The 127,091-nt window shown below is 41.6% G+C and overlaps 6 protein-coding genes and 3 non-coding genes across 10 annotated transcripts; 6 read left to right on the plus strand and 3 right to left on the minus strand.

Moving 5' to 3' along the window:
- Positions 1–11,192: 11,192 nt before the first annotated feature.
- LLPH (LLP homolog, long-term synaptic facilitation factor) lies at positions 11,193–19,285 on the minus strand. Of its 2 annotated transcripts, none has more exons than XM_075276319.1 (3): positions 19,224–19,245; positions 16,642–16,857; positions 11,193–11,537 (listed from the first exon to the last, which is right to left on the minus strand). In XM_075276319.1, the coding sequence occupies exons 2-3, from the start codon at positions 16,847–16,849 to the stop codon at positions 11,371–11,373; spliced, it is 375 nt and encodes a 124-aa protein (XP_075132420.1). In that variant the 5' UTR covers positions 16,850–16,857; positions 19,224–19,245; the 3' UTR covers positions 11,193–11,370. The 2 variants fall into 2 exon arrangements, with proteins under 2 accessions (XP_075132420.1, XP_075132419.1); XM_075276318.1 differs by having other exon boundaries at positions 11,194–11,537; positions 19,210–19,285.
- Positions 19,286–19,526: 241 nt separating this feature from the next.
- Positions 19,527–31,249, plus strand: TMBIM4 (transmembrane BAX inhibitor motif containing 4). Its single transcript, XM_075274450.1, has 7 exons — positions 19,527–19,736; positions 20,713–20,821; positions 21,553–21,658; positions 24,378–24,411; positions 24,502–24,619; positions 28,555–28,600; positions 30,490–31,249. Exons 1-7 carry the CDS (start codon positions 19,643–19,645, stop codon positions 30,694–30,696), a joined length of 714 nt encoding a protein of 237 aa, XP_075130551.1. The 5' UTR covers positions 19,527–19,642; the 3' UTR covers positions 30,697–31,249.
- Positions 31,250–35,418: 4,169 nt separating this feature from the next.
- On the plus strand, positions 35,419–69,023 carry XPOT (exportin for tRNA). The gene is made up of 25 exons (XM_075274451.1): positions 35,419–35,604; positions 40,219–40,355; positions 40,933–41,015; positions 42,077–42,133; positions 43,339–43,408; positions 45,026–45,244; positions 45,503–45,687; positions 46,453–46,621; positions 46,706–46,942; positions 48,010–48,048; positions 48,407–48,469; positions 54,332–54,456; positions 55,231–55,375; positions 56,584–56,703; positions 57,037–57,131; positions 58,683–58,752; positions 60,430–60,668; positions 61,455–61,740; positions 62,626–62,815; positions 63,833–63,949; positions 64,846–64,961; positions 66,031–66,078; positions 66,417–66,488; positions 67,666–67,722; positions 67,833–69,023. Exons 2-25 carry the CDS (start codon positions 40,296–40,298, stop codon positions 67,857–67,859), a joined length of 2,889 nt encoding a protein of 962 aa, XP_075130552.1. The 5' UTR covers positions 35,419–35,604; positions 40,219–40,295; the 3' UTR covers positions 67,860–69,023.
- Positions 69,024–75,727: 6,704 nt separating this feature from the next.
- HEMK2 (HemK methyltransferase 2, ETF1 glutamine and histone H4 lysine) lies at positions 75,728–84,861 on the minus strand. Its single transcript, XM_075274456.1, has 7 exons — positions 84,802–84,861; positions 84,540–84,672; positions 81,875–81,961; positions 79,951–80,041; positions 78,924–79,007; positions 77,477–77,618; positions 75,728–77,036 (listed from the first exon to the last, which is right to left on the minus strand). The coding sequence occupies exons 2-7, from the start codon at positions 84,662–84,664 to the stop codon at positions 76,924–76,926; spliced, it is 642 nt and encodes a 213-aa protein (XP_075130557.1). The 5' UTR covers positions 84,665–84,672; positions 84,802–84,861; the 3' UTR covers positions 75,728–76,923.
- On the minus strand, positions 79,692–79,763 carry TRNAD-GUC (transfer RNA aspartic acid (anticodon GUC)). Its single transcript has one exon. It is a non-coding gene; the product is annotated as a tRNA-Asp (tRNA).
- An 8,869-nt stretch (positions 84,862–93,730) lies between the features above and the next one.
- On the plus strand, positions 93,731–98,801 carry RPL18A (ribosomal protein L18a). The gene is made up of 5 exons (XM_075274457.1): positions 93,731–93,831; positions 94,777–94,956; positions 96,873–97,002; positions 97,867–97,976; positions 98,659–98,801. Exons 1-5 carry the CDS (start codon positions 93,814–93,816, stop codon positions 98,749–98,751), a joined length of 531 nt encoding a protein of 176 aa, XP_075130558.1. The 5' UTR covers positions 93,731–93,813; the 3' UTR covers positions 98,752–98,801.
- On the plus strand, positions 94,247–94,378 carry LOC142205414 (small nucleolar RNA SNORA68). The gene has a single exon (XR_012716420.1). It is a non-coding gene; the product is annotated as a small nucleolar RNA SNORA68 (small nucleolar RNA).
- Positions 95,516–95,648, plus strand: LOC142205415 (small nucleolar RNA SNORA68). The gene has a single exon (XR_012716421.1). It is a non-coding gene; the product is annotated as a small nucleolar RNA SNORA68 (small nucleolar RNA).
- A 4,699-nt stretch (positions 98,802–103,500) lies between the features above and the next one.
- On the plus strand, positions 103,501–112,301 carry KICS2 (KICSTOR subunit 2). The gene is made up of 3 exons (XM_075274455.1): positions 103,501–103,907; positions 107,703–107,991; positions 109,197–112,301. The coding sequence occupies exons 1-3, from the start codon at positions 103,592–103,594 to the stop codon at positions 110,005–110,007; spliced, it is 1,416 nt and encodes a 471-aa protein (XP_075130556.1). The 5' UTR covers positions 103,501–103,591; the 3' UTR covers positions 110,008–112,301.
- The last annotated feature ends 14,790 nt before the right edge of the window (positions 112,302–127,091 follow it).

Here is a 127,091-nt window from a genome sequence, read left to right on the forward strand (position 1 = left end):
CTCGGCTCTGCTACATCAGAGCCGAGGGTGCGCTTGAACCCTTGTGCACACTCTGCTTCATCAAGCTAATAGAATGCATTGGCCAGCACTGATTGGCCAGAGTACGGAATTCGGCCAATCAGCGCTGGCCAATGCATCCCTATGGGAAAAAGTTTATCTCACAAAAATCACAATTACACACCCGATAGAGCCCCAAAAAGTTATTTTTAATAACATTCCCCCCTAAATAAAGGTTATCCCTAGCTATCCCTGCCTGTACAGCTATCCCTGTCTCATAGTCACAAAGTTCACATTCTCATATGACCCGGATTTGAAATCCACTATTCGTCTAAAATGGAGGTCACCTGATTTCGGCAGCCAATGACTTTTTCCAATTTTTTTCAATGCCCCCAGTGTCGTAGTTCCTGTCCCACCTCCCCTGCGCTGTTATTGGTGCAAAAAAGGCGCCAGGGAAGGTGGGAGGGGAATCGAATTTTGGCGCACTTTACCACGCGGTGTTCGATTCGATTCAAACATGGCGAACACCCTGATATCCGATCGAACATGTGTTCGATAGAACACTGTTCGCTCATCTCTAGTGAATAGCCTTTAAAAAGGATATTCAGGCACTGATAATCTTATTTTAAACCCCCCGCCCATTATAAAATAAAACTATAAAAACATATGTGTAAATCATACCTTTGCATGCACAGGGGGCAGTCGTGCACGATCTGACGTCATCTTCTGGCACGACTACCTCTTCTTTCTTCTTGCAGCAACACCATCTGGTCCCGGCTCTTCCGCGGCTTCATTCTCGTCTATTTCCGGCTGGATTGCTTGAAATCCCACGCCTGCGTAGTAGCGCTTCCCTCCGGAGCACTACTGCACAGGCTTCAGCGCCATTTTTATCAATGGCAGTTCGCGAGCATGCTCAGTATGCTCAGTTATGAACCAAATGCAGTGCAAGACAGATAGTTAGCCCTGGGAAAATGGACTTCCCTGCACACTGAGTTAAAAGAGCACTGAGTGTCCAATGCCCTCCAGACCGAAGCAGAATCAGCCTCCAGAGGTCTACACCAGAGCTCCTGATGGTGGAGAAGGACTTGGTTGCTACTTTCGGCTAGAACCACAACTGCCCAAAGAGTGCCGATTGCACAGTGCACCTATAATGACAGCAGAAGCCAGATACCCAAAAGCAAGTGTGGAGGCAGGTGGAGGCTTGAAGCAGAGGACCCTCTGGATGCCGTCTTGCACATTGCACAAGAGAGTACAATTTTAGTAAAAAATTTCTCCGTTATGAGCCTGCACATTAGTTTAGTTGCCTGTCCTGGTGACCTGTTGCTGTCCAGTAGTAGAATAGAAACAGTATAGAAGCTATTTGCTCAAGAGGTAGTAGTGGTTAAATGAATACCATCAGCATGGTCCGGGTGTGGTCAAGGGCGAGTTTCTATCATACATGGTTGACCCTTCTACATTGGAGCTCAGACCCTTTGTTTTTCTCACCTCTACTCTTTGTCTCCCATCCTCGGAGTGGCTTCACTATCAACAGGCGGTCCACCTAGTCTACGCACTGTTTGGCTCGCTCACAGTCCCCTGACCCTCGCCGTTTGAGAAGCTCTGCTGGGCTGGTATATCTACTAAGAGCTTTATTTCATACGTTTACCAACTTTTCTCCTCCCTGATGGATGGCACACCCTTAGTTCATCGATAGATGACCAGATGGGTGGGAGCCCTGGGCCAAATGATTACTCTAGGTCACTGGTGGCCAACCTTTTGAGCTTGGTGTGTCAAAATTGTGTCACTTCTAGAAAAATTTCATAATTTTGTGTTATTTGTAGCCCTAATAACGAAGTAATATTTTTAATATATGTACTGTATTTATTGATAAAGCAAATAATTCTTTAATTTACCGCTTAGTGACTTTGCAGTATGTTTGTATGTTTTTGTTGCATTCTTGTTATTGTATTTTTCTGGTTATTGTTCCTTGCCATCCTATTAATATTATAAATGTGAAAATTTGTGAGTTTGGATGTTTGTGGGTTTGTGTGTTTGGATGTTTGTTAGTCAATCACGCAAAACCCGCTTGACCGATTTGGCTGAAATTTTCCACAAACATAGTTAATACACCCCATTGCGCAATAGGCTACTTTTCGTCACAATAGCGCACATACGTTTTTCCCAGGACCCCCACAAACCCCAAACTCACATCACCATCTCTGCAATCTCACACACTTTGGACCATAGCAAGCCACAAAATTCCTATTGCCCTCTACAGCCTTGCCCCTAACCCCACACAATCTCATATACATATACTTTACCACTTTGCCCCTCACCTTAACGATACTCCAGGAGGCTCTCTTTAACGCTCCGGAGCAGCCATGTTTGCCAACCCCCACCGCTCTGACAATCCGCAACACCGCCCACCCATGTCAATACCCCTAGGCCGTCTAATAAATGAAAAAAAAAAAGTTTAAAAAAAGTAAAAAAAATATTAAAAACAAAAAAAAAAGGATTAAAAATTCAAATCACCCCCCTTTCCCTAGAACACATATAAAAGTAGTTAAAAACTGTGAAACACATACATGTTAGGTATCCGCGCATCCTAAATCGCCTGCTCTACAAAGCTATACAAATATTTTTCCTGTTCGGTAAACGCTGTAGCGGGAAAAATGGTCAAAAGTGCCAAACCGACGTTTTTTCACTGTTTTGATTCTGATAAAAATTTGAATAAAAAGTGATCAAAGCAATAACATTTACCGAAAATGGTAGAACTACAAAGTACACCCGGTCCTGCAAAAAAAGACGCCATATACATCCCCGTACATGAACGTATAAAAAAGTTACGGCTGTCGGAATATGGCGACTTTTCAAAAAAAAAATTTTTTAACAGTTTTGGATTTGTTTTTAAGGGGTCAAAATGTAACTAAAACCATATAAATTTGGTATCCCCAGCATCGTAACGAAACACAGAATACAGGGGACATGTCATTTTGGTTGCACAGTAAATGCCGTACAACCAAAGCCCGTAAGAAAGTCGCAGAAATGCATTTTTTCTTGAAATCCACCCCATTTTGAATTTTTTCCCTGCTTCCCAGTACATTATATAGAATAAATAATGGTGTCATCATGAAGAAAAATTTGTCCCGCAAAAATTAAGACCTCATATGGCTCTGGGAGCGGAGAAATAAAAAAGTTATGGGGTTTAGAAGGAGGGGAGTCAAAAACGAAAATCAAAAAATGCCATAGGCGGGAAAGGGTTAACTTCAAATACTTCTGTCCCAAAGTCACTATGTACATTTTCTCACAACACCGTATAGCAGCTCAAATACAAATTAACTTCAACACAAAAGTCTCACGTATTCTCTGAATTACAGAAAAAACAAGATACAAACTTACATTTCATATCCCATACCTTATACACACTACGAAAACCTTACCCACGCCTGTATATACCCACTGCTACAATCACCGCAGACGAAGTCGCGGGTACCAGCTAGTCTTTAATAAAAATCACAGTTTACAAAAAATAAAATAAAAAATGAATGAATACCATCAGTAAAAAAGAGGATGCCTGTACGCAACAAGTAGTACGAAGGAGGGTTTTTTATTATTGTCCAAACAAATAACGCGTTTCGGGACTATATCTGTTTTTCAAGTGTTTACAAATGGAGCATAAAGTACTTATCAATACATCCAGCCTTAAATAAACATGCCTAATGTGGAAACTCCTCCATAGGGTTGGTTCCCCGGTCTGTTACCACAAGACATGGAAAAGAAGAAAAAGTATACAAGTTATGGCCAAAAAAAACCCCATTTGTAAATGCTACAGTTTAAAATATACCGTACATGTTTATGCCGCTGAGTGGTTGGATGGTGTCTCACAAATGTTAGCGCGCATGTGTGCAGCTACATATTGCAGATAGCTATGCTGCACAGTTACTGATAGCTAAGATTGCACATGCATTACCCGTACAAGGCTGGTGTAGACGCACTTACAGCTGAGTATGTCTAGAACTACTCTTGAGCAACAGCACACGTGCCATCTAGATTGTAGAGGGGCAGATGCAATGGGAAGTTCCTGAGATTGAGAGTAGAGACTATATAACCCGTACTAGGTGATTCAGATTGAATATATCTATAGAAGTTTTTGGTATCGCTAAAGGAAAAAAAAAAAAGGGCGGAGGGGGGTGGGGGTGGGGTGGGGGGAGTACTCCAAATACATGGAAAGTGGTTACTGGCTACAAACAAATCCGTGACTAAAACAGAAGGGGGGATTCAATCAATATATACAGTGGCGTAACTAGGAATGGCGGGGCCCCGTGGCGAACTTTTGACATGCCCCCCCCCCAAAGATCTCGACCGAGTCCCTCCTACGCATTCTTGCACGCTCCATTATGTGCCATAGTGGCCCCTGCACACAGTATTATGCCCCATAGTGGCCCCTGCACACAGTATTATCCCCAATAGTGGCCCCTGCACACAGTATTATCCCCCATAGTGGCCCCTGCACACAGTATTATCCCCCATAGTGGCCCCTGCACACAGTATTATCCCCCATAGTGGCCCCTGCACACAGTATTATGTCCCATAGTGGCCCCTGCACACAGTATTATCCCCAATAGTGGCCCCTGCACACAGTATTATGTCCCATAGTGGCCCCTGCACACAGTATTATGTCCCATAGTGGCCCCTGCACACAGTATTATGTCCCATAATGGCCCCTGCACACAGTATTATCCCCAATAGTGGCCCCTGCACACAGTATTATCCCCCATAGTGGCCCCTGCACACAGTATTATGTCCCATAGTGGCCCCTGCACACAGTATTATCCCCAATAGTGGCCCCTGCACACAGTATTATCCCCAATAGTGGCCCCTGCACACAGTATTATCCCCCATAGTGGCCCCTGCACACAGTATTATGTCCCATAGTGGCCCCTGCACACAGTATTATGTCCCATAGTGGCCCCTGCACACAGTATTATCCCCAATAGTGGCCCCTGCACACAGTATTATCCCCCATAGTGGCCCCTCCACACAGTATTATGTCCCATAGTGGCCCCTGCACACAGTATTATGTCCCTTAGAGGCCCCTGGACACAGTATTATGTCCCCATACTGGCCCCTGCACACAGTATTATGTCCCTTAGAGGCCCCTGCACACAGTATTAATAGCAGTTAACCCCATCATATCCCTCACATTAACCCTTGTGTACCTCACATAAGAGTTACTGATATGTGAGAGACATGGAGGTAATAATAAAGTATCTTCATTATTATTACCCCCATATGTCTCACATATTAGTAACTCTTATGTGAGGTACACAGGGGTTAATGTGAGGGACATGATGGGGTTAACTGCTATTAATATGAGGCACATGGAGTTACTAAAACAAAAGTAATCACCCCAAATGCCTGATACTAATAAGTATAGTAACCCCAGTATGTACCTGTGTACCTGATATTAATAAGTATAGTGACCCCAGTATGTACCTGTGTACCTGTTTTCTTTCTTTAGTTTCATTTTCTTGGAGCTTCTTCTCCTCCTCCTCTTGTGTGCAGGACGGCAGGGTCCATTTTCTGTAGAGGGATAAGCCCCGCCTCCTGGCCTCTCCTCAGCCCTCTCATTGGTGGGCAGAGAGAAGCCAGAGAAAGGGAGGGGGAGGAGGAAGCGTCCTGGGATCGCTGAGAGGAGCCAAACCTGCAGCTCCAGCATCGGCTCCTGTGTCAGCCGTTGTTGCAGCTTCAGACGTATACTTTACCTACAGTATATTATTAGGGAAAGTATTCCACCAACAGGGGGCCCTGATCATTATACTCGGGGGTCCAAAAAGACCCCCCCGAGTATAACGATAGCAGCGGTAGCGGCTGTCACCGGGCCCCTAATGTCCCGGGCCCTGTGGCAGCTGCCTCTGCTGCTATGGTGGTAGTTACGCCACTGAATATATATACTGATCATGAATATAAAATAGTCCACCGCTGAGGCAATTTACATACTAAAGGTAGGTGTGGAATAGACTTTCTGAAGGCTATGCTAGGGTGTGATTAGTTTAAAATGACTTTTCCCAATGATAGAGCCCCTTTAAAGCTAGTTTTATTACCCAACATATTTTCTGGAGATCCTTCAAAACCAAAGACTGAAATGTCTCTATATAATTTCCCTTATGGTGTATCGGAAAAAATGTAGAAGGATTTTTCACATGAACATAACCGCTTAACAGTTTTTGGACTGTGCGTCTATGCTGGCACAAGTCGGACGAAACATACTGGGCACTGAAACGGTGTATCTTTGGAAACATTGCAATTTTAACTTTTCACTATCACTTGCGTAATCATTTATGGAAACTAAATGAATGCAATACTTAATGGTTAAAAATGTTCGCTACACCACTTGATGAATCCCTTGAGGGTTGTAGTTTCCAAAATGGGGTCACAGATCTGTGGATTACACTTCACTGGCAATTCAGGGGCTATGCAAAGCGGCATGACATCCAATAACCAAACTGTACTCCAAAAAAACAAAAAGCACTTCTTCCCTTCTGTGCTCAAACAGCAGTTTATACCCATATAAGACATTGTTATCCTGGATAAAGCAGTGTCATAAATGTGGGTGTAAACTGCTGGGCACATAGCAAGGTGGAGATGTGAAGGAGTGCTATGTCTTTTGGAGTGCAGATTTTAGTTCATTTTTTGTTGTTAAACGCCAACTCACATTTGCAGAGATCCTAAAGTGGCACCTGGTAACTTATTGGGAATTTCCAATTTACTGGCAACTATGGCGCTCTGCAAAAACATTATGGCATTCAGAAACCAGACCCTCTAAATCTGTACTCCAAAAGCTTAAAAGAACTGTGTGCCCAAACAGCAGTTTACGCCCACATATACAGCTTTTTTGTACCTGGGATAACCCACTTAAAAATTTTAGTGATACAAGTTTCTGTTGACTCAAAGTGGTGACAACATATTGGGCACAGAACTGGCATATTTCCTTAAAAATTTTAACTTACTGCAAACATTTTTTAAGCTTTTGTTGCTTTTTATTTTCCTTCTGTTTTTGGTTCATATGCTTAGTTTATACCAGTTTTCTGTAATGCTAGCATACCATTTCTTATAAGCTTTTACTGCTATGCCTGCAGTCTTGTCTTATTCAATAAATATCTTTAAAACTATAAAATTATAATTTTTCACTTTACACAATAATTTTGCACTCTTAGACTCAAATGATAATATGCCTTGAGAAATTCCTCAGAGTGTAATTCATAAAATGGAGTCATATTTTGGGGAAGAATTATTTTATTTCAGGGCTTCTACAAGTGTCTGCCAATGTCAAAATTAGGCCTCAAACGTGCATGGTGCCATTTTACTTTTGAGCCATGTTTTTTTTCAGGCAAAAGATTAGGGCCGCATGTAGGGTGTTTCCAAAATCACGAAACACAGCATAACTAGAGTGCTGACGTTTCACGGTGTCACAAGATGGGCATGACATAGCAGATATGTGGGAACACTTCAATTCAATTTGGCATAGTCTACTGCACATTTATTTTTTTTTTTTGCAAACCATGTCTTGGGTCAAAGCGATTCTACTGTGAACTTTTTTGGGGTTTCCATTGTACTGGCACTTTATGGGCTCTGCGAATACGACATGGCACCTGAAAACTATTCCAGTAAATTCTGCCCTCCGAAATCCAAATAGCACTCTTTCCATTCTGACGACCACCATGTACATATACAGTCCTATGAAAAAGTTTGGGCACCCCTATTAATCTTAATCATTTTTTGTTCTAAATATTTTGGTGTTTGCAACAGCCATTTCAGTTTCATATATCTAATAACTGATGGACACAGTAATATTTCAGGATTGAAATGAGGTTTATTGTACTAACAGAAAATGTGCAATATGCATTAAACCAAAATTTGACCGGTGCAAAAGTATGGGCACCTCAACAGAAAAGTGACATTAATATTTAGTAGATCCTCCTTTTGCCAAGATAACAGCCTCTAGTCGCTTCCTGTAGCTTTTAATCAGTTCCTGGATCCTGGATAAAGGTATTTTGGACAAACAATTCAAGTTCAGTTAAGTTAGATGGTCGCCGAGCATGGACATGCCCAAACTTTTTCATAGGACTGTACAATTTATGACCACACTAGCTGGTACCTGCGACTTCGTCTGCGGTGATTGTAGAAGTGGGTACGTAGGCGCAGGTAAGGTTTTCGTACTGTGTATAAGGTATGGGATATGAAATGTAACTTTGTATCTTGTTGCTGTAATTCTGAGAATACGTGAGACTTTTGTGTTGAATGTAATTTGTATTTCAGCTGCTATACGGTGTTGTTATAAACTGTACATAGTGTCTTTGGGACAGAGGTATTTCAAGTGAATATACTTCGATATACGACATTGTATGATTTGTTATTTTCCGCCAGTACATGTAAGTTTTGGGCACAGGATACTCTTGAGCAAGCAACATAAAGTCTGTCCCTGTGCATGACAGTTTAGTAACTCCATGCGCCTCTTATTAATAGCAATTAACCCCATCATGTCCCTCACATTAACCCCTGTGTAAGAGTTACTGATATGTGAGAGACTTGGAGGTAATAATTAAGTATCTTCATTATTGAGGTCTTTTATTAGTACCTCCATATGTCTCACATATTAGTAACCTTTATATGAGTCACACAGGGGTTAATATGAGGGACATGATGGGGTTTGTTCCTATTAATGTGAGGCACATGGAGTTACTAACACTAAACTAATAACCCCAAATGCCTGACATTAATGAGAATAGGAATCCTATGTACCTGTGTGTTTTTCAGTTTCACTTTGCTAGCAGCTTCCTCTCCTCCTCGGGGAATTTTTGCAGGATGCAGACCACTATAGCTGGCACAGACCTGAGCGATTAAGCTCCACCCCCTGGGTTTCCTGCACCCCTCTCAAAGGGGAGTGTCCTTATGCCTCAGCTCTAGCAGAGCACTGAAGGGACCTCGGACTTCATTTAACTCTTGCAGGTCCTGTGCTGCTGGTGTGCCAGTGAAATATGGCAGGAGTGCCACTCTTGGCACGTGTGCCAGGGGTTGCTGACCTCTGCTGTAGGGGGTAATATGAATTTTGTGGCTTGCTATGGTCCAAAGTGTGTGAGATTGCAGAGATAGTGATGTGAGTTTGGGTTGTGTGGGGGTCTTGGGAAAAACGTATGTGCGCTATTGTGACGAAAAATAGCCTATTGCGCAATCGAGTGTAGTAACTATGTTTGTGGAAAATTTCAGCCAAATCGGTGGAGCGGGTTTTGCGTGATTGAGGAACAAACATCCAAACACACAAACTTTCACCTTTATAATATTAATAGGATATAGGATATTACCGCATTCAGGAGCGCCATGCGGTGCTTTTTTTCCCTCCTTATTGGAAATAAAGGTAATTTTTCATTTTCATGTACCAATGTTAATAAAACCTGTGAAACAGCTGTGGGGTCAAAATGTTCATACCACTTGTTAAATTCTGTGAGAGGTGTAGTTTCCAAAATGGGGTCACTTTTTGGGCTCTGCAAATGTGACACGGTACCCAAAAACTATTCCAGCAAAATTTGCCCTCCAATAGCACTTCTTCCATCCCAAGCCCCGCCAATTTATTCATACAACAGTTTAATATCACATACAGGGTATTACTGTGTTCAGGAGAAATTGTGTGATGAACTGTGGGGTGGTTTTTGTCCATTACTACCTTGTAAAAACAACAAATTTGGAGCTAAATTGACACTGACAACAAGCTTTAATGACTCCTCATATATACAAGGGAAAAAACTAAATTGTTCCAGGTGTTTTCCCTGCATTTATATTTCAGTGTTCCTAGATCATCATATAAAAGATCACTTGGTCTTTATTATTTGTTTGCTATTGTATAGTTACTCCTGGCAGGACAGTATCAGTAATGGATTGCTAGCGAGAAGACTTTTCCATGTTGTACACATTAGGTTCACACTAGTGTTTGGGGACTCCATCCACCATTCCATTTGAAATAGGCCTGCATATAAAGTATTATAGTCTAGAAAGGCTGTGGGTAATTACTTTTTAAGCGGATAGGCGTTCTGTTTTTAACCTAGTTTAAACTAATAAACCGATAAGGACATCATCTATGAAGGCTTGTAGTTATAGAACAGACATTAGCAAGACCTTGCGCGTATTTCAATTATTCATGGAAACTCAGGTGCCCTTTAATTCCAAGATTCTCAGGACCAAGATCACAGCTCTAAACACTGCCACTCCAATATATGTATATTTCAAAGAAAAATAGTTGCAGCAGCACCAGCAAATCTGGGGATTATCCCACAAATTGCACGGCAGAATCCCCTCTCCAGGCAAACGGGTTTGCAATAGAAAAAAAACAATCCGGCCTGTCAGCAACTTGTATGGATGGAAAATGCCCTTTTATTGGAAAAAGCAGTACACTACGTGGTGTACTGTTTTTTCCAATAAAAGGACATTTTCCATCCATACAAGTTGCTGACAGACCGGATTGTTTTATATATATATATATATATATATATATATATATATATATATATATATATATATATATATATATATAGTAAGTCTGTCATGTTCTGACATAATATGATGCTCATTTGTTACATTTATGCGGGTTGTTTACGCTTAGTACATTAGATAACCTAGAACCAAGATTCAATAAGCAATCGAACTGGGAAAACTTCCTAAATATTCAGGGACTTTCACCTGCAAGCTCATACTTGCCTGGATAAGTATGGTGCATTTGCAGAAGGTCACTTCTTCAACAAAATGACACACCGCATCTGAGAGAAGGTGTCCAGGCTTGCATTTGTTTCTGTTGCAATTGCTTTGTAAATTATATAGGTGTGTGTTATACCGTATATACATACACAAATGGAAGATTTTATTGCTAGTTGGCATCCTGCTATTACAAGCACACTTCACTGCAATCTATAAATGCTGATACATGAACAATGTGATTTATACTAGCTTATTACTTATGTGCTTGTTAATAAATCTGCCTGAAAACCCCCCCCCACAACACTCACACTGCCCAGGTAAATAAAGTGAAACAAAGTTTTACAACCTTACAGTGACTGCTCCTAACAGTATAAATACAAAGTACCCTTCATTAGTTTTATTGTGTAGTAACAGAGAATATTCATATAGAGCATTCAATTAAACATACCACACATGAAGAGACAGATCATAATGGAAGTGACGATTTATAGAAGGGGGAAAAGATTTATTGTAAAATGAAAAATTTTTTTTTTTTTTTTAAATTCCTTGCAGAATTTACTTTATTTTTTTTGGATCCAGTTTCACTGCTGCAGACATCTTCTCACTGGTACTATATACATATACTTGGTAGGCAATTAAATAAGATTTTTACCATGCCAGTCCTTTTGGTTTTTTAGATTTTCCCTTCTTTTTACCACGATCAGCTTTAATTTTCTTTCTTTGCCTCTGGTTCATCCATACAGGATACTGCCCATGCTGGTCTAGGAGAGTTTTCTTGCTTCGTTTTACATCAGTTTCCATCTTCATGGTGTCACCTACATAAGGATTGGACATGACAAAATTAAAGACCACAACAATTTTTCCATCATTCTTAAAACGTAACTATCCCCAATGTGACAGATGAATTAAAGAGGTTTTCCAGGCAAATAAATATATAGACAGCCCCTTTAACTATTAAATCATCCAGGGGGGGGTGAAGAAAAAGGAAAAAAATAGAAATCATCATACTCACCTGTCACCGATGCTCTGATGTCCTCCTGGTGCTGTCCAGTCCTTATGATGAATGGGTCTCTTCTGGAGTTCTGCTGATGCCAATCAGCAGCCTCAGGAAGAGACCCGTGATGTCACAGGTAGTGACACCCATAAGCCATTCGCTGATTGGCCTCAGTGGTCACGTGACTGTTGAGGCTAATCAGCGGAAAACTGGAAGAGACCCATTCAAAAGAAGGACTGGAACACACCAGGATGACACCGGAGAATGATTCCCCCCCCCCCCCTTTTTTTTCAGTAACCCTGGCTGATTTAAAAGTTAAAGGGGTTGTCCATTATTGCCTGGAAAACGCCTTTAAAAACCCTTTCATCACTTCCACCAACTCATTAGAACTTATTTTCTCCATCCCCCATTGGATGATATTCATCATTCCCTCTACGCCAGTTTTCTGGCACAGAGGGGAGATATTGAGGCGCATGTTTGGCCCCTTTTAAATGCGTACACAAGCCCAGACACACGTCTCACCTGCAACATTCTGATTTATTTATAGATTCCGATAGCTGTAGACTCTTCATAAATCTCTTACTCCCTGCACCACTCAAAGTTTATTGAGACTATAAAGTACAATACAGCAACATGGATTAATTATATAAAGATGAGTAGGCACGCAAAAAGACGCGCGTTATACGAACATGCCATGTCAATGGCTAACTACATTTTACACGTATATTTTTACACATGTAAAATGTACAGGATACACGGAGCGTACACAGAATACACAGAGCGTAAACTCCGTGTGAATGGGCCCAGAAGGGAAAGATGCTCTATGTAGATTTTCTGTGTTGCTATATCAAGCAGAATAAAGTGGAAGATTTTAGTCATGGGTCACTTGTTTCTATTAGTATTGAAGCCTTCTATTCTCCTGTAGTTCAGCCTCTTTCTATCAAAAACACATATCCTGGGCCAAACCACCCAAGTATGCACATGAGAGAGTCAGGCGGAAAAGTTATAAGGCAAACAAACATACATGGGCACTTTAACAACCCGTGCAAGCAATTCCAAACCTTACACTGTAATGAAAACATCTTGTCTTCTGTGGCAAGAAGCAAATCAAATTTCTTTTTCACTTTGTTTGCAAAAGAACCATAAATGAAATTCAACAATATAAAATGCTATGTGGTACATCAGTAACTAGAAAGGACACAACTAAACATGTTACAGTGTTAGCTTTGCAATTTACAATCCTGTAGAATGCCCAGAAAACGTCAGATGAAATTCTCCAGAGGGGCAGCAGAATCAATGCTCACACAGCATGCCCAGGACCCACACAGGAAAATAAATCTGTCTTCTGGAGAGATGGAATCTGATATCATAAAAACAAAAAGTCTTCAAATAGACACAATGGTGTGTGTGCCAGGATCTCCCACCACCTCCCCGTCTGTAGACAATCATGTGTATTCAGTTCAAAACAAAAAATTCCTTTGTGAAAAGGAAATGTTTTACAGATATTTTAAGATGCCTTTAAAGTCTGATCACACCAGCCGGGCCAGACCATTTTAAATATTTTATGACCATGCCAATATTTGCTTCACTTTTTAACCCCCTCTACGTACTCCTATAGAAACTCAGATACTTAACTTACAGGTAAATTCTACTTTTGGACAACATTCTGCAGGTAAACGACAAGCAACATCACTTCTGCAATGCACGTTTGGCAAAGTTATGCCGAAGACTCTCATGCCGTATCCTAATGTTATTTCAATGAGTACAGGTACTTGGTGCTCACCACTGCTCTACTATAGCACTGTGAAGTGAACTGTACCCTCACCAACACTGCTCAGTTCTGATACCCAGTCTCATTGGCAGAGTTGGAAATACTTGTGGTCCTAAGTGATTAAACCCTCAGATACGACATGAATAGTGAGCATAGCATCTAAGGGATTTACATCATGTCTAGCAGTGGCATCATGTCCCCCATGACATAATTGCAGGATGCTGAGAAATTGGAATAGCAATCGGAAACATAAGGATGGCCACTGGGTCTGCTAAGCACTGATACCCATTAGGCCCTGACAGTCATTACTGACCTAAAATAAAATAAGTATTCGATTATACGACATGATCCAACTCATTGATTTTAGAAAAAAAACAAAAAAAACCAAAAACATTGAGGCAACTTATTGGTAGTGTACTTCTTGGAAACACATGCCTCTGATGCACTAGTATTCATATCCTCCCAAGTTGACAGATGTTCAGAGGATTTGCACAAACTAAGAGACGTAGTATGGTAATTTTGACAAGCTGCCTGTCCTCTAGGCTGTTCTGACTTAGCTGTTAAGGTGTTGGGAGCAGCGATTACATGAAGGAAAGCAAACAGGCTCAGGACAGCCCACAAAGACCACCAGAACTGAGGATCGCTTTTCCCAGCAACAAAGAGCAGCTCCCAGTTTCCTAGTCCACCATCCAGATGAAGATAGCACTTACACTACACATCCGACTCTGCCCAGTCTATTTTCAGGCACTTAGAAGAAGAAATGTTGTTGTGGTGGCCATTATACCCTGACATTTATAGTGGAGTGAACAAAAATTAAAAAACCTTGACTGCTATAGACTGGAATGATACAGTCTTTAGTGATGAATGCATGATCTGTGTGAAATCCAAAAGCAATTGGGTTTGAGAAGGGAGACATCATAGGGAGTTCTTCAATGCTTTGCTGAGGAGTGGCACACTGACTTTGGCCCCCCAGATCATTACACAAGCAACTGGGACAGTCATCGTTAGTAGGGATACAAGGGGCACTAATAGCTCAGCAATATGTGCAGGACATCCTGTGACAAGTGTGCCCTGCAGACCTTGCTTTTCCTCCTTTTTCCCTCAATTATTGATCATTTATGAGGCAAGATGAGATGCCAGCTTCAGCAACCTGACTGTACAGGATATATAGCTACAACCTCTATAGGCATACCATACTGAACCTGTTTATGCTTCAAAGCCCAACCATATCTCATTGTATCGAGAGGTAGCCAAACAGGGTTGTTTTGGTTATTGAGTTTATTGCTATATGAAAGGTAGGAGACAGAAGTTGACATGGAATTGTGGTTGTGTTTTACAGTTCTCTTGTTGGTCATCATAGAGCCCACTTTGGGATATATAAACTCAATAAATTGATCCCATTACAGAGATACAACTTCTAATATGAATAAGTTTACAGAGTAATTTGCAGTTTCATACCTAATTTCTCATGTACCAAAATGCAGAAAAACAGCTTAAAGGGATTCTAACACTAAACTAACATTTTTTCTAATGACCACGTCGGAATAGCCTTAAGAAAGGCTATTCGTCTCCTACCTTTAGACGTGGTCTCCGCCGCGCCGTTCCGTAGAAATACCGGTTTTAACCGGTATGCAAATGAGCTCTCCGCAGCAATGAGGGCGGGCCTCAGCACTGAAACGCCGGTGAGCGCGTCCCCATTGCTGCCCGAGAGCTGTTTCCAGCGCCGCCTCCTTCTTGAGCAGCAACTCCGCCTCTTCTGTCTTCTGATGCGGTCCAACTTCCGACGCCTGCGCAGTAGGCTCCTGTATTGAACTACAAGAGCTCTTGCTCTTGTAGTTCAATACAGGAGCATACAGCGGCCACCCAAAAATGGCCGCCAGCCGCTCCTGTATTGAGCTGCAAGAGCGGCCACCCAAAAATGGCCGGCGGCCATTTTTGGGAGGCCGCTCTTGTAGTTCAATACAGGAGCCTACTGCGCAGGCGTTGGAAGTTGGGCCGCATCAGAAGACAGAAGAGGCGGAGTTGCTGCTCAAGAAGGAGGCGGCGCTGGAAACAGCTCTCGGGCAGCAATGGGGACGCGTTCACCGGCGTTTCAGCGCTGGGGCCCGCCCTCATTGCTGCAGAGAGCTCATTTGCATACCGGTTAAAACCGGTATTTCTATGGAACGGCATGGCGGAGACCACATCTAAAGGTAGGAGACGAATAGCCTTTCTTAAGGCTATTCCAACGTGGTCATTAGAAAAAAATGTTAGTTTACTGGTAGAATCCCTTTAAGGATAAGGTCTTATGCAGCATCTCGCAGAAAAAAAAAAAAAAAAGTTTTTTCCTGCAGCCTTTTTCACAGAAAGTCCACAGAAGTTTCTTCTACAGACCTTCTTCCATTGCAGCTATGAAAACACGTCAATTATACCTATAGGGATAATTGACATGCTGTGATTTCCAAAACCGCAACAGTTTTGGAAATCGCAACATGTCCACTGTGCATATTTGGGCACAAAATAGAGATGGGATTAGAATCCTATCCACTTTGCTGTAACTGTAAATGCAGCGGTTTTTTTTCTGCAGCATTTACACCACATGAGGCCCTGGCCTTATTCACACATCTGCATTTCACAGACAGCACCTCATTTATGGTTGGTTTGCTGCCTAAGGTTAATCTGCTGGTCACATCTAAGAAAAGCAGATCATATTTTTTTTTTCCAGAGTCAAGCCAGGATAATTTTGATTTATGTATTATATGTTATGTATTTCTGGCACATCATATGGTATATGACCCCTTTGTTATTCCAGCTCCAATTATTATTCCCCCCCCCCCCGATGCTGGATGAAGAAGAAAGACCGTTGCTGAAGAAGATGGAAGCGGCGCTGGAGAGAGTTCTCTCGCAGCATTGGATGCCCCCAGTGCTGCGGGAGAACTCATTGGTATACTGACAAAAACCAGGATTTCAAGCGAACGGCGGTACCGAGAAGACATCGAAAGGTAGGAGAAGAATAGCCTCTCAAGGCTATTCCGATGTGTTAGTGAGGAAAAAAAAATGAGTTTGAATGATAGGATCCCTTTAAAAGACTACCAAAAATACCACTCTGAGCAATTAATTTGTTTTTCACCCATTTTGAAACCTAATCTATAAACTTTACATAAAGAAATCTCACCTTCTGTAGCTTCAACTTCCGCAGCAGCCTTCTCCTTTACTTTCTCAGCTGTCACCACAGTTGTAATTTCTTTCACATCTTCCATCAACACATCTGCATTTGCATTTGCTAAAACACTTTTTAAGTGGGCAAGTTCTTTTGGAGCATTTTTCTTCCTCTTCTCAGCTCGCATCTTCCTCTTCCATTTACTTCTAAGACTTTTGGCCATGATCTATGCTGGTTAATGGAAAAAGCACGATTACTTTATGGAACAGAAGTCATATCAGTAAAATCATATAGACACAAACTAATAGCCTTTTACAACATACTGGTCAGTGGAAGAAGAGTTGAAGCCTTCACCTTCATTTTGACTTTCACCTGGAGGGGTTTTCTTTTGTTTGACACTGTGGTTCTTCAGCAACAACCTCTTATATAAGGGTTGTATTTATCTGATAAATATCATCAATGAAGAACCAGGCTCATGCAGTGATGCCATGGACAACCAGACCTTCAGTATCAATACTCCTTGTGCTGGATATTACTCGATCTCAGCCTGGGTTCACATCTGTGCCAGTCTCTCTATCATAGTAATCACCAGAGCACAGCAACGTCATCGCCAAGCACTCCCTTCCATCACTGGAATATTTCTGTCTCCCTCAACATTTCAGAGCTGCGTCATTCACAGATCTTTATAAAGCTGAGCAGTGGACTCTCGTGCTCCTGATTTTTTTTTTTTTTTTTTAATGTAGATTGTGAGCCCCATTAAGGGATCACAATGCACATTTTTTTCCCTATCAGTATGTCTTTGTAGAATGGAAGGAAATCCACGCAAACATGGGGAGAACATACAAACATCTTGCAGATGTTGTCCCTGACGGGATGCGAACTCCAGGACTTCAGCGCTGCATGGCTGCAGTGCTAACCACTGAGCCAGCATGTTGCCCCTCTTGTGCTCCTGTATTTTGCGCTACTTACAAGTGGCATACAAGCTACGTTTTTTTTCCTTGGTCCCGACAGACGGCTTTCACCTGTTATCATTAGATCAATTATATCATAGACAGCAATACATTTGCCATAATAGTATCATGGACATCAGCAATGAGATTTATGGATAACAGCACCCATTAACCTGTTATACGCCGTCATCGAGCAACAGGTTAACATTGCTGTATTAGATTAAGGAGCAGCACTGCAACTCTGGTCCCTCTTCAGACACTGATGATCTGGCCCAGGAACAAAACTTCTGCATGCTGGAGCTTAGGTGTTCAAATGCCAGGAAAAGTCTCATGTTTATTAATATACATGATACGTTTTTTAATGCATAAAAATGCTTTAACAGGCATATGACACCTGTAAAGGGGTTGTTGCGATCTCAATGTATGGCACTGTGCTTGGTATTCAGTGAAGAGACCATGGTGCTCAACCAAATAACACGGTCTTCTCAACCGGATGACCTATGGTGTCAGACCCCAACCATCATACACTGATGCCTTAATCAAAGGATAGGTCTTCAAATTATATATTTTAATTTAATAAATATGTGCCTTCAATAAGTACTGGTAAACCCCTTTGATAAGTATTTAGTAAAAATAGTCAAGTTTTACCATCACTGCTCCATCCAGAGTGCCCCTGCTCCGTAACTCCTAAGAACCATGGACACCGTTCCTCAATTTAATGCTAGACTCCCCACCTTACCAGGCTTTTCCACCTAGCAGTTTAGAGGTACAGCGAAGACTTACATCAGTACTGGAAGTGCTGACATTATATAAGAGCCTGCAGCAGAGCAGCGAATAACAAATCCGCCTTACTACTCATGCCATGGACATTATACTGTGTGGAGGCATTGAGGAGAACATTATCTGATATGTGTGGGGGTATAGGAGGGCATTATACTGTGTAGGTGAACTAAGGGGACATTATATTGTGGCATAAAGGAAGTGGGGGGTGTTGCCTGATCCAAGGGGGCATGGGCTGCAAAACAGTTTCTGGCACATGAAGAGCACGTTTTGTTTTTTTTCCTCCTTACAATCATTGCTAAGTTTGCCCTCCTCTGATGGGACCCTTGGCATCTCTCTAACCATTCTGCTCAGAAGTTCCTGAGGATAAGATGGAGCATTGTTTCCTATGACACGGTTTCTAAGTAAACAGCTTCAACACCAGGAAGACTGCCAGGTACTTCTTAAAGAAATACAGGTAACATACAGTCATACTATAAAACAGAATAGCTCAATAATTCTATATACTCAGCAATAATACATAATACAACACTACATGTTATATACAGGTAGCACTACAGTCAGGCATACTATATAACAGTTCTATATACTCAGCACTAATATATAATACAACACTACTTGTTATATACAGGTAGCACTACAGTCAGGCATGCAATATAACAGTTCCATATACTCAGCACTGATATATAATACAGCACCACATGTTACATACAGGTAGCTCAACAGTCAGGCATCCTATATAACAGAATAGCTCACTAATTCTATATACTCAGCTCCACAGGTTATATACAGGCAGTATCTGAGGAGACCATACAATATAACAATATATATACAATATAACAGAATAACTCACTTTGTCACAACTACCTGCACACGACACGCAGATCCCACGCTGCTGAGCGAACAGCCCCGGATATGCCGTACACTTGGGAAGGCTGAACTCATACCTGACACTAGAGGTAAAACTAAGTAAGAACACTGCTTGTACAGTGCCGCCATTTTTATGAAGACAAACACGTAGTCACCTACCATTCACTATACCGCACCAGTATTCAAAAAGCTGTAGATTACAGAAGACAACCAAACTCTCTTCAGAGGTCAAGTGTCTGGTATTGGGCCGGGCTCAGGATGTAGGCGGGGCCTGGCCCAGGATGTAGGAGGGGCCCGGGCTCAGGATTGGCTGCTGTGTAACAGCTACACATAGTACTGCGTTACTGTAGGCAGCAGCACAGCGATCAGGAAGTGTCGCAGATGCGATAGTGGGATAAAACCTAGCCTTGGTGATAATGGCGGCTGCGGATCGCTACCCCCGGTCCTCCATCGAGGATGACTTTAACTACGGGACCAATGTGGCATCGGCCAGTATCCAGATCCGTATGGGTGAGGAGAGAGAGTTCCTGTAAACAGACGTTACTGTGTACCCTAGTAGGCTTCTGTCTAGTTACTCACCGATCCAGTTCTATTTCCTCCATGCTATGCTGTCTCATACTGATACTGGCTAAAGGATGTGTCACTGATCACTGATATGCGAAGAACCAAAATTCAGTGGCATATACATAGGGGGTATGACATGTAATAAGTGGAGTCTACTAATATAATCCTTTATTAATCCTAATCTATGTAAAACATTGAAATAATCGTGATTTTAATTTAGGTCATAATCGCCCAACCCTACCATGGAATATGTAACCACGTGAATGGTCCTCTGGGCTCCATTGTCGTATTACCTGTCTGATCAGCATTCCTCTACCATATTGAGAATTGTCGTCATCCGTTTTAATCTATAACCCTCACACGCTCACTATTTTGCTTTTCCAACATTGTTTTAAATATATATGTATATATTTATATTTAGTGTCCATCCTCTATTGGCTAATGTTAGCAGTAAAATCATTTACGGCAGTCAGATGGTTTTGGTAATGGATATGCCTTATACTGCCATGAAGCCATGGGCTTATTCTTGTAATGACTGATTCTTGATGCTGAAGGGCAATGGTTCATGAAATTATAACATGTAAGTATATGTTGATATCTACTTTAAAGGCACATCCTTGTTGAAGAGAATGTCAAAAATACCAAAGTGGCACATGATGATCTCTTTTGTGCGTTAAAATTAAGGACACCATGACAGTACGTGGGGGGTGTCACGTAATAGATCCATATCTTCATTTATGTTGTTTTTGCTGATGTGACAGAACAGAACCAAGGATATGCTTGGATGTGAACAGAACCTAAGCTAGCTTGAAGAATAATCTTGATGGTGAACTTTTTCTGTATCTTAAATTTCATTGCTAATGAATTCTTCTGCAATGACATGTATCCCGTCTACTAAATTATTCTATTTTTTATGGTACAGATTTTCTCCGGAAGGTCTACACTATATTGACTGTACAAGTTCTTTTGACCACCGTCATAGCTGGAATATTCCTTTATTTTGATGGTATCCGGTCATTTGTCCATGAAAGGTGGGTTTGTTAGGTGTTTGCTTGATAGATTGTTCATTTCTTTTAATGTATTTGTATTGATCAATTCTGCACAATGTTACTTGATCTTCTGCCAAAAAATTTCTGTGCCTTGGCATACAGGGCACATGCCTCAGATGTGTTTAGTTCTATAAAAAATACAGTTGTACACATCTGCCAATCCCATCACATACATGTTATTTGCAGCAACCATTTGTATTAGAAACAGAAGATTTCCAGCAGAAAGGGGCCACATGATCCATCTAGTCTGTCCTTGTATTATTTCCTTTTATCTTCGGATGGACATGTGTACATCCCAGGTATGCTTAAATATTGAATAACACATTATGCTTCTTAATAGAAATAAATTGTATACTTCCATATTCCGGCTAAATGTGTACCAAACGAATGCAACTTTTTAAATGACATTTGTGTCAATTTATATTTCTGCACCCCCACTGCCACTTTTCCAAAAAGGGGGCATGCTGGGGGCAGGGCCATCAGTCCCACCAGATTTATTATCTTGTGATGTAAATGATGCTAGAAATCCGTGCCAGCTAAGAGCTGGCATCACTTTCGCTCCAGGCACACAGCCCAGTGAAGGTGATATTTTTATACAGGCATTGAACACACCAGTCTTTGTAAATCACCTCCATTGTCCATTGATCATATGCCATACATCACTGGCACTGCCAAAGGCTTCACATAACATTTAAATTTTTCTTGTTTCCCAGCCCTGGCTTGCTTTTGGTCTCTGCCCTTGGATCCTTGGGTACAATCATTGCCCTGACAATTTACAGACATCAACATCCTATGAACCTCTACCTGCTGTTTGGATTTGTAAGCATTTCTCATTATACTATATACAGTAAATCCTCTGTGTAGTGTTGTCAGTAGAAGCACATGAATCGGGTCTAAGTGCTATTTTAGACTATAATACGGATGTGCTATACCAACTGTATTACAGCTGCAAATCCCATCCCGCTTGTACACCTAGAGACCCAAACTATCTGCATTATAGGGTTGTAGCCCATTGGTCATAATACAAGTGGTTAGGTGAAGTTCCCTTTAAAAGATAAAGCCTATTAAAACATATAGAATGATGTGGCACTGCCAGTGACGGTAACTGGCAAACAACCCTAAACCCCAAACAATCTACTGTTACACAAACAGGATCTTAAATATCAAGCTCAGAATAAATAAACCTTACTAATGTGCGCCTAATCCTGTAAAGTAAAATGTGAGAAGTACATCAAAGTCCTCAGATGAGTGATGGGATTTATTCTTCAGAAATGTTATGCACTATAACCAGGTAGTGTGAAGGATTTATGAAGTCGTGAATTCTGACTCGTCACCTATAGCCGCATTCAGTCCCCCAGTCACCAGTGCTTTCACTTCTTAGTAACACCAATTTATTTAAGCTGTATATCATTACTGTCCACAGGGTAACAGCAAAACCGCACAGCCAGTAATTAATACAGCTAGAATTAATACACTTTTCACTTATTGAAAGTGAAAGCATTGGTAGCCCCAGCACTTAATAACATAGCACATCAGGTACATAAGTCTCTACTACTGCACAGAATGAGGCATTAATCAATTAACAGCCTCCCCTCTCTTCTCCATAGACTTCTGTGTGTGAGCAGAGGGAATTCTATACAGATAAACGGGGAGAGCAGCCTAACAAGTGGATGAGGAAACATATTTCTTTAATAAGACATATTCCAAAGTTTTTTTATATTTACCTGTACTATTCATTTATGAAACACGGTTTTATAGTTGGGGGTTACCAACATCTGCCGCACCATTATGACAGATGTTGTGTATTTAAATATGGTGGCCACTCAGGAGCATTCAAAACAATACACATTTTCCAAAATATCATAACTATAAAGTACATCTGACCCCTCAGAAAAAGATGGCGTATGCATCCCCACACACAGAAATATAAAATAAGGTATGGATGTCAGAATATATGCGACTCTAACAAAAAATTTTTTGCAAAGTAAAATTTAAAAGTAAATAAAACTATATAAACTTAAAGGGGCTTAAATGCCCCTGGATTGTGTATACATATAAAATCCATCTCTTATAGTATATATTATATGCTACTTAATATTTATGTGCATGAAGTCCTGTAATAATTTACTTTCTAGCATTAAAAGGGAACCTGCCACCAGGTCTGGAGGGCTCAATGGAGTACATTATCTGATAGGCTCTGTCTCCTTGAGAATGTTGATCATTCCAAGATGATGATGATGTGTGTTATTGGGCTGTTCAGACCCGGTGACTGGTCCTCTTTAAATATGTGAAAACACAAATTGTTGAGAAGGTTTTCCTTATTACTGGACATTCGGTTTTTAGATCACTGTCTAAAAAGGAAAAGCCCATAGCCAATGTAGTTCTGTCCTGGTGTGCTGTTACAATATTGCGTAGTATGTAGTGTGGCAATACCCTGACATATGAATGCTACAACTTACCCAGTATTGCCTATTCTGGCACATTTTACCAAACTTCGCAGTGCTCAGGATTAGACCATCTTTCAACCATTGGGTTAGAATTCTGAAGCGTTCTAAAAGAAAGATTGTTTTACTTCCCTTAAGGACCAATCACTCTGCAACTTTCATTTAATTTCGTATATGCCTACACCAACTTTTTGGCATACAAAAGCCTTTATAAACATCAGTTATTAGTGCCATCACCACTAAAAAGGGGACACTACGAGGGTCTCCTGGGGCAAGTGGCCCTGTTTTTTTTTTTGTTTTTTTTCTCTCATCATTTGTGCCTGAAAACTGTCATAAATCATCCCTAAAATCTATGACAGCTACAAGCGCCAGAGGATGTGCCTGATTTATAAGGAGATGCCGCAACTTGCCATAAATCAGCCAAATCCTCCGCCATTACAGGAGATATGAAGTCTGGCACTGAAAATGCTGGTCTTCATAAAACTCCTCCAAAGTATATTGCAGATTTATTGGAGAAAACTGGAAGACCCTTATGAGGAATAGTTATTGTTATGGTTGCTGGTAACACATACTGTATAATGTAGGAATAAGTCTAAGAGAATCAATCTGACTACCTATAGTTTTTGACCTATCCTACAACAAGCAAAGTTGGAGTAATTGAAGCCAAAGTGTTTTCTTTAAAGGTGTATTCCAGTAATTTGAAGTTATCTCCTATTCCATGAATTGTGGGTAGCTACTTGATTGATGGGGGTCTATTGATCATGAGAATGGGATCCTTTGTACCTTTTGTATGAATGGAGAAGCTGCTCAAGCATGCTGGATACAACTGACTACAACACGCCGCTATGTCAGACAGTCCCATAAAGAATGAATGAATGTTCACTGCTGCAACATACAGGTGAAGAAGTGGGATTTTCATTCTCATGAATGCTGGGGATCCCAGTGATCAGACTCTTATCTGGTGGCTATTGGACAATTTAAGATTTCCCAAATGCCTTTTTAATAAACCTGGACTGTTTCTCTTCCTGTACTTTGCACAGTTGTCAAGACATCTGTAGTTCATACCTGTTTACTCCTATGATCTTTATTTGCAGACCCTCTTAGAAGCCATAACAGTTGGTATTGCAGGTAACTAGAGTTTCACATTTCATAACGTTGGTGGTTGTTATAAATGTTTTGCATGATACCATCAATAATGCTGTCTTCTTTTATTTCTAGTATCATTCTATGAAGTGGCTGTAGTTCTTCAGGCTTTTATACTGACTACTGCTGTGTTCCTTGGTCTCACTGCATTCACATTCCAGTCGAAGAGAGACTTTAGCAAGCTCGGAGCTGGGTATGTTTGTTTTCTTACATTACTGAAATACACTCCTAACAAAACAAGTTTGTACCCTGGGGAGTCGCAGGATAGCTTGTCAGGCTGGTTTTAAGGCTTTCTATGTACAAAAACCTGGTGTTGTGGTTTGTAGCACGGATAGACTAATCTCCAATAGTCTTAAAGAGAACCTCTCATGTCTTTTGGCAGTTTTATATACTGCTGGAAAACTGACAGTACCACTATCCCTTCACTGTCAGAAGGGCAGGCCTTAATGCTCAGCGTCATCTCCTTTCATACAGTGAAGAGATATCTGTTCCAAAACTAACGACACCGATAACCTCTGGTACCAAGGCGCATACCATAAGAGCTGACAGTACGCTAAATACAATGCACTGTTAGCTTTTTAGCGGTATACAATACCATGGGTGGCAAAGGACGTGAATGGTCCTCTTTAAATTCCATCCAGTTCCACATTAGCCCCAATTTAAACAGATACAAAATCACACAAAAAATGCATAAGAAAGTACAAAATGGTTGTACTGTATATAAGTAAAAAAAAAAAAAAGTGCATAGGCTTGGAAACTAGAACAACAATTATAATGGCCGGGGTACAAATGAAATATGAACAAGGGGGATTCACAAGACATGAAAAATGAGGGGGAGAAGGAATACAGTAAGTTACTAATTATCTCCTTGGATAAGGAGGAACTCAAGGGGAACATACCTCCAGGAGCTAGATTTCATGGAGTACCCAGAACATGTCCCAAGTAGCTTTAAATCTGTTCTCTTCATTATTCAAGAGGGCAGTCAGGTATTCCAGTGCACTAGACTCTGATGTAGCTCTCCTCCAGTGTTGGAGGGGGAAGTTCTTCTCCAGTGTTTTGCTATTAGACAGTGAGCTGAAGTGAGAATATACAATAATAGATGTAGGGTGTTTTTCCATAGTCTATCTGGAGGCAATGAAGTGGAGGAGGGAAAGGCGGATTCCCATTATGTGTTCTATTAGGGTAAGTTCACACAGAGATTTTTGGACTTGAACCTGAAGCGGAGGCTGCCTCAAGTTCCGATCCAAAAGCTGACTGAAAGCCGATGCACTGCACAGGCATCCAGACACACACTCCGCTCCAGATTAGGCCCAATGAATGGACCTAATCCGGAGGAGGGAGTGTCTTCAGGCCGAATCGTGAGGTGACTTGGCCTGAAGAATGTGCATCTCGCTTCTTGTTTCTGGGAGCCGGAAGAAACGGCTCCCGGAAAAAACTCCTGAGCGGCCCCCATTGATTTCAATGGGAGCCGTCTTTTTGGTCAAGACTTTGAGGCAGATACGGCCTCAAAATCTTGACCAAAAAAACTCTGTGTGAACTTACCCTTAGAGTTTGGATCTGTCACCAATAGGGCTGAACTAAGGGGCAGGACCAGAATAGGAGAAATATATTAGCCTGACTGGCACCACACCTCCAGCAGGTATCTGGTAGAGCAGCATTGAGGGAATGGAGTAATGCTGTGGTGTGATAACAGTGAAGCAACATCTTATGAAAGTTTTCCTTGTATGTAACATTACAAGAAGTTTTTGCAACTCATTTCCATATTATGACCCTCGACAGATCTGACAAAGTCTTTCCTAAGTAGCCCTCCCATTTCTACATATAGGGATGCTTAGGGGTCCCATCTGGGGCTGGATCCAAGAGGATTCTGTATATTTCTGAGATGAGATTGCCCGTGGGAGTCTCAGATTTGCAAAGTTTTTCGAAGTCTGTGGGTATAGAAACCCGAGGACTAGTTCAAGATTAGTGTTAAAAATCGCTATGGGCCTAAAATTGCAGTCAAGGTGATTTCCTTCCAGGTTTAGGGATGAGGGTGAAGAAGCAGTGGAGGAAAGTGTTAGAGATGGGAGCACCAGCCATGAAAGTATTAAATAGAGATGTAAGGTGAGCTACGCTCCAAAGACTTTGTAGTACTGCCATCGGGCATTATAGTTATATTAAACTACCCCCCCCCTGTTTTAAAATAATACCCTAAAACAGAATGTGATAAACTTACCGAACGTGCACGGTGGGCGGGCATTCAGGGTGCGTCATCTTCTTCATCCACGCCTCCTCTTCCTCCGATGTCTTCGGGTCCCGTCCTCCTCCGGCGCTCGTGAACTGACATTGCTTAAAAAAATGGCCTGGGCACATGCGCAGTAGCATGCTGCTTCTACTACGGCTACTGCGCATGCGCCCAGGCCATTTTTTTAAAGCAATGTCAGTTCGCGAGCGCCGGAGGAGGACGGGACCCGAGGACATCGGAGGAAGAGGAGGCGTGGATGAAGAAAACGTCGGACCCTGAATGCCCGCCCACCGTGCACGTTCGGTAAGTTTATCACATTCTGTTTTAGAGTTTTATTTTAAAACGGGTGGGTAGTTTAATATAACATTCACGCATATGTGGGGCTCTATCAGCATGATTTTGCTGATAGAGCCCCTTTAAGCAGTTGTTCTAATACCTCTGTAGCTATGGGTTTATTTAGGATGGCAATGAGTATGAAGTACAATAAGTGGTCATGTGACTATAGCAGATAACTCACAAATACAACCACCGGTAACAAAAATAACTACAATTAACATTACCTTACTAAGGGTAAGTTCACACTGAGTTTTTTTTACAGGACTTTTCACCCTGCCGATTTGTAGGTGGAATATAGGTCAACCTACTGACTTCCATGGAAATACATGGGAGGCATTTTTTGAGGCAAGTTTCACCTTAGAATCATCCTGCAAAAAACTCTGTGTGAACATACCCTAATGGGCCTGAGAATAAAAACATTGTCTAAAATTGTAGTCTTACAGCTGACGTAGGGCTGGGCAATTGGATGAATAATAACTATAATGGAAAGTCAGCTGAATTACCGGTAATCATTGTGAACTTGCTTACAACTTATTTCAGTTACTTTTCATCCAAGCCATCCTGTCTCACTTTGCCATTGGCTAAAGGATACGGCCCTAATTGTACATTATCTAATCAGAATAGCTGATTCAGTGACGTATAAATAGAGGGAGTAATCTGTAAAAGAAGAGTGTCCTAAATAGGGCCAGGTGATTATGACTAAAAAAATATGCGATTAATCAGCCATTTTGACTCATTTACAAATAAAATGGTGATGATATAGGTCACTCCCCCTTCACAGTATGATTAATTGTTGGGTATGACTGGCAGTTTTGTTTGGACTAAACATGGCTGAACTAAAACTGCTATTATTATACCGTTATACTCCTCAGACCCCAGAGTATATTAAGCGGAGTGCCAGTAAAGGTGAGGAAACAAAAAATAGCATTACTCACCTCTTCTGTACTCTGTCACGACTCCATTTTGTCTTTGGCACTTCTGGCTGTCGTCAGGGACCACTGATTGGACCTTAGCGTCACATCATAGATACGTCGTGTGACATCAGCCAGTAGCCCTGAAGACAGGAGGGAGTTGTGCCGTAGGCCAGGAGAGGTGAGCAATATTATTAATTTTTTTTTTTATGTTTGATCATCTCCCCTTGGCCCCTGTTTATCATACTTTGGGGTCTGAAGAGACCCCAGAGTATAATAATAACAGTTTCGGTTTGGGTGTGTTCAGTCCGAACAAAACTGCAAATATGGTAATAACTGTACCGAAATAACCAAATGTGAACCAATTCATGTTGGTTATCCAGGTTGATGTTTTGTTTTGGCTATTTTTCGATTAATCGCCTAGCCCTAGTCATAAAATAATTGTTCATTAATTGTAAGCGAGGTAAAATGTTCAGTTAATCGTGATTTAAATGTTGTTCATAATTGCACAGCCCTAAGCTGAAGCCTGCTATATAAAGCTGTTCTATGCCTGCTTTATTTTATGTATACGATGCTAACAGTATATATAGTTGTGTAGTGAGCAGAAATCTATTTAATTACAGTAATCAGAATAAACTATGCCATTTATTGTTGCAGGCTTTTTGCTGGTTTGTGGATTTTGATCATTGCTGGATTTCTAAGGGTGAGTATTGTCTGTGTAAAATCTCCACTTTTGTCTGACTCCTGTCACCTCAAAAGATAAAATCTAGGCAACACGTTGGCTCAGTAGTTGCTGTGTTTGCGTGGATTTCTTCCCCATTCTGTAAAGACATACTGGTAGGAAAAAAAAATATACATGGTGTTCCCTATATGGGGCTCACAATCTACATATAAAAAAACTATCTGGGTACTGTACTGTATACTACTTGCTATGAGTATGATCCATGTTCATGCGTCGAAAAATGTAAGCATTTTCCCTTTCCTGGATTGTTGCATGTGTTAATGGAATAACGTTCCCTAACGTTCTGTTTCCAGCCAAGAGCTGGACTATAATTGTTTCTATATATTTAAATGGTATAGGCCTACAGCAGCAAACATGTCCCTTACTTCCCAATGCAGTATAACTTTTTTGCAGGATGCCTTAGTGCTTTCTAAGCAGCCTAAAAAAAAAGATAAGGGAAAAGTAGTTGTCCGCTTCGTTGGTCTCCCTTGAGAGAATGATGCATATGGGTATGTTTGATATATGTGTTTGCAGTTTTACTGGAGCATACGTTGAATGTGCAGGGCAAACACAGTGTGAACATATCCTTTTAAATGGCACATGGTAGTTTGGGGTCACTGTAAATATTGCATTTTAAATAAGTTTGTTAATACCTATTATTACAAAAAGTAATAATGAGCTGTACTATTGGCGGTTGGCACTCCCTTTCACTTCAATGGAAGAGCCAGAGGTACCGAGTGCCTTATCTCTGGTGCTCCCGTTGAGGTGAATCAGAGGGCCGACCACCAGCGGTCCCACCCACATTCAGCCTTCATTCAACTTACACATTCAACTTAGGTTAAATGTGCAGTGGGAGAGAGGTTCTGTGGTTTTCAGTTTGTGGGACAACTCTTTTAAGACTGGCGTATCGTCTTCATAAATCGCCCGATTGGCGCAGGGAAAGAGAGATTGATGAAGAGGCTGCAGGCAGAAAAACTTGTGATTTATAATGATTCTTATTAGGCCAAGGCACCCCCTGCCCTGCTTCATGAACAATGTAGTGAGTGAGTTGTGGATCAGGTCTTGTGGTGCACGTTTGGCACAATAATGGGCCTTGCACCAAATGGGCACCACAATATCATCACTCTACTCCAGATAACTGTCATAGAAGGATTGATAAATTCCCCCTACTTTGCTTTGTCCTGAGATATTCAGAGGATTAAACAAAGTGGTGACTGTGCTATCAAAAACCTGTCATAGCATGTCGGGAACACGTGATTACATTACAGTGGCTTCTAGTTGGTCAGGAGCTGTTTAGCCATGAGAGGCAATGGGAGATCCTGGCCATATTTCCCTGTGCTACTGTCCTCTTAACCAGTTGTCAGTACTCCATGATCCTCAAACAAATATCGGGTATGCAGAATGGAAAGGGAAAGCTCTTGGCCTTGTGCTTTGTCCGTGGTAGGGGACACTGACTGCAGCATCAGAAGCTGATTGTGAAATGGCACAAAATCTCTTATTGTCCGTTTTACGGTTTGCTGCGGGTGGTTGTGCCGTCCTCAACCTCCCACCAGAAGGATGCAGGCTCCTGATGTACATGGCTGAGGATCATTGCTAAACAGCTTTTATCCAGTCACGTGGCATGCTAGGATAGGTTTTGACAGCATGACAGGCTTTTTGGGCAGAAAAAAAAAGAAGATATAATTGCATATGTACTGGACTTGTCAGGTTTTTGGGCAAAATTGGTCTTTAATCTTTCAGCAAACAATAATATTCACTATCTTTGTGGCTATGTCAAATGTCTGTGAGGGAAATAACCTGTTAACAGCTAAATATCTGCTGGAAAAATTTTGTGAAAAACATTAACAAATATCTGATTTCTCTTTTGACAGCTTTTCTTTTACAGTGAGACTATTGAGCTAGTCGTGGCTGCTGGGGGAGCCTTGCTCTTCTGTGGGTTCATCATCTATGACACACATCTGCTGATGCACAAACTGTCTCCAGAGGAGCACATCTTGGCTGCCATCAACCTCTATCTTGATATTATCAATCTGTTCTTACATCTGCTTCGCCTACTAGAGGCTCTTAACAAGAAATAAGCCACAGTATTCTCAGTAGACATGTGCCATTGCCATTCCATTCAGTCAAGAACCATGGGATTTGTGGGTAGGGAATAAGTGTTATGCATTAGCAACCCCTTAGACGGAAACGTATGGAAAATGTATTACATCAATAAACACTCTGTCTAGACCAGTGGTTCTTAACCAGGGTTCGATCGAACCCTAGGCCCTATGCACGGTTCATTTTGTGTACCAGTAAAAAAACATATACCTATGTCTTGAATTTGGAAAAAAATCATATTTGATTTATCACTAAAGAAGGGTTCGGTGAATGTGCATATGAAACTGGTGGGTTCGGTAGCTCAAACAAGGTTAAAGGGGTATTCCCACGTCGCATACTCACCAGTCTTCGTTGCTGTAAAATTTTCTGTCTTCCTGCTTTGTTGCGTCATTGGTGGGCGGGGTTACATATGCAAAGCCAGCGGCAAGATGCCGCTGGTCCTGCGTGCACGCTCATAGATGGTGAGACCAGTCTAGCCTTCACAATGCCAATACAGACAGGCATCCGCTGTAATAGAGAGGCGGATGCCGGGGAGGGTTAGATGCCGGCACAGGTGCCTGCAACATTGCTATGCTCCTGCCCTGCATGAAGCCAGCAGCGGCAGGAGTGATGCTGTTATTCCGCTCCTGCTGCTGCTGGCTTCATGCAGGGCAGGAGCAAAGAGATGTTGCAGGCATCTGTGCCGGCGTCTAACCCTCCCCGGCATCCGCCTCTCTATTACAGCGGATGCCGGTTCTGTATTGGCGGCCCCTTACCCCCAAAGGGTAAACTACCCCCCCCCCCCCTCCAGGCTCGCTCCCGTGTACTTATCCCCTCCTCCCTCCCCCCTCAGAGCAGCAGATACATCACTTGACTTATGACCAGATAAGTCAAGGGATGTGTAAAAAAAAAAATGAATAAAGTAAGATAGTGGACAAACAAAGCAGTTTTGCTGAAGCAGTGTATTTAGGAAAAGTCTTACATTCACATTAACAAGCAGTATAGATAGGATCCTTGTGATGGGACAACCCCTTTAAGACCCACTGGTCTAGACAGAAACATCTTTGAGGTTAAAGGGATTGCACAGACAGTAAATTTTTTGAAAGTCTAAAAATGCTAAACTTTATTTAGAGTTAATATAATTTGATTGTGTTTTATTGAAACCAAGATGATTTTAAACCATAACTCCCAAGTACAAAAAGTGTAAGTGAAGAGTACAGGTTAATATAAAAATGTTGTAATATATCATATTAAAGAAATCTGTTTCCTTCTCCATTTATTCACTTTCCTTATCTTCACTGAGACTTTTAAAGAGGACCTATCACCATTTTGCACACAGGCAGTGTTATATACTGCCGGAAAGCTGTCAGTGCGCTGAGTTCAGTGCACTGTCAACTTTCCCGATCTGTGCCCGGTGTGAAGAGCTTACGGTCCGGTACCGTAGCCAGAGACGTCCTTCTTCACAGCACAGCCAATCGCGCTGTACTGTGGAGCGGGGAGGAACGCCCCCCTCCCTCCCTGATAATGCTCGTCTATGGACGAGCTGTGTGAGCAGAGGGAGGGGGCGTTCCTCCCGGCTCACACAGCACAGCGCGATTGGCTGTGCTGTGAAGAAGGACGTCTCTGGCTAACTGTTAGGAACGCCCTTCTGACCATAGAAGAGCTACGGTACCGGACCGCTAGCTCTTCACACCGGGCACAGATCGGGAAAGCCGACAGTGCGCTGAACTCAGCGCACTGACAGCTTTCCGGCAGTATATAGAACTGCCTGTGTGCAAAATGGTGAAAGGTCCTCTTTAACTCCAAAAGAATCTGCATTCTGTACTTGGCCACATACAGAAGAGGAGGCTGCTGCCGGCTTTTTTATCGATATATTGCCTTACAGGTGTCTAAAAAGAGCTCTCTCATAGTGTAGCTGAATTTGTGTGTTTATTCCAGCAGCTTTCTCCTATGTCATTGTCCTTGATGCTGAATCTACTTCCATAAAGGGATAATTTTTGGTGGCTTTGTTTTGATACATTTTTTTTCTTTATCACTTTTTTCCTTGCAGGCACACTGACACTGTACCACACATAGTTATTTCAGTTCTGTAGTTTTATATAAAACCATTGATTTTCGCAATATAACTGCAATGTGTATATGAAAACCCAGGGGCAAGCACCTTCCCCCAAAACAGGCTACTTGTTCAGCATTTTAAATGTATGGTTAAACTAGCAGTTTCTATCCGCTGCTTACCAAACCTGTCACTAACAGCCCCTGTTATGTCTAAGTGAAGTTGCCTTAGAGAGCTAGAAATGGCTAAATGAATTCTTAGGAGCCCTGAGGCTAAGGCCCCACGGGCGCTGTGGGAAAAAACGCAGGAACGCATTGCGGTTCTTCCCGCAGCACTTTAAACAAAAAGTTTGTGGAGTTTTCTGCCGTGAACTTTCTGCTACAATTATATCTACGGGGAAGCCGCCGGCGTTTACGTAGATATAATTAACATTCTGCTATTTCCAAAACAGCGCCAGTTTTGGAAATCACAGCGTGTCCATGCTTTCCCGAACTGTGCCCCAGGTAAAGAGCTAGGGATGCCGGTACGGTAGCTCTTTACAGTCAGAAGGGCGTTTCTGACAGTCCGTCAGGAACGTCCTTCTCCACAGCAGCGCCTATAGCGCTGTACAGTGTGAGCGGGGAGGAACGCCCCCTCCCTCTGCTGACAGTGCTCATCCATAGAGTGCCTGTTCCCAAATCAATGAAAGGTCCTCTTTAAACACACATCAGTACCAGGCTATTCTCGACCCCAATTCATCTCGGATGAACTAAAATGGCCACTACTTGTAAATTATTACAAGGGGACTCTTCAGACCAAGTATAATAGTTAGATGCCGCAGTGGTGACATGGTGCTTGGCATGCCCATGTCACCTCTGAGGCCCAATTATAAGGCACATGACATCACAGAAGAGCACCAGATACCATGAGAATGAAGACGTAGAGCACTAGATGCTGTGAGGAGACCCAGAAGAGGTTACGGAAGATGAGTATGTTTTTGTCATTTCCCCTGAGGTTCCACCCATTTTTAGTAGTGACACACTGTGGGGTAGATTTATTATACTTTTTATACATTGTATCCTAGAAATTGCAGCACTTATGTGCTGCAATTTCCAAAACCGTTGCAGTTTTGGAAATTGCAGCATGTCAATTATGTGAAAAGAGCTGCGGGAAAAATTGTGATGCCTTGCCACTTGGGTGGTTATGGGGGGGGCCTTAGCCTAAAGCAGTTTTTCAATACTGTGCTATTAACTACCTATTCCTAGGACAGCTTTGTATGAAGTATTATCCAGTTCTCACAAAATAACATGCAAGATTTATTCCAATATTCGGCTTAAAATAAATGTATTCTCAGAAAATTAAAGGCACAGGTTTCTGAAAACGTTCATTTGTAAATTTCATACGTCTATAGTTCTTTTTCAAATCATACACGCTTCTTTGGCTTTCCCTATTTCAAACCACCTTAAAGGGGTGGTCCAGGCTAAATAGGCCTCAGCGGCCTAATGAAAGGCAACAGGGATGTCACAGCCGACGAGGACTTATGTAAAAGAATACAGCCAAACAGCAGGACCAGACCTAGCAGAACTTTTCTCTACGTATTTTTCGGACTGAAAAACGGTAGACCCCATTATAATCTATAGCTTTTTATAGTGGGTTTTGGTTTTTCAGGTCCTCAAGTGGATCCAAAGAATGGAGACCCAAGCGCAGTTGGAAACCTTGTCTTATGCAGCTCCCATTTCTCTTCATAAATTTAGAGTCCTTGCCTGATACCCAGCCATGATTTCAGTGGCGTAAATACCGGTGTAGCAGTGGTAGCGGCTGCCACAGGGTCCGGGACATTAGGGGGGACTCGCCTCTCCTGCGGGCCTGTTTGGTGACATCCCAGACGTCAGGCAGGCCAGGCAAGGCAACATTATGCATCGTAATGCAGACCTGGCTCACGTGATGTCTGGTCCAACATTTAAGATGGATGAAAGTAGCGGGGAGTGTGCCGGAGCCAGGGAGAGGTAAGTAACTTTGTGTTTTATATTTGTTTCTTCCCCCGAGCCACCGATCGTTATACTTTGGGGTCTGAAAAGATCCCAGTGTATAATAATTGTTCATGGGTGGTCCACAATGGGGCGTAATACTGTGTGAAGGGGATGATAGTGTGTGCAGGGGCCACTATGGGGCATAATAGTGTGTGCAGGAATGTGGTTTGGGCGGAAAGGGCGTAGGTGCGCTATGTATATTGTTTGTCTTGGGCCCTAGCCATTCCTAGTTACGCCTACTACATGATAGCCTATCCATGATAAGGAAAACTGTTAAGTCTAAGACTAGTGCCTACTTTCGTGTCTTTGCCATTGGCAACCAATCAAGCTAACGGAGACTGCCACAACTAACATGATTAGAGAAAAAGCTCTAAAACGCTGCAAAAATTTTGATTACTTATACTTGCGAAAATTATTTATTTCTACAAATGGTTAACAAATGGTTAAGCCTAAAGTGCCAGTCTGTTCATACCATAGGCTTGTACTAAGAGGAAAAGACCGGTATAGTCCACATAAATAACATATCACTTCTAGGACACAGCTGCACTAGGCACTCGTCACCGACAGATGTCGCTGTCACTGTTGCCGCTTGGTAACCAGCTCCAACCACTGAGTACTGTAGGTGTCGCAACGTGCGGACGTCACGAGGACACGCCCCTGGAGCGCGCCGACTAGATGAACGTGTTATTGGAGTTCGCAGGAGCGTTTCCTCTGTGCAGGCGTGCTGATCAACCGACGCTGTGACGTCATACGCGGTGCAGCGGAGACCACGTAAGATACGCCGGTGAGGCGGAAAGGCGGCTAGGAGGTGGAGCCGCCGTATGGAGCAGTAATCTGCGGGGAAGGTGAGGATTTAGGACCGGGCTGTACAGGATAAGAGGGTTCAACAGGTTCAGCATCTTTACGCCATGTGGTTACTTTCTAAGTGGGGGGAGGCGGCCTGTGACTGACTCTCACACCGGATAGCGCACATGGGTCTGGCCTGGGCAGTGTGGGGCAACAATCTGCGCTGACTAGTGTTACTGTAAGGAGCGACGTGTCATCCATAGAGAGCTGCAGCAACGTGTCAGTGTGCCCACATGTGCCTGACTGTCATGTCCACACGTGTCTCCCCTGCAGACGTGCCGTGTACGGAGTGTGCCCAGTACCTGCTCCCCTGATCCCGTACACTGTCCGCTTACACCCTATTGCATCATGTCCTGCTAGTCTCTACATTCATCTCTATTACTTCACTGACTCGAAGTTTTCTGGAGATGATCTCAAGGAGTATCCGATGTCAGATCTACCTGGGACCGAGGTGTTAGTGACTCAGCAGTCTTTATGCCCTGGCTATGCACATTAAAGTGATATTCTGCCTGCTTTTTATTCATTGTTTATGGAATATGAAGTTGTAGAATGTATATTGTACATATAGTAGCACAGGATCCATGTTAGAAATCTGCCTTAAACAGGTTATGGCTATGGGTGAGGGGTGTGACCCAGCCCCCTCCCCATACAGCTGTTCATTTAAACACTGCAGCCTTTTCACTGCTCGCCATGCACAGTACTGTACATTGTATAGTTTGTTATTGCAGATCAATCTCATTCATTTGAATGGGACTAAGCTGTAAACATGCCGTGTGACCCATGGCTGTGATGTCACTGGTCTGGGAATAGTAAGAGCCATGTGCTTGAGCTATATTTTCCTTAACATACCTGATCAGGAGAGCTGGGTGCTGAACCCCCATTGATCTGATCGGTACTATTCCGTTATCGGGCCAGCAGAGCTGTTCAGCACTAGTATCGGGACAGCAGCAAGCAAGGCCGCATACCCGCATCGCAGTACAGTTCCGGACAGCATCGCGCATCGCAGATGAGTTTGGGACAGCATCGGGTTCAGCAGCATTCACACACACACACAGCTAATTGTAAGTGGATATACTTTATTTCGTAATTGCCGGCAGAGATGCTCAGCACTAGTTATCGGGACAGCAGCAGCATCGTAGTGAGAGAAATGGACGTGTCGGGCTGTGTTATATAACTTGTCTTAAACAGGAGGCATGAAATTAGCGATCTCTTTTAACAAATCTGTGAACATTGTTTCTTTGGAATGATTTTGTCGCCACATAAATTCGGCTAAGTATGACTCCAGATGCTGGCGGGCTGTTCCGCGCTGTCTTTTATTGCGCCATTTAGCACTTCCCCACAAACGTTCCACATTTTGCGTGTGGCACTGAGTGTTTGGGTCAACAAAATTGTACTTGTGGTTCACTGTTAAATGGTCGTAGCCAGCAGCTTTTAAGTCTGTAGTATTATACCCCTTCCAGCAATCAGAGTATATTATACTCCCATCTGCCACGTTGGCTTTAATAGAAGCTATCAATGTTGTAGCTGATCTTTCTGGGACTGCAACAACAAAACACTCCTTAGTCTCACGGCACAATCCTCCAAAGATCCATTGTGGTGGCAGAACCCGGCCGCTGTTGTTTTTCCTTTTTGTAAAAAGGCTTTCATCCACCTCAACCACTTTGTTTAGGCCTCCTATTTTTGTAGAAGGTCGGGATATTAAGGCACTTGTACACACTTCGCGGAGGTAATTATTCCAATCTACGAAGGTGTTGTGATTCATCTTCAATTGCTGTTCACAAAACTCTACGGATGTCAGCTCTTGGCACCAACAATAAATGAAACGGGCAGCCGTAAGAAAAGGAATGCGTGAGTTGGCAAACCAAGTTTGCGATCTCACACCCTTTTTTTCGTCACACGGACGTTTGCTGCACCGCCATTTTGGAGATGCTTTGGCCAAAAAACACATTTTCATCTGGTGGTTACGAACACAAAACCGGCTCTTATGGATCAGACCATTGGCTTGGAACAGTTCAATTGCTGATTTTTCATCTGCAGGTAAATCCCACAGCGTGTAATCCATCTGACAAAACTGCTGAGAACTGTGACTGAAACAATGGTGAGTACTGTGACTACAACTACGAACACACTAATTTGGCGCCCAATTTTTCTGTCAGCATCGGACCAGCCCGGCACGTCCATTTCTCTCACTACGATGCTGCTGCTGTCCCGATAACTAGTGCTGAGCATCTCTGCCGGCAATTACGAAATAAAGTATATCCACTTACAATTAGCTGTGTGTGTGTGTGAATGCTGCTGAACCCGATGCTGTCCCAAACTCATCTGCGATGCGCGATGCTGTCCGGAACTGTACTGCGATGCGGGTATGCGGCCTTGCTTGCTGCTGTCCCGATACTAGTGCTGAACAGCTCTGCTGGCCCGATAACGGAATAGTACCATCTGATCATTACAACCTATTATAATAATCAGTCCTCATTATCCTATTCCTTAAAGCCACTTTAGACTAGTTTAGTGGGACTAGTCAATTGGCTTCTTTTTTTAAATTGGAATTTGTGGGAAAAGTCAGCTTTTGACTTATTCTTGCAAAAAGTTCCGTAACTTGAATGAGCTTTAGGAATCCCCCTTCACATGGATGGAGTACAGATTGTCATTGACTTTAATAGTCCATGCCGAAATATCAAAAATTCAATATGTGAATGTAGCCTTAAATCAATTCAGTTGACCTCTGTAGAGTAGGATATGGAATAGCTCACTGGTCAGTCCTGTTTAAACCATGAAGATAAGCAAATTGAGATGCAAATGGCCTTAGTCATGTGACTGCCAGTGGTATTCAGCAACAGGGTCACATGACTTCCACGTGCTTGGTTAAAACCCAGAACATATTCATTGGATGACGATACGATAAGTAAGTGGGGGTATCAAATAATTGCCTGTTAAGACCCTCATTGTTTCAGAGTTGGCACTTCAATACACTCCTCCACTTTAATAGGCTGCAGTAATGCTCTTCTATCTATGCAGGTCACTGATGCAGCCATTGTCACCGATGAGTGTAGATAGCATGCCATTCTCAGGCTAGTAAACTATTGTGTAACGTGCAAAGGAATACACAGTGTTGTGGGCTGCAGCTCTCCTTTTGGGGTAAATTCACACTTTTGTCTTAACCAAAAGAAGTGCAGCTAAAATTCAATAGAGCTCCATGTACTTGGAACTGACAAACATAATGCTGAAATGCTGCTGCTGGTAAAAACTTGAAGTAATAAGTTGTTCTCCATTAAAGTTCACCCATTAGATACTTGAACAGAGTTATTTTAATGTTAGGGGTCATGTGATGTGTATGAGGGGACATGGGGGATGCGTTAAACGGGACTGTTCTTGAACTTTTTGCGCCACTTGCCAGGTGTAGGAAGTTGATAAGTCGTCTTAATGTGTATGTTAGGAATGTTTATGATTTTCTACTTTATAGACTTATTAAACATGAGAACTTGGTGATCTGAAGCACTAACAACAGAATAGACAGAACACCACTGATGCCTTTGTGACTCCTCCACATTATCATAAACTGGGTTACAGTGAGTAATGACAATGTCTATAAAGCGCTGAGAAATACATTGGCACAATAAACGCAACATAATAAATAGTCCATAGTAAGGTGATCCTTCCTATAAATATTACTAATGCTATAAATGTGCAGTTATTAGTTCACAGACCGCTAAGTGTGTGATATCGGCCTAAGGCTGAGGCCCCACATTGCGGAAATGAAGCTTTATATTTCCTATTCCTTTTGTAGCCAGTTTTTTTTTAAAGATCTGTTAGTGCTAGGAATGGGTTAATAAGTACACCCATATACCTAGCAGTGTTTGGAGTGATTTCTGGCTATCTTTGGTTGCTGCCAGCATTCTCTGCATTTGTTTACTTGGTGTAACTTCCTGCTGTGCAGCTTCCTGTGTAGCTTCTACACTAGTTCCCTCTCACTCGGCCCCCTCAAGGGGTAACACATCCAGAAATATTTTCAGGCAATTGTTACATATAAGGCTTTGCTATTTCTATCATTGTTGTGCACCATGGCCGTGGGTGTCTTTCTAGTTTTTGTAGCTATAACTTTCTTATGAATTTACTACTGTCCTGTGTCCCTATGTACAACAAAAGTTTTGCTATGTATCCCACAGGACTGTCTCTCATGTGCTCTCTATCATACACCAACTTTACTCAGTATGTGCGAACCAGTAATATGATTATCTCTGCATCTCGAGTTATGTTTCTGTTCCTATTAAAGGCTCATACTTCACAGTGGTTTGAGAGGCCTTTTAGACCTGTATGCCAATAGACTTGAAAATAATTAATTTGCCTTTTTAATACTTTCATGTGAAAATAAGCGAAAGTATTTTCACACACTGCTCTTATAAAAATAAAAAAAAAATTAAGATATTAGTGTTTTGTGACCTTTGCCCCTTGCATGTATCTGTGAGTAAACTTTGCACACTTGAACGTGGTCAGTATTGCAGGATGTTGTCATCAGAATTGTTTTTCACTGAAGGGTTTTGCTGAGACAAGCAGCACTATTGTGTCTGTAAATACCATGTTTCTCCTAACTTTGCTTTTTCATTCTTTGGCAGATGTTGGTTGATTTTGCCGTGCCAGAAAGGGGCAAACCTATTGTGAGAAATAGGGAGCTTGAAGTATAGCAGCAGACATGGATGAACAGGCTTTGCTTGGATTAAACCCAAATGCCAATGCTGACTTCAGAGAGCGGGTATGTCTCGGCACCTCCTGTTTCTGGGCACAAATGTCTCTGGTTTTATTTATTGGCTGTATAGCATAATTTTAAAGACCTTGTGAGAGAGTTTAAAAAACTGGTCTCTTCATATCCCCTGCATTTAAGACGAGGTGCGCGCTCAGCCAGGCCGTGTGTCAGTAGTAAAATCTATGCTGTAGGTTTATTGTATCATTTACATCAGTATTCTGCAAATTAATAAATCTTAAAGGGGGTTATGCCATGAAAATTATCTTTGTCCTAGATTAAAAAAATAAATTCCTGTCTGCTAAGACCCCCACCAATCCTGAGTGCACTATGGTATTTGACACCCATTGAGAATGGAGGACGCTGGCACAATCCTGGTCTGTCCTTTTCAATGAGAGCAGTATAGCAGTAATTTCAAAGAGAGAAGTATAGCACTCGGCTATCTCCATCACTCTCATTGAATTAGATGATGTGTTGTTGTGTCTGAGTCGACTGTAACTACATTGTCAATGGGAGTAAAACACACAATCCCTAACTTTTGTCTTACACTGTCATCAGAATTTTTACGTTGTATCTTCTTTTGTTTCAGGCATTGGCCTATTTTGAACAGTTAAAAGTATCACAAGATGCATGGCAGGTCTGTGCTGAAGCTTTAGCCCAACGTATATATAGGTGAGTATATTTGTCTTATTTTATGTTTTTATAAAGCAGTATTCCTATCTTGGACACAGGATGTACATAAATGTCCGGTAGATGTACGTTCTGTTTATTTTGAGAACAGAGTAGGTCTGGGAGTTTAATCAATTCACTATTTCAGTTTGATTATTACAATAATTGTTTACATACTAGCTACTACTTTATTTGGAAATCCGGAAAGCTCTTATCATACTCTGTCTTCAGATCCCAGAGTATAATAAGCAGAGGCCAAGGAGAGGTGATGAAACAAAAACAGTTACTCACCTCTCCTGGGCTCCAACATGACTCTCTGCTGTCTTTGGTGCTTCTGACTGACTTCAAAGACATCTGAGGCCCATGATTTGTCCTCAGCTGGTCACGTGGCATTGTGGCGCATAGACTCAAGCGTCACAATGCTGTGTGACTGCTAAAGACAAATCTTAGGCCTCAGTAGTCCCTGATGTCGGTCAGAAGCGCTGTAGGCAGCAGGGAGTCGCGGCAGAGGCCAGCTTTTTGCTATAGTGTTTGGATGGGATTTATTTCAATGCCATCCACCACACTAGTGTCCATTGCAGCAGGTTAATCACTCCATCCAAGCGAACCTGCGGTGAACTGAGCTCTCCCTGGCCTGGAGCGTCTTTTCCAGATCCAGTTATAGTAGTTTCAGCAGGCTTGTGTCATAATTATTTTTATTTATTTTTTTTATCATAAATAAATAACTTTTTTTTCTGAAATGTTATGTAGAAGATTTTCAACAGAGCTTGGCTGTTTGCTTGACAATACAGTTCTTCATAGCCTAGTAGCACACGTGCTGTTACTGACTGTAGCATTGATGACTTTCCTCATTCACCCCTCCCACTAGTAGACTGAGATACTCTGTATATTTATTTGAGAAACTTATGAAAGGAGAATGTGTGTAGAATTTTTATTTTTTTACTTGATAAGATTTCTTTTTGAGCAGTTATTAAACTAAAGACCCAGTTGTTGGAATAAGACTTTTATTAAATTTATATTGATTGTGCGTAATTTTTTTTGACGGTATTTGGATTTTCTTTCAGTGATGATCATGTCAAGTTCTTCTGCTTTCAAGTCCTCGAACACCAAATCAAATTCAAGTATGTATTATTTATAATATTTGTCCCAAAAATATCATAACTCTAAGGCCACCTTCACACATTTCTGCAAAGTATATAAACCATAGTAAAAAGCCATATATTTCAGGACAAGCCACATGTGTAGATGCAGTTTTTGTTTAAAATTGGGCCCTCTATATTGCTCTCTATATAGCTTGTGGTGTTTTGGAAACTGTGTGACCAATGCCAACTGAGAAAAAAAAAAAAAGTGTCAATGTCCTCATGTTCTTTTTCTCTGTTAGCAAATATCTGGTTCTCTTCCTATCCCGTCCACTTGAAACCCCATAGGTTTTTCATAAATTGTTCAACTTTAAGTGCTTTTTTTTTTTTTTTTTGTTTACCTGTAAAAATGTAGAAGTTATGTTAGTATGATTTCCATCCTTGTATTTTTTTTCCTGTAATAGCACAAGAAAGTAACTGCCTGATAGAGAATACTAAAAATATCCAAATTTATTACGTAACGTTAAAATTGCTGCACCTCGTCAAAAGAACATGTGTTGTTATGCTGAAGATGGTGAGAGAGGCTTGGTACCAATGTGTGATGCCGGCACTTTATTTTCACCTATCCTCTGTATTTGCAGTGATTGTATCTTAATGAGGCTTTAGATGTTATAGCCTTTTTGCTTATTGGGTCTCATCCCTGATATCTTTCCCCGTTGTGTCACTCCTTGTATGTATCGTCTGTGGTTTTCTTTTTGAAGCCGCTATAGGTTTCGGAGGTGACCAAGGACACTCTGTAGAAAGCGAGGCCGCAGTGAGCTGTAGACTGGAGCTACATAGGGACCTGGCCATAGTCCTAACATTCATGTCGTGTAGGGGCTTTTAAGCTCAATGAGGCCATGGGATGAAATTCCTAAGGAGCAACTCGGCAATAGGGTTATTATTCTAATAATATTTATTAAATTTGGGTGTTTTAAGCGTTTTCTATCAAACAATTACTCTTTTGTGCTTTCAATTAATTTATGAAGGAACGCCTACAGTTTTGTACATTACTCTGTTTTCTGATATTGGGTGCATATTCTCTGCATGCGCCATGTGCAGAGTGTATCCCCTTTAATAATAATATACTACAGTATACTATTGCAAAATATGTGTGATGATGATTTTCAGTCAGTAAAATGTGTAACTAGTTAATGTCCTCAATACTTCTTTGGTTTGTATAAGGGCCTCTCTATATTTTGTTTTAGATATGCTGAGTTGACAGCTCTTCAACAACAACTAATAAGGGAAACTCTAATGGCATGGCTTCAAGCACAGGTATATATGAAAATAAAGCCTTAAAAGGGTGTAGATGTTAGAATGCAAGATTATTGCTTTAGTTTCAATGGGTTTTTTGTTTTATTGAATAAGAAAAATAAAGGTTACAACATAAATGTAAATGTAAACAGAAATGTATAGCTGGGATGATTTAGGAAAACCTGCACTCGCAGGGGATTGGACCGGATGGCCCTTGAGGTCCCTTCCAACTCTACCATAAGAACGAATGTAAATGTAAACAGAAATGTTTTTGGTGGATATTCACATTAAATGATTATGACAAAACAATAAAAGTTAGAGGCTTTTGGCCCCGTTCACACGGGACAAGAGGGGGTGGATTTTGATGCGGAATCTATGTCATAATCTGCCCCCTCACAATGGTGGTCTATGGAGACCGCTAGAGTTATTTTTTGCCGCTAGCGGAAAAAAGAAACAAGCTGCCCTTTCTTCAGGCTGATTTAGCCGCGGTTGTCACCTCGTGACAGCACCCTCCGGACTAGGCCCGTTTATTTTCGTCAGCCGCAACGGAATATCACATGCGGAATCCCCGTGTGAACGCAGCCTAAGAGTACATTTTCCATCACAGCAAAAATAAAAGCAATTCTAGAGCAAAAGATATAGAAGAATAGCCATGGTCTTATACCTGGAAAAATTACTTAGTCTATGTGCTAAGACTTATAATACAGGAAACTAATGACAAATATAGAAGGACACGAAAAGGAGGAGATACATAGGACTAACATAGAATTCAACTTACTTGATGGAGGAGGGGAAGAAACAGAAGGTATATGCAAATGGAAAGAAAGGGAGCGAAGTTGCTGTGTCTCAGTTCTGCCATTACAAAGAATAGATTTTTTTTTTGTTTCCTGCTCCATACTCTGTGAATCAGTTGCTAAGAACAGCTGAATGCTGGTGGTGCTGGGTGTCACACTCGCCGTTGTATTTTTGATGACCTGTCCTTAGGATAGGACATCAGTAATTTTTAGCTTAGAAAACTTTGTTAATGATTTTGCTGCAGTTTTTTGGGCCAAAGCCAAGAATGGCTGCAAAAGTAATGGCAAATACAGTATATAGGAAGTGCTTATATTTCTCCCTTCTGTTTAATCCACTGGCTTTGCGGAAATGCAGCTTTGCTGCAGTTTTTTGAGCCAATGTTTGGCCTCAGCCTTAAAGAGGCTCTATCATTGGGAAAAATGATTTTTAACTAATCACATCCTTGCATAGCCTTTAGAAAGGCTATTCCACACCTACCTTTAGTATGTAGATTGCCTCAGTGGTGTCTGAATAAGTCAGTTTTTATTCATATGCTAATTAGACTGGGTGCACTTAATTTTAAGGAACCGAGCCTCATTAAAACTGCGTTGCTGCTGCACAGTGTGTGGAGCCATCTGTATCAGACTCTGTATGCAGTGCAGAATACACAGCTGACTGGTTGGAATGCCAGGTGTCTGACGCTCTCCAGTCTCAAATTGATGGTTTCTCCTCGGCTTTTAATGCAAGGAAAAGCAGGACCTACATAAACATATTTATAGATTTCTTTCTGAATGTGTTGCTGTCAGTAATGTGTAAGTTGTGCACTTAACTTATATTTCAGTTCCTGTTCTTTTTCTATTGTAGATGCTTAATGCCCAGCCAGAGAAAACCTTCATCCGTAACAAAGCTGCACAAGTTTTTGCTCTAGTCTTTGTTACTGAGTATCTCACAACATGGCCAAAGTTTTTCTTTGATATATTGTCTGTTGTGGGTCTCAACCCCCGAGGTGTTGACTTGTACCTCAGAATATTAATGGCCGTCGACGCAGAGGTAGTTGATCGGGATATAATTCATACTCCAGAGGTAAGAAATCTGGTGCATTTGAAGGTTGAAGGGGTGGAATAGCTGTCATTTTCTGAAAGGGGTGGAACTGATGTAAGGGTTTTTCTATGTTTCATTAAGTTTTGCTTTGCTATTCTCAGATCCATATAATTCTATAAGCACATTGTATTGTCTCTACTTTTAGGTAATCTGTATTTATATGCAAGTCAGTAACCTGCAATTTTTTCTACCCGACTAGACATCATGTTCTACTCATATACAAAATTACTTTACTTGCAGGAAGCTCGCAGAAACACATTGCTGAAGGACACAATGCGTGAACAATGTATCCCTAACTTGGTAGAATCATGGTACCAAATTTTACAGACGTATCAGCACACTAACTCTGAAGTGACGTGCCAGTGCCTTGAAGTGATAGGAGCCTATGTTTCATGGATAGATCTAACATTGATTGCCAATGATAGGTATTGTATTATTATTGATTTGAGTTGTACAATTTTTCTTTGTACTTGCATGTTCTTTGTGTTAAGATCTGGATATTATCAGAACTTTTGCAAAAGAAAACTGTAGGTTTTGTGAATAGCAACCAGCTGGGTAATTTTCAACAAGTCTAGAATAATAAAATTGTTGTGAACAACCACTCCACGATACCTTTGCTCTTTTTAATCATGTAATAAGTACTTCAGCAGATGTAGTCCACATCTTTTCAATGAGCAGTTATGAGATTCATATGAGACCCTTCGAAGTTTAGGTCTTTGTATCTTCCTACAGAGTGCAATGCTTTCTTGATTACATAGAAGTGAAAATAGATACACTGTATATGTGATAACCATAGATCACACTTGTGCTAGGTTCGCACAATATAAAAGAAACTGCATCTAATTATAAAGTATTAATAACTGTATAAGTATTTAAATTACTGAATTATAGCAGGATCACGCTAGCATTGCATCTCTGTTGTTTGGGTTCGTCAGGTGACTTGAACAGAAAGGTGGACCGCTGAAATGGCGGTTAAACACGGTCTGTCGTTCTTCAACTGTCCGTAAAGGACTTTTTCCTCTGCCAACTTTCGGCGGATGCTGCAACAGATGTGAATGTAGCCTTAATGTGGTTTTGGATAAGTGTCTGTGTACACTAGCCAGTGTCACTGCATTTGTTTAGTGCTTTACTTGACTTTTAGAAAGTGTTTTTTTGTTTGTTTTACGTCCTTCTTGCATCCGATCTTTCAGATTCATTAATATGCTGCTAGGTCACATGTCGGTGGAGGTTCTCAGAGAAGAAGCATGTGATTGCTTGTATGAAATTGTAAATAAGGGAATGGATCCAGTTGATAAAACCAAATTGGTGGAATCTCTGTGTCAAGTGTTACAGTCTGCTGGATTCTTCAGCATTAATCAGGTTTGTGACATCCGTATCCTGTTTCTTCAGAAATGTATATCCTAGTTTATCCTTTCTTAAATAAGACACATTATTTTGCATTAGGAGGAAGATGTGGATTTTCTGGCCAGATTCTCCAAACTTGTCAATGGCATGGGCCAGTCTCTGATTGTTAGCTGGACCAAGTTGGTGAAGTCTGGAGATATGAAGAGTGCCCAAGACACTCTGCAGTCTATTGAATCTAAAGTGCCTCTGATGTTGCAGTTGCTAATCCATGAAGACGATGATATCTCTTCCAATATTATTGGATTTTGTTACGAGTATTTGCACATCTTAAAACAGGTATGTTGTTTGTTTGTTTCTTTGTTTAAATTACTTCCATGCTATTTTAATAAACTAGTTGCCTTATCTTGTGCTTATAGCGTAAGTAGACTTCACCTTTAGCACAGTTACTCCCTGCAGTCCACACTAGACTTTCCATCACAACATCCGTCAATATGTACATGATGTGTGAATTATATAGACTCTGGTGCCATGCCATCATTGTTGCTGGAGTTGTGACGTGGCACTACTGATCCTACGTAGCTCGCTCTCTGTATCTTTATTTTTTGGTGGGCATTTCTTATGAGTAATTTTGAGATGGGAGAGAAGGAGAGACAGAGATTTAATTCTGTGGCCTCATGAATAATTTCTGTCAGAAGACTAGATAACCCATAATTCACTTGTGGTGTAAAGGGAGTCTGTCAGCAGGGAAATTGGTATCAAACTGAAGACTACCTTGTAGGGCTGCATCGACGGATTCCAAAAATGCCTTTCTTATTCTGCTGTGCAGCTACATTTTCATGAAAATCAAGATTTTATTTCAATACAAATTACCCGAAACGGAGCATTTGGAGCATTTCTTCTGCTGGGGCTTCACTCTCTGCTCTCTCTCATCCCCCTTAATTGCCGTCCAGCTCTGACCCCCATTACTTGAGTGACATCTATCACTTTGTCAGACTTTACCTATAGTTAAGGTAAGTTATCCGGAGCGGAGAGTGAGTCCTTAACAGAGAAGAAATGCCCCTAACGCAATTATCAATTAATTTGTACAAATTAAGAATGAGTTTTTTTGTAAAGTGTAGAAGTAGTTCTACCAAGTACTGTCATTAGTTTGAGACTGATTTCTTGAGATGTCTCAATGTCTTGAGTCTCTTTCCTCTTCCTCTCAGATTTGTATTGTACAAATTTGATCAGTGACAGAAGAGGCAAATAAGTGACTAAACGGGCACTTTTCTCTAACTATATTACAAAGTTTATTTTTACCTGCACAGTGAATTTATATAAAAAGAAAAGTTGTGCGTCGAAAAATACGTCTGAGCTGTAACTAACTTTATTTTTTTTCTTTTCCCGCGTTTTTGCATTTGTAGTTGGTATTACTTTCCGACCAACAAAAGGCTAATATTGAGGTGAGTGGTCTTCAGACTGTATGTGTGACTTTTTGTTGATTTTTTTTTTTTTTTTTTTTTTCCCCCCTTCAATAAAAGCTGCATGATTAAAAATCCACAGTTTATTCAGCTGTGTGTTTTTTTTTTTTTTTTTAAATCTTTTCATCTTTCCTCATTCTTTTATTTTGATTGAAACCTAGAAATGGGTATAGATTGATACAGATAAGGAGGGAATAGGTATAGTGACACGTTTAATATTGAGCTGTTTGCAAATGTATCTCTGTTGGTCTGTATCTATATCTATGTAGTTTATATATGAGTCTTGTCTTGCCGTTTTCTCAGCATTTTTTTAGTTTGTGATCCTGTCCTTCTCTTCTAGGCAATAATGCTGGCGGTTATGAAGAAACTGACCTATGATGAGGAGTATAACTTTGAAAATGAGGCAAGTGGTTTCACACAAATCTTCCCAAATGTTATGTACTGTATAATGACATTGTACACACTTGTAATGAAGACCTCACTTTCATGGATCTATCTTTAATAAATGTGTTATATTCATGATTCTTGTGAAGCCTACTTAAGTTTAATTACAATGCTAATTTAAAAAAAAAATAAAAAATCAGCATTAAACTCAACATTTAGGCTGAGGCCCCACAATGCGGAAAGGCAGCTTTTTTTTGTTGCAAAATTTGTTGCGGTTTTTTGAGCCAAAGCCAGGAATGGCTACAAAAGGAATGGGAAATATATAGGAAGCTTTGATACTTCTATCTTATGCTCAGTGCACTCTTGGCTTTGGCTCAAAAAACCGCAACAAAAAAAGCTTTGTTTCCAAAATGTGAGGCCTCAGCCTTAAGGGGGTTTTCTGGTTAAAAAAAAAAAAAAAGTAAACTATAATAAGCACAGCAGTCCCAAATTATATGGTTCTGTGCTGTGAGAAACTCCCTAGGACAGCTGAGTATAGATATTCCAATGAACAAATCCAGTCTGGCACAAGGATCAATGACTGTTAGGGGTTTTCTGGGCAAAAATATATATTTTTTAACCCCTTGGCGACCTATGAGGTACTATTACCTCATGGATGTCTGGTGCTTAAGGACCAATGAGGTAATAGTACCTCATGGATGTAAACAAACCCCGCAGCGCAGTGCGGGCGTTCTTGGAGCGGGTGTTAGTTGTATCTGACAACTAACAGCCTGCTCCATCCCCCTCCATCGGACATGAGTGCCGATTTTGGGTTTTAACCCGTTGATTGCCGTGATCAAACATGATCACGGCAAACAACAGGTTGCCCGATCTTGTGGGGGTCCCCAGCACCCCCCGCTGCGAGATCGGGGGGTGCTGGTATCCCTACTATGTAGCCAGGGGTCTGATTAGTCACCCCTGGCATTCCTGAGTCCCACTTACCTTTGTATCCTGGCCGATGATCTCCTGAAGCTGAGTGTCCCGTCCGTATGACTCACTTCCTGTTTGCAGAGTGATAACACGCAGGCTGTCACTGCAGCCTGTGTCTCACTCTATGATAGAGAATCAGTGATGCAATCATCACTCATTCAAGTGTCCCATAGGGACACATGAAAAAGTTAAAAAAAAAAAGTGGGAAAAAAAAAAAAGTGTTTGCAAACAATTAATAAAGTTATAAAGCCCCAAAAACCCTTTTTTTCTATAGAAAATGAATTATATTAAAAAAAAAAACCTAAAAATTAATAAAAACAATACATATTTGGTATCACCGCGTCCGTAACAATCTGTACAATAAAACTGAAACAATATTTAATGTACACGGTAAATGACGGAAAAAAAACCCGGAAAAAACCCGCTGGAAGTAGTGATTTTTTTTTGCTATCTCACCTTACAGAATGTGCTATAAAAAGTGATCAAAAAGTCAAATGCACCTCACAACAGTACCAATAAAAAGCACACATTGTCCCGCAAAAAATAAGCCCCCAACCAACACTGTCAACCAAAAAATAAAAATGTTACGCCTCTCAGAAGATGGCGATGCAAAAAACATTGATTTATGTCCCCAAATGTGTTTTTGTTCTGCAGAATTAGTATTGCATAAAAAAATAATATAAATGAGGTATCGCCGTAACCGTACCAACCCGCAGAATAAAGATAATATGTTACTTATACTGTACGCTGCATGGCGAAAAATTTAAAAGGTAAAACGCAATACCGGAATTTTTTTATTTTTTTTTATCCAGCAAAAAAAGAGTTAATAAAATGTAGTCAGTAAGTTGTAGGCACCAAAAAATGGTGTCATTACAAAATACATCGCATCCCGCAAACAACAAGCCCTTATATGGCCACGTCACCAGAAAAATAAAGAAAATATATCATCTAGTAATGCAAGAACAAAAGCCCGCAAAAACCGCCAAATTATTAGAACACAACTGGCTGCGTCAGGAAGGGAATATATAAGCTGTGCGAGCGAATATCAGGGGACACCACATGTTTACAGCTTATGAGCGAAAAGACACCAGAAGTGACCCCCAAAGTGACCCCCAGAGTGACTCCCCCAATTATAGGAGCTACTGGGACATAGTAGGGAATGTGGTGTTCCCAATGTCCTCCGCACCGCTTATATATTCCCTCTTCGCCATCCACAGTGCAGTCACGTCCGGGATACTAATACTCACTACACCCCCTGATAAATTTTTTGAGGGATGCAGTTTTCAAACTGGGGTCACTCCTTTGGGGAATCCACTTTTCCGGTACCCTACAGGCTCTACAAACATGACATGGCGTCCAGATACCAAACATCTGAATCTGCGCTCCAAAAGCCGCATCGCGCTCCTTCCCTTCTGCGCCCTGCTGTACGTCCAAACTGCAGTTTATGCCACATGTATGACACTGGTGTAACCGGGATAATGTATGTAATGTCATATGTGGTATAAACTGATATTAGGGCACATATATGACACTGGTGTACCCAGGATAACATATGTAATGTGATATGTGGGTATAAACTGATATTGGGGCACAGCCGGATACAGAAGGAAAGAAGGGTTATTTGGTTTTTGGAGCACATACTTAGACGGTTCCGTTTTTTTGGATGCCATGACACTTTTGCAGAGACCCTAAAATTGCCCTTACAAAATGGGGTCACTTCTTGGGGAATTCCAGTTCACTGGCACCTCCAGGGCTCTGCAAAAACATGGCGCCCAGAAAATCCCTCTAAATCTGTACCCCAAAAAGCGTAGTGCTCCTTCCCTTCTGAGCCCTGCTGTGTGCCCAAGCAGCAGTTTACACCCACAATTATAATTTTTAGACCCTCGGGATCGCCCACTTAATAGTTTTCGGAGTGCAGGTATCTGACAACACAAAGTGGGTGCAATGTAGTGGACACCAAAATGGCATATTTCTTGAAAAATTAAAATTTTCATTTTGTACATTAATTTTTGGGAAGCATTTTTAGGCTCAAAATGATAATACCCCTTGATTCATTCCTTGATGGGTGTAGTTTCTAAAATGGGGTCACTTTTGAGGGGTTTCTATTGTATTGGTACTTTAGGGGCTCAGCAAATGCGACATGGCACCAGAAAACTGCCCTCAAAAGCCAAATAGCGCTCTTTCCATTCTGAGCCCCGCCATGTTCCCATACAGCAGATTATGGCCACATATGGGGTATTGCCATGTTCAGGAGACATTGTGTAACAAACTCTGGGGGGCTTTTAATTCTCTAACTACTTGCAAAAATTAAAAATATGGCGCTAAATGGACAATTTATTGGAAAAAAAAGTAATTTTTAATTTTCACATCTCAATGGTAAAAAAATCTGTGAAACACCTGTAGGGTCCAAGTGCTCACTAAACCCCTTGATAAATTCCTTGAGGGGTCTAGTTTTCAAAATGGGGTCATTTTGGGGGGGTTTCCACTGTTCTAGCGCTTCAGGGGCTCTCCAAATGCAACATGGTGACTGAAACAGATTTCAGCTAAATTTGCCCACCAAAATCCCAATAGCGATCCTTCAGCTCTGGACCTCACAGCGTGCCCATACATCACTTTACATTCACATATGGGGCATTTCTGTAGTTGAGACAAAATGCGTAACAATTTTTGGGGTGCATTTTCTCTTTTATCCCCTTGTGGAAATGCAAATTTGGGGTTAAAGCAACATTTTATAACAAAAAATGTCACTTTTCCTTTTATTGGGCCAATTCTGTTACACTCCTGTAGGGTCAAAGGGCTCACTATACCCCTTGGTAAATTCGTTGAGGGGTATAGTTTCCAAAATGGGGTGACATTTTGGGGGTTTCCACTGTTTTGGCACCTTGGGGGCTCTGCAAAAGGGACATGGTGCCTGAAAAGTATTCTAGCAAAACCTGGCCTACAAAATCCAATTAGCGCTCCATCCGCTCTGAGAGCGACCGTGTGCCCGTACATTAGGGTACCAGCACATATGGGGTACTGTCGTGTTCGGGAGAAATTGTGTAACAAAATGTGGGGTGCAATTTTTCCCTTAACCCCTTTGAAGATGAAAAATTTGGAGCTACAGTGACATTTTATTATAAAAAAAAGTAATTTTTCATTTTCACATCTCAATGGTAAAAAATCTATGAAACACCTGTAGGGTCCAAGTGCTCACTATACCCCTTGATAAATTCCTTGAGGGGTCTAGTTTCCAAAATGGGGTGACATTTTGGGGGTTTCCACTGTTTTGGCACCTTGGGGGCTCTGCAAACGGGACATGGCGCCTGAAAAGTATTCTAGCAACATCTGGCCTACAAAATCCAATTAGCGCTCCATCCAGAGAGCGACCGTGTGCCCGTACATTAGGGTACCAGCACATATGGGGTATTGTCGTGTTTGGTAGAAACTGTGTAACAAAATATGGGGTGCAATTTTTCCTTTAACCCCTTGTGAAGATGAAAAATTTGGGGCTACAGTGACATTTTATTATAAAAAAAGTAATTTTTCATTTTCACATCTCAACGGTAAAAAAATCTGTGAAACACCTGTAGGGTCCAAGGGCTCACTATACCCCTTGATAAATTCCTTGAGGGGTCTAGTTTCCAAAATGGGGTCACATTTTGGGGGTTTCCACTGTTTTGGCACATTGAGGGCTCTGCAAATGGGACATGGTGCCTGAAAAGTATTGTAGCAAAATCTGGCCTACAAAATCCAATTAGCGCTCCATCCGCTCTGAGAGCAACCGTGTGCCCATACATTAGGGTACCAGCACATATGGGGTATTATCATGTTCGGAAGAAATTGTGTAACAAAATGTGCAGTGTAGTTTCTCCTTTAACCCTTAATAAATGTGTAAATTCTAGGGCTAAATAAATAGATTAGTGACAGAAATTGAAAAATGTAAATTTGACCTCCATTTTGTTATTGCTGTGAAATGCTGAAAGGGTTAAGAAACTTTCTAACTGCTGTTTTGGATTCTTTCAGGAGTGCAGTTTTTAGAATGGGGTGACTTATGGGGGGTTCTATTAGAGAGGCCTTTCAAGTACCCTTCAGAACTGAACTGGTCCCTTGAAAAATGTGTTTTGGAAATTTTCTTGAAAATTTGGAAAATTACTGCTTGACTTGTAAGCCTTATAATATCTGAAAAAAAATGAAAGGGTGATTAAAATTTGATTGCTACATAAATCAGAGATATGGTTAATTATATTTATGAAAAAATTTGGGTAGTATGGATTTCTATTTGAAAGGCTTGCAATTTCAAAGTTTGAAAACTGCATTTTTTTCAAAATTTTCACCAAATTTCCTATTTTTTCATAATTAAAGACAAAACATATCGACTAAAATTTACTACTGACATGACAATGTGTTACGAAAAAACAATCTCAGAATCACTTGTGTAAGTTAAAGCGTCTCAAAGTTATTGCCATTTAAAGTGACACATGTCAGTTTTGAAAAAAGAGGCCTGGTCCTCAAGTCACTTTTGAGCTGTGTCTTTATAGGGTTAAAAGGTCTGTTATTGTTTACAGTGATTTCTAGCAGTGTTTTGAGTTATTTCTGGGAAGGCCTAGCATCTTCTGTATTTGTTTAAATGGTGTGTAGCTTCCTGCTGCAATGCATTCTGGTAGTTGTAGGCTCTCACACTATCTCCAGCCTACTCCTCCCCTCCCTGTCTCCCTAGCTATTATCCATTGAATAATCCCCTTTCTTATGGGAATGTAGCTAATACATTAGAAGTTTGACCTGAAGTTGTTACAATTCCATTAAGTTTGAAAGGTAATCTGTGAAACACCTGCTTATATAACCCTAGCTGTAGTCCATCACTTTTTACTTGTTTGACAGATCTTATATTGTTGCGTTGTAACTCAAACTTTGGCCTTTTCTTTGCTATTAGGGTGAAGATGAAGCAATGTTTGTAGAATACAGAAAGCAGCTGAAATTGTTATTAGATCGTCTTGCTCAAGTATCACCAGAGTTATTGCTGGCTTCTGTCCGAAGGGTTTTTAATAGTACACTACAGTAAGTATGGAGTTAAATTCTCAACTTTAAGTAACATATTTCTATGTTACTGATATGCAAAAAAAAAAAAAAAAAAAAAAAAAAAGAAGCTTAGAGTACTTGTAATGTCCTCATCAATATGTGGTTTTATAAAGTGCTGGAAAGCCAAGTTGTGCACTGAATTCAGTGCCCTGTCTGCTTCCCTGGTATATGCCCTGGTGCTGTTAGATTCGGTGCTGATATCTCCACAGTGTCAGAGGGTTGGCCTTACGGTTTAGTGCCATCATACCGTAATTAACTGCCCCAATATCTCCAGCATTGGGGCACATACCAGGAAAGTTGACACTGTGCTGATTTCCCCATTGAAAAATGGAATGGAAAATGGAATCCTTGAACAGTGATCTAGCACAGGTGTGAACCAAGCCTTATATCTACCTGTACGATTTATTTAAGACCGTTTTATAATTGGTGGTACCTTTTAAGGATGTATTCCAGATATCTTCACTCCAAATCTCTAGAGCTATGTTATACTATTGGGGAGAGGAAGGGATGACTTCCAGCATGCATTAAAATATCAAACCCTTCCCTCCAGCTGCCGCAGCAACCAGGGATTTAATAAGAGCTGTCGTTGCAGCCTCCTCCAAGCGCTATGGTAGAGAGGACAGCAATGCGAAGCTGACAATGCAGGAATCATTCAAAGGATTTGTCTTGTCTTCTGCCTTGTTTAATCTCTGATGATTTTTTGACAACAGCTTGCTAGCTTTTTAATGTATCATATTGTTTCTGTTTTGGAAGAAACTGGCAGAACGCTCCTTTTATGGAAGTAGAAGTCGCAATCAGACTGCTGTACATGTTGGGTGAAGCTATCCCTGCATCCCATGGAGCGCATTTTTGTGGTGATGTTGCCAAAGCTAGTGCTCTACAGGATATGATGAGGACGGTAAATGACTTACAGCATTATTTTCTTAAATTTGCAAAGAAACAAACTGGTCTAGACCAGTGAGTATGATAGGAAAACCACTTTCTATTAAATTAAGAGCCATTGATGGCGAAAGCACTTAAAGGGATCCTATCATTTAAACTGAATTTTTTTCTGCTTATCACGTAGGAATAGCCTTAAAGGCTATTCGTCTCCTACCTGTAGATGTCTTCTCCGCGCCGCCGTTCTGTAGAAACCCCGGTTTTCGCCGATATGCAAATGAGTTCTCTCGCGACACTGGGGGCGGGCCCCAGCGCTCAAACAGCACTGGGGAATCCCCAATGTTGCGAGAGAACTCTCCAGTGCCGCCTCCATCTTCTTCAGGAATGGTTCTTCTTCCGGGGGTTGGCTTCAAACTTCTAGGCCTAGGGCAAAGCCGACTGTGCATGCCTGCCGGCCGCAAGACAATGGCCAATGTGCCAGAGCACATACCAAAGATGCTTAATAAGGGACTTTGCTCTGAGCAATGGGGCTTTGGGATTAGACATTAACAAAGCCATATCTTCAACCTGTAATGGTTTTTGGGTTTTCTCTATGTCCCCAATACAAAGGACCAAAGTCTCTATTGCAACCATAAATAACAAGATAAGATATTCCTATGGAGGGGGATATAACATAGAAACCCATTTGAAGAATTGGTCTCCAAAGCCAAATCTTCATAAGGCTAAGTTCACACAGAGTTTTTTGGTCAGGATTTTGAGGCCGTATCAGTCTCAAAATCCTGACCAAAAAGACGGCTCCCATTGAAATGAATGGAAGCCGGTCATTCCTTTTTCCGGGAGCCGGTTTGTGCCCCGTGTAAACTTACCCTAAGGTTTACAGGAGATATGGCTATTCCACTTATTCAGAGGTCATGGCTCCATCCAGTGAGATCAAAGCCCAGCCCTGTTGCTCTCACCAGCTGATCTGTGACACTACCTTTACTTACCTAAGATTAAATTTACATGCCAGGTATGACGACATGAAGAAATTGGCCAGTAACTTTGTCCGCAATAGGTAGTCTTCATTTATCAAGAAGATGTGGGCCCATTACACCCACATAGTGCCCTTTTGTTTCAAATTTTTTCTATTTGTATTTTTTTTTTCATTTTGCCTGTATGAAAACTTGACTATAATACAAAGCTATTGTTAAAAGTCATGACACTTTTTTTGTTTTCACCCTTTCCTAGCTGGTGACCTCAGGAGTGAGTGCTTACAATCACACATCTGTTACATTAGAATTTTTTGAAACTGTTGTAAGATATGAAAAGTTCTTCACGGTTGAACCAATCCACATTCCTAATGTTCTGGTAAGATATCATCTTGCATATCTAGTGACTTCTGTGTAATCTTCCTTTATATTACAGTTTAATTTTCTTATGTCTGAATTTTTTTTATTTTTTTTTTAATATAACCTAATCCTTGCCTGCACTGAAAGTAATTGGCTGTTTTCATACACTACATACAGTGAAACAAACTGAGAAATGTTTTAAACCTAAAAGCAAAAGAGGTTATGAGAAATCAGTATAAGATACCCAAAAATAATGCTTCAGATTTAATATTTCATTCATTTTCAATAGCTTCCTTCTTGAGTATATTGCGCAATCGTCATATTTTTGAATATGCTGTTTATGAATTTTCAGATGGCATTTTTGGATCACAGAGGCCTGCGCCATTCTAGTCCTAAAGTTCGTAGTAGAACAGCTTATCTTTTTTCAAGATTTGTGAAGTCTCTACAGTAAGTATTTCTGATCATGTATCTAGGATTTTTTTTTTTTTCAATGGAATTATTTGTCCGTTCCTCTGTGATAATTATTATATCATCATTATCTGGGATTTCCAGCATAATCAAAAAACTGAAACAAGAAAATGATACTCCTTCTCCCCAGTCTTTGATTCAGGCAGTATGTTCCCCATTTCCTCTGGTTTGAGGTGACCACTTTGGCCAGTCACTGTCTTCAATAGTCAAATGTTGTTAACATCACTGGTGATAAGTTAGGGTGGGTTCAAACCTGCGCCCGGTCTCTGCTTTGTAGGTTTCCGTCTTCTGCCCGAGAAACTGGACAGTAGATGGAAACCCGGTAGTCAGTGTCCACCCGTGAGCGTCTTCTGGTCTCCGCAACAAAATATATATATATTTTTTTTTTTTTAACCGGACACAAAGTCCTGCATGTCGGACTTTGTGTCCGGTTAAAAAAAACCAGATTCGCTGCAGAGACCAGAAGACACTTGCTCACAGGTGCTCACTAGCAGACACTTTGCAAAGCCATTCAAATGAAATGCTGATTTCGGTCTCCTGTTCAGTTTCTCGGGCAGAAGATAGAAACCTGCAAAGCGGAGACCGGGCGCAGGAGTGAACCCACCCTAATTGGTACCCAAAATGTGACTACTGAGACCAGTGATTTTGCGACAACAGTCAGCTTAGCCCCTGGACTTCTGGCCTGAGCAGCTTTAGGATAGAGAGAGTGTCTCCCTTTCCCTCTGGTCCTATTTTTAATATAGAAAATGCCTTTTGCCTGCTGATCTGAGAGGTTGCTAAAGAGTACGGGGCTTCTGAAGATTTGTTTAGCCAGGGATAAGCTGGATTTGAAGGTATCAAGCAAGTTTAAAGGTTATTCTTAATTTTACAGGCAGTCAGTTCAGTGAACAAAGGATGGGAATTATGGGAGTATTTTGTGATTGTTTGGTTATTAACCTTACTGCAGCAAGGCAATGTATTTCTTTCTCTAGAAGAGCTACGTATAAGGCATTACATTTAATACTCATGTGAGTGCTGGTTCACTGCTATGTGTTGTCTGATTGAAGAGAGTCAGAGATGCCATCATCACACAGTCTGGTATCTAAATGGATAATAAAAGCCTTTTCCATAACTTTCCCTGGGAAGGCTAGGTTAGAGACAGGTCTGTAGCTTTTCATCTGGGTTCCTAGAGGGTTTCATGATGACTGCCTTCAGCAGATTAGGGAATAGATATGCTTCTGTTGTTCAACTTTGTAGCCCGATTGTCATGCAAAACTCTGTATTTTTTGTAAGCAAATGACTGGCAAAGTGCTTTGCATAAAAATCTAGAGCACTCCGGCAAAAGCCCAGACCAGGCAAACATACCTCAAAGCACTTTCCTGCTCATTTACTTATGACTAAAACTGAACAACAGAGGTATATTTGGAAATGATAGAATCCCCTCTACATGGCCCTGTGACTTAGGTTTATAACCAATTTACTAATGACACTCAGTTTAACGCTTTGCAGTTTCAATCTCTTACGTTAATGTGATTTTTCTTTATCCCATAGTAAACACATGAATGCCTTTGTTGAAGATATACTGAGTAGGATTCAAGATCTCCTCGAGCTCTCACCACCAGTGAGTTGTTGTGTTCAAATTTGTGTATGGTGTTCTCTCCATAACAATATGTTACAGTAATTTCACACGCATACAGGTATTCCCATGAAGAATACCAACAAACTGGTCCATTTGTGGTAATTCTGAGTTTTGTGAATGTTACTAGAAATTGGTACCATGTGGCTGGAATGGCATCACCTGTAATGTCCTTCATCACATGTATAAATAGGGGTGTGCTACTGATAAGCCATAGAAAAAAAAATGGGGAAGGAATTAAAGGGGTTGGCCGCTTTTAGACCAATATTGAGAGACCAATGTTATTTGTATAATAAAAAATATGCAATTTTTTTAATATACGTTTGGTATCAATTCCTTACTGTTTTCTAGATCTCTGCTTGCTGCCATGCATACGGTTTATGTCTAGTGGATAAAAGTATGACCATGCTCATGTGATCCATGGTCATGTGATATACACAGCTGCCCAGTGTGTTACTAGGCAGATGTCTGGTTACTGTGCTGGGACTACAAAGAGCTGTGCACCCGTGTGCTCATCACAGGACCATGAGCCAAATATTATCCACTAGAAATGAGCAGAATTAATGACGGCAATCAGAGATCTAGAAAACTGAGGAATTGATGCAGAATGTATACCGGAAAATTGTATAACTTTTTATTATGTGAACAAGAACATTGGTCTTTTAATAATGGTCTGAAAATGGCCAACTTCCCTAATGTTCCTTTTGCATCTTTCACTGTAAAAGGTATAATGTGTCGATCAGTGCTCATTTGCCTTAATGGGTGCTACTCACCTGACAATTGGCAGGCTAGAAGGTCCTTTTTTTAAAAGCAGCTTAAAGAGAATTTTTCATGTCCTCGGGCACATGCAGTATTATATAGCGCTATACAGCCGACAGTGCGCTGAATTCAGTACAATAATGGCTTTCCCGTTATGTGCCTCTGGTGAAGAGCTATTGGTGCCGGTACCACAGCGGTCAGAAGGGTGTTCCTTACAGTCTGTGAGCTCCATTCAGCATCTTGTCTGGGCGGTAAGGAACAATCCCTCTGACAGTACAGTCCTATGGACTCTGTGAGGTAACGCCCTTCTGACAGTGAAGAACTACAGTAATAGCACCAATAGCTCTTCACCAGGGGCACATATCGGGAAAGCCTGTTGGCTGTATAGTGGTATATAATACCGCATGTGCCCTCTTTTACGCCTTTAAGGTCCTCTTTAATCACATAAAGCCTCCCCACAAATTGCTTCAACTTATGGACAACCTAGTTAATGTTAGATTTAAGTAACTTGCTGGAAAAATTTGTACACACAGTAAGGCTGATCAGCAACACTAGTTGTTGATCGGCAACATGGGCTCCGCAGATGTCCGTGTCCTGCCGCACTCGCCCATAGAACTCTGGGCGAGTCCTTGCAGTGCCACAATTCACAGCCATTACGGACATGTCCTATAAATTGCGAACCACGGTTGCGGCCCGGCCACAATATCCGGTGGTGTAAGAGGCCACATTGAATATAATGTGTCCGCAAATGGTCCACAATTGAAAACCCTCAATTGTGGACTTAGGATGGTCTTATACGACCATAATTTAAGTTGAAATTTTAGTGTACATGAAGCAGTGATTATTTATTTCTTGTAATGTCTTCAGTTAATTTACGCTGTGTAATTATTTATTTTAATGTAGGAAAATGGTTTCCAGACGTTGCTAAGCAGTGATGACCAGCTGTTCATATATGAGACTGCAGGTGTACTCATAGTAAATAGCGATTATCCTGCTGAGAGGAAAAGTATTCTCATGAGGAACCTTCTTAATCCTTTAATGGAGAAGTTCAAAATTCTTCTGGAAAAGCTGGTAGTAGAGCAAGATGAGGAGAGACAAACAGTCCTGGCAGACTGCCTTAATCATGCTGTAGGATTTGCCAGGTACGTACCACTAGAATACATTTTATTGGCACGGGTGACACCTGACCCAGTGGTTTCATCAACTTGCAATCTTCATCCACAGCCTAGAACTTGCAGACTGAGAGTATTTTATTAGCTTTCAAAGCCTTTTTACATATGAACTAGGGCTCCATAGACTATAATTGGGTCCGCCAGGTTTCTGCCCGAAAAATGCAGAGAGAAAAGTCCTGCTTGCAGGAATTCTCTCTCCACAATTATCAAGCAGATTCGGGGATAGAATCCCCAAAGAGAGAGCAGACACAGATGTGAACCTAGCATGAGAGAGTGTCAGATATGGTATATCGAACACTTCTTCAAAATCAGACTGTGGAGCTTTAGATTGTTTCCCAACTTCTACATACTGCTTGTAACTACTTTAGAGCCCAACTGTTTTGCATGAAGTCTAATTTAACTACTAGCGACATCTTATTTATACATATTTTTGAACTAGGTCTAAAATTTTGTGCTGGTGATTAAATGTTTTTCTTCTAAAGTAGGTCCATAAGAGAATATAATAAAATATTATAAATGTTTATTAAGAGTGATAATATAGATCATTTCTTGGGCAAGACAAAAAAAAATATTGTTTACTGCAGCAAACGTACCATTGCATTGTGCTATTGGATTGGTGCCATTTTATCTTTTGTCTCTAGCCCAGTAGCTTATAATCATACTTGTATAATACAGTTTTGTGTGTACATGTAGTTACAGTTATGGAGTGCTAGATTTGATGATCTTTCTTCACTGTGTCTGTTTTATACCCTACAGCCGTACAAGTAAAGCTTTCAGCAATAAGCAGACAGTAAAGCAGTGTGGCTGCTCTGGAGTGTATTTGGACTGTTTACAAAGTTTTCTGCCTGCTCTGAGTTGTCCTGTTCAAAAGGAAATCCTCAGAGGAGGCGTCCGCACCTTCTTACACCGTATGATCATCTGCTTGGAGGAAGAAGTTCTTCCTTTTATTCCTACAGCTTCAGAGCATATGCTAAAAGACTGTGAAGCAAAGGACCTACAAGAATTCATTCCTTTAATTAACCAAATTACTGCTAAATTCAAGGTAGGTATATGGAATGCTAATCGCTTCCTTTTTCCCCATATACATCTGGTGTACTGCAAATCGCCTACTTTGGCACTCTATATTCCAATGTATTGTAGTTAGAGGGGGGAAAACAAATGCAGGTATTCTGTATGTCAGCACTGACAAGTGAAGCTTGCCAGTGCTCATATGCTCCCCATCCATAAATCTAGCTAAATATACACTTGGAACGTATTCGTAGCTGGTAGGTAGTCTGTAACAATGTGCTCCCTGAGACCAAGTATGCAAAATGTATCAAATATATTTTGTTTATATCTAGTAGCTCCAGTACTTTACATATCATAGGGTTTGTGTACAGACAGAATGAGACAGCATAGTACATATTTATTACAGAATAATAAATCAAATCACACAACAGGATTGAAGGCCTTGCTCACAAGAGCTTATCTATATGACCAAGAAAGCTGGCCAAGGTGGTTGGAAGATGTGACTAAAAACAGAAGGTCTGTTAACATGTAGGGAGACCTAGACATTTAAAGTAAATGCCATGACATGGTCATTTTAAGCTATGGCTACACAGCAACTTTGGGACTCCTGTCTTGTGACCAATATAAATGAGTGGAGTTGCATTGTGATCCTGAGAGTGCTGTCACTTCTACTTGCAAAAAAATCCAATGCAACTCTATTCACTTACATTAGTTAAATAGTCTCATGCGACAGGAGCCGTGGCCGTGTAGCTCTAGCTTTGTCATTGCTTGAAATCTAATTGCATAAATTTGCGGGAAGGAGGAAGAGACTCCCTGGCTACCATCTTTTTTTATCCATAGAAACTTGCATTAGTGAATTTGACTCATAGATATTTGGTTTATTCTTCATATTTTCCCAACCTATCCATAATCTCTATAGGCACAAGTGTCACCTTTCCTTCAACAAGTCTTTATGCCACTACTTCATGCCATATTTGAGGTGCTAGTCCGGCCATCTGAGGAGAACGACCAGTCTGCTGCACTCGACAAGCAGATGCTACGAAGAAGCTATTTTGCCTTTCTGCAAACAGTTAGTGGAAGTGGGATGAGCGAAGTTATAGCCAACCAGGGTAAGCCAATGTATAGCAATACCGAATATGTAGACAATGAAGAAAGCTGCAGTGGCCAAAAGCAAATATGCTGTATCTGCACATGTAAAAATCAGGTGCAGATGAGGCATGGCAAAGACAAACCTTAGCATGATGTGGGCACACTATGGAGTAAATGTCAGCCATTCAAATGCCCCTTTGTTACATGAGATGCTTTGATTTTGTTTGAGGGAACTGTAAGGGTGCATTCACACTACAGAACGCCAGCGTGTATCACAGCCATACACGCCGGCGTTACAGCAGGGCTGCCGGACACTTCCCATTCATTTCTATGGGAGCCGGCATGCGAGCGCTCCCCATAGAAATGAATGGAAAAAAGCAGTCCATTCATTTCTATGGGGAGCGCTCGCATGCCGGCTCCCATAGAAATGAATTGGAAGTGTCCGGCAGCCCTGCTGTAACGCCGGCGTGTATGGCTGTGATACATGCTGGCGTTCCGTAGTGTGAATGCACCCTAAGATACAGAATTTAAAGGGAATTTTCCACAAAAGCAAGTTTATAGGCTAGGGGATAACTTGCAGATTAGTCGGGATCTTACTGCTCAGTGTGCTGTACTTTTGGCAACCTACTGAGCTCCCATTGAAATTCATGGAGTGGCAACTGCAGGGACTCCGATCTGCCTCTCCTTTGTTTTAGTGGGATCACTCAGGTGAAATCTATCTCAAGATCGGGCGTGATGCCTTTTTTGTCTAGAGTTAAAAAACTATCCGTTACCAATCCGAGTGAATGTTGGATGAATTTAGACAGAATTTGCAGCTCTTTTTTTTTAGTGATATCCGCCATAAAAACGACTTTAAATCCCTCTGTGTGAATTTATCCTCTACTTCTTTGTTTCTATGGAGGTGATGGGTTGTTAAAACTTATGGTACTTCATCAGCTAAATTTGTGTGTTAAGTACTTGCATGTTCTGGAGAACTCCTACTAGATGTGGCATATTAGGAGAGACCGGTGACGTTTAACCCTTTCCTTTGTGTTCAGGTGCTGAGAATGTGGAACGTGTGTTATTCACAGTCATTCAAGGGGCTGTAGAATACCCAGATCCTATTGCTCAAAAAACATGTTTCATCATCCTTTCCAAGCTGGTTGAACTCTGGGGTAAGGATTCTGATTTAAATGGTCATCGTTTTTTTTTCAACAAACATTGCATAAATCAGTAGTATAAGTGAATATATGTGACACTTTGTAATATACAGTATAAGAGAAAACCACCTCAAATAATACAGTTTATTAAAGCAAACTTTTTCACGTTAACAACAAACTAGGTAGAAAAATTGGTAAAATGTAAATGGAGTGGGAAGTGGGGACCCACATGAGTGAGTAAGTACCATAAAAACATTCTTAGGGGACGGTTAGAAAAGTTCAGAGGGGGTGGGACTGGCACAACATGACCGCAGCTGCATGGAGGAGCGTTGTCAGGCTAAAAAAAACAAGCAGTAGGACTGGACTGTGCTGGGAGGATGCCTGAGCACGGGGTCAGGTAAGTATGGACAAGGAGGGGATGACTCACTCAAGGGTCTTCTAGCTCTATGGGGCTGAAGGCAGGACAGGGGAGGTCTTGGTTCAAGAAGATTGCAACTGCTCAAAAGGGGGCAAGGGAGAATTCCCTGAAACCTGGTAGAACCACACTTAGTCACTGACAAGTGAGCGGACAGAAACGTATTTACAGTTTTTCTCTGTAGAGTGAGAACATTATGGAGCAGGATCTACTCCTACTTCTTGTATGCATTGTATGGGAGACATTGTGATTGCTACTCTGCAGCCACCAGCGCAAGTAGACATGAAAATCAGAAATGGAGTCTGCATAGGAACAAACATAACCCCAAAAAACTGCTAAAAATGCAGAATCCAAGTCATGTGGCCAGAAATAGTGGTGTTTACTACGGACACATTGTACTATTGATTTATGCAGAAAGTGAGGTACGCATTGAAGACAATGTAACCTGTTTTTTGTTTTTAAGTATTAAAACAATATTAATTTACCTGTTTCACAGCTGGGAAAGATGGTCTGGTTGGCTTTGCAGATTTTGTCTACAAACACATTGTCCCTGCTTGCTTCCTTGCCCCAATGAAGCCTACATTTGACCTTGCAGATGCCCAAACCATATTGGTAAGTTGATTGCTAATACATGTGAGCGGTAAATAAAAAGAAGCCCAAATATGCAGAGCAGAATTTCACTTTCTGATGTCGCAGTTGAAGGGTGAAATAATGGTTGAGGGGGTGCAAAAACAATGCGCTGGAATCAGTGGAGTGTAGCCTCATATCAGATGCATAGACCTGTAGTTGGTGGATTTGGTGCCTCCTTAATACATATTACTGATTTATAATTTTAAGACACCAGTCCTATACTGGCTAGGCGTAACAAGTTAAGAAAAATGAGAAGGGATATTAGTCCTATTGAAGACGATAATTGGTAAGATGTACTGCAGTGGGAGCTGCATTTGTCTTTGAGTAAAGCCAAAGGTTATCAGATTAACCTTTTACATGGGGTATATAAAACTCCTAATTCTTTCTTTATTTTGGAGTTTATCCTAACTCCCTCTGCTTAAGATGCCAATGTTCTGGTCATGTCCAGAACTGGCAACTATTAATAAAGGTACATGCAAAAGTATTCATACCCTTTGAACTCTGTTACATTATGTCGCGTTATAACCACAAACTTAAATGTATTTTATTGAGATTTTAAGTAAAAGACCAACACAATGTAGCAGGTAATTGTGAAGTGGAAGGAAAAATGATACAGGCTTTCCATAATTTTAATCAAATAAAATTCTAAGGAGTGTGGTGTGCAAAAGTATTCATCCCACACCCCATCAATGCTCTGTAGAGCCACCTTTCAGTGCAAGTACAGTTGCAGAGATAGCACCTTTTTTTGTCGATATGCAAATTAATTCAGTGAATCAACAACCATGTTCCCCGCTTTCTCGAGCAATGACGGTGTTTCCATTGCTCCAAAGGGCCAATATGCATATTGACAAAAAAAGGTGACACTGATTCACAAGGGAGAAAGCACTGCTTGATACAGGTGACCCCCAACCTATCTGCAGGGCTAGGGTGATATGGAGGGTTCTGATTAAAACTTTTTTTTTCCAGCTAATGTAGTATTCTTTAAGAACTAGGAAAGTACCTCAATATGTACAGTAATGATCTCTAAGTGCCTTTTATTTTTATTCTACAGGCTTTGTCAGAATGCGCTGTTACACTGAAAACCATTTATCTAAAAAGGGTGAGCTTTTCATGTCTTTATATATTTGCACAAGTTTGATTAAAATTCTTGTGTATATGATCCTATGCCATAAATGTCCTCTTTACACGGGGTCACTCATCCAGCCGGGTCGGCTTGCCATTTCTAGGCTTAGAATGATTGGAAATTTGATGGCAAATGTGTACTGTCCTTTACATTCGCTGCTGCACTAAGTGGGATGGGGGTTAGGGGAAACTACATTCTCAAGATGGACCCAGATCTTTGATTCCCCAATTGTGGGCCCCTCTCCAATTATTTTATTCAGATCTAGCTATAGAAATGGTGTGTAATGTAGATGTGTTACGTTTTTAATGCATTAGGGACCGGAATGCATTCAGTATCTTCAGCAAGAATATCTGCCTTCTTTGCACGTAGCACCAGAAATTATCCAGGTAAGTTCTGTTTTTCTTTTTTTTTTGGGTGGGGGTGTGTCTGTGTCACTTTTAGTATTTTTATCACTTTTAAAAAGCATAGTGATACTCAATTGAGTAGGTTATTAAACTTTTTACATGTTTTTATATTCACTTACAATGCCAATTGCACTAGTCTGCTTTATCCTCCTGTTGTTGTTTTTTAATGGAGATTTCGCTCTGCCGTTATTAATGTCTGTTGCTGTCTTCAGTCATGGGATGATGGACATAAGCTGTCATAGAGAGTGGTCACAGACTTATTGTGTCTTTCAATCTTAGATTACCCTATCTTTTTAGGCCTTTACTTTAGAGGGGGAAATGGGAATGTCTAAAACATACTGCATACACGATTGAGACGTATAAAGACAAGTTTTTAACTAGACTGTCATTGCCATACCATAAATAATCCGTAATAAAAATGTACCTGTCATGTCCTTACTGTTGGTTGAATTTATTGTGTTGATGATTTTGTTCATGTCTGGGCCTGTGCACATGGCTGTTGGTGTTGTGCAGTTACAGGATACAGATTGCTACCAGCCTGTACTGTACTGTGTAATACATTTAAAGGGATTCTATTATTGGCTCTAGTGAGATATATATATATATATATATATATATATATATATATATATATATATATATATATATATTTATTTATTTTTACGAAGCATATATTTGCATAGCCTTTAGAGAGGCTATTCCAGACATATATTTTGTTTAGTAATGCTGTCAGCCGTTTTTGAATTAGCTCGCTTTTATTGATATGCTAATTAACCAGCACAGAGCACTGGAATTGCTGTATCTAAACAGGTGAGGTGAGATCCAGGGAAGGCTGAGGAGTCATAGGCAGTAGCAGTCTTCCCTGGATCTCACCTCCCCCTGTGTACACGGCACTTCCGGTGCTCTGTGCTGGTTAATTAGTATATCAATAAAAGTGAGCTAAATCAGAAACGGCTGAGAGGATTACTAAACAAAAAGGTATGTCTGGAATAGCCTCTCTAAAGGCTATGCAAATATACGCTTAGTTAAAAATAACCAATGGTAGAACCCCTTTAATTTATTTTCCGTATGTGCGAGACTTGCTATATCTTGATTTCCTTTCCCTTCAAATTTTTGTTGTACTTATTTCACTATATGATTTTTTTTTTTTTTTTATCAGGAATTTTGTCAAGCACTTCAACAGCCTGATGCTAAAGTATTTAAGAATTATCTGAAGGTAAGTGTGTGTTTTTGGTCCCGTTCCCCCCCCCCCCCTTATAAATACTCTTGACCGTAAGACATTTGTCATTTCTTCGGACTGATTATTTATGTATATTTTTCTTCTAGGTTTTTTTTCAAAGAGCAAAACCCTGAGGAATATACTGGAATTCTCATGCACCTGATGTCATACTCTGGATCGCCAGTTATTAATTTATGTAGATTGCTAATTTTGTACATGCCGATAGACTGATGTACTCTACAGAAGCCGCTTCCTACCATTCATGGACTTAGATGCTGCAGACACATCTGTCTTACCATCCATCATACATACATGATGGAGACTTGCTTCAGTGAGGCGCATACAATCCACATACATTTTTGCCATGGTTGAAGCTAATTAAATAAGGCTGTATTAACACTTGCTTTTTTCAGTGTTTTTTTATTTTAAAGTCTAAGTCATTGGAAGGAATTTTTTACACCCTGCACTCCAGACCTTTGTGGTTTTATGACTTTTTTGAGCTTATTTGCTCAAAAAGACTATTTTTATGCTGCTCACTTTACTTTTAAAAAGTGGTTGGTAAATTGGGCAGCCTGTCGAACTGATGCAGGCCAGTTATCAAATCCAACTTAAAAAAAGAAAGAGTAACTGTCTTCTATATATATATATATATATATATTAGTGTAAATGCATAGTTCTGGTGTACATAAGAAACTTTGTAATATGTGTTATCAGAGTAAAATGCTTCTATCTTCTGATATCCACCCTCTACTGCCGGCTAAACTGCACAATACAATGTCGATCCATTTTCAGTTGCTCTCCATAGATACCTATGAATTGCAGCATGTCTTCACTGCAGTGAATTGAGCAGTTTAGGCCTGGTTCACATCTGCGTTCGGTATTCCGTTCGAGGAGTCTGCAAGCATTGGCAAGTGGTGAGCTTATGAAACAAACGGACCCCATAGACTATTATGAGGTCCGTGTTTTTTCCGCACGGTGTCCGCACGGAACATGCGGAGAGAAAAGTACTTCATGAACTACTTTCCTTTCTGCATGACTCATGCGAAGACCGCGCTGAAAACACATAGACCCCATTATAGTCTATGGAGTCCGTGTGCTTTCATAATCTCATTGCTTGTCATTGCGTTTGGTATTCCATTTGGGGAATCCCCATGTGGACTCCCTGAATGGAATACCGAACGCAGATGTGAACCGGGCCTTGGCATACAGGAGAGTTGCTGATAACAGGTTATGGGTGCATTCAGACTACGTAACGCCGGGTGTGTATGAGAGCCGTACACGCCGGCATTACGGCAGACTGCCGAACACTTCCCATTCACTTCAATGGGAGCGCTCGTAAACGCCGCTGTTACGAGCGCTCCCATTGAAGTGAATGGGAAGTGTTCGGCAGTCTGCCGTAATGCCGGCGTGTACGGCTCTCATACACGCCCGGCGTTACGTAGTCTGAATGCACCCTATAGGAGCATTTTCTGCTTATAAGATAAATTACAAAGTTTCTAATATTCACTTGAATTATTTGTTTAAAAAACTGTTGTCTAACATTGTTACAGTTTTAATTAGAAAACCCAAATTAAAAAAACAATTTGCTACTAGGCAGTAAAAATATAGGCCCAAATTTAACTATTATCATTATAAATAACCCTGTTGGGTTCTGTAATTCAGTATTAAATACAAAAATAAAAAAAAACAAAAAGTGATACAGCCTAGCAACTTGAAGATTTTCTTTTTCAAGATTAGATCACTGCTGGCACATCCTTAGACAGAGGTGCAACTCTCCCAGTTCAGCTTTTTTAGGGACTGCAGCACTGTTATGAGCTCTGCACCTCTACATTGTATACCTCAGTCGTTCTACATGCATGCCAAACACTTGGTGGCGTAGCAGTTGTGCATGGTTATTGCAGCTTCATCCCAGTGACAGTAAATGGCATGCCTTTAGATGCCTTTTTTTTTATTTTTTTACTGCAAAAAAGCAAGTGTGAATTTAGCCCGATGTATTAAATGTAAAATTTTGAATTTCAAAACCAGAATGAAAAAAAACCTACTAGACAGGAGGATCGCTATGAACATTTTTATTTTTTAATTGACATAAGTGAAGGCGTTAATCTTATACTTTTTGATCTCCTGATCTGTATTGTGGAGTAATAAAGAAAAAAAAAATAGTGAACCTTGTAGATAGTAATGACACTTTTTTGTTTTTGCTTTTTAAAGGAAACTGAAACCCGAATCTTTATTTGTCATTGTGTTAGCAAACACAACACAGTCTCAAATTGTGATGACACGATTGAGGCAACAATGAAAAGAAACCTGAATTGCAATCCACAACAGTATTTATAAATTAGAATACAGAAATGAATTGCTTCTTGGAATGTCTGAATTTATAGGAGCTGAATCTATAAACTTTTTATAAAAGGAAACAATAAATTTTATGTAGTCAAATCTAGTTTTTATTTTATCCTGGAGTTGTCATAATTGTACGTCATGAAATTATACCTTGCAGACCAGGGCAATGCTGCGACTGTGACTTCATTTCTTAACTCTTGGAGAGTTTCAGTAAGACTATTGGTTGCAATAAAGTTAACACTTTTGCTTTCTGATATTCCATCATGCTTTCAGTATTTCATACTTTTATACCAAAAATATCACCCTCTGAGTTTCCCTCTGCAGACTTTGTTTCCATTATACCTATAAGGAAACTGCCGGCGTTTCCATAGCTTCACCTGCCATACTGCAATTTGCAACATGCTTTGCATGTGGCCAAATCACAGTATTTCAGATGCAAATTTTTTTCTGCAATGTGTGGATTGGATTAGCCAGAATACCATCCACTTTGCAGTTAGTGTAAAATGCCACGGCATTTACCCTACATGAGGTCCCGGCCTAAAGGTACTTACTTTTGGACTGTATATGCTGCAGATTTTCTCCTTTTCCAGAAGTGTGGCTGGAGAACCAACTGCATTTACAGTAGCAGCAAAGTGGATGAGACGTCAATGGACGTAATAAACACTACAGAAAAATCTGCACTTAACTTTAGATTGAGCTTTTGTGTGTCTTCAAATTTCATCTCTAGCAATATGTACTCTTTCTCCCCCCCCCCCCCCCACACACCTTCCTCCCAAATATGTACATCTGTGCCAAAGCTGTTTTCCGGCTAATTTAGTGGATTCTCTTACATTAAAGGCCAAGAATAGAATAACAGGTATTTTTGCCATCTGATTATCAAACACATCATCAGTCTATGCCATCAGTCTGTAAGTTGTAATAGTTTAGCTTGACCACTGCACAGTATACAGAGCCATCGGCTTCCGACTGTACACTGCACTCAGAACAGATTATTGGTGTAGGGCAGGGATAGGGAACGTACGGCTCTCCAGCTGTTGCAAGACTACAACTCCCAGCATGCATACTTGCTCTGCTGTTCTTGGAACTCCCATGGAAGTGAATGGAGCATGCTGGGAGTTGTAGTTTCACAGCAGCTGGAGAGCCGAAGGTTCCCTACCCCTGGTGTAGGGGCTAGATTGTCATTTTTTGGGTCTTGGACAACCTGTTTAAACAGGTCATGCACATTAAATGTTCATCTAGTCCCAGTAAAAATCATGTAATGTGTAAGAGGGTGTCCAAACCCCCCACCCCCTAACAGCAGATTGGCTTTCAGATACCAGATCGTTTTTGTTATTGGAGACATAATGAAGACAGTCATCTGCAAGGGGCATAACTGGTGCATAGCAGGTGAAATGTATAGTAGCATGTTCTGCTCATTGCTGCAATTAAAAACTACAAGCTGTGCACTGCAAAAAAAAAAAAAAAGTACAGTGTAAACTCAGCCTAGTCATTCATTATCCCAACACTTGACCTGCGGGATGTTAGTGAATTCTGCCAGAATTTAGTTAGGAGTGTAATCCATGCCTAAATCCTGAACATAACTGGATATCACTGGGTATATATTGTCCTTAGGCTAAGGCCCCACGGAACGATTCACAGTGCTAAATTTGATTATGGAGATTAATTGACTGATGCAGATGGAGTGCCCAATGTCTGTGTGTGTCTGTATTCACCCTGATGTAAATGTAAAAAGAAAACAACAGGATGGAAGCTTTCTTCTGTCATGTTTTGTATTTTTCTGATGATAGAAGTCCTGCATGCAGGAGTCTTAAGGCTCTTCACACTACCATTATTTAATGTGCATTTCTCTCTTCCATCACATGATGAGAGCAAACTGACATAAAATGACAAATGCAGATAGAGCCCCTCCATTGTTTGTCCGTTTGCATTCACTCCATTATAAAAAAAAAAACAAAACAAAGTTTTCTTCATGTTTACTTTTCCAACTAAGAAAATGTTGCATACAAGACTTTTTCTCCTGTTACACAAATAAGCAAACTGGAGCATAACTGAAGATACCATCTATCGTATTGTTTACATTTACAGTTATTGTTCTCTGCTGTCACCCTACGACAGCAACTGACATTAGTAATGACTGTGTGAATGTAGCTTTACAAAGGTAAACAAATGTGAAGGAAGCTTTAGGCCCTGTTCAAACGGGACAAAAGGGGGGGAGGATTTTGGCGCGGAATCCATGTCATACTATGCCCTCTCACAATGGTGGTCTATGTAGACCGCTAGCGTTCTTTTTTCCGCTAGCAGAAAAAAGAAGCGAGCTGCCTTTTCTTCAGGTGGATTCTGAGGCTGAATCAGCTGTGGTGTCCGCCTCACGACAGTACCCTCCAGACTAGGCCCATTCATTTGGGCCTAATCCGAATCGGAAAGCCGCGACGAGATGTCGTCCACTGCATCGGCACCCCGTCGTGGCAGCCACGATGGAATATGCACACACGTATTTGCGTGTGAACTAGCCCTTAGTCGTCATTTTTTTTTATTACATTGGAGTGATTGGGAACTGACACAGAGGGAAGGGGCTCTGTCTGTATCCACCACTCTACTACTATCAGACTAATACCACACTTGATGTCCTGCAGCAAAAAAGCACTGAGGCCAGTCAGCAGCCTAAGGAAAGCTCCTGGGACGTCGCAGTGATGTCCTATATCCTTCACTGAGGCTGCTGACTGGCCACAGCGGTCGTGCACTGCAGAGACTTCTGCCAGAAGAAAACATTCCAGCAGCAGGACTGGAGTTTCTGGGGACAGGTATGTTTTTTCTCTCTCCTTCACCTTCCCAGCTTAATTTTAAAATGTTATCCTGTAATGGATGAGCCCAATAATAGTGTTAATGTTCCCTGAGGCTTGGTTCACATCTGCATTTGGTATTCTGTTTTGGGAGTCTGCTTGGAGACACCCCCCCCCCCCAAAAAAAAAAAAAAAAAAAAAACATTAAAAAGTGGTTAGTTAAGAAACCACATGGACCCCATAGAAGCAGTACTTTTCTCTCTGCATGATTCTTGCGGAAAACACATGGACCCTATTATAGTCTATGGGGTCCGTGTGGTTTCTTAGCTAACCGCTTTTTTTTTTTCGTTCGGAGGGTCACCAAGTGGACTCCCCAATACCGAACACAGATGTGAACTGGGCCCCAGGGAACGTTCTTCTATAAACAGATATCTAAACTAATGACACCTTTTAAGATGGGTATTAATTCTACAATATTTTTATGTTATCATAATTGTTCTTCATGGAGTTGGCCCTGATTTTTCATACCTCACGCTTTAGCCATGTGAACATACCCCAATGCAATGTTATCTATAGAAAGGCTGTGCAAAAACAAAAACAGCCAGAACAATGTGATGAAACCTCTCAGACTGTGGCTGCCGTTCTCACCCAACGAATTGCAACCGATAAAAGACGCAACAAACTGGAGCATGATACACATGTGAAAATCTGCTGCGCTTCTTAAATCCGCTGTGGCAGCGATTTCTATTCATTGCACCCCATCCATAATGTGCGGCTGCGATAGATATCCCCTCCCCCACGTACAGCCTAGATAGCCCTTAGTAACATTAGTACATTGGCTCCAGTGACGCCACCAGTCTGCTCCGTGTGTACGGCTCCCAGACACATCCTATCCGTTGCCCTCTGCTGGATACCTGTACTAGCAGTACCGGCCTAAACAGCGCCATCTGTCTGCAGCATGCGCACTACAGCAGGAGCCGGCGGCGGAGAAAAACAGCGCCATCTGTCTGTAGCGTGCCCGCACTACAGCAGGAGCCGGCGGCGGAGAAAAACAGCGCCATCTATCTGTAGCATGCGCACTACAGCAGGAACCGGCGGCGGAGAAAAACAGCGCCATCTGTCTGTAGCGTGCCCGCACTACAACAATAACCGGCGGCGGAGAAAAACAGCGCCATCTATCTGTATCATGCGCACTACAGCAGGAACCGGCGGCGGAGAACGTTAGGGCTCTGTACGGACTGTGGTTATTGCCGCGGGTGGCAATTACGGCTTATTAGTTTAGCCCAGTCTATATGATAAAGATCACAAGTGATTGATCCCTGATATAAATATAACTAGTCTGGGGGAGGGGCTGAATAATAGTGATGTTATATTGATAACCGTATTATGATCAATGCGTTGTACTAATTGTTTTACAGAAGTCAACTTTACATCGAAAAATAAAAACCAATGGCTGAAGAAATTTACCAAAAAAAATATAAAAAAAACTAGCAGAGGATGGTTTCGATCCATCGACCTCTGGGTTATGGGCCCAGCACGCTTCCGCTGCGCCACTCTGCTGTACACATTCCTACCGTTGCCTGGATGTAAGACAACCTTTCCATACTACACCATGCATCACATCATACCATACCATATACAAGAAAGCAGCAATATCACTGTACAACAGGAGGAACCTTTGGTAACAGCTGCTTCACTTCCACATCTAAAGTGAAACCAAGGCAATGCTTCTATTCAATTCAAAGTCACAATCTAAATAATGGGGCAGCTTGACTGTTGAGTAGGCCAGAAGTGCAGTGGACAGGGAGAGCATTATGGCACCACTCCTATACACACGGAGTAAAATGGAGTGTATTTTGGAGCGTAATTTTACACGTGTAAAAAAATTACGCGTGTATTTTGGAGCGTTTTTTTTTTTTTTACACATGGCGTTTACGGAGCGTTCCAAAATACGTTCCAAAATACGCGCGTAAATTTTTTTTACACGTGTAAAATTACACTCCAAAATACACTCCATTTTACTCCATATGAACTTACCCTAATACTGTAGAAGCGGTGTGCAGCATGCGGGCCGGGGCACTTAGAGATGGAGCGAGTAGTATTCCATCAAATACCTCCCCTGCATAGTTATTGGTGTAAAAAAAAGCACCAGGGAAGGTGGGAGGGGAAACAAATTTTTACTGAGTTTACCACGTGGTATTCGACAGAGTACACCAATAACTATGCAGGGGAGGTATTCGATCGAATACTACTCGCTCATCTCTAGCGGCCGTGGTGTGTCCGGAGAATTGCAACCCCGCTCCTATTATTACACCCTGGCATAGATATCCATTATAAGGGTATGTTCACACGGAGTATTTTGCAGGCGAATTTTGATGCGGAATCGCCTCAAAATTTGCCTGCAAAAACATCTCCCACTAGCGGGAAAAAATAGCGGCATGCCCTATCTTCATGCAGATTCTTGCGACTGAGTAAGCTGCGGCATCCGCGGCTCGAGAATCACTCCTGATTAGGCCCATTAATTCAGGGCTAATCAGGAGTGGAAAACCGCTGCATTGCATTGGCATCCCGTCGCGGGTAGCTGCGTAAAAAGTCACATGGCGTAAAAGGTTTCTGCCGTGTGAACTAACCCTAACATGGCATGAATTATAACAAATATGTCAGGCTGGAGCATCCTTACGCAAATTCACACAATATAGGGAGAAACAGACAGAGGATTAAGTAAATAGATACTTCAAAAAGATACTTTTTACTTACAAAAAACAAAAGCACATTTTATAAAACAAACACTTTTTAATCAAGGTTTTGTTGTGCAATAGTAATATAGATCTGCGTAAGAATACATACACAAAAAAGTATACAATGTAGATTTTCTGCACCAAATCCACACGTGGATTTTTTTTTCTTGGATTTCACGCCTGTTGAAATAGATTAAATCAACACAAAAAAAAGATTGACATTTTCGAGATTTTAAAGTCTGAATCATAAGTCAATTTTTACGCAAAAATATCTTTATCATGTTCATGAGGTTAAGACAATGCTACCGTATTACACTGCTGTTTTTTCTGCAATTAATCTGCAACGTGTGAATGCAGCGCAACACCAGTGACTGGAGTGCTAGACCTCTGTCCAGTTCAAGTCCCTGCCTGTGGATCTCCTTAAACATAATCCAAATAAAAAAGGAAAACAAGATGTTAAATGTTTCATTACAAAATATATCATTATGACAAACGTAATAAGGTACCAAAGTACTGCAATGTATTACCGCCTCGATATCACCCGAATTTCAGGAAGAGATTGTGAATGCACATGCAAAAATCCAATACCAGGTTTCTAGTTCTACTAAGACACTGAAAAGATTTGTTTCCTTTCTGTGGTTATGGAGATTGGTCCTTTCTCCAAATATTGCACCAGTCACGTATCATCTGAAAGATCCACCATGAGAAATCAGCTGTTCAATGCGATGACATCAAAGTGAGATCAGCGGCTCCCATGACATTAAAGGGGTTGTCTCTTGGAATAACCTTTTTATATAATAAGTGAGATAACGCACCTATTGGAAGGAATCGAGCAGGGTTTTCTAACCTACCTGGTCTATGCTCCCCAGCATTTCCTGAAGATGTCAGCCTCCACGGGCCCAGTCTCCAAGTTAGAATAGCTACCCCTTTACAGTTGACAGTCTCTTCCTATTGTACAACTATGATGGTGCTTGTTGGTTTCCTGCATACCCCCTGGTGCTCACTGGCTGGCGCCTTGGAGCCTCTGACTTGCCCCATTGCACATGAGACTAAACTACATATTTTTAAATGCTCTATATTTAAACTGCTCTTCAAAGGAACTGGTGCATCTATATGTATGATGATGTATATTACAGAGCACTGTTAACTATCCTGGTGACAGACTTCCTATAAGGTCATAGAAATATTTACAATACTTTTTGTGAGCGACAGTCCCTTTAGCAAGTTGCATTCCCTTAGATTTCAGTCCAGTACATTGTCCATTTTGTGCTTGTGATACCGTACTTATATCAACAAAATGGATTATTTTGTATATTTCTGTCAGGCAATACTTTGCAGTGTCAATGTATAGATTTCCAGAATTTTAAAATGGTAAGATGTTCCCTTCCCGCTTGTCTAGACAGCACCTTGGATCCTTGTAATCCGTAGGAATTCATTTTCTCCAGTACGTCATCTGAAAGTAGAGAGAAACTAAGTTTTATATCAGGACTACCCTGCAAAATAGTCATATGTTGAATTTATATATAGTAAGAGCCATATACCGGTAAGCATTAAGGGCTAATTCACACGCCTGTATGAACGTCACATGTCCCTTTTTTGGCAGACCATTTTACAATATGAATAGACCCTTAATCATTCATAGGTTTTAAAATGGATGTCGCATGGTCGCATTCATCATGGTTGTCCGAAAAAGGCCTTCAAAGAACTGACACGTCATACCCTATATGCGAAATATATGCCCTGCATGGGTCTACGCTGATCGATGAACCGCTATAGAACAGTAAATCACATTGGTCTCTGTATTTCACAGCGATTTATAGAATTGTCTGACAAAAACTAAACGCCGCTGTACAGTGCGACAAACAAGAGAATAAAGGCCTCAGAATATCTCACCGGGATTGTTCTCTTTCAGAACAAGTAAGTACAATAAGCCTTTTGAAGACAGGAGTTTTGGGACCACAGGAAGAAACCTGTCGATAACTTCACGGCCATTTTCACCTCCAGCCCAGGCCGCTTCTATTCCATTACTTCCTACCTAGAAAGTGAAGATGAAAAAATGAGTATTTCTCAGTACAGCCCTTGATACATGCTGTGCAGTTAATGGGGCAGATTTACTATGCACTATACAGCAGTTTTCTGATGTACAAACCATTAAAAAAATAAATAAATAAAATTTATAAATAAAATTATTTTTTTGTCCTCCACCTTTGCCATTTTCTTAAAGGGAGTTTGGTGAGGGGCATAGCATGGGCAAAACGAATGCCCCTGCCAGATTTATGTTCATTTATGCCCATGATGCCTGAAATCTACACAACTATGAGCTGGCATAGATTTCGGTCCAGGCACATGGCGTTCCTGAAGAATGTCCCTCATATAAGTGCGGTGTGTGCTTCTTTATAAATGAGGCCTAGTCTCAGTTGGTGACGCAGATATTGGTGGCCATCATGTAACAGATCCATCTCCAGATTGAATTCAGTTTTTCTGTTGCTATGATGGAACAGATAAAAGGCAGTGGCGTAACTAGGAATGGCGGGGCCCCGTGGCAAACTTTTGACATGCCCCCCCTTGCCCCCATGACCTCGACCGTCCCCCTCCTTCGCGCTCTATTATGTCCCTTAGTGGCCCCTGCACATAGTATTATGTCCCTTAGTGGCCCCTGCACACAGTATTATGTCCCTCAGTGGCCCCTGCACATAGTATCATGTGCCACTGTGGTCACCCATAAACAATTATTATACTCTGTCTTTTCAGACAGCAGAGTATAATAATTGGAGATCCAGGGGAATAAAAACATAAAAAAACACTGTTACTTGTCGCCCCGGCTCCACTGCAGTCCTCCGCTGTCGGCCTTCTTCAATGACGTCGGACGTCACATGACCCGGGATGCAGGCCGGGTTCATGTGACGTCAGACAACTAGGCCGAAGCCTGCCCGGAGCCTGGAGAGGTAAGTAACACAGTTTTTTTTATGTTTCTTACGTCTCCCGGGCCTCCAATTATTATACTCAGGGGTCTGCAAAGACCCCCCGAGTATAATAATAGTCTTAGTGGGGCACGCCGTGTCACTTACCGATCCCAGCCAGGTAACGGCCTAATAACTCCAGCCGGTAACGGCCTAATAAGAAAAAAGAAAAAAACGCAGCGGTAGCAGCTGTTGCAGGGCCCCCTAATGTTCCGGGCCCTGTGGCAGCCGCCTCCGCTGCTTCCGCAGTAGTTACGCCACTGATAAAAGGAAATGCCTGATGCAGATGTGAACACTGCCTTACCACTATGATACTATAGACCTGCCATTTTAATTCATTGAATGCTTTATATCTATTGATATTTTTGACACAAACACACCTCTTCAGAAGGGGTCACCACATAAGGGGGATTGAAGAGAAGAAGGTCAATTTGTCCTTGTAATCGTGGCAGTAATCCGCTGACCTACAAGAAGAACACGGAACCAGCAAATTACCTAGTGACAGAACTGCCATGTCTCTACAGGAAACATATGGCTATAATGGGCACATTCGCTATTCACTGCCATGACAGAATTATTTGTGGCTACTATTAAATACGTCAGAAAACTTTACCCATGCAGCAACAAGCAGAGGTTAGCAACACTTGGCAGAAAAATTCCAATCTATGATTGAATAAAAGCTGATGAATTTTACAGAACTAATTTTCAGGTTTGTTTTGTTTTTTAATTCTAGTAAAATATGTATTTGTTTCCACATCCTAAGAACAACCCTGGCATCAGACACGTCGTTTTTAAAAGTTGACCACTAGGGGCGCTGTTCAATAGGAGTCTATGGAGTTAGGGTTTGTATAGCTGCCCTGCACATAAACATTTTGCATATGGAACGACTTACATCATTATATTAGTAACTTATACACATCATCTGACCAAACTTAAGAGGCAGAAGGGTTATCAGCAAAATAGTATAGATGCATATCGAAAAAGCTCTTATCTTGTGGAAAAAACGACATGGCACCGGCAAAATAAGATTGATGTAAAAAACACTACATTGTGTTGTAAATACTTGTAAAGCACTGACAGGATATTAAACATAATGATAAAAATAATAATGACGAATATATCAGGGCAATCAGGCGCAAAATGTTTGCCTCCCCGTCGGGGAATCGAACCCCGGTCTCCCGCGTGACAGGCGGGGATACTTACCACTATACTAACGAGGAATTGCATACGAACCTTATTTCTCTCAGCTCTTTTATCCCTCATCATACAAGCACTACCACTAACTAATATATGCCTGAAACAAAGCAAGAGCTCCTACAGAAAGCAAAAGGGGTGTAAACACATATCTAGGAATGTGACTATTCTATCTACTTTTTTTTTTTTGGTTATATATATATTTTTTTTTACCAAGTCAGTAGTAACAGGCTCAATGTGCACAGTGTTGGCTCGGGCGGTCTCCAATGTGCACAAAGCTGCAGTAGGATTAATATCTGTACATCTGGAAAGAAAAAAAAAAAAAAAGAAAAAAAAAGAGAATCTTCAGCTATTTTCACATCTCATAAATAGCAAAAAAAAGGAAACAACTATCCATTAAAATGTGCATTGATTTCAATGGGCTTTAGAATGTCATCAGTTCAGGAATGTTTTGCTCCATTCTGTGCTATCATTTCCATCAAGAAATGTTCCATATAACAGAAAACGCATTCAGTCAATACCAGTCTGATACAAACCGAAGACTTTCTGTCTGTGAAATAAGCTGGCGCTAGTACGGTAAGTAAAATACAAATAAATAATATCCTACACTTATGTCCCACAAGAAACAAACACAAACTGATCCATTTTATCTAACATGGACTCTAGGTAAACAGATAGCTATTAGAGATGAGCGAGTAGTATTCGAAACGGCAGTTTCGAATAGCACGCACCCATAGGAATGAATGGACGCAGCCGGCACGCAGGGGGTTAAGCGGCAGGATGCCGACCCGTCTACGTGCCGGCCGTGAATTTTCCCTTATCGTGTCAAATATTCTTCCCATTTTACCTGTTTACATCTGGAGATACGCTGCCAATAATTCATGGGATCATTTTTCTTTCAGCAAATAAAACTTTAAAATTCATACAACTTCTACATGATGTGCCCAAAATAACTGCACAGAAATATTGGGACAGTGTTCCTTAGACAACAGTTTTGGATTAGGGCCACATGTTTTGGTTCACTGCGGAAAATACACAGTGGAATATCCAGCGGCAGATATATCCACAGCAAAAAAAAAAAAAAAAAAGCTGGTTTTATGGCTATCACACTGACCCATTCATTACTATGGCCTCATAAACACAGGTGTAGATTTTTTCTGGGGCTTTGTATTTTATTTGGGTTTATGAGCCCAGGGCAAACTCAGGACCGGTCTTAATCCTGTCAGTCTGGGCTCACTGAGACCATTGAATGGAGCTGTGGAGGTACAGGCAGCAGATGGATGACATACATGTGCTGGCTGTGCTGTATAGCTACATGTGTACAGATGTGATCCCATCCACTTCACCGCTACTGTACATTACAGCTGGTTAATCCACACCTGCATGTCAATTTCTACTGCAAATTGTTCATGTGGATTATATCAATATGCATGTCCACCGGTTACTACTGTAAAACAATATGCATTTTCTGCCTACAATTGAGAAGAGAAAAAACTGCAGCATCTATGTCCACATCATGACGATTGTGGGTGGGAGAGCAGTAAATAATAAAGCTAGTACTGTGTAAGCGATCAGCTCTGTAACTAATGGAAAATAAAGCATACAGCTTGGGTTTAAAGGTTTGGTCCCAGATCATAAAGTTAAATACACCACATAGGTTAGGTGTAGACATTATAAAAGCATGGATCTGGTTTCCCTCCTCCAGTCCTGAACGGGGTGCAGTGTACAGGTGGGGGGTGTCAGACCAACAAAGATCTCACATTGGTGACCTATCCTTAGGAAAACCCCTTTGAGAATGATACCTAAAAGTAGGAAATATGATATTAATGGTTAGTTTTGTTGAAAGACGTATCACGCAAACCCTTGAAAGGGACTGTCTAACCAAAGACAATTTCTGTAATATGGGGGCCAACTTCTAGGACAAACAGTTGCCATCTGCAGATCATTTCCACACAGTAGTCACGCATACATTTGTTGGCATGTCAACAAATATAATATTACATGCATTAATTAAATGAATGGCCATCCATGTATTACACAGATGGCAGTAGAACCCCTTATATAATATTAGGACTACTCTGTACTTCAGCTCATGACAACTATACATTTGTTCAACAAGAGACAAAAATACACTTACAGATACCAAGCTTTAGGTCCAATAAGCGTTGCTACAAATGCAGATACCACACCAGATCCACAACCTATTTCCAGACAGATCTCAACTCTGTAGAAGCAGAGAAGAAAGTATTATGAAAAGGCTGGATTTACATGTTACGTTTTTATGACATCTCACATTCACTAAGGGTAAGTTCATTTTCCACCGCGTCTAACCGTGACAGGATTCAGATGCAGGGAGGACATCAGCACTCCGTCCTGGCTTTCTGCTGCTGATTCAGCCCAGATGAATGGACCTGTTCAGCAGGGAGTCTCGAGCCGCAGAAATCGCAACAAGATCTAGCAGGACACTTATCTCTACAGTGTCCTGCTGCGATCTCAGCCTATCATTTACAAACAAAAGGAGGCAGATTCTGGGCGGAATATGCCACATATTCCCATGTGTGTACATCCCTCAAATGTAAAGCACCATGGAATTAATTGTACTATATAACTAAACAATAATAATAATAATAATACCTCTAACTCCATCATACACATTTATTCCTTCAAATATCAAAGTTTTCAAAGGATGTGCAGCGTTAAAAATTGTTTACATGAGGTTATTGGAATACCCTACTGGCACAGCATTCTGCCAAACTTTATTCCTTAAAGGGGCTCTATCAGCAAATTCATGCTGATAGAGCCCCACATATGCATGAATAGCCTTTAAAAAGGCTATTCAGGCACCGCTAAAGTTATATTAAACTACCCCCCAGTTTTAAAATAAAACCCTAAAAAAGAATGTGATCAACCCATTGTGCACGGTGGGCGGGCATTCAGGGTGTGTCTTCTTCATCCACGCATCCTCTTCCTGCGATGTCCTCAGGTCCCTTCTTCCTCCGGCACTCGCGAACTGACATTGCTAAAAAAAAAAAGCATGCTGCTTCTACTACGGCTACTGCGCATGCGCCCAGGCCATTTTTTTTTAGCAATGTCAGTTCGCGAGCGCAGGAGGAAGACGGGACCCGAGGACATCGCAGGAAGAGGAAGCGTGGATGAAGAAGACGGCGGACCCTGAATGCCCGCCCACCGAAAACGATGGGTAAGTTGATCAAATTCTTTTTTTAGGGTAGTATTTTAAAACTGGGGGGTAGTTTAATATAACTTTAGCGGTGCCTGACTAGCCTTTTTAAAGGCTATTAACGCATATGTGAGGCTCTATCAGCAGGATTTTGCTGATAGAGCCCCTTTAAAGGGGTTGTCCGAGAGAAATAGAAATCCTTACACCAATCTAAACACCATCCCCCTACTTTCTAAATGACATAATTTAGCAAAAATGTATAGTTGCCCATATCCCTTGGGCAGTCATGTGACATTTTCTGATTGTCCATTGACGATCAATTTTCCCGTTTCTGGAAATGGAACATCACTACTATTTTCCCCCTCCACCCTATCATACTTACCTCGCTTCCTTCCAGACTTCTTCCTGCGGGGAACAACTCCTCCACTTTTTGATGTGCCCACGCATGCGCAAGAGAGACGGAGTCCTCGCTTTGTGCTGTAGCCGACACTCCATCTCTATTGTGCAAATGTGGGAGCCCAAATGAGCAGTCCATGCATGTGCAATAGAGATTGAGTGAAGGCTACAGCACAGTGCCGAGAGTGGTGTGCTGGCAGAAGAAGAGGAGGAGCCATTCCCTGAAGAATGAGAGTCATTTGTTACATTTTTCTGAAAAGTGACCGTGAACACTGGCATAACATACATTAGTATTTTCAGCAGCAAGAATCATATTCCTTATAGGATTTGTACTATGTTGGTGAATGCAGCGCACACTACATATCATCCTACGCTTTGTACTGTTTAAAAGGATTGTATCAAAATAATCATTTATCTCCTATCTATAGGAAAGGTGATAAGTGTCTGAGATTTGGGGGTGCCACCACTTAGATTTCAAGCACTCAGGATAACACAGACCCCATGTCTCATGTTAAAACAGTAGTAACTTTCTTTATGGGACAGACAAAGATAGCCAAATAGCTTGGGTATTTCAGCACCATAGACTTGAATGGAGAAGGACACAGGACCCTTTCTCTCATGGACCCCCAAAGCTCAGACACGTAGAACAAAGCAATCCTGTGATAGGTCATCACTAAAATATTAGCAGGGGTCTGACACTGGGACACTCACTGTAGCATGTAGGTGAGTGATGTAGGCCACTTCAGTACTTATCAAGCACATCAGGCTGTGTTTGGTATCAAAGCTCAGCACCATTCACTTTAATTGCAGAAAAAGTACTCAGGTCTAGTTCAAATCTGCGTTTGGTATTCGTGAAGTCCGCTTTTCTCTCTGCATGTATCGTGCAGACACCGATTGTAAACCACACAGACCCATTATAATCTATGGGGTCCATGTGGTTTCTTAGCTAACCGCTTTTTAATGCATATAGGTTTCCGTTCGGGGGGGGGGGGGGGGGGGCAAGCAAAGTCCCCAAACAGAATACCGAACACAGATGTGAACAGGGCTTCAGGGAGTGGCACTTTTGTTTCAAACAGCTGATCCGCAGGGGTCTGGAGTATCAGACCCGCAAGGTTCTTTAACTGATTACTTATCCTGAGGCTAGATCATCAGTATAAAGTCCTAGAAAACCCCTTTAAGCCACAGCTTCCTTACATTACATGAATGGGCTGTCAGCATTCCACCTTACCTAGATCTCAGCTCCTCAGCCTCTTTTTCCAAGGCATCAATTAAAAGAAACGTGTCCTCTGCCGGGCCATACACTTCAGTAAAAGCTCCTCGGCCAACATGTGAGTACACTGGGGTGGGGAACATGCTGGAGGCTGAAAGGGAAAATCTGATGGTTACTACATGAATGAGCAGCGGTGTTAGAACTGACAGAGAAGACTGACAGTTACAGTCTGCAGTATAACAGTGACGTCACCGCCCTGCCTTCACTACGTCATACTGACCCGGGTGTTCGCTCAACTGCTTACTCTGACTGCACCTCACATCCCAGCTCACGGCGGGGGCAGAATGGATGACGTACAGGGTCACGTGCTACAAGGCTGTCACGTGACTCTTCTGTGCCGCTTCCGTCCTGTCGGCAGGGCAGTGGCAGGTGAATTGTGATGGCTCTCATAACAGGGCTGGAAGCTAGCCTCGGTCTAAGACTGTTTATTTATCACGTGGCTTTCTGCCTTTTCGATGCTGGTTATCTAAGTGATGTTCACACTGCTAATTATACATGCTGGTTCCGATGCGTTTTTTCTGTTACAAAAAAAAATCTGCATTAGTGAAAACGAGCCACCATATGGTGCAGCTGTTTCTGCACAAAAACAGTGGCCACAAGCTGGTTTGTCTTATTGAATCTATGCTACCTCTGAGCTGCCATATTCAGAAGAAAAGAAATGCCACTGCTCACTGGATAATGGGGATATTGGCACTCCTTAGGGAGAGGCCACCGGATAGTAACACCAAATTTGGGGTCACAAGTTTAGCCTTAATTCCTCCTATCCTGAAGGATAATAAGGCTAGATTCACACCTGCTCTGCGTTCAGGGATTCCGGCCTGAATCTGCTTAAAAAATACAGAGACAAAAGTTCAGCGAGAAGGATTTTTTTCTGTGCATTTTTCGGGCGGAAACCCAATGGTCCCCATTATAGTCTTTGGGGTCCGCAGGTAACCGCTTTTTAAGCAGACCCAAGGAATGGAAAGCTGAACGTTAGTGTGAAACTAGAGTAAGTCAACGGGGAAATAAAAGCAAATACTAGCGCTCAAAAATGAGTGTCCCAATAGGTATACATACACACTTGTTAGACCTGTCACTGAGGTCCATGCATTGCATGACAATAAGGCACTATGAATAAACAATAAGTAAAAAACAATAAAAACATATCCTGGACAAACTGACCTTGGTTTCAGTATCATCATGCAGCAAATACGCTCACCCCCCTCCAGTCCACACTAAACTCTGCTGATCACTTAATCCCCCTCTCCCTCCGTATTTCATCAGCCATTCCCCTCTGCCAATCCCTTTAATGGATACCCGTCACCCAGCAAATAGATTTGAAATTGCCAACCTTGAAATACAAAGCCATCCACAACCTGTCCCCTCCGTACATCCCTGATCTAACCTACCCACGTGTAACCTCTGACCCTTTCGAGCCGCTTACACCACTCTCCTCTTATCTGCTCTTCACATAACTGCCTCCAAAAGTTCTCATATGTATCCTCTGTACTGTGGAACTCACTACCACAACACATAAGACTAACCCCCATAATTGCAACCTTCAAGAGGGCCATGAAGACTCATCACTTCAGAAGAAGCTGACAACCTTCAATAACCCTGTTGCCACTACACCACTCCCTCATCAAATTCTACCCTCCTTCCCTTATAGATTGCCCTCTATCCCACTATACTAGTTGGTCACTATGTTACTCTAGGTTCGCACTAGCTTTCAGGTTTGCATTCTTTGAGTCTGATTCTGGACCCAAGAAACGTAAACCCAGTCTGCTTAAAAAGTGTTACCCGCGAACCGCATAGACTATAATGAGGTCCAACATGTTTCCATCTGAGAAACGCAGAGAGAAAACTCCTGATTGCAGGACTTTGCTCTCCACATTTTTCAAGTGGATTCAGGAACGGAATCTTTGAATGGAAATCAAGCGCTGGTGTGAATCCAGCCTAAGGGTGCATTCACACTGAGTAAACGCTAGCTTATTTTGTAGAGTAAAATTACACTTGTAAATTTTGCTATCCCATTGACTTCAATGACATTTTACAGGCGTATTTTTTACAGGCGTATTTTTACACTTGTAAAAAAATATCATTGAAGTCAATGGGATAGCAAAATTTACAAGTGTAATTTTACTCTACAAAATAAGCTAGCGTTTACTCAGTGTGAATGCACCCTAAGGCTGCGTTCCCACGGAGTAATGCACCGTGCATTCAGACACGTATACACGTGTCAGAGTGTGAGCGCTCAAAACAGATCCCATTCACTTCAATGTGTGCTGGCTTACGGGCGCTACACATTGAAATCAATGGGAGGCTTTTTAACCCATTGATTTCAATGTGTAGCACCTGTAAGCTGGCACACATTGAAGTGAATGGGATCTGTTTTGAGCGCTCACACTCTGACACGTGTATACGTGTCTGAATGCGCGGCGCGTTACTCCGTGGGAACGGAGCCTTAGTATTTGTTTTGTGTTTATAAGTAAGCCCTCGGAAGTACAGCACTATGGTATTGGTGCTGTAAAAATAAATCATATTTATTATTTGTTTTTTTGATCATATTTTAGTATGGAGTAAGTTTATTGGTTTTGGCCAATTTATGTTTATTTGTTTTTTTACTGTTATTGTTGACTCACTGCACTGTGTTTTATTGTAATATAGCCCAGGTGATTGACAAGTGTTAGGTCACATTCACTAAACCGAGTTTCTCGGGATTTACCAGCCTGACCTTCATGCTGGGAACAAGACTCAAGTAGCAAAAAAGTCAATGGTACCGCACACTCTAAAATTATATGTGGTGCTAGCGAAAAAAGGTCCTTCGACCCAAATATACTAGTGAAAATAGATTTTGCTGCACACACTGTTTTGTGATCAAAGGAATATAGAGATTTATTTTACAATATAGTTAACGCCTTTTGACACAATGCAAAAAATTGGCATAGAAAGACAGGCTAGATCAATTGGATATGACGGCATGCCTTGACACTTATACTGATCCTGCTACCACACTAGATTGCGTCTGATGAAGGTCTAAGGACCGAAACGTCATATCCAATTGATCTAGCCTGTCTTTCTATGCCAATATTTTGCATTGTGTCAAAAGGCGTTAACTATATTGTAAAATAAATCTCTATTCCTTTGATCACAAAACAGTGTGTGCAGCAAAATCTATTTTCACGGGAACAAGACTCAGAGATACTGTCCTATACTGTAATCATAAAAAATAGATAACTATGATGCTGGGAGGCCTGCTGCCGGCATGAAGGAAAGGCCAATAAATCCAGCGAACACACGGACCGAGCTTCATGGGTGAAACTTGGTCATGTGAATCTAGCCTTAAAAGTGTATTTACTAATTAAAACGGTTGTCCAGGAATTATAGGTTTCAGCAAGGAGGCCAGGGAAGGTGAAAAATCCTATTAATATTATAAATGTGAAAGTTTGTGGGATTGTGTGTTTGTTACTCTTTCATGCAAAAACGGTTGAACGAATTTGGATGAAATTTGGCATATAGTTTGTAACCTCGATTAAACACATAGGGTACTTCTTATTCCAGTAAATTACATGGCTTCACGACTGTTAGGAATTTATGTTCACATACTATATTAAACTGCTCTTGGCAGCAGCAGTATCTCAGCTAATTGGAGGTTGCTGATAAAGCCAGGTATGTTATCTCTCCATGTAAACACACAGCTAACCCTCAGTCCATTGTGTACAAGCCTTTGCATATTATCTGATCTGCTCCAGGCAGTGATCACACACTGGATGGGAAAACACCTTTAATCAAAATTGGCAGTTTGCCAATTTTAAACATGCCGAGGAAAAAGAAAATCTAATTTGTCGCAAAATTATAAAACAATGAGAGCTATGAAGGTAGCCAGAAATCACAGAGTTCTCCTCAAGCGGAGCTGAGGGGGATCATCGACGCCAACAACACACTCATTACATGGTGTCCCAGCGAGATGCTGGAACAATCACAGGCGCGGTGCAAGGAACAAGTTTAGAGGCAGGCCAACTTGAGAGCTGGCAAATCGCCAGAGCAGGTGGATCATCCACGCCAACAACACGCTCATTATGTGGCATCCCAACCAGCTGCTGACATGCTGGAACAATCACGGCCACATCGCAAGGAACGAGTTTAGCGTCAGGCCAAAATCCGGAGCAGGCAAACTACCAACGGCAGCAATTTGCTGAATATAGGTGTATCATTGACACCAACAACACGCAGACGAAATCGCAGGCAGAGGCTAGTTAAGAATATAAACATATTCACCTGTCCCCGTTGTGCCCCCACCATGGTCTGGACCAGCGGCGCCCAATGGCTTGTTATGGCAGAACTGTTTGCCGCACTTGACTGCTGCAGCCTAATGAGAGGAACTGGGATGCCACAGGTTAGTATGTGAGTGACGTCCCAGCTCCTTAGGTTGCTGATTGGCTTGAGTGGTCACATGCAGTGAAGACTTGTTTTTAGCAGCAAACTCAGGTTCTATTTGGCACCTGACGACAGTCGGCTTAGAATATAGAGTCCCCATGGTGAACGCTTCAATCCTGCTTTTGTTGGTTACCAGATTTATCGCCAAACCAGAGGTTTAGCAAGCTGAGCGCTGGCCGATTGCACACGAGTGTGACCATGTTCAGTGTACTATCCGTGTATTTCACAGACAGCACCCTAACACATACATTTCTATGGGCCTTTACACATGACAGTCCAGGCTGCAAAATATAGAACCTATCCCTGTCCTATTTTGCGGCCCTTGCTTCCGTGGCTCCTATTCTTTGAATGAAAGGGACCACAGAAGCACGGACAGCACACACAGGACATCCGTGTATCCCCCGTGCGCCGCCCATTCCTTTAAAGGGATTCTACCATTAAAAACTTTTTTTGTTGACACATCGGAATAGACTTAAGAAAGGCTATTCTCCTACCTTTAGATGTCTTCTTCGCCCCACTGTTCGGTTAAACAGCACTGGGGGTGTCCCCAATGCTGCGAGAGAACTCTCCAGCGCCATCTCCATCTGGAACGTCCTCTTCATGCGTCTTCTTCCGACGCAGGTGGTGAAACTTGTAGGCCTCGGGCAGAGCCGACTGTGCATGCCCGCGGCCACAAGAAAAATGGCCGCTTACACAGTAAGCGGCCATTTTCTTGTGGCCTGTGGGCATGCGCAGTTGGCTCTGCCCGAGGCCTACAAGTTTCACCGCCTGCACTGGAAGAAGACGCATGAAGAGGACGTTCCAGATGAAGATGGAGGCAGCGCTGGAGATTACTCTTGCAGCATTCGGGATGCCCACAGTGCTGTTTGAGCGCTGGGGCCCACTCCCAATGCTGCAAGAAAACTCATTTGCATATCGACGGAAAACAAAATTTTAATCGAACGGTAGGGCGAAGAAGACATCTAAAGGTAGGAGAAGAATAGCCTTTCTTAAGGCTATTCCGACGTGTCAAAGACAAATAAAAAAGTACAACGTACAACTGGCCTAAGTGTCAGTGTATTTTTATTTTATAACCTTCCCCTACTGCATATATTAAATTGTCTGATCCTGGAAATCTCTAAGGGTCCACTTAAGAGGGTATACAGGAGGTATTATTAACAGGGGAGGTCACACAGGGGCATTAATTTAACCCCTTCCCGCCGATGGCATTTTTTGATTTTCGTTTTTGACTCCCCTCCTTCTAAACCCCATAACTTTTTTATTTCTCCGCTCCCAGAGTCATATGAGGTCTTAATTTTTGCGGGACAATTTTTTCTTCATGATGCCACCATTAATTATTCTATATAATGTACTGGGAAGCAGGAAAAAAATTCAGAATGGGGTGGATTTGAAGAAAAAATGCATTTCTGCGACTTTCTTACGGGCTTTGGTTTTACGGCGTTCACTGTGCAGCCAAAATGACATGTCCCCTATATTCTGTGTTTCGGTACGGTTCCAGGGATACCAAATTTATATGGTTTTATTTACATTTTGACCCCTAAAAAAAATTCCAAAACGGTGTTAAAATTTTTTTTTTCTAAAAGTCGCCATATTCCGACGGCCGTAACTTTTTTATACATAGGTGTACGGGGATGCATAGGGCGTCTTTTTTTGCGGGGCCGGGTGTACTTTTTAGTTCTACCATTTTCGGGAAATGTTATTGCTTTGATCACTTTTTATTCAAATTTTTATCAGAATTAAAACAGTGAAAAAACGGCAGTTTGGCACTTTTGACTATTTTTCCTGCTACGGCGTTTACCGAACAGGAAAAATATTTTTATAGATTTGTAGAGCGGGCGATTTCGGACGCGGGGATACCTAACATGTATATGTTTCACAGTTTTTAACTACTTTTATATTTGTTCTAGGGAAAGGGGGGTGATTTGAATTTTTAATACTTTTTATATTTTTTTATATTTTTTTTAACTTTTTTTTTTTTTGCATTTATTAGACCCCCTAGGGGTGTTGAACCCCAGGGGGTCTGATCACTAATGCAATGCATTACAATGCTAATGCATTGCAATGCATTGCAAAAAATCATCATCTCTTTTGCAGGCTGCATACACCAGCCTGCAAAAGAGAGAATTTGCAGACCGGCTGGGAGCCTTTAACAAGGCTCCCGGCTGTCATGGCAACGTGACATCGGCCCTGGAGCATGCTCCAGGAGCCGGCGATCCCTGCCAAAATGGCGGCGCCCATGCGCCGCCGGGAAAATGGCACCTCCGGTGCCTTTGACAGCAGCGCTGGAGGGGTTAATGCCTCCGATCGGTCCGGGGACCGATCGGAGGCATTAGAGCCGGTTGTCTACTGCTTAAAGCAGTAGACACCCGGCGGCTATGACGGCCGCCCGGCTCCCGGGCGGTCGCCATAGTTACAGACCCGACACGCGCCGTACTATTACGGCGCATGTCGGGAAGGGGTTAATGATACATACAAGAGTATTATTAATTTACAGTGGATTTTCATACTATATATTTTATAATTGGGGTAGCAGAATGGGGACCATATGTAGTTTAAGACAATGTGGGTCGGGTTCCTGGAAAAGTGTGGAGCCAAAGATGTCTGTAAACTTTACAGAGACAGTCACAGCAGGAAGAAGTGGTGATGGTGTTGCAGAGGGAAGAAATGAGAAATGTGAACAATTAAAGTCAGAGACGTCACCTCTAAGTCACTAAATGAAACTGCACTTCATTAATCTAGATCAGGGGTAGGGAACGTACGGCTCTCCAGCTGTTGCAGAACTACAACTCCCAGCATGCATACTTGCTCTGCTTGGAACTCCCATGGAAGTGAAGGGAGCATGTTGGGACTTGTAGTTTCACAGCAGCTGGAGAGCCAAAGTTTCCCTACCCCTGATCTAGGTGGTCTGCAGAGCCCTGTGTAGAGCAGATATCTACCACTATATTAGTATATTATATTAATGATAATATTGGTATAACTGGGTTGGGGGCCCACTTGGCTATCTTTGCCCCCCATGCCGAACCCTTACCTACTCCTCTGCCCAGATTAATCATATATGGGACAAAGGGCCCAACTGCGCAAAATGTATTTATTATTTCCTGAGAAAAAATATGTGTCTTATTTTTGGAGAAACACAATAACAATCATTCCACTCCCCCCCCCTCGTGTCCCTTCAGTGTACCCCCACATTACTATCAAGCATCTCGTCATCGCCCATGTCCATCCAGTGTACTCTCACATTACTAACAAGCATCTTACTATTCCCTTTGTCTCTCCTTTACACCCTTGCATTACTACTATCCACCATATGCCTTAAAGGGGTTGCCCAGTCACGACATGAGTTACCTGGTATTCAGTTCTGTACTTGGCTATCTCCAATGGTCTGAAATCACTAAAATGGATGGAACAGTGGTAAGACCCAGCCATTCCAATCAGACTTGGGTGAAAAACACCCAAATTCTTATGACCATGTGCAAAGATACCCACAGGGGAGGGGGTAACTTGTGGTGAACAGATAACTTTTTTAAAGAGGACCTTTCATGGTCCGGGGCACAAGCAGTTCTATATACTGCTGGAAAGCCGACAGTGCGCTGAATTCAGTGCATTGTCGGCTTTCCCGATCTGTGCCCTGGGTGAAGAGCTAGCGGTCACGATACCGCAGCTCTTCACAGTCAGAAGGGCGTTTCTGACACTCTGTCAGGAACGTCCTTCTGTACAAGCACCGCCAATAGCGCTGTAGTGTGTGAGCGGGGAGGAACGCCTCCTCCCTCTGCTCACAGTACTTGTCCATAGACGAGTATTATCAGGAGGGGAGGGGGCGTTCCTCCTCAGTCTCAGTGCTACTGGCGCTGCTTGTACAGAAGGACGGTCCTGACAGAGTGTCAGAAACGCCCTTCTGACTGTAAAGAGCTACGGTACCAGGACCGAAAGGTCTTCTCCCGGGGCACAGATCGGGAAAGAATTCAGCGCACTGTTGGCTTTCCAGCAGTATATAGAACTGCCTGTGCCCCAAACCATGAAAGGTCCTCTTTAAGCCTATCCCTGTAATCCTAGCAATTATTCCACCAATAGCCATATATTTCCTGTGCACCCCACACAAGCATTCTACATTACTAGTGCTCCCCACAGTGCTGATAAAAATGCCACAGCTCAGAGCACCCCAAACACAGTTTCCCACAGCTCCCCATGTGTCTTCTAAAGTACACTACCAATCGTCCATGCACTGCCAATGGAGGAGTTTCTTTGTGCCTCTCATGTAAACCTAACACAGATACAGAAGACTCCTCCATCTTTCATGAGGCTCCTGAGCACCTCCAGATCTCCCCCCCCCCACCAAACATACCATCAGTGCATGAAGCACACAAGCACCCCACTGCTCTCCACAGCGTCACAGCTTACCATATCCCTAACAGTAATACATCTAATAAAGGATTCAAGCTCGCTGTCCCCTACAGCTCAGCCCCAGAGCCTGCCAAATCCACCTGCACCATAGCATGCCATCCCATATAACACAACTCAAACACCTTTCCCCCCACAGTACACTATGCACCCCACATCTCCCCATGTTCCTCCACTACACGGACACAACTTTCTCCTTCACATGATTTGAGCACGTCATGTGACCTTCTGTCTCGTATACCGAGTATAGTATTCAGCCGTTACACTTCCCCTCTATAGCCCTCAGAGCTGCGCTACAAGAGACCGCCCTCCTCGGAGAGGTTCCGCCTCTTCCGGTGACATCACACCTACCAGGAGCAACTATTCTAGACCCGACCCTCGGCACTTCCTTTCGCTCGGCGGCAGGGATCGAGGCAAGATGAAGGCGTCCGGCACGGTAAGTTAAACCCGGCTTGGGGACACATACCGGGAATAGCGGCGCTCTGCTTCGGTCCTGTTGCTTTCCCGAGCAGGGGAGTGTATGCTGCTACCGGTTGGGGGCGGCTAGGTTACGTTATAGAAGCTCTCCTTTCTTGAGGCCTTCAACATGGCGGCTGTGGCTGAGCCATGCGGCGTCTGAGGCCTCCCTGGGAGGTGTGCTCTGGGTTGGCATGTATAGGGATGACTGTGGGAATGGCCATGAATCTACTTTATTATCTGACGCTCGATGTTAGTGGTTAGGCTGTGGGCCCGCACCGGCATGGCTGGCCATCCCCGATCCCTCGTGTGCGGTGTGCCCTATGTGCCTGGTACATGGAGGAGCGGCCCCCTATCCTACGTATAAGCTGTGGTATCTAATATACTCATTGTATAATGCACACAAAACCCAATGATCATTGTGCAACCTCCATGATGATCTTATCTGCTGTGCACAGAGTAATAGTATCTTGTCGCCTTCCATGGGCTGCTGTGCTCATGGCAGTGAAATTGAAGGTCCTACAAGTATGGATAAGCATGTCTGTCTTATAAGCAACCCATAGTGTGCAAAGGCTATGGGATATCCAAATAATGTGTCAGGGATGTCACCATGTATGTCCATCATTTGGTTGTCAAATCCTCTTTACATTCACTGGGAAAAGTCTACAGACCTGCCCCAGAGCCTATGTTAGGGGCCTTGGTACAAGATTCTGTTACAAATGCTGGTCATTAAAAACCTCCATAGCGCTTGTCAGACCACAGATCTGAACCTACGAACAGTGGTTTCTATCCAATAGATCACTAAAATCATAGAGCAAAAATATCCCAAGTCTAGTCCTGGCCTTACAATCCAGTTGTTATTAATGACATGATCTTTTGTTACTTCTATATGGTTGTGACTGACTTGAATATATCTTTTTTGCAGCTAAGAGAGTACAAGGTAATAGGGCGCAGCTTGCCTACAGCCAAGTCTCCAGTACCACCTCTCTATCGTATGAGAATCTTTGCACCCAACCATGTTGTGGCAAAGTCTCGCTTCTGGTACTTTGTATCTCAACTGAAGAAGATGAAGAAGGCGTCTGGAGAGATTGTATACTGTGGACAAGTAAGTGTTTATAATTTTAAAATGAAGGCAGATATTGGTTTCTTATTGAGGACATGGGAAAAATGTCTATATTCACCACCCTGACAGTTGATCATATACGTTTGACCTGTGATATATTTGGAGCCTTTCTTTATGGCCACTAAACCCTCTCTATGTGGGATATATGTTTACGGCTCGTTCACATCAGCGTTGTGAACTCCGTACTTGAGGTTTCCGTTTCCTGCCTAAAACAGAGGCAGGATACGGAAACCTGTAGGAGTCTCTCTCACCCGTTCATTTGAATGGGTGAGAGAGATGTCCGGCGGTGAGCGTTTTAGGCTCTCCGCCGCGAAACCGGGTTTTATAATCCGGACACAGAGTCGGACATGCAGTACTCTGTGTCCGGATAAAAAAAAATCCGGTTTCGCGACGGAGAGCATAAAACGCTCACCGCCGCGCACGGCCGGACCCGGTCTGTGGTTTCCGTCTTCTGGCATGCAGAAGACGGAAACCACAGAACGGACAGGAGAACGCTAGTGTGAACCTAGCATTAGTATGTTAAGCAGTCAGAAATTGCACATAGGCACACTTAACCCAAAGATTATTATTCTTTCATATAGTAGTCTTTTCTTGTGTGCCCAAACTAAAGTTGTACCTTGTCGCCTTTCCAAAGCTGATGTGCTTGTGAAAGTGAAATTGAAGGTCCTATAGCTACTTACAAATGCGTATTTTGCTTGTAGAAGGTTGGATCAGTTGAATCTTATTGCATACTTATGTTTTATCAAAACGTTCTTTAAATTTATGCCTATGTACAAAGTATGGCCTTTGTGGCGTCTCTGCTTGCATGCAGCTAATGTCTTTTTATGCCTTAGTCTAGTGTTGGATAATTAATTGAAAAATAACCGGAAACAGGTATTACAGTATTTGCAGTTTCATTCAGTACAAACCAAAACTGTTATCTTTAGAGGTGTCTTTAGTCCCCAAAGTAAAAATAGAGACCCAGGGGCGTTATCAAACTTTATTTAATTTTTTATTTTTTAAATATTGTTACACTCCGCTCCCTGTTCTCTTCTACGCTTCTGCCTGTCTTCAGGGACCGTTTAGGCCTATGAGTGGACCTCTGCGGGCCCTCACGTCAGCTCCGAAGGCCAAATCATGTCAGAGCCTGAGTAACTCTGTCTTTTTATGTTTGATCACCTCCCTGGGGTATCTGCTAATTATCCTCTGGGGGTCTAAAAAATGCCAGACAGGGTTTGCCCAACACAACCATACTGTAAAAAGGTGTGACCTAAAGCTCTATTAATCATAATCTAGATAAAATGCCAGATTAATCGTCATTTTTTTACTTGGGTCGTAATTGCACAGTCCTACCTCAGCCCTTTATACTGGACATCATGAATTGTATACAGTAGTCACTTGATGAAAGCGGACATTAGATCTTTTATGTAGATTCATTTCGGATAATTCTAGTCAAGAGTTGGTGCCTATATTTACGTGGCCATTTTTTAATAGCCTTCAAAAAAACCTCAGTGCTTTGTGTCCGTCATAAAGGATATAGAGTCAAGCAAATTGAAATTCATGGGTTTTATAATTGCCATTTGATGGCTGTTTCAAAAACTTCCCTGGATGGGCATTAACATTTAAGTCTGACTTGCGCTCACGGACGTTGGGTACATAACGTCAATGTCATGTGAATTAGACCTAAGACTTGCATGGTTGTGCTGCGTTCAAGCCAGAGCTGCTAAAAGGAACTACTGCTCTTCTGAAGGGGTTATCCACATTGCAACCTTGTCCTTTTATGTTCTGTTTGTATCCTAATAGGACAAAGATGCGACAGACTGTGACTAGCTTGTATTAGTTACTATAGTCACAGGACTACCAACAAACAAGAAGTGTAGTCCCTAATTTCTTCCATTTGTTTGTATTTATGCCTGCAGGTTTTTGAGAAATCTCCTCTGAAGGTGAAGAACTTCGGCATCTGGTTGCGTTATGATTCTCGTAGTGGAACACACAACATGTACAGAGAGTACAGAGATTTGACAACAGCTGGTGCTGTGACCCAGTGCTGTAAGTATATACATATTTCAGTAAGAGCAGATGTATTTACTATAAAATTCGCCTTGAAGCTGTTTAGCAGGGCTCATTAGCAGTTTTCCTATGTCATGTGATAGTCTAGTATTGCAGTCTATGGTTTAGGAAACAGGCCCTCTACACAGCTCCATAATTTAAAATTTGGGGGTGCCAAAGTTTTTGTTATGCTTAATTACTAGAGACGAGCGAGTACTATTCGAAACAGCAGTTTCGAATAGCATGCACCCATAGGAATGAATGGACGCATCTGGCACGCAGGGGGTTAAGCGGCAAGACGCTGGTGCCGGCTGCGTCCATTCATTCCTATGGGTGCTTGCTTTTTGAAACTGCCGTTTCTAATAGTACTTGCTTATCTCTAGTAATTACCCTATAAAATTGTCATTTATGTGGTTGTATGAACTTGCAGGGTAATGGTAGTGTTTGTACTGCGCATTGCACACTTTAACAGCCCGTATGACTATAGCGCTACTCTTCTCCCCCCCCTTTCTCTTCCACCTTCTCAGGGCAGCAGTGAAACTACAACTCACAAAATGCTGTTCTTGGAACTCCCATGAAAATGAATGGAGCAGAGCAAGTATGCATACTGGGAGTTGTAGTTTTACAACAGCCGCAGTGCCCAAGGTTGCCTATCCCTGTTCTACCTCATTCTCAAATTCTGTCATGTGGCTCTGAACAGAAAAATAAAGATTGGAAGGAGGGGGTTAAAAAAAAAAAATTGCAACTCAAAACAAAAATGGCTTAAATTTGATAAGATATTTCTCCCTCATTTTGGCACCCCTGTTGTGTACATTACGTCAACGACTGTATAGCTTATTGCATGTGTTCATTTCCCTCTTGTAGACCGTGATATGGGTGCACGCCATCGTGCTCGTGCCCATGCTATTCAGATTATGAAGGTTGAGGTGATTCCTGCCAGCAAGTGTCGTAGACCAGCCATCAAGCAATTCCACGTAAGTAATGTACCATGCAACAAACTCAGAAGCAGTTTCTCATCACATGTTATGGATTCTCTTCACAATCTAAAGTGGATCTTGTATACTATTTCTCTATATAAGAGCAGCATAGTGTGGGAACAATTTTGGCCAAGTTCTGTTACATCATAAGCCACATTGCTTTCTCTGCTAGACAAGTGTGCAAGACTTGGCAAATTGAAAATGCAATTAAAAAAATGTCTACTATTCTCAGAAGGAAGCAGTCTGATAGATGAACTTGAAAATGTTGTTTCATCTTAAAATGGGTGATTTCCCTGGCTTGAATAGTGGCATGTTACTGTAAAAGCAGAGACTTTGTGTATTGTGATTTGAATCCATGTTGTAAGTGTCAATAAAGTTGTCATAAGTTGTCCAGATGTAGTCACACTCTTAATCTTCATAGCAGGACTGTTTAGAGTGCATTGAAGGATAGACCTACTGATTCCACAGCTTGCTTTATAGAGGTGTTAGGATATCTCAACTCAATAGAAAACATTATGCAGCATTTGGAAGCATATGCTTAAAAAATGAGCTTGTTGCAAGCGTGAGCATGGTTTCAATGTAGTGCAATCTTATATTTTTAAAATGAGCACAGCACTGGTAACTGAATTTTATTGTCAAATCTATTGTATTGATTTTGTGTTTTTCATGACCTTTTCAGGACTCAAAGATCAAGTTCCCTCTGCCACACAGAGTTCTGCGTCGCCAGCACAAGCCCCGCTTCACCACCAAGAGACCAAACACTTTCTTCTAAGCAAGACAAAGTCCTTGTTCTGTGGTCAAATAAAATTCTTATTTGGAAAAGTTTTTGCTGCTTGAGTCGATATTTAACTCCTCTTTGATGGGTGCTTTTGACAGAATATCTAGTACTGAATATGGAGGCACATACTTGATATATCATCCATTTTTCTTGTCTGTGCTTTCACACTAGCTTAGGCTTGAATCAGATAATCCAGTCTACAAAACTGACCAGCCTGACATCAGAATTTCTCAGAAGTGAGAAATGGATCCATTAAATAAAAGGTCTTTTCCTGGCATTCTGATGGCTGGTTCTCAGCTGTCACTGCAGGAAATACTTGAACTATGTAGATGGTATTGCTGAATACTGTGACTCAACTCCCATGCAAGTGAATGGAAGTCTAGCTGCAGTATTCACAGTAGACACTACCAGTATGAAGCCTTCAACTTTGAGCAGTAGATGGTTGGAGGTCCTTTACTGATCAAATATTGATGACTTCTCTTGTGGAAACTATCAAAATTTTATCTACTTCTGAAATCTTAGTCTGTTTCAGAAACTTGATGAGGTAAAGTTATTTATTTGCAGAGCTTGTCGTGAAATATGTTAAGATTATCCTGGATATATATTATACTCTATATTGTGTGCAACATAATGCTCAGGTTGTCCTAAAATTGCTGCTAAAAGAAATGTGAACACTGGATGCAGCTGACTTGGGAAATGTTGTAAATGTGTTGATAGTAGGAAGCTGGTATCAAAATGTCTTGCGGCCTGCCCTTTTTATCTTCAGGGACTATTGCTGTACTGTTTCTATTGAATGTATAGGTAACACGAGCAGTACTGAATGAATAATCTTGTCAGTACTTAAAGCTGGTTCACACCTGTGCCCGGTCTCCGCTTTGCAGGTTTCTGTTTCCTGCCCGAGAATCTAGACAGGAGATAAAAACTAGCAGGCAGTTTTCAAATCCATTCATTTGAATGGGTTTGCAAAGTGTCTGCCCGTGGGTGTCTGTGTCTGCTCTCTGTGGCGAAACTTTTTTTTTTTTTTTTTTTTTTTTTTTTTTTTTTTGTTGGACATGCAGGACTTTGTGTCCGGTTAAATAAAAAACCAGTTTCGCTGCAGAGAGCTGAAGACGCTCACCGGTGGACACTGAATGCCGGGTTTCCGTCTCCTGTTGGCAGAAGACGGAAATCTCAAAACGGAGATCGGGCGCTGGTGTGAACCCGCCCTTAGTCTGCTCAGTGTCCATTGCAGTGGCTAAGTGGTTAGCACTGTTGCCTTGCAGTGCTGGAGTCTTGCAGTCAAATCCAGCCAAGGACTTCAATTGCATGCTTTGTATGTTCTCACTGTGTTTGCATGGGTTTTCTCTGTGTGCTCTGGTTTCTTCCCACACTCCAAAGACATACTGGTAGGGAATTTAGACTGTGAGCCCTACTGTGGAATATGATGGTGCTATACAAGTAAGCAAATTAAAATAACACTACTGTAGCCCTAACAGGTGGAAAGCTTAAACTTGCAGAAAACGAAGACTTCTCTTTTATATGTAGATAACTGAACTTTGAGTTTTTCACTGTCTGTAATGTATCACTAAGAAAAATGTTCAAAGAAAAAAATCTTTACAAAAAAGACTGCATGTAGCTCCAAAGTAATGCAAAGCTCGGAATAAGTTAGTGAATCTTGAGGCCATCTGTGCTAAAATCCAGCCCAGGAAGCCTTGGTTTAAAGTGAATTTGTCACATGAAAATGCAGTCCAATCTGCAGGAAAATGTTAGTGTAGGAGGAATTATAAACAAGACTTTATAACCGTATGGGGGCCAATTCAGCTGACTGTTTGCTCTGAGAATTGCAGTATCTGTTAAAACCTGTATTTTCTGAAGACTGCTGTGAGTTCCTGAACTACCGTTTGTCATGTGCTCTAATGATTGGGTATGGGACTCTAGGACTGGTAGTGTGGCAATATGGCATCAAAGATCACTATGAAGTAGTGCTTTCACATTAGATTTGGAAATGTAGCTGTCACACTGACAATGGGGGCTTATTATTCATACTTTGTACACCAGCTGACTGGCATTCAGAGCACACTTACAAAAGTGAGTGGGAATTCAAGGATAAGACCCTCATAAGGTTCATGAGAATTAAGAAAGGAGCCTTTTCATCTGGCGCATCTCACTTCAGTACTGTATATGCCAGTTTTAATAAATCAATCAAGTCTATTGTTTCCTGCAATGAACATAGTTGAAGTGGTTGAAACATTCCCTATACCATTGTAAATACACACATAGCTGCAAGCCACGGATTGCTTGCTGGGCTCCTTAGCCTATAAATAAGATTTTGACAAAACTTGATCATTAAACTCTGTTGCCAAGATTTACTCTTGTGGTAATGACAGTGTAAGATATCCAGTTCACCCTACAATTTTTTTTTTTTTACATGGTAGATGTGAGTGTGGATACTTAGGGGATATGTCATAAATGTACCAACAATATGCCATGTTCACACTAGCATTGGTCTCCCTGCTGTTCAGGTCCTTATGGGGGCTGGAATGGCACGGAGCCCATCTACTTTAAAAGGTGTTACCTATGGGACCTATAACCTATGTTACCAGTTTCAGTCCAAGCAGGACTTTTATATCTGCTGATCTTATGCGGAATCTGCAGTGGTCTCTCCTATGGACATTCAATGCATATGTCACCCTAGCCTTATTCTGTCTCAAAAAGTAAACCAATTTAAAAGTTAGTATGGACAGCCTATAGTTATGGCAGATCTATCAACCAGCATCAGATAATGTGATAAACCTGGCATGTTTTTAGACTGTTTACACTAACTATTAGTAAATCTTGACCACTGGGGCCGTGAAAGGCACATAAAGCACAGACAATTGCTAGGTCATACTTGGCATCTGTAAAGTCATGCAAATGTGTTCTAGTGGGCTAGGCCAAAAAAAGTCATCTACAAGGGAAAAAAAAAACCCTGACATTTAAAGGCCCAGATTTACTATTCTGGCTACAACTAGACACTGAATTAAACATGATGCAGTGTGGCATATCTAAATTGGGCTAAAAAACAAAAAAAACTTGCTAGATGTGGGTGTGGATTCTCTGAATTGGAGGTGTGACTTAAATGTGTCATGATGAGCCAAAATTGTTTTGAAAAATTCTGGCTTAAAGTAAGCCATCTGAAAGGTGGTATAATGGGAGAGTGTAAAGATCCAGCATCAGCAACTGTGATAAATCTGGCATAACTTCAGACTGCCTAAATTGGAGCTTTCTTAGGCTGGGGCTCCATGTGGTGTTTTACAGTCACTGTAGAGTGGATGGGATTGTAATGAATCCTATCTTCACACTGTGAGAAAATATGTACAGCAGAAATGCTTTGATTTCCAAAATCGTTGCTTTTGGAAATTGCAGCATGTCAATTATACCTAGGGAAATACTGCTTGGTATTCCTATATAATGGAAGCAGAAAGTCCACAAAAGAAACCTCTGCGGACTTTCTGGGAAAAGCGTGTTTGTTTTTTATGTTTTTATTTTGCTGCGGCAGGTTATGTGGGGCCTTAGCCTAAATGTTAGTAAAGCTGGGCGTGTTATATTAAATTCAGTTTACCTGGAACACATTAGGTGCAGACATTCCTGCGACAGATGTGCTGTGTGGTGGAATCATCCTTAGGCTAAAAGCCCCACATTGCAGAAACGCAGCTTCTTTTGTTGCAGATTTTATTGTGTCTTTTTGAGCCAAAGTCAGGAGAGGATTGAGCAGATGGTAGAAGTATAGGAGCTTCCTATATATTTCCCATTCCTTTTTTAGCCACTCCTAGGTTTGGCTAAAAAAAAAAAACGCAACAAAATCTGCTACAGAAAAAGCTTTATTCTCACAATGTTCGGTTTCAGCCTTACACTCTTTCTTCTCTGTAATGATTTCACAGTAAATTGCCTGTTATGTACGTGAAGGAGGCTAAGGCTAGGTTCAGCAGCAAAGTGGATGCGGTGTATACAGTTCTATATGCTGCAGAGTGAATTGAACAATGTTGTGAGTATTCATGCTGCAGTGTATGACTTTATGCTGCAGGTTTTTACCTGCACAGGATTACAGCAGAAGGCAGCCTCAGCCATTGCTTTTGGAATTACAATGTAATATCTTATTTTGCTCAGCTTTTTTATGCAATGGCAGAACTAAAAATCTCCAGCTTTTTACATAACAGAAAATCAGCAGTGCTCATGTCCCTTGCAGATGGTGGTACTTGACAGTGTGCACCCCCCCCTCCCCGGCCAACGGGGCCGTAGCACCTTTTGAGACATGCACAGGGCCATAATTTAGTAGCCCCCTCAGTGACTATTCAGGGCTCATTGCGCCCCCTGCTGCAGCCATCAGAAGTCATCTCTGTGTTCCCCATTCAGGCTTTATCATTGTAGTCTACGCTATCTATGCCCCCCTAAGTACACAGAATAAAATAGCTATCTGCCAGTCAGGACAGAAGCCCAAATGTGGGACTGGTCCGCTCCGATCCGAGTTGGCAGAAGGGGCCACCACTACGATCTGTTTGCGCCATAGTTATTGTAAAAAGTCCTTCACACATATGAAAGCCACTAGTAAGAGACTCTCTATAAGAAGTGCAGCCCTGGATTGCTTGTAGCAAGGAAATGACGGGGACTTGATTATTTGCCTTTTGTCGTCGCTCAAACACGTGGCCTCCATATTTCTTATCAATAAAGTTATTCAGAACGACATGGCGCAGGTCGTTCACACGTCACTCTTTCGGCGCGGTCACGTGTTGTAAGTAAACAGTCCGGTGTCAGCAGTGAGTTCTGGTTCTTCTCGTGTGCTCGGTATCCAGTCCCGCTCTTCGCGGTGTATCGCTGTATGGTGGTGCCCCAGCCAGCGGGTGATGCTCCGACTGCCCCGGGGCAGGATGACGAGGAGACGCTGCTGCTGATGACGACTTCGGTGATGATCCCGCAGAAAACCCTGCCAGTTACCGCCGAGCAGAATGTGCTGCAGACCTTCTTCTCCCATCTCGGCCACTTCTCCTATGACAAGGCCAAGGACCATGTGGAGCGAGAGAAGGAAGCCAACAAGAACGCGGGCGCCTCCTGGTCCTCAATGCTGGCAGCCCTGGCTCACCTGGCGGCGGCGGAGAAGGCCTATCATAGCATGAGCTTCCTAGGACAGAAGCCGGGTATATACATCACTGCTTCTTACAGTATCTATATATACAACCTGCAGCACTTGGCTGCCACTGGGCCCATTTATTGTATCTAGTAATGTGCCAAGGCTTACTGTCTTTATAGAGATCTTGTCACCTTAGAGAATTATTAAAGGGGTTGTCCAGGCAAAAAATGGACATTTAATTTATTGTTTAAATACGCAGGGGACGTGAGAAATAAACAAAGCGTACCTTTCCCAGGTGCTCTGGTGCCTTCCAGCACAGTCACTACCTGTCACATCACGGGTTTCCTCCTGAGGTTGCTGATTAGCTTTGTGGTCGTGTCATCACTGAGGCCAATCAGCGGCTACAGCAGAAGGGATCCATGAAGTCCCAGCCAGTCCGCAGTTTTACTTTGAGAAGCTGCTGCAGCAGCACTGAGAGGACACCGGAGCACCAGGGATACAGGAGTATGACTTTAAAAAAATAAATTCTCCTCCCATGGCATATTTAGAATAATAATAATTAAAAAAAATGTCCTGGACAACCTTGTTAAGTGTTCACAGGCTATGACATTGCCTGATAAATGCGAGTTACATCTCTGGGACCTGCACCTTTTTAATAAGGTGTAAGAAGGCTGTCTTATCCTTGTGGAGAATCAATGGAGGGTGCCCCGCTGTTTTTGTAAGTCCCTCAGGCTATGTTCACACTTGCATTGAAATCTATGCAAGGCACTATGTAGCAAAGTTCTCCTGAAATCGATGGAGAAACTAGTCCTGTGTGCATAGCTGTTTCATCCACTACCTTCACTTTAAAAACAACGGACAATGTGGTCTACTAGACTCCATATGCAACCGATATTTTAGCGGCCTGCCTATCCATTGTTCTGGTTCTCTGATGGATCAGAACAAAGGAAAACTGACACTAGTGTGAACCTAGCATTAGAAGAGAACAAAGCCAACCATAGGCTTCCATCCTTTCCTCCTTCACCTGAATATGGCAGTCTCCTCGTCAGGCAAGTAGTTTGTGTGGATATACCATACACATTACACATACTCCTATAATGGAAGCATATTATTCCAGGTATGGAGGGATAAATGGGGTTTTCTGATAGACTAAAATTGAAGAGCAAAGGATTGGAATGGACTGGGGGGGGGATGTTACACTGCAAAGGCTTTCTCTGGTTGAGGTGTTAATTTATTAAATGGACAACTATACCTCTTGCAAAATACACTGTATTCCTAAAATCCGTGCCCTCCTAACATTTGAGTAGCGACAGGAACTGTATATAAACTGCAAAATTAGTTAAAGGGTAGGTAGTGCTCTCCTTGGAATACATCAGTCTCTGGTAACATGAGAATACTGTCCAATCTGCAGGAAGGATGTTGTAGAGCAGAAGGTGTTGAGGAGATTGGTATATAATTTAGTGGGAAAAGATTCAGTATAACTTGTCATTTATCCATTGAAATATTAGCTCTGTGCTAAGGAGGTGGTCCTATCAGTGACTGACAACTATCTCTGTGTACACAGTCATGGAGGAGAGGTTGTCAGTCACTGATGTGTTCAGCATCTTCGCCTCTCAATGTACAAAGAGCATAAGCATGGCTGACAGGTTATACTGAGTCTGTACCTACAGTACTATAGATAGACATATCTCTCCATATGCTCTGCTCCTCCTGCTCTTTAGTATGCTGCCTGCAGATTGGACTTCATTTCCCATTACTCCATTGTATTCTTTGCACTGCTCATCTAATAAGCCTGGACCTGGAGTTAAGTTCTAATCTTAAAGCATACCTCCAATTATAAAAGCACTTCTCCTGAATACATAGTGCATGTGCATTCAAGAAACCGTGTAATATTTCTTGTTTAGTAAATTGCTTTCCATCTCCACTTATCTGTTTACAGAGTATTATTAGTAAGTTTTCTTCATTCCCTATTTTATCCCTTCTAGATATAAATAAGTTAAGTGAGAATACAAGGTTCATACGTCTTACTTTCTACAACCCAAATATATTTAATAAGGCATTACTCTCTTGTAACCACACCAGAAACATGTTAGAGAAAGCAAACTATGTATTCTTGTTGTGAAGATCCATGCAGCAAAGTGACCTCAGAATCGATATGTTGTAAGTTTTAAGTTGGACATATCTGACTCATTTCAGGACAAAAGACTTTCTAAGCATGGAAAGAGAATTTACAGACTGGACAATTACCTTCAATAGTTTGTTACTTCATGACTTTAGAGACTGGGGGGTTGTAGCTAATAAACTTGTCAAGTAGTCAGTCTTCCAAAAATAAGTAACTCTGAGTGGCCTGTGTCAATTAACCCCTGTTGTGCCTTGTAAAACACTTCCAATGTCCCATAGAGCCATTCAACTCATAGTTAGAACTTTGCAAATTATCTCCAAGATTTGACATCTATCTATATCTAATTCGCACACACAAGTCTGTGGAGGGGAGGGGGTTGGTGATTGGTTTATTGGCTCATTCTGCAATGGTCTTATCTTACAGAGAAGTGTCAGAAGAGTAATAGAGTCTAGCAGCTGCAGTTGTTTGTGTGGCTTTCCAGCAACCTCCTTCTCATAGACTAATATGTGAAAGGTAACTTGGTTTGATAAATGGAGAAGGTTAACCTATTTCTTAAATAATATAAATTACAAAGTTTTATTGTTGTATTGTTAATTTAGGAAAAGTTGTTTTACAATTAGAGGTACACTTTCATTCCAGCACCAACTCCGGGGCTCCCTGCTGATCTGTACTACGATGATAACTTGTACATGAACATGATTAATAAAACCAAGGACTGACGTCAGTGGTAATTCAAGTATAAAACACAAAACTGCCAGTCACAGGTTGCTGCAGTCACATGGATTCATGGCACGTTATAAAGACACTGCCTTTCTTCTGTCACTGTAGTAAACTACTGATACTGGTATTTTTACACCAGTGCTTTCCAGAATGTTGTTTTAGAATGGATGTGGACCTAAATGTGACCATATTTCCAGTAGACAAGTTGTTGGGAGAGTACATGTATAAGGTATACATCATTGAGGTAATTCAGATTCTCTAAATATCTGGAGAATTATCACCACAGTATAGTCTTCTCTCAGGTATGAATGAGGGCCTTCGATTTGTTGTCTGTTCATGTTATTGGAGAACACAGCCCCAGACTAACTTTTGTGGTTATGACGACCCTGGCGAAAACATGGCACATCTAGTTTGGCCTAAGCAAATTTGACATAAGAGACATGTGGGTATGGATTTTAAGAAGACCTTTCACCACCTCCACTGCTTCTAGCACAGTTGAAATTTTTTCTCTAGCCCACCACCATTCCTGAGCAACAAGCACAGTTAGTTCTGGTGCCGAATGTGCTATTTAAGCTTCGTAATGTCAGAAGTGTCAGGCAGGGCGGGTGTCCCAGAGTTCCACTCACAGGCAGCAAATGTCAGAATCGCATCCCTTGTCTGTTCCTGACTGACACTGCCTTCCTAACTAGTATATCGGGCATTAAAACACAGCATTGTTTGCTCTGGAACAAAGGGGTCTAGAAAAAAAATATCCTCTTAATTGATGTAAAGAGTTGGACTTCTTGGAGGTGGTGAAAATTCTTCTTTAAATTGTGTGAGAAAAATGTACTAATAAAGCATCTCAAAACTCTTGTCTTAAAGTAAGCCAACTAAAAGGTTATATAAGCACTGACAGTCTGAAGATACCCCAGATCTTTCAGTCAGTATCAATCATTGTGATCGCAGAAGACTTGTTCACATAGTTGCATTACAATGCCTATTCACGGTCTCTTGGCTTACATTAGATCTTGTCTTTTGCAGGTGGTCAGTCGTTCTTCAGCAGAAAGGATTCTATCAGGACGAATTACACCTCATTGTACAATGAACTGAAGAAAGTAGTCACAACGGGTAGAAATGCTACCGGTGGGACGGCTCCTCATTTGGAAGAACTGCTTTCGCATCTGTCGGAACAACTCTGTTTTTTTGTTCAGGCTCGAATGGAAATTGCAGATTTTTATGAAAAAATGTATACACTGAGCAGTCAGAAATTTGTGAATGCTGAGGAACTTGTGAATATCTTAGACGCCATCTTAAAGAAGTACAACTCCAGGTGGGTTGTATTTTATCTATTTATTTTTTTCTTTAAAGAGAACCTTTCACCATTTTGCCCACAGGCAGTTCTATATACTGCCGGAAAGCTGACAGTGCGCTGAGTTCAGCACACTGTCGGCTTTCCCGATATGTGCCCGGTGTGAAGAGCTTATGGTCCGGTACCGTAGCTCTTCTATGGTCAGAAGGGCGTTTCTGACACTTAGCCAGAGACGTCCTTCTTCACAGAACAGCCAATCGCGCTGTGCTGTGTGAGCCGGGAGGAACTCCCCCCTCCCTCCCTGATAATGCTCGTCTATGGACGAGTACTGCAAGCAAGATGGAGGGGGGCGTTCCTCCCGGCTCTCACAGCATAGCGCGATTGGCTGTGCTGTGAAGAAGGACGTCTCTGGCTAACTGTCAGAAACGCCCTTCTGACCATAGAAGAGCTACGGTACCGGACCGTAAGCTCTTCACACTGGGCCCAGATCGGGAAAGCCGACAGTGTGCTGAACTGAACTGAACTTTTTACCAAGAAACTGAATAGGATTTGTGGGTAATTATGACAAACTTATGGCAAGCCTAGGGATGACTCCAGTGTCTGTTAGCTTACACCCCAATGTATACAGGCAAATCACAGAGGATGGGAATCCAAGCAGACGCCTGCAGTCAATGGGCTTGCTGGCAGAGCATATGTTCAACATTTTGTAGTGTTCCACCCCGTTCCCCTTCTTAATGTATAGGGCAAGCCTTCTTGTCACTGGTTTGTAATTTGACCTTACTCTTTTTGTATCAAAGACCAAACCACTCTGGAAATCTTCATTGTAGCACTGATGTTAGCTGACTTATGCTAGGTTCACACGTACGTTGGGGTTTTCTTTCTTCTGGTCCACTTGAGGATCCGAAAAACGGAAACCCAATCCATTTAAAAAGCAGTTACCGAAGAACCCATAGGCTATAATAGGGTCTGCCAGGTTCCGCCTAATAAATGTATAATGAAAATTTCTGCTTGCAAATGGTATTGAGCTATTAAACTGCTATCAGTGGAATTTTGCTCACTGTATAAATTTCTCGTGTGTTCCTGGATTTGATTAATAACTTGCCAAATTAATTCCTCAATGTCCTTAAGATTCACCCCTGAACACACACATTGCATATTAGAGGATTGTATATGTGCATCCTGAATTCTGCATAATCCACATATTTTTTTATTCTTTTGTTTTCTAGGTTTCACCATCCTATATTATCTCCTCTAGAAAATGGCTTCCAGCTTGAGGTTGATGTTCTTGTGCATCTTTTGAAGGCCCAAAGCCTGGTATTTGAGTGGAAGTTCCTCCTGTCCCTTGTAAACTTGCACAATGCTCATACAAAACTGCAAAGTTGGGGTCAGATATTTGAAAAGCAAAAAGAGACCAAAAAACATCTTTTTGGGGGACAGTCTCAGAAAGCGGTTCAGCCACCACATCTCTTCTCGTGGCTTCTGAGATTTAAAAATATGCTGCTTGCAAAGTTCAGCTTTTACTTCCATGAAGCACTAAGCCGACAAACCTCAGAGATGAAGACCCTCACTGCTAAAACAAATCCAGATTACTTTGGAAAAATCTCCAGCTTTATTAGAAAATATGATGCAGTCAATGTCTCCCTAATTTTTGATAATCGGGGATCAGAAAGTTTTCAGGGCCATGGGTACCATCATCCAGATTCTTACAGAGAAGCTCCTAAAGGGGTTGATCAATATCCTGCAGTGGTGTCGCTACCCTTTGAGAGACCTACAGTTCACTGGCCAAATGTTATTATGATAATGACTGAAAAGAGTCCAGATCTAAATACTTTAGAGAAGGTTGTTCACTTCTATGATGACAAAGTGCAAAGTACGTATTTTCTAACACGACCTGAGCCACATTTTACCATAGTGGTCATTTTTGATTCAAAGAAATCTGAGAGAGACTCCCACTTAATATCTTTTCTGAATGAGCTTTCTCAGTCTCTCAAAACCTCCAGAGTATATGCAAGCTTAAAGCCAGGCTCAAAAAGTTAAAACTAGCGATTAAAGATGAGCGTGCAAACTAGTATTCTAAATAGGTTCATTCACAACCATAGCCCGATCTCATATATTAATAAGAAGAAACAAGAGTTCCAAAAGATTGTAGCAGCTTCCTTCCCTGCAGATATTACCAAAAATAAGATGTACATTCTTCCAAACCAACTGTACATGTCTTTGGCTAATGGCCTATAGACCACCAGTCTTGTATTCCGGGTTGCCATCTTTACATAGTAGCTATAAAGGGATATATTTTAAAAAAATATATATATCCACATGAAAGTATTTGTGCCTTTCCATATTCGTTTAGTTAGTTGCCAGCCTTTATACAGTTGTACTAAGCTTGTCCTTTATTGGGCTTTTCATTGTCTCCTACAGTCTAATAGATACCTGAGGCTCCACAGAGCTGCAAAATGCAATAGATGATCCAAAGAGACCTTTACATTCACAGTCGTCACCTATATGGTGGTAAGGTGTTTTATGGATATAGTGTATTATCAGTTTATAGAGTATCTTAGTTATATTGCTGGGGGTGAACAAAACTCATTGAGCTAGCTCCTATTGTGGTGAAATCACAGTGACAAGATTGTGGTGATTTAACCAAAACTTTATTGTACGTGATGCTACATATCACAAAGCTTATTTTATACATTGGTTTCTTGTGTTTAATTGTATCAGCAGTGGCCTAGTTATGGGATGTCCCAACTTTCTATTTGCGGTATTTGCGCTCAGTTCCGTCCACCCATGTCTAAAGGAGAATTGTTTGGTGATCCTGGAATGTCTTGTACAGGTGCCTCTATGACAGCAGACAGCAATGTTATGCCTGTACATTGCAATGGAGGCAAACATATGTCTATATAGCTCACAGCTGGCACAGTGTCTAAAAGGCTGAACTACGTTTTTAAAGAGAACCTGTCCACGTAAAATACAGTACAGTGTTCAGGCAGCATGTTATAGAAGGGGGAGATGAGCAAACTGATGTATAGTTTTATGGGGAAAGATTCAGTATATGTCTAAGACCCCATGTTGCGGAAACGCAGCTTTTTTTTATTGCAGATTTTGCTGCGGTTTTTTGAGCCAAAGCCAGGAGTGGCTACAAAAGGAATGGGAGATATATAGGAAATTCTTATACTTATCCCTTCTGTTCAATTCACTCCAGGCAAAAAACCTCAACAAAATCTGCAACAAAAAAACCCCTGCATTTCCGCAACGTGGGGTTTCGGCCTAAGGCTTTATGCATATGACGGTGTGCTTGTAGTCGGGCCGTGATTGAATGGCACGCGGATGATATCCATGTGCCGCCTGTGCCTCCATGGCCATGTCCAGAGCTCACAACCCCATACACTGGCCCATGAAATACACGGCTGTTTGTATGGGGCCATAGAAAAGAATGGGTCAGTGTGCTAGTTGTGTTTCCATGTATTATTCAGTTCTATCTCTCATTCTCATTCTGAGCTTAGGAGTCCAATGGGTAGTCCAACTTGATGATACTTAACTTTTCTGCATGCTTGTGAATGCAGAGATGGAGACCTAAAACTTTCTATAAATATACTTATTTTGACTTTTTCCCTTTCTTAACTATCTGATTTGCTCGTCCTGCTCAATAACATGCTGCCTGCAAATATGACTGCATGTACAGCATGATTAACTCTTTAATGTTCTCTCCAGTCAATTGCTATATGCTGGCTCAGCATTGTAGTATGACAAAGTGAAGCACAATCTAAGTAACAGTATATTAGCAGCAGGAAAATGTGCAACCTTTTTGCCTTTCCTATTAAAAAATAAAAAAAAATAACTGTACTTGACCAGTATTGTAGAGCCTTGTTTTTATAGTTTCTATACATTTCTACTGATATCTACTACTGGTAGCTGCTATATTTGTGCAGGAAACTCAGTTTCTTAATTTATATATTTATGTTTTTGTGACCAGAGCAACTCTGTGAAAACGGAGTTGTGGCCTTAGTTGGGGGTCTAGATGAAAACAGATTTTTTTTTTCCAACAAATAATATTTTTACATGACTTTGAAAGCAATTGTTTTGGTTCTAGTTCTGGGGCTACAACAGAAATGACATCTTTTTAAAATCGGTTGCTTTTTACACTTTGATAATGCTCATGTGAAGTATAAATTGTTGCAATATGTTAAAAATGGAACGGGTATAAATAACTGCACTAATGGAGGTGTTAAGATACTGTATGCTGCTGAATTAAATCAATTTGCAATCTTATACTGTTTATATACTCTTTATTTTAAGGACATTGTTCTTCGAATTATCTCACCCTTAGGTGCAGCCACCATAGTAGATTTGCTCCAAACTTCTTGATTAAAAGAGGTTCATTTTAGGTAATTTTTTTCAAAGGGTGAGTGCAGTTAAAGCTGTGACAGTGTACACCTCAAGTGTGCCAAAATGTTAAAACTCCTTAGATGGCAGTGGTGGGAATGGAGTTGTATAATTGATATTGATCCATTGCCAATGCATGTGGTAGCCAGCTTAAAGACTAACTCTAACCAACTTCACTATGGACCTGGTACCCAACACACCAGGGGTGCCAAGAAGAGTGGGAAACCTTCAGACCTGGGCCATCTAAATGGACCTTTGTTTCTAGGGAGGCAGCAGGCTACTATTTTGGGGCTGTAAAATACTTATAATCATGGACCTTCTTACCCTGATAATATTATGGCAGATGCAGGTTTGTACCTTTTAGCTATTTCTGGGTGTCATGGTACCTTGCTCTTCCTGGTATAATGGGTACTGGTGTTGTTGGAAGGGGAGGGGGTGAAATTTGTGTTAACCTCCTGGCTGGCTAACAGTAAGCTCCTGTCTCAGTAATTGACAGTTAAAGAGATAAAAACACACAAAATTTTGATCAAAAGACCCATAAAACCATTGTTGACCATTTTATTAAACCGCCGAACTCTGCACCTATCCATCATGGCTAATGTCAATTGGAGTGCACAGGAAAGTGGAAGCCTGCAAAGAGGAAGACAAAAGATCAAAAACAGTTAAATTTAAATAATCTTATATTCACCAGAAGATTTCGTCCTGGTGCTCTGCTTGTGTCCAATGTCTGCTAATGTTTCCCTTTTACTGTTGGCTTGGAATTTTGTTACCGTATTTTACGGACTATAAGGCGCATTGCCCATGAGCGCCTTATAGTCCGTCTCGGTTCATATATAAGGCGCACCGGACTATAAGCCGCAGTCCGGTGCGCATTATATATTATTGAAAGCGGCGGCAGGCAGACTTTGCCAGCGGCCGCTTAACCCCCCGCGTGCCAGCCGCTTCTATTGGAAGCGCTCGGCAGGCGAGGAGGGGCTCTATCAGCAAAATCATGCTGATAGAGCCCAACCGTAAAAGTTAGATTAAACTAACTAACTGATTAGCCCCCCCCCGTTTTAAAATAAAAGCCTGAAACAGAATGTGAAACTTACCGAGCGGTGCAGGGTGGGCGGGCATTCAGGCCTCCTCTTCCTCCGATGTTCCGTCCTCCTCCTCCGGCGCTCGCTAACTGATAATGGCCTGGGCGCATGCGCAGTAGCCGTAGTAGAAGCATTATGATATTGCGCATGCGCCCAGGCCATTATCAGATCGCGAGCGCCGGAGGAAGTGGTCAGGACATCGGAGGAAGAGGAGGCCTGAATGCCCGCCCGCCCTGCACCGCTCGGTAAGTTTCACGTTCTGTTTCAGGCCGGCGTGACAGCAGGGCTGCCGGACACTTCCCATTCATTTCTATGGGAGCCGGCATGCGAGCGCTCCCCATAGAAATGAATGGACTGCTTTTTTCCATTCATTTCTATGGGGAGCGCTCGCATGCCGGCTCCCATAGAAATTAATGGGAAGTGTCTGTCCATTCATTTCTATGGGGAGCGCTCGCATGCCGGCTCCCATAGAAATTAATGGGAAGTGTCTGTCCATTCATTTCTATGGGGAGCGCTCGCATGCCGGCTCCCATAGAAATGAATGGGAAGTGTCTGTCCATTCATTTCTATGGGGAGCGCTCGCATGCCGGCTCCCATAGAAATGAATAGGAAGTGTCCGGCAGCCCTGCTGTAACGCCGGCGTGTACGGCTGTGATACACGCCAGCGTTCCGTAGTGTGAATGCGCCCTTACGGTGCCTTTTATGTATGTATGGAAGCGGCACGCAGACTTTGCCGCCGCTTCCATCCATATATAAGGCGCACCGGACTATAAGCCGCACTTACGATTTCTGAGGAAATCGTAGGTTTTTATGTGCGCCTTATAGTCCGGAAAATACGGTACATTTAAATCCAGTGAATTTATCATTTGCTTTTCACCACTTTCTAGATAAAGACTAGAATAAAATGATGACAAGATTGTGGCTTTAAAAAAAAAAAAAAAAAAAGTCACATAGCATGTTTAAATAGAGCAGGGATGGGCCGAGTTAATATCTTTAAAATGAACATACTTCCTCGGCTGCTCTACCTCTTTCAGACCATCCCTATACTCCTATTATTATGGGGAGGGCTCATTGTCCTGGATTGTACTCATTATTTGGCCGCGGTCACTGCTCGACTCATAGACTGGCAACACTCGCTAATACCAAACTCTGACTTTCCCTGGAAAGGTCACTATGCTCCCTCCTTCTTACTGCGCTCATTTGGCTTCACAAACACTATTGGATGGCAATAGTGACCCATGACCTCCCGTATGTTGCACGCCAGGTTCTGAGTAAAACCTGCAGTATCGTCAATCATCAATCGCTTATTTATGAACGATGGTCCCCTGGCTCTCAGGCAACCTAGCTTTCTTGTAGCCCTTCATTCTCCCTTTCTGACACCCCCCCCCCCCTTCCCAACCCGCATCCCCTACAATTCTGGCTTTTAACCTCTACCTCGTCCCTTAGCTCCAGAACTTTACTCACGTATTGGCAATATACCCAAATGTATTGTCGTTATACTTCCTAAAAAAGCACATCCCCCACAATCTCTAACTTCATTTGAATGTCTTTGTAGCTCTTCTCTGCCATCTACATTATTTCTTAGGTATACTGTCTGTGGAGACTGAGATCAACCGACTCTCAGTGTTAACTGCTAGCTTGGGAATGCGAGTTGGAGACTTCCTTTCCATCAGACGTGTGGCATATTGCCTTTCAAGCCTTTTCTATCTCCTGCAAAGCACTGTAACCTAACTATAAAATCCTCTCAATGGTGATGACATCTTGGGTGGAATTGCTCTTTGCTGCGGCCCTTCTGGAGTGATGTTTGATGCATCACCAAAACTGGTGTCGAGCTTGAGGATAACCTGGCTCCTCTTCTTCTTTCCGTTTTTTCCCCCCATCAATTTGACAAATACTTGTGCAAACTCCTGATAGAAGCTAGGACTTTTATTCTGATGGTTGTGGAAATCCTCATCCATCCTGCAATGGCTCCAGGAAGGTCCTACACATCCGCCATGGAACTAAAGCATGATGATAGCTCACACCAGAAAGTGTAGCAACTGTGGGATTCTTTATACTACTCGGTCACCTCTCAGTCCGACCGTTCCCTCAGCCTTAATTTTCCTACTTATTGCCTCTTTTTTTTTTTTTTTTTTTGTCTCACTTTCATCTTTCCCCCTTCTTCCCCACAGTCTCTCCAACTTCTTCTTCTCGGCCCTCCATCCTTCTCTCTCTTCTACCTCCTCTACTGGAGGATACTGTCCCCTACTGCTGGTTTCACTCTACTGCCTTTGTTCCCCCCTATGTTATTGTTCCTACACAGCTCTGCCATATGTTCCCTTTGTTATCTTCCCCTCCTACTGTTTAGCCCACCTGTTTTGTCTCTGTTTAGTGGTCTACCCACAACCTTGTCTATTCCTGCATATACCTGTTTTTGTTTGACCACCTCTTGTTCTCTAGTTCAATGAAAATTACTAAACATTTTAATGATTATAAATAAATAAATAGAGTAGGCCATTAAGGCCTCATCGCCTGGCAAGAGCCCGGGATGAGACCGCTTAAGCCCACATTTCTTTAAGGCTACCTACACCCTTTTTAACCAAAGTTTGCAAAAGTGTGTCCCGGGCCAACCCCTTTCACTGTCAGGTGATGTAGGCTCATAATCTCTATCCTGCTCAAAATGGTAAAACTGAAAAGTACACCCGGCCCTGCAAAAAAAAAAAAAAGCCCTATGAATCCCCGTACATGTTACGGTTGTCAGAATATAGCAAATTTTTGGCACAGTTTTGGATCTTTGTTAAGGGGTTAAAATGGAAATCTTATAAACTTGGTATCCCCGGAATCTTACCAAAACTTAGAATACAGGTGACATGTCATTTTGGCTGCACAGTAAATACCGTAAAAATGAATCCCGTAAGAAAATTGCACAAATGCACTTCAGCTCCAGCTTCCCAGTACATTGTACAGAATAATTAATGGCGGAATCGTGAAGAAAACTTTGTCCCACAAACATTAAGACCTCATATGTCTTTGCTTGTCAGGGGTCCTCGGACGCCATCATTCCAAAAGATAGGTCAGCAACTACTAAACCTTGAATACATCTCAAAATGTCGCAAATTACTCCAGAATCATTTCTGAAATGGTTTAATATATCCCCTCCCCCAAGTTTACATGATTAGTAAATCTGCCCACAATATGTTTCGCTTTCTATATATGCCCTATTTTTCAGATTTTCTCTGCTTTGTAAGTGCTGTTGTAGGAGGTAGCGACCAGCAGGGGGAGCTGCAGTATTTTGCTTTTCTGTCTTATTGCAGGTAATAATAATAAAAACTTTATTTATATAGCAACAACATATTCCGCAGAACTTTACAAATCAGAGGATATGAGACATGACAATATGACAAACATATCAAACAATAGGAGTGAGGGTCCTGCTCGCAAGAGCTTACTATGGGGAGATAGGGGCTGCTTAAACTGTTTTAACTGCGCTATTAGGTTAAGAGATGAGGCCTCTATTGAGAATCACCTCTAGTAGCCAGAGAGGGGGCTATTTGAGATCGGAGCAAACTATCGAGCAAATGTCAAAATGTGCAAAAGATTTGAATAACACCAATTCTATTTCAAAATAGTCACAATAAAACTATATATTTACAGTATATAGTGCTGACATAACCCACGGTGCTGGGGAAATACAGTGCTTTTTTTCAGCTGCAAGTCTGTTGGAGTCTGTGTCTACCAGCGTTGTACAGCTAGAGACTGAGATTTGTGCCCATTATTCTTTGCACAATAGCTCAGGCTCAGCCAGATTGGATGGAGAGCGTCTGTGAACAGCAATGTTCATGTCTTGCCACAGATGCTCAATGGGATTTAGGTCTGGACTTTGACTGGGCCATTCTAACACATGAATATTTTTGATCTAAACAGTTCCACTGTAGCTCTGGCTGTATGTTTATGGTCATTCTCTTGCTGGAAGGTGAATCTCCTTCCCAATCTCAAGTCTTTTGCAGCCTCCAACAGGTTTTCTTCTAGGATCGGCCTGTATTTAGCTCCATCCAACTTCCCATCAACTCTGACTAGCTTCACTGTCCCTGCTGAAGAAAAGCCTCCCCACAGCATGTTGCTGCCACCACCAAGTTTCACAGTGGGGATGGTTTGTTCAGGGTGATGAGCAGTATTACTTTTCTGCCACACATAACGCTTTGTATTTTGGCCAAAAAGTTCTAACTTCTCCTCTTTGGAAAGTAACCTTTGGAGCATCTTCTTCCATACATTTGCTGTGTCCCTGCAAACGGCACTTCTTATGTCTTTCTTTCAACAATGGTTTTCTTCTTGCCACTCTTCCATAAAGGCCAGATTTGTAGAATGCACGACTTATAGTTGTCCTGTTCACCCAACTAAACTGTGGATTTTTGCAGCTCTGCAGAGTGACCACGGGCCTCTTGGCTGCTCGATCTGTTAGTTTACATAGGCGGCCATGTCTTGATAGGTTTGCAGTTGTAGAATACTTTTCTCCATTTTTTGGATTATGGATTGAACAGTGCTCCTTGGCATGCTTTAAACTTTTCCACAACTTTATCTCTGACCTATCTGGTGTGTTCCTTGGTCTTCATGATGCTGTTTGTTCACTAGTGTTCTCTAACAAACCACTGAGGCCTTCACAGAACAGGTGTATTTATATTGAGACTAAATTACATACAGCTGGACTCTATTAACTTAGTGAATTCTGAAGGCAATTGTGTGCACAGGATTGTATGGAGGTGAATATTTTTGCACATCACACTTTTTAGATTTTTATTTCATTAAAATTTTGAAAACCCTGTATCATTTTTATCCATTTTACAATTATTTGCTATTTTGTGTTCGTCTATCACTTAATTCGCTATAAAAAAACCTTAACTTTGTGGTTGTAAAAGTTCAAGGGATATGAATACTTTTGTGAGCCACTGTACAAACCAATGTATAATAAATGCTGGAGCAGCTTTGTTACCTCATTGGAAATACATATTTTCTAAAATAGACAGATCAGGCATTCTTTCATAACTGATTATATTAACTGAATGGTACTGCATTACTAAGTGTTAAATATCGAATTCTGACCTAAATGCATGAAGTTAAGTAGGATCTGTTGATTTTGTCTCAAATTCCCTAAACAATTTGCTTTCCATTTATTCTGCAGCTGCTAGTTTTATCACCAAGTGTGTATAGGGCCGGGGCCTCGTGTGGCATAAAAATACCCAAAAGCATTTTACAGTTCCTGTGTAGCGGATGGGATTCTAGTGAATCCCGTCCCACAGTTTGATTAAATACGCGCAGCAGACATGGTGCGATCTCTAAAACCGTTGCAGTTATGGAAATCACAGCATGTCAATTATACCTATGGAAACGCCAGCGGTTTTCCTATAGGTATATTTCAAACAGGAAATCCGCAGAGAAAACCTCTGTGATAAGTGCTGCGGGAAAGGCTGCAATGCGTTGTTGCCGCAGTTTCTCCCGTAGCACTTTTTTTTGCTGCGGGATGCTACGTGGGGCCTTAGCCTAAGAGAGATAAGTTCAGAGGGTTAACCCTTAAGTACTATCATGGTGTCTATCATACACCACTATCATACACATATCATTATGATAGACAGCATGATAGTACTTAAGGCTTAAAATTCTGTTTCTGTTGCGTTTTGTGTAAGCAAAAAATGCAAAATGAGTTTTATAGTTGTTCAGCCTCAGAATAAAGTAATAAAATTATACTCAATTTTGTAAACCAGACAATCTTTAAAATTCATTGCCTGAGACTAGCAAAATTGGGGCACAGGAAGGATATAGTTTGAGATAACCAAGTAAGCATTACTTACCTGTTCTTACCAGTCTAACCCTGATATTCTAGACCTCCATACAGGGCTATGTCTACACAACTGCATCGCTGTCGCCACATTAACTGTATTAAAAGATCACTATACAGTAGAATGCGGCCTTTGTTTGGAGATGGTGCAAATGTTTTCATGTATGCTGCAATCTCACTTTAAAGGGGATGTCCAGTAATACAGATTACTTGTAAACCAGCTCTAAATAATGTGCAAATGTAAAAACGCATATTCGCCTCACTGATCCCCTGTCATTACAATTCTGACACTGCTCATTCTTTGTGGTCTCTCTCTTGTGGTGAAGCAGCACTTTTCTGCCCTTTTTGGATGTTAACCGGGCAGACCCCATTATAATCTAAGGGGTCCACGGGTTTCCTAAGGCAACCGCTTTTTAAGCATATTAGGCTTCTGTCTGGGGGTCCACAAATCAGACCCTCGCATGGAAACCCGAATGCAGGTGTGAACCTAGCGTTAACATGTATTTCCTTGACAGCCCCTTCAAATGTACTTAAAGGGATTCTATCATTAGAATCCAGTTTTCAGCTAAACCCATGTAGTTCCCCTTCCCCTACCTTTAGATGTCTTCTCCACGCTCTCATTCCTTAAATATCCTGGTTTTCGTCCGTATGCTAATTGGTTTTCTCACAGCATTGGCGGCGTCCCCAGCGCTCAAACAGTGAGAAAACTATCCAGTGCCGCCGCCTTCTTATTCACCGCCTCTTCTTCCTGGTCTTGTCACATCTTCTTTAAAAAGTGCTGACTTCGCATGTCCATCGCCATTTTCCTGTGGCCACAGGAAAATGGCTGATGGACATGCGCAGTCGGCCATTTTCCTGTGGCTGAACAGGAAAGGAGAAGCAAAGGCGGCGCTGGACAGTTTTCTCACAACACTGGGGACGCCTCCAGTGCTGCGAGAAAACTAATTAGCATATGAACAGAAACCAGGATATCTAAGGAACGGTGGCATGGAGAAGACATCTAAAGGTAGGGGAAGATTAGTTTTAAGGCTATTCCTATGTGGGTTTAGCTGAAAACGGGATTCAAATGATAGAATCCCTTTAAACCTACCAAAATCTCTAGACCAGGAGAAATTGCAACATGGTAACAGTTTATGGTGAAAAACAAATAATCTGTAAACCTGGTATCACAGGCATAATTAAACATCATATTTTACTATATTTAGAAGCCTGAGTAGGTTCTCATTTAATAGTATGAAATTCTATTTCCTATGTGCCCTATATGGCATGAAATCCGCATACAACTTCCAGTGGAGTAAGCCATATATACCCATCATCTGTCATAGGTTTATACACGTATGATCAGCATCGTACACAGATACAGTAAAGGCCATATACTCCTCTATGGGAACTCTATTGCAACAGTGTAGTTGTGTCGTGTGCCAACCAAACTGCCTGGAAAATAGCTAACAAGTATGTAAGTATGCTGTGTATATAAGAAAAATAAAAATGTCATTATAAGGCGGTGGTTATTTCTGTAGCCAGCATGAATTCTACAATTTTCAGCAAATTATTATTGATTGGCAGAGAGTCAGGGAAATGACTGCTTTCCTTCTGCAGCGCTAAAAATACAGAAAGTGATTGTCAGTCGTACTATGATGAAGGTATATTATTATTAATGGTGGAAGCGCACATGTTCGAGCACGCTTAGCACTCCACGTGAGACACTCCTTTAAGTGCCAGTGCATAAACCTCTTTTTATCCTTCTAGGTGGCAGCTGTCCTGAATCTGTCTGTATGCTAATGACTTCTTCGGCGACATGATATGCAAACTATATGCAAACAATCTTCTTCCGTTCTTCTGTTTCCAAATGGTATGAATCGCCTCTGTGATGCATGCTGTTTCGGAATTCTCTAATGCGCTCTTTCTTCATATATCAATTACTTTTCTAAGTATAGGAATTATATTCTCCCCTGCTAGGACTTAAAGTGTCTATCAAACTATGCACAGTAGACTATATGCTAAACATAATTACACATTCTATTAAAAGCTCACAAAGACCTTCGTGTTTTGTGTAAAGAGCTGCTAAAGAAAACTCTGGAACAAATGGGGTTCACTTACTGGTCTATACCAGCTCCATTCCCGTGAGGAGTTAAAGCAGCGGGGTTCACTGATGTTCACCCGTTTGCAAATTTATCGTCATTTTCTACATTTTCCACAATTGCATTTTCTTTTCTGCGATACATGTGCACATCAGTGTTTGAAAACCTCATTTGTTTCAAGAAGAGATATAGAAATTCTCATATTGATAGTATAAAACAGCAGTCTAATATAACATTCCACTCAGGTGTTATTATATGCTGGGATAAACCGTCCATTTCTTAGGTGGGGTGTACAATATGTGGCCACGTATAAATCATAGGGCCGCATATCAAAAAGCAGAATGAGAGCTCTGACAATTATACAGAAATCCCTAAGGACAGGTCATAAGTGTCTGATTATTTAGGGTCTGGCAATTACAAGAACAGGGGTCCACAAGTGCTTTGGTACACATGTTCAGCCACTCCTACAATCACTTCTGTGGAACATTTAGGACACACACTTATCTCCTGATCTCCCATACAAGTGCATAGAGCAGTGGATAAGCACCCACCAACCTAGTCTCATGAGGAACTAATGTGGGGAGGGCCTTCAGTTCCTCGCACAGATCCACTGTGTTTTATTGCAACTGCAGCGAGGAGGAGTTTGGTGCAAAGAGATTTTTACACCATCTTCTTTCTATGTACTGAGCTCCCACTAATGGTGGCTGCAGCCAGATGTGCTGACTCTAAGCTTAGTGGCAGAATCAAGATGTGTCTGCGCAGCAGGAAACTCAATGGCAGGAATGGCTTCATATTTAAATATTTCAGATAACTTTGTCTTATTTAATAGATCATGTGTTTTTGGACAAAATGTAACTCACTTTAATTAAAAATGTTGCTACTTTTTACCTGGAAAAACTGCCACTAGGTGTCTCCCTTCTAGCTAATATGCAGATTACTCCTTGTTTCTAGGGTAGATACTAGAATGGAGTCAGTAGTCAAGTTCTGCCTGGTATGCCGGGGATCCAGAAGGTGGCGCTGTCTCCTATAACAGTATAAGGCACTACTTGCTGTAACCAGGTCGCATGACAGCTTCAGCACCTGCAGCCATAATGGAGATCTTAGCAGCAAAAAATTGAAGACTTAATCACAGAACAGACTGCTCAGCAAGGCCCTCCAACTTGTTTAAACTTTTCATGAAAACTTACATTTAAGGGCCCATTCCCATGCTTTGAGTGAGTGGGCTGGCTTGCAGAGGAGGACTGCATGTAGGTGAGGACGACAGTTTAGAACCATGCTTCTAGTACTGATGCACCTTAGAGGCAGTTGTAAGTAGGAGAGTAGGTTCTCTGTGGTAGGTAGTGCACCCCCATGACAGAGGATGTATGCTGGTTCTCACTGGCCTGTAATCTAGACACTCGTAGGCAGCTTCAGGTGACTTGCTGGAGTCTAGGTGGCAGCTTCGGAGAAGACATACTAAGAACACTTTGCACTGCGTGCATTTCCCATTGGGTGTAGATTGGATTTGTTAAATTCCATCCACTTCACTGCTAATGCACTTTCCAGTCTGTTACTACTGGCAATTTCACACTAGCTAACCTTCGGCAAAATCACCACAGTCTAAAGAGGATTTCCAGGACTATGATATTGATGACTTATCCTTAAACAAAAGGTGATCGGTATTAGATCAGTGGCGTTCCAATACCCAGCACGGGGCACCCCACCCCAAGAAACTGGTGCTCCAACAAGTGATATAGTCTCTTCACTGCATAACAGGCAGTACATTGCATTGCTGTACCATTGCATAGTGGCGGTGCTTGGTATTGCAGTCCAATCTAATTCATCTGAGTGCGACAGAGCTGTGTCATTTCCCATTGGGTGTAGATTGGATTTGTTAAATTCCATCCACTTCTCTGCTAAAGCATATCCATGTGACCAATGGACATGACATAAGTGGCCTGAGAAGACGAAGCATAACTTATCCAAGTGCAGTGGCCCACCTTAAACTGCTGATCGGTTATCAAGTGAAATAATGTCTATAAGACTATTATCTATAACATGACATCTCAGTAAAGACTGAATTAGTAATTACAGTAATGGGGAAAGTAATAAACGTATTTTATACATTTTTATAGTAAATATTTGTCTGAGATACTTTTTATAGAGGAAGCATATGAATAATGTAGGAACAGCATCAATAATAAAATAGGATGGGTAGAATCCAAACATTACTCAGGAAACATATTGCACTTGTTTCTAAGTGGAAATGTGTCAAGAGGAAAACACTTCTTTGGAATGTCTTCATAATATACCACTTATTATCCAGAAGTTGCTTATAACTACGTTACTTTGAAGGTAAGAGTGACCTACAGTCCTGTTAAAGGCTAAGACCGTGCAGTGAATTGCTGCTAAAAATACAAAAAAACAAACAAACAACTGTTAAAAGCAATGCAAATGTACTGCATGCTTTGTTTACGCAGCTGTTTGAGTTTTTTTGCTGCTCCCCCCCCCCATTAACACCTTCCTGACATCTGCTGATACTAAGCATCCCTGCAATTCTGTCAGATAACTCATTTTCTTCCAGAAAATGATTGCAATCACAAACTCTTTGATATTAATATCTTCGTTTAATTTGTCTTCAATGGAAAACCACAAAAAGAATGGTCAAAAAGCCAAATTGGATATAATTCCACACCAAACATAAAAAGGGGGTGGACAAAAGTATTGGCACTGTTTGAAAAATCATGTGATGCTTCTCTAATTTGTGTAATTAACAGCACCTGTTACTTACCTGAGGCACCTAACAGGTGGTGGCAATAACTAAATCACACTTGCAGCCAGTTGAAATGGATTAAAGTTGACTCTGTCCTGTGTCCTTGTGTGTACCACATTGAGCATGAAGAAAAGAAAGAAGACCAAAGAACTGTCTGAGGACTTCAGAAGCAAAATTGTGAGGAAGCATGAGCAATCTCAAGGCTACAAGTCCATCTCCAAAGACCTGAATGTTCCTGTGTCTACCACGCGCAGTGTCATCAAGAAGTTTAAAGCCCATGGCACTGTGGCTAACCTCCCTAGATGTGTACGGAAAAGAAAAATTGACGAGATTTCTACGCAAGATTGTGCGGATGGTGGATAAAGAACCTCGACTAGCATCCAAACAGGTTCAAGCTGCCCTGCAGTCCGAGGGTACAACAGTGTCAACCCGTACTATCCGTCGGCGTCTGAATGAAAAGGGACTGTATGGTAGGATACCCAGGAAGACCCCACTTCTTACCCAGAGACATAAAAAAGCCAGGCTGGAGTTTGCCAAAACTTACCTGAGAAAGCCAAAAACGTTTTGGAAGAATGTTCTGTGGGCAGATGAGACAAAAGTAGAGCTTTTTGGGAAAAGGCATCAACATAGAGTTTACAGGAAAAAAAAAAAAAAAAGAGGCCTTCAAAGAAAAGAACACGGTCCCTACAGTCAAACATGGCGGAGGTTCCCTGATGTTTTGGGGTTGCTTTGCTGTCTCTGGACTGCTTGACTGTGTGCATGGCATTATGAAGTCTGAAGACTACCAACAAATTTTGCAGCATAATGTAGGGCCCAGTGTGAGAAAGCTGGGTCTCCCTCAGAGGTCATGGGTCTTCCAGCAGGACAATGACCCAAAACACACTTCAAAAAGCACTAGAAAATGGTGGTGAGAGAAAGCACTGGAGACTTCTAAAGTGGGCAGCAATGACTCCATACCTGAGTCCCAGAGAACACCTGGGGAGAGATCTCTTGATGGCAGTTTGGAGAAGGCCCCCTTCACATCTCAGGGACCTGGAGCAGTTTGCCAAAGAAGAATGGTCTAAATGTCCAGCAGAGCCTTGTAAGAAACTCATTGCTGGTTACCGGAAGCGGTTGTTCACAGTTATTTTGTCTAAAGGTTGTGCTACCAAGTATTAGGCTGAGGGTGCCAATACTTTTGTCCGGACCATTTTTGGAGTTTTGTGTAAAATGATCAATGATTTGACTTTTTTTTCATCCTCTTTTGTGTTTTTTCATTGCAAGCAAAATAAACTTGAGCACCGTTTTCATTACTTATGGTGTTGGGTACCCACTCCTTCTCTGTTCTGAGCATTACACTAACGCAGTGTATAGAAGCACACATTTCATCAGCATGTCGCTCCCACAACCATGACAGACCGGAGTCCTAATAGCGATAAGTAGTAAGCGCCATGCTCACCCCTTGCTACCCCAGACCTCCCACAACCAACAAGCGCCTCTAGTCAGTACTGATGAGCTATAGGTGACGTCCTTGGTCCTGTTACCCATTTCCTGGCGCTGGGTGTTAAACGTACCAATGCTCCCTACATTCTTCTTTTCAACATTTTTAAAGTAAATATCTCATCACCATCCTCATTGTAACAACCATGATTCCTACACTGGGCTACGTGAGGTTATTACTTATTATATTAGGAGAGAAGATCTTTGTAAGATAAGCAGAGCTTCATAAATTGTTACTTCATAACTAACATGAGCGGCTTGTGAATGGAGCTCAGAATTCTCCTCCACCAACCAACCTGCCCGGTAACATCAACCAGTTGCAGTAATAGGTGCTTCTCCCTGAAGAATATAAAAATATCGCAGCTGGTGCTGAGCTATATTATGTTTGACTCCATGAACAGCTGACGCAGGCTTTGTTCCGATGTGAGTCATCCGCATCTTAACTGTGAGCATTATGTCTTTTTATGGAATATGCTTTTACCGTGCAACTTTTTTCTGTTCCCCCCCACACATGCAGTTATTTCACATTCATTCTGTTCCCTGATAGTCAGATGTGTATCACACCTACACATCCCCTTGCCAGATGCATGACCTCAATAGCAAGAGAAAGCTTTTAACCCTTTCATTACCGCACACAAAACTCAATGTCAGTCCTTCATACATAAAAAAAACCTATTTTGTTTGCACAGCTAGTGCTTGTGAGGAAGTAAGATGAATATCTATTATATAATAAGGAGAACACAATATGGATATATATAATAGAATTTTAATAGTTACTCTTTATTATAAGTAGGGCTATTTTTCTGCATGTTATGACACCATAATGAAGCACTTTTAGGCTAAGGCCCCACGGTGCGAAAACACAGCTTTTTTTATTGCAGATTTTGTTGTGGTTTTTTGAGCCAGGAGTGGATTGAGCAAAAGGTAAAAGTATAAGAGCTTTGTGTAGATTTTCCATTCCTTTTGTAGCCATTCTTGGCTTTGGCTCAAAAAAATGCAACAAAATCCGCAATAAAAAAAAAAAAAATAGCTGCCTTTCCACAACGTTGGACCTTAGCTTAAAGCAAAAACATGTAGCAACCATTCAACAATCCATTCCGAGCTCTGACTTCAAAACCTGAGCCTATACGGGCACCATCAGGTATTTACACACTTATCTGGTTAGAAAATTCTCATTTTTATATTAAACATTTTATTACTATTTTGTTGATATTGTTTATAATTTCCATGTTAACTATATTTAAGAAAAATCTTAAAAATCCTGCAATTCCAACTCTTAGTCACAAAAATGTAAAATAGTTTGTGGCTTCCTGTCTCCAGGAGATGGGCCATAGAGGCAAGTGAGGTGGTTGCTGCAAAGAAATCTCCTCCAGGAAATTTTAGCATATTATTGGCTTAGTGGCCAGAGTCAGAATTGTAGGATTTTTAGGACTTTTCTAAAATATGGATAACATAAATTTTTTTAAAAGCCTCACCAACTTTTTAGAAAAAATATGTTTAACAGAAAATATGATAAAAAAAGGTAATTTTCTGGTAACGCT

The sequence above is a fragment of the Leptodactylus fuscus genome, chromosome 5 (assembly GCF_031893055.1).
Source record: "Leptodactylus fuscus isolate aLepFus1 chromosome 5, aLepFus1.hap2, whole genome shotgun sequence".
In the NCBI taxonomy this organism is placed as follows: Eukaryota; Metazoa; Chordata; class Amphibia; order Anura; family Leptodactylidae; genus Leptodactylus; species Leptodactylus fuscus.

What these genes read in the sequence shown, in the direction of transcription:
- LLPH (XM_075276319.1), bottom strand. Translation starts at nt 16,849, where the DNA reads ATGGCCAAAAGTCTTAGAAGTAAATGGAAGAGGAAGATGCGAGCTGAG. An exon ending in GGAAGTTGAAGCTACAGAAG is followed by an intron (nt 11,538 to 16,641) that starts GTGAGATTTCTT and finishes ATCCTTATGTAG; the next exon opens with GTGACACCATGAAGATGGAA.
- TMBIM4 (XM_075274450.1), top strand. Translation starts at nt 19,643, where the DNA reads ATGGCGGCTGCGGATCGCTACCCCCGGTCCTCCATCGAGGATGACTTT. An exon ending in CAGTATCCAGATCCGTATGG is followed by an intron (nt 19,737 to 20,712) that starts GTGAGGAGAGAG and finishes TTTATGGTACAG; the next exon opens with ATTTTCTCCGGAAGGTCTAC. An exon ending in TTTAGCAAGCTCGGAGCTGG is followed by an intron (nt 24,620 to 28,554) that starts GTATGTTTGTTT and finishes TTATTGTTGCAG; the next exon opens with GCTTTTTGCTGGTTTGTGGA.
- XPOT (XM_075274451.1), top strand. Translation starts at nt 40,296, where the DNA reads ATGGATGAACAGGCTTTGCTTGGATTAAACCCAAATGCCAATGCTGAC. An exon ending in ATGCTGACTTCAGAGAGCGG is followed by an intron (nt 40,356 to 40,932) that starts GTATGTCTCGGC and finishes CTTTTGTTTCAG; the next exon opens with GCATTGGCCTATTTTGAACA. An exon ending in ATATAATTCATACTCCAGAG is followed by an intron (nt 45,245 to 45,502) that starts GTAAGAAATCTG and finishes CTTTACTTGCAG; the next exon opens with GAAGCTCGCAGAAACACATT.
- HEMK2 (XM_075274456.1), bottom strand. Translation starts at nt 84,664, where the DNA reads ATGTTCCCCACCCCAGTGTACTCACATGTTGGCCGAGGAGCTTTTACT. An exon ending in AGCCTGTTACTACTGACTTG is followed by an intron (nt 79,008 to 79,950) that starts GTAAAAAAAAAT and finishes TTCTTCTTGTAG; the next exon opens with GTCAGCGGATTACTGCCACG. An exon ending in TGGTGACCCCTTCTGAAGAG is followed by an intron (nt 77,619 to 78,923) that starts GTGTGTTTGTGT and finishes TTCACTTTCTAG; the next exon opens with GTAGGAAGTAATGGAATAGA.
- RPL18A (XM_075274457.1), top strand. An exon ending in TGGTGCTGTGACCCAGTGCT is followed by an intron (nt 97,003 to 97,866) that starts GTAAGTATATAC and finishes TCCCTCTTGTAG; the next exon opens with ACCGTGATATGGGTGCACGC. An exon ending in CAGCCATCAAGCAATTCCAC is followed by an intron (nt 97,977 to 98,658) that starts GTAAGTAATGTA and finishes TGACCTTTTCAG; the next exon opens with GACTCAAAGATCAAGTTCCC.
- KICS2 (XM_075274455.1), top strand. Translation starts at nt 103,592, where the DNA reads ATGGTGGTGCCCCAGCCAGCGGGTGATGCTCCGACTGCCCCGGGGCAG. An exon ending in CTTCCTAGGACAGAAGCCGG is followed by an intron (nt 103,908 to 107,702) that starts GTATATACATCA and finishes TGTCTTTTGCAG; the next exon opens with GTGGTCAGTCGTTCTTCAGC. An exon ending in TTAAAGAAGTACAACTCCAG is followed by an intron (nt 107,992 to 109,196) that starts GTGGGTTGTATT and finishes TTTGTTTTCTAG; the next exon opens with GTTTCACCATCCTATATTAT.